Source organism: Acipenser ruthenus, chromosome 19, assembly GCF_902713425.1.
Source record: "Acipenser ruthenus chromosome 19, fAciRut3.2 maternal haplotype, whole genome shotgun sequence".
Classification (NCBI taxonomy): domain Eukaryota; kingdom Metazoa; phylum Chordata; class Actinopteri; order Acipenseriformes; family Acipenseridae; genus Acipenser; species Acipenser ruthenus.
The window spans coordinates 25425906-25534057 of NC_081207.1; the positions used below are offsets into that span (position 1 = coordinate 25425906).

General features: G+C 37.9%; 2 protein-coding genes across 5 annotated transcripts; one reads left to right on the forward strand and one right to left on the reverse strand.

Annotated features, from left to right (window-relative positions):
- Nucleotides 1–2071: 2071 nt before the first annotated feature.
- On the reverse strand, nucleotides 2072–10646 carry LOC117424136 (paraplegin-like). Of its 2 annotated transcripts, XM_034040245.3 has the most exons (17): nucleotides 10202–10645; nucleotides 9310–9412; nucleotides 8944–9033; nucleotides 8158–8399; nucleotides 7794–7933; nucleotides 7293–7395; nucleotides 6341–6466; nucleotides 5840–6002; nucleotides 5398–5571; nucleotides 5023–5147; nucleotides 4662–4764; nucleotides 4464–4574; nucleotides 4244–4359; nucleotides 3797–3953; nucleotides 3538–3701; nucleotides 3142–3219; nucleotides 2072–2817 (listed from the first exon to the last, which is right to left on the reverse strand). In XM_034040245.3, the coding sequence occupies exons 1-17, from the start codon at nucleotides 10457–10459 to the stop codon at nucleotides 2605–2607; spliced, it is 2466 nt and encodes an 821-aa protein (XP_033896136.3). In that variant the 5' UTR covers nucleotides 10460–10645; the 3' UTR covers nucleotides 2072–2604. The 2 variants fall into 2 exon arrangements, with proteins under 2 accessions (XP_033896136.3, XP_034784158.2); XM_034928267.2 differs by lacking the exon at nucleotides 4464–4574 and having other exon boundaries at nucleotides 10202–10646.
- A 2217-nt stretch (nucleotides 10647–12863) lies between these two features.
- Nucleotides 12864–107629, forward strand: LOC117424180 (ankyrin repeat domain-containing protein 11-like). 3 transcript variants are annotated; one of them, XM_058992689.1, is made up of 14 exons: nucleotides 12864–13462; nucleotides 34006–34080; nucleotides 76479–76623; nucleotides 80457–80595; nucleotides 81763–81843; nucleotides 91532–91705; nucleotides 92052–92252; nucleotides 92623–92765; nucleotides 93165–93312; nucleotides 93801–100960; nucleotides 101170–101268; nucleotides 101500–101643; nucleotides 101921–102013; nucleotides 102388–107629. In XM_058992689.1, exons 3-14 carry the CDS (start codon nucleotides 76537–76539, stop codon nucleotides 102571–102573), a joined length of 8655 nt encoding a protein of 2884 aa, XP_058848672.1. In that variant the 5' UTR covers nucleotides 12864–13462; nucleotides 34006–34080; nucleotides 76479–76536; the 3' UTR covers nucleotides 102574–107629. The 3 variants fall into 3 exon arrangements, with proteins under 3 accessions (XP_058848672.1, XP_058848673.1, XP_033896199.3); XM_058992690.1 differs by lacking the exon at nucleotides 34006–34080; XM_034040308.3 differs by lacking the exon at nucleotides 81763–81843 and having other exon boundaries at nucleotides 12865–13462.
- The last annotated feature ends 523 nt before the right edge of the window (nucleotides 107630–108152 follow it).

Consider the following 108152-nt stretch of genomic DNA (forward strand, 5'->3'; position numbering starts at 1 on the left):
TCACAAAACAAGATGTGGATCAGGCTTCAGTCCAAGTAGTTGTTGATTTCAGGAAAAAATAAGGTGAAGGCACTATACACTGCCCATGGAGTACATATCAAATACTAATGCATGGTTTTCACTTTAATGTGTTACATTTCTTAGGTTAATTATAGATCATGAGGTCTTATTTACACGCAGAAGGAATTACTGTTCTAAGATCTAGAGTATGTGTGGGCCACGCTTCAAATTTAATATAACCGAAAATCAGGATAAAAGACATTTATGACAAAAATAAACAAGTAAAATTCTACTTAGTAGCGCTGTGATTTGGCATACCTATGCAAGTATGCTCCAGTGTGTGTGGAAGTATAGCAGATGCAGATTTTCCTAGATTAAAACATTCCAAACAGCAATGTGTATGAAATACTGAAATGATAAAACCAAATCCACAGTATGCTGATTCTCATTTGGTTTTAAAACAGTATAGGCAAACTGATCTGCTGTGCTTATGGTTCTACGCTTTATTTTTTTTATTTTTCACTAAATTGCAAGCCCATTTAACCATGGTAATAAATGCATGGAAAATTTGTATCTATAGGATACATTCAATTATGTAATCTTTATAGACTTTGTATCTCTCCTAATCTTCAGGGTTCACAGAATGTTTTTTCTGGAAGGAAAAGGTATTGTTTGTCTTGTATACTTTATATGTGAACTGAATCAAAAGACAACTTTGGAAACCTGCAGTGACTTCATAAATTAATCAAGTCCTAGATACATGTATTCATTTTATTGTTTTCAAGTGAATGTAAACTAGATCTATGTAATACAATATTGCTCTCTGCAGTTTGTAACCATGGTATATATTTTTTTATTTTTTATGTGGGGATTTGTTGTGCATGGATGTACAGATGGATTTTCATGACTTATCCCCTATCTACAGTGCAGTACAGATAACAACAGTACAAAAGTACAGGATTTGCTGCAGAGAAGTTTCCTTCCAGATTACTGCAACCTAATCCACTTTATAACACATTTAGGGTCTCAAATGTGTGTCATTGTTGACATCAAAAATACATTTTTGGATATCAAAAATTGAGGATTAAATGTTAAAATGGCTTCCCATACTGCACTGCACGTATAGACTGGAGTCTTACAGGAGACATATGTGCCCTATTCACTAATGAAAGGAAGTCATGTTCTTTCTAGACAGCATTCAGAACTGGGTATACAAATGGCAAATTACATGTAATAGAGAAAAGTGTAAGGTACTGCATGCAGGCAATAAAAATGTGCATTATAAATACCATATGGGAGACACTGAAATTGAATATATGAAAAAGACCTAGGAGTTTATGTAGACTCAGAAATGTCTTCATCTAGACAATGTGGGGAAGCTACAAAAAAGGCCAACAAAATGCTGAGCTATATAGTGAAAAGTGTTGAATTTAAATCAAGGGAAGTAATGTTAAAACTTTACAATGCATTATTAAGTCCTCATCTAGAATATTGTGTTCAGTTCTGGTCACCTCGCTACAAAAAGGATATTGCTGCTCTAGAAAGAGTGCAAAGAAGAGCGACCAGAATTATTGCGGGTTTAAAAGGCATGTCATATGCAGATAGGCAAAAGGAATATAATCTATTCAGTCTTGAACAAAGAAGACTACACAGTGATCTGATTCAAGCATTCAAAATTCTAAAAGGTATTGACAATGTTGACCCAAGGGACTTTTTATACCTGAAAAAAGAAACAAGGACCAGGGGTCACAAATGGAGATTAGATAAAGGGGCATTCAGAACAGAAAATAGGAGGCACTTTTTTTTTTACAGAGTCTGGAACCAGCTCCCCAGTAATGTTGTTGAAGCTGACACCCTGGGATCCTACAAGAAGCTGCTTGATGAGATTCTGGGATCAATAAGCTACTAACAACCAAACGAGCAAGACGGGCCAAATGGCCTCCTCTTGTTTGTAAACTTTCTTATGTTCTCAAAACTGACTCCTTCATTTTTAACAAATCAACAGTAGAGTTCAATAACAGGGATGGAAATGTAGTCTGTAACACAGCAATGCTTTTAAACACAAGCCATATTCTTTTAGCAACTTTATTCATTAATCATTTTTTTTTAATAAATAAATGAAGTACAGTGGGAATAGAAAACTGAGCAGCGTTGCAGCTGGGAGGGAGAAAGATACAATCCTTATGAGACAGAGACATTCACCTTCTCTTGGCCAACATATTGAGAAATGTATTCCCGATGATGTGTGAATTGAAATATTGTTTTGTTTAGATTTTGTTTTATATTATGTTGAAAAATGATAATTATAGGTACTGACAGGAGATACAGTCATGTTTCCTGTAAACATTGCAGTATGTTATGTAATCCTTAAACCTTCAATCCGTTGTCTGTTTAGAATCAAACACAATAAAATTATCTGAAAAGCCTTTTTACAGTGCAACACCATATTTGCTGCATAATAATAACAGTAGGTATCAATTACAGAGGCTTTACAATGGATCAAAATCCTTTAATGATTCCTGGTGCAGGTGGACCCACTGGCGGTATCACATAAAGGCGCAGTGTCTGCCTGCTGGAGAGTCACACCATGGATACAGCAGGGCTTTAAACAGGCTTGTAGTTAGCCTCGTCATCTTCCTCCTTGCGTCTTGGTGGCTTCCTCCTTGGCTCCTCCTCCCCTGTGTCTTGCTTGTCCTTCTCAGCCTCGATCCAGCTCTGGGGAGTGATCATCTTCTTGGGGCCATATGGGGGGGCCCCAAGCAACGCCTCGATGTCATCATAGTTCACTACCTCCCGCTCCAGCAGAGCATTGGCCAGCTGCAAGTAGACAACACATCACAGCCATGCCACTTGAAACTGTCTTCTGATCCCATGACTGTCATTCAGTACACTTATTATATTGTTTCATTAGTATGTCAGTCACATTATTGTCAATATTATGTTCACTTGCTAATCCCACTGAATAACAGTAATGTGTTGCTACTGTATGCTAATAATATTGATAAAAGGGTAAATTGACAAATGCATTTTCTACAAACCGCAGCCGTAGTATTACCTTTTCTTTACCCATACCTGTATTAACATCCAGATATCCGCAAACAGAAATGACAAACAAACAACACACTGAAGTAGAGTACACACCATAATCAGTTTATCTCTGTTGTCTAGCAGCAGTTTCTCTGTGTGTCTGTATGCTCGAGCCACCAGCATCCTGGCCTCCTGTGGGATCAATATAGGACACTACTGAGACAGTCAAAGCTTTTGTGATCTAAAGGGTAAATGGCTAAATAAAAATAGCTGCAAGTTAGAACTCTGCTACCCAAGCCACATATCTCAAATAGTACAAAGCCTTAGGTTTGGCTAATCCTAGCGCTATACCTGACTATTATACTGACTCCATCCCTTCCATGCTCTACTCTCTATCAAGTTTATGTGAGCCTCCTCTATTCCCCTTTTCTACAGATTCATCTCCATTGTGTGTCAGACAGCGCAAAGCTGGTTTAGAAAAGAGAAGGAAACCCATCTGCCTGCACTCACATGGTCCATCTGCTCCTGTAGGCCCTGGCTGAATGGTCTGCGCCCGATGGCCCCCTCCTCCTCAGTGTCAGGGAAGGAGACTTGACCCACGCTGGGCACCATGCCGTACTGCTTCACCATGGAGTAGGCCACGCGAGTCACCTTCCGCAAGTCATCCTGGGCCCCTTACACAACACACACAGGTATGTCGACTCAACACACAGCTTTATAAGGGAACTGATACGGAATGTTAAGGAGTCACTGCCTCTTGCTGGATTACCTGTAGTGACCTTATTGAAGGTGATGGCCTCCGAGACCCGGCCTCCCAGAGCCATGCACATTCTCTCAAACAGCTGCTCGGTGGTGAAGAGAAACTGGTCCCGCGGCAGAATCTGGGCGAACCCCAGCGCAGCGTTGGTCCGGGGGGCAATGGAGACCTGGCAGGGTAGCGAGAACCAAGACAGGTCAGGGTAAGCCAGATTCCTATTAGAACATATCTACATTGCTTTCAAAATATTTGTTTAGGAGAAAATATTCAAATTGTTGTCTTCTTCATACACAACCCAAGATTGCTGCCACTGCAAAGTTTTTTCACAAATGGAGGAGCTGAAACATATGATGCACGTACAGTATATGTTCACGTGGGTGGAGGGGATGCTCATTGTAATGGCTAACAAACTGTGTATAGTCTAGGCATAGTGAGGTGATGGTATGAAGACGGCTTTACCTTCATGACAGCCTCTGTGTGCTCCAGCAGCCAGCCCACCAGCGCATGGCCCGATTCGTGAAACGCCACAATCCTCTGTTCCTCCTTAGACAGGATCTTACTCTTCTTAACACTGCCTGCACAGCAACACAGAAAAGACAAAAACCGGTAGATCAGGTATATCACTGTACATCTGCCGTTCTTCTCTAGAAATAGTAGAAGGTACTGTAGATTAAGATACCTGCAATAACTCTCTCCACCGCATACTCAAAGTTGAAGGTGTCGATTGATTTGTATCCCTCTCGGGCCGCATGCAAAGCTCCTTCATTGCAGATGTTGGCGATGTCCGCTCCTTGAGTAGAAACAACAAAAAATATTGGCAATAAGCTACTGTAATGTAGTAGAATTCAAGCTGAGTGAAAACAAAAGAGGTTCTTACCGCTGAATCCTGGTGTGAGCTCAGCTAAACGTTGGGAGTAAAAGCTGGCTGACTGGGTGAGTTTCAAGTTCTTCAGGTGCTGCTCAAAGATCTCTCTTCTCTCCTGACACAAACAAAAAAAAGCAGTTAATAAGAAACATGCGATTCTTGAACCGTCCACCGGAGGGTACTATAAGAAAAGCATGGACTTGAGCAGACTTGTAATGATACCGACAGTTCAAGAGGAAGCGATCGTTATCATCAATACTATCAGCACTATGCTGAATTATAAAATGTATAAAGAAATAAAGAGCTATAAGCAGCATGTTGGAAATGATTGCCCCTCCCCCCTCCCCCCTCCCCCCCCCTTTCCCAGTCGTACCTGCAGTGTAGGATAGTCAATGAAAATGTGCCGATCGAGCCGGCCAGGTCTCATCAGTGCGTTATCTAAAATATCTGCTCTGTTTGTGGATGCCAGCACGATCACATGATCTGTGGTTCCCATTCCTGAAAGACATCATGGCAAAAGGCTGACACTTTAGAACGTTAGTACTTGATGCCAAGAAAAACATATTTGAACATCTACTGTTTAAGCCACTAACGTACAAGATGAATCAAGATAACATACGTTAGCAGTCATAGCTTCTATTACAGTTAATTACAGTATAGTCCCCTTAATCCCCAACATTAAATCACATTACTCCATTGAAACTAGTGGCTGCCGTTCTCAAAGAGAGAGCGAGGGAGAGTAACGCACCGTCCATCTCGACCAGCAGCTGGTTTAAGGTCTGCTCCTCCTCAGTGTTGGAGAAGCCGGAGCTGTTGGTGGAGCGCTTCTTCCCGACAGCGTCGATCTCATCGATGTACACGATACAGGGGGCGCGGGCGCGGGCTTCTTTAAACAGGCTGCGCACACGCGCTGCACCCAGGCCTGACACAACAGCATGAACACACATTAACACAGCGCCCTGCACACACTCTGCTCACAGGAAGGTGCACATAATATGTCATTTAGAATGACGGAACACTGCTTATTTAACTCTAGAAGCAAAACAGAAATAAAGCTGCAAGGCAGAATGTCTCATATAAGGTAAAGGACAGGAGATACACCTTATTTCACTGTATACTGAGAGTAAATGTCCTTAGTCCCAAGATCTGGTGCCTCATTAGCAGTTTGTCTGTTGTGAGGAATGACTCACCCCCGATAACCTCCACAAACTCTGATCCCGCCATGGCGAGAAAGGGGACTTGGGCTTCGGTGGCGACCGCCTTGGCCAGCAGCGTCTTCCCACAGCCTGGGGGTCCCAGAAGGAGAGACCCCTTTGGCACCTTGGCCCCCAGCAGGAGGTACCGGTCTGGGTGCTGCCAAAGGCATGCAAAGAAACAGTAAATGCCTGCATCTGCTGCAGCTAGTGCAATTAACAAAACATGCATACCATTTATATTTCATAAAAGACTGAACTTCAGTGTACTGGAACACCACAGGATAAAATTAGACTTTAATAAAAATTAATTTAACCAACTGCTTCAAATGTGTTGTTTGGTCCAAATCCAGTTTCTTTATATATAAATAAATAAATAAATAAATAAATAAATAAATAAAATCAGCAACACATTGTTGTGGTCAGAAAATTTTTATTAATTTTCTTTGCTGAATTTTCTTTGCTTCCCTGTCTTAGGGTGAGCTTGCTAGTCTGTACCTTCAAGTAATCCACAAACTCTTTCACTTCCATCTTGGCCTCATGCATCCCAGCCACGTCTTTGAAACTCACGCCCTTCCCTGACTTTCCATCCACAATGGTGAAGCGAGCCATCTTCAGCTGGTTCTGTTAGCACAGGCACACAAGGCAGCACAAATAAAAAAAAAAAAATATTCAGCACATGGTCAGCGTTTATCACTTTAATGGATACAGATAATGAAGTTAGCATTGGTACAGTAGGTGAGGAATGGCACTGTAAAAATCACATTTTTTTTTTTTTTTTATTGTAGTAATCGCCAATTCGTTTTTTGTTATTTTATCCCCAATTTAGTAGTGTCCAATTATTTTGGTTAGCTCAGCTCACCACTACCACCCCTGCGCTGACTCGGGAGAGGCGAAGATGAACACATGCTGTCCTCCGAAGCGTGCGCCATTAGCCGCCCGCTTTTTTGCACACTGCAGACTCACCATGCAGCCACCCAGAGCTAACAGCGTCGGAGGACAATGCAGCCCTGGGCAGCTTACAGGCAAGCCCGCAGGCACCCGGCCAGACCACAGGGGTCGCTGGTGCGTGGTGAGCCGAGGACACCCTGGCCGACCTAACCCTCCCTCCCCCTGGGCGGCGCTCGGCCAATTGTGCGCCAAACTATAGCCAGACTATAGGGCGCATCCTGCACTCTACGCGAGTGGATGCGCCACTCGGGAGCCCTTGAGCTTTAGGTCAAGTTCGAAACCACCGCAACACCCACGCTAATACAAGTTGTGTAACACTTCAGAATCCTGTATGTGTGGGCTCAGGCTGATATCTGTTTTTTATTAATATATATATGAACTTTCGATGGGAATTCGCCTCCACACCACTCTGCGAGCAGGCTACTCGCTACATGTACTTTATATTTTGGTTAGAAATAATTCCACTAATTGGTTCAGACAGCAGAACCACCACACTTACGAATGCACTGAATCCACCATCCTTGCCCGCCATCCCTGCCAGTCGGAAGATGTACCAGAGAATCGCCACCCCCACTGCTGCCATCCCCAGGGCATAAAGAGCACTGGAATATAAAGCAAGGTCAGGTATGCCTACAAATGTGCTGCTGAGGTTCACCTTACAGTTTATTGTGTTAATGTGCCCACTTGGGTGGTAATATGTACACTCAAATAAAGATATATATTTTTTGTTAATTACAAAAAAATAACTATTGCATATCTGACAGCCAGCTATTTTTGTCTTTAGAGTAAACGTACTTTAGAAACTGGTTCTAAAGATCTTAGTAAGTTCAGAACACAGGAAACATGACTGAGAAATATTCGGAGCTAACTGACACAATTACAGTATAAGCACCCAGTTCTTCAAAATATCAAATCAGATTAGTACTTGCACATTTCTGGAGGATGTCAGGAACAACACAACACAAACTGAAATCCCTCAACACTGAGGTTTGGTACGTACTTTCCAAAGAATCCAGTGCGCTTGTAGGACACAGGGATCCTATCCTTCATGTCAACGTTTAACTCCTCCTCAGCTGCTCGCAGCTTCTCCTCAAACTTGTCGATGTTGGCAACCTGCATCCGGTACATCAGGGCCAGCCTCTGAGGAAAGAGGACTGTGCAGTTAACAGGTCATCAAAACAGCTAGTGACGTAAGGAATCTTATTGGATAACTCCACCTAAAAATAAATAAATAAAATAACACAGATCTAACTTCTTATGGATGTGCTTCCCAGGAAGGCATTTTAACGAAGACACTGTTTTCAAGGTAACAAACATATCTTAAGGTCATTTTAAAATGTTAAACCACAGACTGGGGTACCCACTGGCCTCCCAAAGATGACGGCACCAGGGTGCAGGTAGATCTCCACGATGTCGCTCTCTGGTACCACCTGCACCCGGGACACCTCGCCCTTGGCCAGCATCTCGTTGACAAAGTCGTTCCAGGAGATGTTGCCTCCGCTGGTGTTGATGGAGTTGAGGAGGCTCATGATGACCGCGATGATGAACAGTGTCCGCAGCCGCTCCCTGTACATCTGATCCTCTCGCTCGCGCCGCTTCTTCTCCTCTGAGAACAGAAAGGATGCTTTAGTCAAGGATTCCACACTGCAGATGGTATTACTTTATCCCCTGTAGGAATGCTCAAGTGTCATTCCATAAAAATCTAAAGCCGGGCTGGGACACATATTCAAATATTAAAAAAAAAAACACTGCTTGAAATATGACCACGTTTAAATGTATAAATGACTGTATGAAAAAAAATATACATTATGCAAGAGGAAAACCAATACATGAATAACCTCAAATAAATAATACCTTGTATTGTTCAAAACAGCATGTATATCCTTTCTTTAATAGGTAGTTTGATGGGTTATATTACTCTGAAGAGATGTTATAAATTTTTTTACTTGAATGTGATACTATTGTTTTCCAGCTAATTCTGCATTAAAGAATATTTGATTATTTGTTTAGATGTCCTATAAATATATAAACACAAGGCTTACCATAGCTCAGGTTTCTAGATGGATGAATGTCAATCATACACGTACAGTGTACAGAGTAATGCCACCTGATGAAATGTTATAAAGGGGGTGGGAGTGGGAGAGATTTACCTTCATCCTCCTCTGGAGTTTTCCCTTTAGCGTCATCATTACTGTTTTTGTCCTGCCTGGGTCGAGAGGTGCTAAAATAAGAAGTCCCTCCTGTAATAAAAGACCATTCAAATAAATAACAAATGTTCACAGACACTAGGCCCCTACCATAAACAACCCGCTTGAATTCTATGAAAACTGTCCAACATTATATTTGGAATTTTACACTACAATAGACAAACAATAACAAAACAGTATTCATAGAATTATAACATGGGGGCACTGTGTGTAATATTCAGTGTCATTGTAGTGCTTAATAATACCCTACAACTGGATACAAAACTAAACTAATGGCACTAATAAGTGCTAGGTTTGTTTTATGCTTACCTAAAAGTCTCCATAACCCAACTGGATCTCGACCAAGCTGTTGTTTTATTAAGATCTTACAGACTCCTTGAAATCTGGGGGTCAGAGGTTTGTAAAGGATTTGCTGCAAAATAATAAATAATGAAAGAGGGATTTTTGCAAGTCCAGAACTAAACTTCAACCAACTTCTGCACAGCCAGGTTACTTAACAACATGGCCTGCAGTAAATAATGTACGACAAAAATAAAATAACTCTAAGTACTGTCTGTACTACTGTTATAGATAACAGTACAGGTGCATTGTCTAAATAGGGCAAAATAATTGAAACCGTAAACTAATATTCTGCGCTCAACTGTGATCTTTTCACAACTGACAAAAGAATACAGTAGTCCACTAGACCCATTGTTACGATATTGTGATATTTGTATTCTACCTTATAATAACTAATACAAGTGCTGGTATAATGACGTTATGGTACACATGGGAGGTATGCTAACCATACCGCCTTACAGGGGGTCACTGTAATTTGTAACCAATTGGATATTTCAGGTCATTTTCAAATAAAACCGGGCATGATTGCATGATCACATGGTACATAAAAACAAACATCACCACCCCACAAAGCATTAACAAGGACAACAAAAGAGACTGGAATGCGCTGTATATGCAGATCTGTAATAGCGGTTATACTCTAAAGTGGAGATACGTAGGGAAAACGTGTATATTATATACTCTAGGTAATCAGTACTGGGCACCACCAGCAGTACTTCATAAATACATAGATATGTTATACTACAACCACATCACTTTGTCTTCAGTTCATTTTGCTTCACATTACTCTTGAAACGTGCAACGTTTTCATCAAACCTGGTTGCATTAAAAACGCGAAAGTATATGTATGGTTTGAACCTACCTGTAAAATACCAGTGCTGACATAACGACGTTGATCTTGAAGCCTCGAACTGAGTTGAAAATTCGTGATCCTTTTTAATCCACAGTTCTTGCAGACATTACACTTACTAGGGCTGATATTATTTTGATCTTTATGAATAAAAGACTTTTTGTAGTCGTTTCCCAAATGCAGACTTCTTTTCTGAGCTGTCAAAGCCCAAATCGATCTGCTCCTAGAACCGCAAGTTCTGCTGGTTAGTTGCATAAGCATCGCAGCCATTTCCACGCTATTAATAAAGTTAATAATATCTTAAACGTGTTAGCATGCTTCTGCACTAATGCTATATTTCTTAAATCATGGTACAGCTATTTAGAGCAGAGTGTACTGTATAACTCGGAACAGTTTTCCGTTTTGATATGTAACTAAACTCCACCCATCGCTATGAACTTGACCTTTTAACTTTCACCCTCGTTTATTTTCCATTTTATAAAAAAAGCAACTTTAAGATTTTTTTTAATGAAAGTTTCTTAACCCTGACGATATGTTAATAACTGTTTGAGGTTTAAAAGCACGGTGAACACAGAAATAATAATAAAATAAAATGTAGTATGTCAACCTTCAACTCTGGTGATGTCATTACCAGTCGCCGCACAGCATTGAAAATCTAAAGATAATCTTTGGCAGAACTACAAAAAAACGACAGAGGGCGCACTAATGGAGAAACGGGTGTGAATCAATCTACAGTACAAACGCTACAGAATATTTATTTTTAAACAGACGGCATATTATGTAAACTCGCTAAAGTTTCTGAATTACAAAGTGACATCACTCTTTATTACACGCGTTTCTGCTTTTTATTAGTTTTTGTTTTCGTATAATTTCATACAACTGAAAAATATTTGTGTGCTTGGCACGCAAGACTCGTATATATACCTATGGAACTTTCCAAATTAATGAAAATATATTATTATTATTGTTATTATATAATCATGTGTCATTCTACAGAATGAGATGTGATGTGTTCATTAATAATCACTGAATATATTTACATGATCTGGCGATCTGACATCATCGTAGCATGAGCGTTTGACCAAAATTTTTACAATCATGAAATCTTGCAATATTGTGAACTGTAGTGTCATTTTTAACCACAGGGGTGTGCTATCGACAAAGCAAAACTGTAGACAGTACATACGGCTAATAATAGGGCTACTGTGATTAATTCATCTTTTTAATATAATTAATGAACGGAGGGTAACAGTAGTTAATGAAAGCAATATCTGACTAATTGGTGTATTATAACAACAGTGATTGGACTTGATTTGATAAGTTTATATTAACCTATGAGCGTTAACCATGTTATCAACAGCTGGTGAGATAACAAAACTGATGAGCACACAAGTATGCTAGCATACCATGCTACCTTGTGTGATATGTTTTCACGTGTTGAACTAGCTGGTTTTTGCTATATATTTCCAATGTGTATTTTTGGTATAATAATAACGAATTTAATCTGAATTACAAAAAATAACAGCATATGTTTAAGATACAGTGCCTATAATATTGACACCCTCAGTACAGTCCATTATTATTATGTGAGTAGAATACTTCTGCATGGAACCAGCACGTGTCTCTTATATACAGCATGGTTCAACATGTGACAACATCTTCTGTCACACAAGTGAGGATGGCGTAATGTCATAGGACTAATCTGAAAGGTCATTTTGCAGTTTTACTAATGTATTTACCATGGTTTGCCATGTTTTTTTTACAAAGGTAAAATCTTATGAGGGCATTACCTCCCCCTTCTCTTTGTTTCTTAACTTTGACACAGGAATATCACCGAAGGCACAGCATTGTCTAGAGCGCCCATCTCCTCCATGTGGGACTGAATAGCGCTGCTTTCAGAGGAAATAATTAACTCTTTGTCATTCATATGCCCCACAGTTAAAACAGGATGGCACAGCATGTGTTAAATTGAGTTCTCCCTCTATGTCTCTATCCAGCAAACAATGCCTAGGTATTCTGGTGTAAATCAGCATGGAGGAGGTACTACACGCAAGTGTTTTAACTTTTTTAAAATGACGAAAATGTGTAGGAATAGAAGTTCACATTCACAAAACTAAGAAGAGCAATGAAAATGGGTTTGAAGTTTATACAAGTGGAGAGGGGGAATATTTTAGAAACATAGACTCTACCTTAATACAATATTAATAAAGATCTAAACAGTAACAAACAACTGTTAATTGCTTAAAAAAAAAAGAGGGAACAGATTGTCAGCTAATGATAACAGACACTGTATAAGTTAAGCAAATAATGTCAAAGCAGGTCATTATACAAAATGTGTCTGATTAGGCGGTTATCTGGTTTTCGGGGGTTTCTGAAGCATACATTTGTAAGGACAAGGAACTCCATTATTACTAGAAAGATAAGTCTTCCAATCGCAGACACTTCAGACATGGTAAGATTTAAAAAAAAAATACAGACTTACGACACCAGAGGGACGGCACCATCTAAAAAATGGCCCAATCCGAAAAAGAGAATCAATAGCGTTTAACCAATAATTTTTCTCCTTTTATACTTATCCTTCTGACGCACCTTCCCTGCAACTGTGGCATCCTATTTGACCAATCAAAGATCCTTATAATTTCCCTTCTCGTTTCCTCGGTTTTCTTCGCTTACACCTTCTTCAAGGGTCACAGTTATGGAGGGTGTTGTGTGATTACATCACTGTGTTCGCCATGTTGGCTCCACTTGCGCCATTCGCTTTATGCACAAGCCCGACCAATGTAGGAGCCAAGATGGCGTTATTTTCATAACAGCCTCTCTAGTTAGAAACCTCCCCCGCCATTTGGCCAATCGCATTGCATGTTTCAAACCGCCTCAATCTTTTTTCGTCAGCACCCACAGTCCAAGTCAAAGGCCGCCTGGTAAAACGGTTCGCGAGGAGTTGAGTAGCAGTGGGATTAAAAAATAATAATAAAAATAAATCCGTAAAGTAATATTAATAACATAACATATCGACAATGTATGCCTATACGAATATGATGTGCGCCTGATCTTTCTGTGCATACAATAGTGGGAGGCTCGAAAGCTTTTGCGTTTTGGGCATTGCGGAATTTAAGAGAGGCACTGGTATTTGTGTGTAAGATGTGCGCTGCTTTGTTGGATATTTCCGGACGGTAGTCTGTTCAAGCAGCAAGGCCTCAAATGGGAAAACCAAGCCTGGGACTGGAGTTCCGAGCCTGAGCCGCGGGACACGCAGCTTAGTATTGGGCAAAGGTAAGTGCGTGCCTAGTTTGCTTGAACTGCTTCTGTTCAAAAATAATAAGGGTGGTGGTTTGTTTAAATAGGCAGGGGAATTGAGCTTTGGAGAAACATTAGTTTAGTTAAGCCATGGCTTCTGTATTAGTTGTGTTATTATTCCCCCAGAATGTTTATGCAACGATTTGAAAACAATACGTTCTATTTTTAACGAACAACTTGTTTGTTTACCTGCAACTGAATAAAATATTCTAGGCTCTCAGTCATTTTGTGGAGTGAGATTCATTTGTATTTGTTGTTTTTCCTGTTTCTCAGGAGCTGTTTTGTGAAATTGTGCCATGTGTTTAATGGATCTTTAGTCAATTTCTCCTGAGCTTGGTCGACTTTGCCTAATTTCTAGCCTGTAAACAGTTGTCAAAAGAAGGGACACACTGAAAGAAACGTCACTGATTCTGATATAGCGAGTGTGTGTGTTTTGCAGACACACTTGATTTGATTTCGCATGTAATTTACCAATTACATGCGCCCTAATTGGTCTAATTGTTAAAACAAACTCGTCGTATTAGATTCTAGTTGAAGTATCAACATATATTACGATTCTAATAATTGAATAGGAAATATTTCAGTTTATTGTTTACCAACGTTACATTATGCTTGTTTTCTTGAATATGCTCTCCTGACGTTACATGTAACAGTTCTTAATTGCTAGTATATTAGTTTGAGTGATCCTCTTAATGTTTTACTGATCGTTTTGTGAAGGTAAATACAACAACTATCAGCAAAACACTAAGAGGATCACTCAATACTTCAGAGATCTAAATCCAAATATCTGCATTGTATTGACGCCGAGAGACTGAATGAACTGTCTGGAGTTCACAAGAGGGATTCTGTTTACATTTACTTCTCACTATTGAATTTCATTATTTTTCTGACAAGGAAAAAAGTGATATTGCAGAGCACTATTGGCAATTGAACTTTTCATTTTATACAATATTTTGCCATAGTTTTAAATTTCCAAAGCTCCTTTTCATGTCCGGTCTGTAGGAACTACGATCCACATGACTTTTTTTTTTTATTTACTTGCAACCAGCCCCAAATGCAAATAATTCAGAGCTATTGCAATACAGAACGAAGTGCTTTCTGGATGACGGGAAAGCTCTGGCTAGATTTTTTAGAATGGCTCATATCACACTCTCAAAACTTTTGCTGTCTTGAGTTCAGGTAATAACTACCTGTTAACTCTCGACACATCCACGTAGTAGTCTTTCAGATTTCTTGGATGCCTGCCCGTGAACTACATATCTGTTTTGTGTGAATCGTTTGCAAATTACACTGTCCATTTTCCATCTGTTTTCAGGGTAGATATGTCGAGGTCTGCATTTAAAAAAAAAGTCAGTCTAAATTTGGTTCAGCATCCTTGACAAACATAACAAACACGCACGTTGTGCATTACATACAGGGTTATGATTAGTGATATAAAAGTATAGTTATGTTATATGTACTCCATGGTGGTTAATAGTTTATTATGAATTCTCTGTCTTTTTAACGGAGACTGCTTGATGAAATGTACACTAAGAACGCTTACAAAAAGTGGAGCAATTCTGCAAAAAAAATTAGTGCTTGTTAGTCAGTAGTTTTGTATTGATTCACCATTTGCAATGTTTTTTCAGTCATCTTGCTACTGTGTGACGGTGATACTTCTAATTCTTATTTTTCATACTTTTGCCTAAGGCTGCATTACATATATGCTGTGTTTTTTTGCTAATGCCTTGCAAAATACTACTTTTTGATTTAACCCCCTTTGTGTGATACATTTATGAAAAACTGTTCAAAATGACAGGGTGTTTTTATATGTGTAACATTTGTGTTTTGTAGCTCATTTTGAATTGACCTTGTACAGATTCCTGGTTTTCTGCTAGATTAGTAATGCAATTACAGTAGTCTGTTTTGACTGAATACCCATAAATAAATTAATCTAAAGCTGTATGTAGCATCAGATGAAAAAGAAAAAAAAGAATCAAGCTAGTTTTCTGGTCATTGTGAGTTCAAAAATCTGCCCTGCTTTGTAAGGGCATTGCACCATGCTGGGAGGAAAATGTCTGTTATTGCATCACACATTTGCTACTTGCTTTGGTTGCTATGCAGCTGAACAATGAGAAGCAAGGAACATGCAATAATGCTTTTTTTTTTTTTTTTTTTTTTTAAAAAAAGCAGTGTGGGGGGCAGCATTAACAGTATCGGCATTATACAGCAAATTAAAAAGAAATGTTAAATCCTGCAGCATTCCTAATGTTGTATGTTGGTAAATAAATACAATATAATATAATTATTATTGTTTGGTCAGTTTTCTGTCCTACCCCTATTAGGGTGAACTTGTTAAATGTGAAGATACATGTTTTGGTTAGTTCTGTTTAGTACAGCCAATTAGGTACATAAAGCTGCAGTCTCCCATCTTCCATTTTACACTTTTGTTTTCTTTAGTGCGACTAACGAAGCTAAACCATAACATAGCCTCAGTATACTCCGAATTCACTGTGGACTACCGTGTTTGTAAACAGCCCACGTACATGTGCATCCACCCCACACACTCAGAATGCACTGCGTACAGCGATTACAGTACAGTGGTTAAACTGTAGTACTGGATTACTGTGTAGTAGGATTTATACATTGATACTATACAACGACATAGAATTTTAAACACTAGTGTCCTGTATGCACACTGTGATTTGAAGAACTGAGTAAGCTATGCTTCATATAGTGTTTTTGATTATGAGAGAAATAGTGCTGGGAAATTCCTTTAGTGTGTTTTTTTACTTGCAGTATATTAGTACACCAGTTATTAAATAAAGAAAGGCATTTTGCAGTAGGCATTTCTTGTTGGTAAAATATTGTTTCATTCTACAGTCTGCAGTAGGTGGCATGTACCCATGGAGCAGAAAAGCAGCAGTAGTCTTGCTTTGTTACTGAGAACATTTAGTACAAGTTCCAGGTTCTGTTAAACTTTGTCGGCTGCTTATTTGTTTTAGATGCCAGAAAGTTTACTGGAGGCAAAAACAGTAAAACATGTATTGTAATAGGTCTATACTAGAGGTGGACAGACCACGGTTGTTGGGCAGTTCAAGTACGTCTCCTGGTGAAATGCTGGGTGACGCACGCTTTGCGGCTTGAATGAACTGAAGAAAGAATAAACAAACAAAAAGAGTAAGTAAAAATAAACACAATAAGTTTATTATTGTTGTTCTCTGTGTTCGTTGGTGTTCATTTATTCTTTCTTCTCTCCTGTTTCTTTGAGCCTGCATGTTCACTGCAAGGATATTTCGTCACTTGTAGCCTTTCGACACCACTCGCTGGCGCATGCGTATTTTGATCACCGAGTGAAAGCCGGATGTGCAGTTGAAAGTAAATTTCATAATTTTGAATTAAGTGCTCGTTCGTTTCGTGGAGACAATGGCATTGAGCAAACCATCCACGAGTAATAAACATATGAGGCTTTAAATCAGACTGGGAGAAAGTTGGCTTTCACCGAAAACAGTGGTAAACTTTTGTCATCTGCAACAAATCGCTCTGTACAAGGTGAGCAACCTCAAACGTCATTATGAAACAAATCACAACCCATTTTCATCTGAATGTCCTCCTGGATCAGACTTAAGGCAGATGCTTCTTTCGGCGTTCAGTAAAGAAGCTGATTTAACTACTCAAGCGAGTTTTGTAGGGCAAGCAAGGAATATTGCTTGTGCCAAACGTCCTTATTCAGGTGAATGACTCTTTTTGATAAAATTGGAGTGCTGGCGCTAGACTAGAGAATGCATGTTTACATGTTATATTGCAGGTCTAAAATTAATATTATATTTACATATTACGTCTCGTCATGAGCAGGTACTGTAATCCCTTTCAAAATACAGTGCATTTGTCATCCACAAAGCTCTCAGGTATTTAATATACGCAGCTGTCATACAATTTTTTTTTTTTTAAACCCAGCATTCAGGTCTTCAAATCAGGTCAGTTATTGTATTTTGTTTCATAACTGAATATATTTTATTTAAAGTGCGTAATACATACAGTATAAACAGAAAATGGAAAAATACCAATGTTACATTTTAAAGTTTAATACACTATACAGTGCAATACAGATTATACAGAAACTGTGTAGGCTCTGCAATGTTCTATCCCTTGTTCTTGTGTATTTTTTCTGCCCTCAAGAGATAACCTAACTACTGTACTGCACAACAATCCTAGTATTTAAAATGTCTTGCTCGCAAACATTTCATGTTCACAGTACGTGTCTTGCAACTCTCGACCATATGGAATTTTTGGTATGCGGCTCGTAGTGTCAGGAAGTTTGGCCACCCCTGGTCTATACAGCACGTTGTTAAAACATAGAACTACAGATTTTGTATCAAACCAGTACAGTACTAGTTGTGTGCTGGACACTCTTCAACATCCAAGGTGTGGATGTGCAACAGTAAGATACAATGATGAAGTGGAGTTCAGAAAGAGCATTAGTCATGTGACATAGCTCCAGTATTAAGCTAGAGTTTTGTGGGGGTTTTTTGCCACTGAAAATGGCCAGCTAAAGCCCCTCCGTATAATTTCGAAGTGAGATCTTCTGTTATCTGTGTGTTCTACAATGCATAGTTTATCAACAAGGTTAGCAGCACTTGCCAATGATAAGCAATTGGGATCCACCATAATAGTTTTAATAGATATTTTTGTAGCTACCCAGTGGCAATTAAGGCTTTGTCTGCAAGTAGGAACAGCATCAAAGATTAATAGGGGTTCAAATAGCTGTTGCTTGCTAGAGCAGAACGCAGAGTCCTGAATAAACCAGGCCCCTTTTTTAGGGGTTCAACAATTAATCGATGCATTGGTTATTGATCATCTGTCCTTAAATCTCCAGAGCTTCGAATACGTTTTGGTGAATTGATGCATCAAATTAGAACCCAGTTTGAAGTCTCCTGTTGCCTGTGTGTATTAAAACCCTGAGTGTGTTAGAGTGCGCTTCTTTTAGTGCTAGTACGGCAGATTAGCGTGTTGCTAGGATACCCACTTTAGGCCTCTACATTGGTGTTGGACAAGCCAAATCAGAAGTGGACCTTGATTTAAATTTTCTTGATTTAAAAATTAAGGCAATTCTTTTTTTTTTTTTCAAAGCATGTTGTGTTTGGATTATATGCCAATATTATATAAAAAGAAGCTGAATTTAGTACCATAATTAAATTAGAGGATTTGTGAGATTAATTCAAATGCTTTGCTTTATTATTATTATTATTATTATTATTATTACAATGTTACAGGGACAGCTAATGTGGACACACGCATATTCTTTTCAGTTGTTAACTCAAGTCCTTTTGTATTTCTTTTTGTATAATCAGAAGTGTTCTAATTTGAATACAAGTCATGCACAATGCTGTTTTTAGTTATTGGATCTTCTGTTAAAGTTAAGGTGCCGATTGCACCACTAGTAAACACCAACAAAGCCACATTTAATGGAAACGCAGCTCGTAGACAAATACATGAATTTATCTGATCACTTTGTAGATCATAGTCGGTGTCTGTGGTTTTATTTCTATTGGTTTGTATGATCATAGGGGGAAAAATATTCAACTGCGTGTTTTGTGTTTGTTCACTGTGCCCAAATGTATCATTTTGTTTTTATCACAAAGTATTAAATACAAACAAATATTTATTCTTTTTAAAACTAAGAATGGATAGCTTCTTTTTTATAAGTGTTCGAATTTGAATATAAGTTGTGCCTTTTTGTTTAAATGTTATGCACAACAGTGTTTTTAATTAGATCTTCTGTTAAAAAAAACGTTAAATGCATCGATTTATCGTTGATAAATGCCGATACGATATTCGAATAAGAAATTACAGTGCCGATTGCATCACTACCCCTTTTTGCAGAAGCTCTGTGGCCATGCCAATTGTTCTGCATTGAAAATGAAGAATGGTATGTGATCTATAGCACCATTTTCTGTGTGCTGGAAGACCATCATGAATTACTTAAGAGAAAAATGTAATTAAGTGAGTCTCAATTGACTTCCTAGTTCAAATCCTTGGATGTTGCACTCCCCTGTGACTGACACTTTGCATTATGTTTTTGTTTTTATTACATGATGCCCTGTTGTTTTTAAATGTATATTAAAAAAAAAAATAAATAAATAAATAAAACTTGCATCTGATGTCTGCTGTCTTGTATGGAAGCTGTTTTTCTTTGTGAAAATTTCTGGGCTGACCGAGCCCTTTTCTCCTTGTACAAAATTCTATTAACTTTCGGAGTGTACAAAATTCTATTAACATTAATACCGTGCATGGTTTAGTGGAAAATATGATTTCAGATCAGCTGGCAGACCCTCTAAATAAGGACTGGTTCATACTTCAATCGTGTGACCCTCTCTGGAGATGCGATTTCTCATCTCTAGTCATGCACCTGTCTGCCGGTCCAGGGGTAACCTCTAGTTTCATCAAGGCTGTCCATAAGATTCAGATTATTTGATTTGATAGTTTAAGTTGGAAAGCTGAAAGTAACAACCGGCTTGCTGTGTTTAGTCTCAGCACAATGTAGCTAGTCTGCTCTGGTTCCAGGACTTGTGGAAACAATGTTCTGCAGCTTGTTGCTTTAAAACGAAAAGTTGAGTTGCTGTAGCCACATCTTTGTCGGTGGTGGTTTAGAGGTGAATAAGTGAGCTGGTGTGCCTAGCAGTACTGAGGTGCAAAACACAATACAATGAGCATGAAATAATTGCGATTCCCTTTTACTCTGTCAAAGGTCACACGTTGGCATTTTGCACAACAGCATGTCGGCGTCAACACAGTAGATTCGACGGAAAATATAAGAATCTATACCTTTGGTAGAAGATGGGTTGATTGTTTTATAAATATCACATTGACTATTTGTTTTATCTGTTGTACAAGTATATATATTATAACATATATGTATACTATATTGTAAAAGCAAAATGTTTTTGTGATCTTATTTTTCTTAATGGTATGCTTATGACAGGCAGTAAAGGAAATGGCAGAACATTTATTTTTCCTGAGCTAAGCTGCCACATTGTGCTTATAGTGGGATAGGTGCTGTCATTGCTCAGATGAAATCTCAGTATTTCTGGCTTGCAGTAACTAGTGCATTTTGGGTCAGTAGTTTCTAGTGGAAGTGTACCATACCAGAAAATGGCCTTTTTAATTGTGTGATAGGGTTTAAAAGCACTACCACTAGTACAAACTTTCCTTGCATCACAACTACCCTCCTGTGTAAGACTTAGCTTTCCAGAAGTTACTTAGGGGTGAAATGAGCAGTATCTTGCTTTGTGTTGGTCTTCCTTTTCTTTCTTTCTTTTTTTTAAAAACAGCTGTGTTGCATTTCGTAGACCTCAGTAAAAACCCTTTGTTAGCACGGTGTAACAGTTGGAAGAATATTGCATTGAGTAAGGGAAACTAGGGCATCATGTAACTGGAAGCGGGGAAACCACTTACGGTAGTTTGCAGAGTGTATGGAGTCAAGTTTTTTAATTTTTTGTGAAGTACATTTACAAAGTCTGTAATAAGTTGCACACAGTGTGATATTCGTTGTTGCTGTTAAATTATTCTGTATTTGTTTAGTTCTTATGCCTAGATCGTTTAGCTGCTGCTTGAAAATTGTGTGTGTTTCTTTATTGTGCATGATTTTTTTTGGGGGGAGGTGGACAAACTAACACTTCACTGAATAATGCAATTTCACTGCCAATATTTTAATAGTGTTGTGCAACCATGGCGGCGGCTGCTGCTGCTACTTCACACTAATTTGTAGCCTTTTCCATTGGCATCATTATTTCATGCATATCCACTTGTCTAGGGCAGACAGGTTTTCAATGAGATGAAAAATACAAATTGCAGGGACTTTGGTTGTTGAAGGAGAAGCTGTGGACACATATGCTTCCAGGGCTCCTATGATGCAATGACTTCTCTACAAAATCAGTATGGCTTAAAGGGTTTTATTGTGTAGTCTCATATTTTTATATCAATATTGGCAGAGGGGGCTGTACTTTGTCGTTCCTGTGTTGCTATCCATGGGATGGAAGGACAATTTTAATTTATTATTTTTTTGTTGTTTTCTCCCCAATTTTAGTGTCCAATTAATTTTGTTCAGCATAGCTCACTGCTACCACCCCTCGCTAAGTCGGAAGCGACGAAGACGATTACACGCTGTCCTCCGAAGCGTGTGCCGTCAGTCGACTGCTTTTTTTTTTTCACACTGCAGACTCACCATGCAGCCACCCAGAGCTACAGCGCTGGAGGACAACGCAGCTTACCTAGACCGGTTGATATTTTTGTTGTCGAAATATTCCTGGCAAAATTAGGAAAGAGAGGCTGCCAATTCTTCTCACAGCGTCTGTAGAGTGAGGGATGCGGTAATATCCGCGGCCGCAGTTGTCTCCTTGGCGGAGGCAGGCTGATTGGCCCTCACTGTATTAAATACGCCGTCTTCCACCTGTTGAGGCTTTTTGTTCTTAAGATTAGACATTCTGGCCTGTGTCACGTATGTTTTATAAACAAAATCTAAATGTGTAGCTAGTTTAAAAAAAAAATAAAAAATACTGGTTCTGTTGTAAAAAAATAACTTAAGTGGGAGCTACTACACCACGCATCTAGCACATCTCTAACAGAACAGAAAGTCCCCTATAATTGTTTTTTTAAACCAATTGCTGACCAATATATCTTTTTGCTGGTCACAAAAACAATGGTAAAAGGCCCTGTGGTTTTGTGGAAGAGGTACTGCTGGTAGCCGTACCTTTCCTACAGTATGATGCAAAAAAAAAAAAACCCTTTTGTAATTGTAATTTACAAAGCCTTAAATGTGGTGTTGAGCTTGACGTCAACTTAATATGACTGCCCTATTGAGGTCATGTGACTTTAGGTTTCTGCTGTGTAGAACTGTGGCAAAGTGGTTACCAGTGTGCAGGTGCAGGAGTGCTGCAGTGATTAATAAACAGACAATGATAATCCAGGTGCAATGATGTTTTATTTTTATATTCCAAAGTCTGATGACAAAACACAGTAAATAATGAGAACAGGCAATACAGCGGCTTGTGTTGCTCAGTTTTAATCCACGGGTTGGTCCCGTAATAATAGTCCCGATCTTAAACTCCCACACGTAACACAAACACAAGTCCACAGTGAGTGGTATAGTGCTCGTGGTGTAAATACAGTTAATCGTGAACAGTGCCATGATGTCCGGGTAAGTGCTGGCCTTTGGCGACAGCTCCGGATCGTGTTAGTTGTCTAATAACAACAAACAAGCAATTTTTAGACAAAAACAAACAAAACACTCACGATAACAATACAGGTTTTCCTTCCGGTTCAGCATTAACCATTCAAAGGAACAGATCACTACGTCCACTTTTTTACTGTCAATCAGGACCCCTTGGTTAACGAGTGCAACCGCTCCTCCAATCCGCAGCTGCCACGTCGTTTCCCTTCCAGGTCGATGATTTAGTGTACCGTAGCTCCGCCCCCTTTCTAGATGGTCGACTCCCGTCTAACCCTAGGAATTGTCTGGCCATCCAGTCCACGGCACTCTGTTCCCTTTACACAGCGCCCTCACAGGTCGGGAGGGAGATTTATCACCAAGAATCATTCTCTCTGTCACAAGAACATACACTTTGTATTATTGGTACACAGTATTCTATGATTTCACTGACTTTCTAAATTTATGATTTCCGTGACCTCTGTGACAAAATCGTAGCCTTACTCGCAAGTACTGTAATTTGTCTTCTCGTCACATTTTTCCCAGAGCAACTCAGATTTGACAAATCTCTTCTCTCCTTTTGACTGTATCTAATCCTTCCTTTATTATGTTGTATCTCTGTTAATACAGCACCCTTGGCTTCTTGGGTTTTATTTCCTGAGGAAGGCTTTTTTTTGTTTGCTTTTTAATAAAGCTGAAGAACTCACCATTTCCATCAGTTACCCAGCTGTTAACAGCATAGGCAAATGAGCTGTTTGTGAAGGTTAGTATAAAAACTACCAGGGAACAGAAATAAGTTTAATTGAACTCCAGTAATATTCTATTCACATGCCCAGAAATCATTGCACATTTATATTGGTAAAGGTCCTTTAAAATCATTTTATTGTGTCCAGAAAAACGTTTCTAATGCTGCAAACAATATATTGAAAGTAATATCATTGTGGGAAAGCTGAAAACCGGTTTCATGATGATTCAATGCATTTCTATAAAAGGTGAGGGGTTTACTTTAATGTAAACCCTAGTTTGTAAAGCAACTCGCTGGCAAACAAGACGAGTAATGTGAGGTTGTTACGGAACATTTATTGACCCAGAATCCACCTTTACTGGGCCAGGGGGGCGGGCATGGACTGACCCAGCCCCAATGAGAATTTCAATGTCACAAACTGCCTGCAGCTGAATCGTCTGGCTTGGAATATTCTTCCGACCTGACATTCAGTTGTGTTAATATTATTTCTTTGTTTTTATATTACTCAGACAGGCCCTTGACTTTTTTCTATTTCTTTTGTATATGCTAGCATTTTGTTTTTCGAAACATCTAGCAACACAACACAGAGAATTCTGCACAGACATAGAATTGGTTGCGTTGCACGAAATGTAATGTAAAAAAAACTATGCTTTGAACTTTGCAGTTTTCTACTTCGGGGGGGAAATAAATAAAATCCAGTCCATTGGAATATCTGTGTGCTGTAACCACCACTTACCCAAAACTAAATGCTAAAGTATCATACAGTAGGTTAATTGGTGCAATACAGTGCTATTATCGGCTATCACATTGTCTCTGATCAGCATGACTCTCCTCATGAGCCTGTCCTTATTGGAGAGATTCGGCTTACTCTGTTAGCGTTTAAATGTTTTTAGATCATGTGCTAAGCTCTTTACAAGACGTTCCTGGTTTAACTGTCTTGTGGAACCTCCTCTTCTCTCATTTTTGCCACTATTGCCTCAATGTATTTTAAACATAAGCAAGCGATTAGTTTGCCATGTCAAATGGCTGTCCTATATTTCCTATAGTCTCGTCAATGAGGTCTGAGCAAAGCAGGAATTTCTGCTACCCATTCTTAGTTTTAAAAAGCATAAATATTTTTTTGTATTTAATATTGTGTGATAAAAACAAATGATACATTTATGTGCACAGTGAACAAACACAAACACAAAACACGCAGTTGAATATTTTTTCCCTCCATGATCATACAAACTAATACAGACACTATTATCTACAAAGTGATCAGATAAATTGATATATTTGTCTCGGAGCTGTGATGTCATTAGATGTGGCTTTGTTGGTGTTTACTAGTGGTGCAAACGGCACCTTCATTTTGTATTTGATTTATCGTATAGGCATTTATCAACGATAATCGATGATTGATGTTTTATTTTTCAAAATAAAGAACAAACATTAGTTTTTTAACAGAAGATCCAATAACTAAAAACAGACTTGTGCATAATAGTTAAACAAAGTCACAACTTATATTCAAATTATAACACTACCCAGTTATAAAAAATAAATAAAATATTTTATTTAACAACTGAAAAGTATATGCGTGCGTCCACATCAGATGTCCCTTTAAAATTGTAATAATAATAAAGCAAAACATTTGAATTAAACTTGCACATCTTGACTAATTTAACTATCATACTAAATTCAGCTTATTTATATAATACTGGCATATAATCCAAACATGCTTTGAAACAAAAGGTAAAATCAGTAGATTTAATAGACTTAAAACAAAAAAAAAATAAGTATTGCCTTAATTAAATCAAGAAAACGTGAATACATAGGTCTACTTCTGATTTGGCTTGTCCAGCAGGAATGTAGAGTCCTAAAGTGGGTATCCTAGCAACGTGCTAATCTACCGTACTAGCACTAAAAGAAACGCACTCTCACACACTCAAGGTTTTAATGCAAACAGGCAAAAGGAGACTTCAAATTGGGTTCTAATTTGATGCATCAGTTCACCAATATGTAATCGAAGCTCTGGAAATGTAAGGACAGATGATCAATAATAGAGGCATCGATTTAATTGGTATATGTGCTTTGTGTAAGTGTCTTTTTTATAGCTGGTGTAGAGTAATGGTATTCAGAGACTACAGATGGATTAGGTTTTGTTTATCTGCTTGGAAATAGCAGTGATGCATAATGTACTGCAGTCAGATTGACAGACGCACAGCAAAACTGATATTTGGTGTGTTTAGCTGAATCAGGCAGCATTTTAGATTGTTTACTGCACTATCTTGATTATCATACATCCTTTGTCTGGTGAAATAAAATGTTTTCCTGATTTTTGAAAAAGTTTTGTTCTGATATTTTTACTGTATTAGTCATGCCACCCAAAAACATAGTAAGATAATTGCAGGTTAATATCCATTTATTCTAAAGATTTTAAAGGGCTCAAAACCCCCTATATCAAGGATATATGTAGGGCAAAAGCTCATCTATACAAATATCTACTGGCATAATAAATTCTCATTCTAATCTGTCCTTTGCTGTATGAAGCCACAGGAGTCTCCCAAGTGAATGAGTTTAACAGGAAAGACAAGCTGCTAGTACAGGAGACCCTACTTCCCCGTGATCCTTGGTATCCTTTTTAAAAAAAAAAAAATTGCAGTGGGTTGCTGCAAATTTATTTTATTGAAATGGGTTAATACTTTGTTAGTTAACATCGGTATGGTATCAATCTATAAAAATATGCTTTATGCACTTTTATTGCATTTGTTGTTCTCTTGCAAAAAAGAAAAAAAAATCCTTGACGTCGGTTTTATGTAAGATTTTTCTTCCTGCAAATCTGTGTGTCATCTGTGTGGGTTTGGATACGTTTCCAGAAACAAAAGCAGCAATTGCATTAACAGAAAAACTGTTCTAAACTATATGCAAGTAATACTGTGTAACAAACACAACCCTTAAGCAAAGTCAAATAACTAGTATTTTGTGACGGAAATATAAATAAACTACCCTGAAAAAATACAAATCCAAGGCAGTAGGATTGCACAACAGAACCAAGAAAATTACTGGGCAATGCAGGATCGTTTGCAACACATATAAATAATAAGAAGGAAATCAAATTGAATGACAACATAAGAATTCAAATAGTAGATGATATTGAATTTGCAGTGAATATTACAATCACTATAAACAAAATATCAAGCATTGAGTAAGCAAATATTTGAACCAGACAGCATTTGCACAGATCAAAGTGTTCACCAATGCACATGTTTAAACCGTACAATATAGTACAGATCAAAGCTTTTAGTAATGTACAGCTTAATATAGACAGTATTGCTCAGATCAAAGTATCTACCAAGGCATACGTTTAAACCAGATAGTGTTGCACCAATGCAGACCAGTGTCCACATTTTAGTCCACCAAGTCAAATGCACTCCTTAAAGAAAAAAACGTCCAGAAAACAAAATAAATAATCAGAAAGTCCCGAGCTGTTGTATTAAGTCCATATCATGACAATGCAAATAGGCGCCAGAACAGTATAAACACAAGAGTCTTTTGTACGAGGTGCTCGTTTAAGCCTGAGTAAGTAAGTAAGTAAGTAAGTAAGTAAGTAATGATAATAAAACCCAAACAGTCAGTAACAGCACAGCCAATCCAGCAACAAAAATAACAGTATCCCTCCCTGCTTGGTGATCTCACCCAGCTCTTCCTCGGTCCTGTCTTGCTTGGAGTTTCCAGCCAGGGTTGAAGACAAAGGTGAAGTTTTGAAAAAAATAAGTGGATTAGTTGCTGTCGCTGCTCTCAGGATAAAAAAAGTGGTTGTATTCCGTATAGATAGTTTTCATTTGGTCAGGATTTTAGTTAACTGGGTACTTTTAGGCTGGAGACTGGAAGATTCTGATCCTAACAAACCAAAAGAGTAATGCTTTCATGTCTCTTTGCAGACCATACAGTATAGTACCCCTTCAAACACTGGTCCTTCAAAAAAACCTCTTCCTCAAAACACACACCCCTTCTCTGGAACGAATTGTCTTATTTAAAGAGCACACAATTAAGGTACTTACAGCAATAATTATAACAATTAAGCCCTTTGCAAAAATAATTAATAACACCTGAATGTAATCTGATTTAAATGTTAAAAGTTAAGGAAAAATTCATTGTTTTTTCTAAAAGAGAGAAGAGACTGATGCAGAGATAACCCATTAAACAAATAGAATGGTATATTGCCACTAAATTGATACAGCTTCACCTAATTTTACCTTGTGAATCTGAAAAGCCCACTTTACCACAAGCACAAAATTGCTTATTTAGCAATCAAATACTTATTAGTCTTATCTTTCCTACAGTAAATAGTGCTTGTGTTCTTTGTACAATCTCAACATTTCTTTGTGTATGACTGAAGTGTGGTTGAGGGGCAGGTCCTGGCTAATATGGAGGACACATAACACCATGTTTTGTCTGTAATGGCTAATTTGCAAAACCAATTCCATGAATAAGTTCGAAGACATTGCTTTTTTTGTATTTGGATCCAACTGCGATAATCACCAACACACATTGGAGGATGTGCAGCAGTTTCCTAAAAGAATATGTTGGGTGCTGTGGGGAATTCTTTAACTGGACTGGTGTTAAAGGCGGCCAGTAAAGCACATAACCAAATGAAGGGGTACACAGAGGTTGCGCTAGTTTTTCTGTTCATGCGTTCCTGAAACACGCATGCCCAAAATGTTGCATCCCATCCATTGGATACTAAACGATCAGTTGTTAACACAAAGGCTAATAAACTCCAGGGATGTGCATTTTGGTACATTCCTATGAACATTTAAACTCTATGCAATATCATAGTTTAATCTGTCTGTGTATAGATATACATATGAATACAGACATACTTTTCTTCATGCTAGTATATACTAACAGTAGACCGTTCCCATGGCAACGAAATGGGATTTTAAGCAGTGTTTGTTGCCTTCATCTACGTGTGTTTTCATCTTTTTATGCATTCAATAACAGCAACAGCATCGCTGTGTCTGTGTCTTAAGCGAAGATTCTTGAAAATCTGTACATCTGTGTGCTTTTTTTGCCCTGCAGCTTTTTCACACACACTAGTACATCTTGCCTTCTCGATAAACAAGAACGTATTTTTTGTGTGGTGTTTTTCTGCATTACTCCTGCTTGCAACTGCTTTGGTCACATTAGTACAATAGTCTCTGGCTCGGGAAGCAACCGAAGTGTAATGTAAGACGGCATTGACCACCAGACATAATGAATCAATAAATAAATATGTATTACTTGTCAAGGTGCACGTGCATCAACATATGAAATGAGCTGAAGAAGTATGTGTATGTTAATAAACTATAATAATAAAGTAACAGACAAACTAACGTTAATAAACTAACTTGACACACCACCCCTACACATGTTAAAAAAAAACAAAAAAAAACAGCAGCAATATAGACATGCACATTATTTAACAGACTGGTGAAGCAACTCATCAGAACGGGAAACATCAAATTGCTCGGCGACTTGTGACTGGTTCAGGTTTTTTTCAAGAGCTCAAACAATTTCCAACTTCTTGTAGCAAGAGAAACAGCGTCGCATTTCAACATTTTGTTTACATGCCATTTTGTAGTGATGAGGTGCACTGAAATCAAAATACAAAATGATTCAATGATATGACGGCGGTTCTGGAAAGATTTAATAAACCAATCGGTGTGCCTCAAGACGCACTCGTGATGACAAGTCGCTTTTGAAAAGACTGAATAAACCATTTTAATTTAAGTTTGATGATAATGAGTTCTCAGGTTACAGAACAGTACTGTGTCCTTTGTGAACAAATTGCTAGCTGTGTCAAGTAGGTGTTCTTTTAAGCTAAGTTCCTGTTCCTGTAGCCAGAGCATTTACAATGGGGGAAAAATCAGTTTCACCCAAAGTGTGTTTCCTTAGGCGAAGTGTTGTCTTAGGAGGTGTTCTGCAGAGACTACTGTACTTGTACAGTCAGAAGATGCTGACTGCTTAGCACAAAAACTTCTGATTGACAACTGCTTCGCCATATTTATTGTCACAGACACTGGTCTGGCACCAGAAACGTCTAAAAGTATTTCACGCTCATTTTGCTGCAGTGTATTTAGATTACCAGTATGCATGTATGAGTATGCATGTCTGTGTCCCTTTCCCATTCTGTGCGTCCTGTGAACGCAAGACAAAATATTTTTCCGTCCCAATAGATTTATTTTGGGTCTAGGCCGCAAATTTTTGCGTTAACGCGACCTCTGGGTACAGCAACATTCAGGCTTTCCAGATAATGACCAAGTGAGATTTTGACTTCACATTTGGTACACAGTTGTATTATATTATTCTTGGTTAGAGCCAAGAGAAAACACTTCGATACAGAATACTTTTTGGACAGGAAATGATCAAACACAATTAAAATCAATGTAAAAATCTGAAGAACAAAAAAAAAAAAAACATATATTGGTGATTTAAAATCATCAGTGCTTTGTAGAATTAACACAAACACATATTTTAATGTATCTCACCTTGGCAGCAGGATTAGTCGTATCGCCATGAATGAATCCAGAGTGTTGCTGGGAAATTTGTTATCCAGTCAGTGATAACAAGGCCCCATCTCCAAGTCAAACTGCTTTCAAGACAATCATACCTGCATACCCTCCAAACAATCATTTACCTTTCCTCCACAGGGTGAAGTGTCTTAATGGCTTTGACTATAGACAAGACAAAGTTATTTTTCACTGCTGCATATTTACTTTGAAGATATAGGTCCATGTATACAATACCAAAAATTAGACAAGAACACTACAAAAATGGTATAAATGTGCAGTCTACTCTAGAACAAGCCGAATACTTTGGAATCTCCCTACAGTCTATGCAGGCTTTCTTTTCCCCTTTGATTGGTGGAAAATATGAACACTAAACAGCAGAATCTTAAACTGCTGTTCAAAGCTTTGAAAACTACATAACACACAACGCAGAGCTTTGCAAAGTTTCCATTTCAAGGTCAATGCTGTGCAAACATCCTGTGAAAGCGAGGAGTATACACATTTAACTGGTCACTTAAACATATCTTGGCTAAAATGTTGAGCAAAATCTTAGATAGCCTGCATGTATTAATCAATATACAAAAAATAAAATTATAAACATAAATAACTAATGGTTTCAATGTAAATATAAATACAATTAAAAAATAAACACTAGAGAAAAGCACATCATCCTCAATCAAGGAAATGTGATTTATTTATAAACACAGATGGTAATAGAAACACATATGGCTTGTTTCCTAGACACAGATTAGAACTAATCTTGGACTATAATGTTACCTTAGGTAAGGTATTGAAAATGAGTGTGAATAAAGGGGCATTCACACCGGACGCGGTGTGCATGCCGCCTGCTTGTGCGCCGCGCTGCAGTACTGTTCACACCAAACGCGGCAGGGTAAAGTCAGTGGCCGGTCCGTTGTTACGTCAACAAACAGTAAATGCCAGGGGGAAAATAAAACTCTTGACAGAACTGAAGACACCGACAAAAGACAAAACTGAGGAGCGAAACAATCTAAATTTTTTTATAAAACCTAATTGTAACCCCCACACCACCACAATCACCCCCCTCCTTTTTTATTAATTTTGTTAACAACTGTTAAAATATAATATGTACACCAAATAAAAAGTTTTGCTTTCTTTTAAAAGTTTGTCTGCAGTTAATTTATCAAAAGAAAAAAATGCTTACGTTATAGTAGCAGGTGCATAATTATTTAACACAAAAAATATATTCTCATTTACGTAATTATGTATATTTAATATTCACTCGGTAATCCCATTTGTACACCCACAGACCTCCATGCTGCAGCTTTTTTATTAATATCTCAGTAACTATTTATTATACTATGTCGGGAAATCTGAAATTAAAGCAACAGCTTTTCCTCCATTTTATGTTTTTATTTCTTCCTCGCAAAGGAACCTCCTACTTTTCCCTGATTGGCTGTTGGTAGGTTACGTCACGTCACGACGCGGTGCGGCAAAAGTTGAAAATATTTTTATCTCTTGCGTGCCGCTCTGTAACTTGCACAAAAATTTGGAATAAAAATAATTACAAATACTGCTTAGGCAATACAATACAACTTCAGATTTACCAAAATGGGCTTGTTTTTATTGTTGTTTTATGTGTTTATGATGGAGATGGGCAGGAAGTTGATGGAGCAAAAGATACTTTTATACATCTACATACTGGAACTGGGATGGCAAGAACGGCGTGCTTAAGTGTAGCCATGTTGGCACTTTTTTTACACAGAGAATTGTCTGGAACCAACTCCCCAGTAATGTTGTTGAAGCTGACAACCCTGGGATCCTTCAAGAAGCTGCTTGATGAGATTCTGGGATCAATAAGCTACTAACAACCAAATGAGCAAGATGGGCCGAATTATTTTTGTGTTAAATTAGTATAGCTGGTTTAAACCACATGAACTTCAGAAGTTAGGGTTTTCGTTTGATTGAATACTGAAATGCCTACTGCCGGTAGAGAGGAGCCAGGCAATAATTGGGATTTTGAGAGGTCGTTAAGTGGCACAATTTAAGTGCTCCAGCAACATAGGAGATTGGATCTGTAGATACACGGTGCTTCTGTATCATTCAAGGATACTTAACTGCAAGGTGGAGTTTGCTCCAGGCCATAGTATTCCAAACCCTAAAATAAATAGTCCTGTTCAATTTACCTCAAGACTTACAGGTCGCTAGAGGCTAATCTCATGACATTGCTGTCATGTTAGGACAACAAAGTGTTGTGCATGAAATAGCATTATTTTTCTAAAAGAAACCCATATTTGATTGTTCACAAGCCAATACAAAAAAAAAAATACAAGCCACATTTTCAACCGTGTTATATTTGTTTAAAGATTTTACAGATACATAGCATTGAATTATTGATCTAATGTAGAAGAGAGAATTTTTGTGCAGTGTTGAGATGGATTTAGGACCGGATATGCAACCTATAGCAGCTAGAGCTGTATTTTGATTTTCAAAATCCCAATAGGTATACAAATTAAATTGTTATAAAATATTTTATGCATAAAGGTTATACTTATTGTCTAGTTCAACTCGGAACCCTACAGGACCACAAAAAAGTAAAAAATGAATTAACACAAGTTGCACACTGTTACATCCATAATTTGTCGAGACCTTCTGGAGGGATCAAATGTGTGATTAAAAAGGTTGCTTTCTATTTTTTTTTTTTCTCATTTATGAATAAAATCTGAATTTTACATAATTCAGTTTTCTTTAGAATTTGGGTATTTTCTTGGTAAGATCACATCCTCGATGCACCTTTCAGAATCCTGAACAATGGCTTAATGGATCAGTTAGAGTTTCTGTATCCCTGTTGTGATCTGATCTGTCCCCAGACACACACTGAGTTTAGAATCATGGCCTTAATCCTTTCTGCTGTGCATTTATTCCATGGTATTCTAGCATTTCTAAACATTTGCAGTACCATGTGTGTTTATATGTATGTATGTATGTATGTATGTATGTGTATGTATGTATGTATGATGTGTGTGTGTGTGTGTACACATAAACTTCATTATACATGTGATCAAATGTTCTACCTTACTAGAAGTGTGTATTGAGCTTCCAAGGTGTTTTTCTATTTTTGTGTTTTCAGTCTAACAATATCCTAAGAGATGCATGCATTGTTTTTCTGACTGTGTCAATCAGCTGTTGTGAACATTATCTTCCTACTGAGCAAACTTAAACACTGTTTCCTACCATACTGTCTGTTATCTGCAGTGTAGTTAACAAAGCAGGCAAAGGAAATGAAAAGCATACTATGCTCAGTCTGTGCCCTGTTATCACCCAGTGCTGTATATCAACCAAACCTAATGAACTAGAGGCACTTGTGTTGTACTATACACAGAGCTTAATCGGCAAGATCCAGTCTTCAACAGCTGACTGCTTTTAAAATACAAATTCTGTCATACCACAGTTTAAATTGTGTTGCCAGGATATAGGCCTAGCATCTGATGATACTGTGTTTTTTTTTTTTGTTTTTTTTTTTGTTTTTGTTTTGTTGAGGGTTTAAAGTGTTCTAACAGTAGGTATGTTGGGTGCTTTTTTTGAAATGTAATTAAAATCCACTAAAAATTATATATATATATATTTGAAGCAAGATTAATTGTATTTTCTTCTACTGCGTTTCCTCAGTTGAGCAGTAGGGTCTGTAGTGAAAATGTTTTTAAAACACCTCTTGGATGAATGATACATTTTCATGAAATGGTTGTAGGGTGGGGGCAAGCATGTTGACGAGAAATCTCATTGTGGCACAGCTTGAGTTCCTGTGAAACCTTTATGGTTGTTAGACAGACATTGTATTCTAAACCATGTTTTAGACAAAGAAATCAAGGGTTTAAATTCAAGCAGAGTGAGTGTGGGGCACATGCCTATATGGAAAATGTTTGTAGATAAACAGTGCCCACAGTATAATCATGCCTGCATGAGGGCAGCAAGTTAAAACTGAAATGGGAAGAATGCTTATTGATGTTGTAGCAGAGTGCATTAAAAAGGAGAAGGTAATGTTGCCCTGACCCATTTTCCTTTTTTTAAAATTTATTTTCAGGATATTCATAACCGCACCACTCCAGGTATTTTGTTGGATATAATACTCGCCCCACTGAAGACAACCATGGAATCGGTAAATATTTACTGTTTCTTTTTTTGCTGTCATTGTTGTTTTAAAGAGAACTAGGAATATTATTAAATGTGGAGTTCTGTGCTGAAATGAAGGTGTTTTGTTTCTTTTATTATGATTTGACTCTTGTGTTTGAGTATCTATGGAATGTTTTGATGGACAAGACTGGTTGCATTCAGAATTTTGCCTGATGCGTGATTTAACTATAGCTTCCTTCAAAAACACGCTGCTCATGCTGGCATTTTGTCTTTTTTTTTTCCATGGAAAAAGTTGTTGTTTTTGATCCAAAACAGCTTCCTTCAAAAACACGCTGCTCATGCTGGCATTTTGTCTTTTTTTTCCATAGAAAAAGTTGTTGTTTTTGGTCTAAAACAGCTGGGCACGCTTTAAATACATGGCTGAGGTGTTTGTATTTCCGGTTTTAATTTGTTCTTAGACCAATAACTTTACAGTATGCACCAGAATATGCCAAACGCAATGAAACATGTACAATGATGCATATAATCTGCTTTCTAAGATTTATTGAGAAATGTCTGGTGGTCTAATTTTTTAAAGGCAGAAAAAGCCAGTTACGTTTTATATTAGTCCATTTACTTATAATCCATAAAAAAAAAAAGGCTTGGCTGGCAGGACTTTCACTCACTTTCACTGTGACTGCATAATGACACAGGTTTGATAAGCATAAGCTGCCTAAAAAACATTTATCCACTGGATCAAATTAAGATGAGAACAACAAAGAATAATTATTGGTGTTACTCAATCTAAGGCTGAGCATATCAGTAAGCAGTGCATAATGTAGGTATGAAGACTATATTTAAGACTTGTCTGCGGGATCTCAATGTTTCACATTTCTGTTTTATATCAGACTGACTTTTAATCTGTTGTCCTGATTTTGTTGCATTACTGTATGAAAGGGTCTGCAGTTTGTATGCACCAGGGGGACGTCGGCAGTGAGGAATAACTGCACTCATAAGAACAGGCTACGGTACATTTGGAGAAGTCCTGTAATAGTGTGGCACAGGAGAAGCCTGGCTGGTGCCCAGCTAGTGTCCTCTTTACATTTTGTTTTGGTATATTGTAGAAACTGGGTCAGAGCTAAATCTTGTGGTGTTTTATTTAGAATTGTGTTACTTGTCTGCATGCGATTCAGTTCTCGTGAAATCTGGCACAGTATTTGACACTTGTGCCGCGATTACAAAAATAGTTCCAAAAAAGTTTTTTTTTAAACTGTCTGTCTTTCCTTCCTCCCTCTAAGAACAAGCAAGATTAAACAGACAGTTGAAATGTGGCTACTACTGGCTAGTTTGCATTGGCAACGTTTTGACATGTCTCTCTTGTTCCAAAGGTCTTTTGTTTCTTTGCCTGTTTTTGTTATACTTACATTTGGGACTATTTATTAATAATGTAATAATAATACAACTAAAATGCATAATAATTAGGTGTAAACAGTCCAGCATCTTCAGTCTGAATTGCCGAGTTGTTGGTGTGGATTAATGTTTAAATATGTTTAGTTACTTGTTTCTGCTTAACTGGGTTTAATCTACTACCTGTGCCGGTGTGAAATTGTCTGTGTGTGTTTCATTTGCCCCACATTGTTGCTTGTTTATAAATGTATGCTGAAAATAAACGGAAGCCTTTGGAACTAGAACTTTAATTGCAGTATACCCTTTTCATTTTCTTTTTCTGTTTGAGGTCTTCAGCACAAAGATCTGCTAAATATTTTCTGTTTTGAACAGAGTTCTATGAATAATTCTGTCATTAATGCCTCCTATGTCATTGCTTTGTGTGGCATTCAATGGTAACCTGTGTTTTTGTATCCGGTTCTATCTGGATTACCAAGTTGGTCTTTTCTGTCCCTCAAACAAGAAAACACTCCCTACTCTAACTTACTCTATTGATACATGGTCTATGAACTGACTCAATACAGTGCTGCCATCACGATAAATGATTACAGTTGAAAAGGCAGAAAATCTTTTCAAACCAATGTGTGCAATTGAATGGTTGGTAGCTGGAATCAAAGGGACATGTGACTGGAAATTGAGTGCTGATGCTGTTGACAGTGGTAAATACACTGTCTGTGCTATTCAGTCCATTCTGATTTTGTGTACGAACTGGCAGGTTTACCAGATTTTATTTATTTTTATTTCAAGATTACATTGTACTATTTGAATGCAGTAATAAAGTTGCCATTTTTGGCTTGATAGTAATATATTTTTTTGAAGAGCAAAATAGTATCCCAGTATTTATTTAAGCTACTTGCCCACATATGGAGTTGAAATCCTAGTGCTTGAACCTGGATACGCGACAAGCGCTGAAACTGTATAGATTAAACGTGGTAGAACCGTTCGTATAACATAGAGGCAGTGCAGCTGCTCATGCACTCTATCACAATAAATACTAGCAACAAGAGGCAGGTATCTGTGCTTGCCTCTGGACCTGCAAAGAATGGTCATTTCCACCAACAGATGCTCCAACCCCCCACCCCTCTTTCATTCTGAGATTGCTCATCAGGAGGAGTCGCCGAGGGGTCAAGGCTGTCTCGGTGGTGGCAGTGTGATTTTGAAATCGCTTTTGATAGCTGTTTAGGCTCGGCGGTTGCGCTGGGTTTGTAAATGAATGTGTAGATGTGAGATTAAGAATGATGAATAACAGAGTGCGGCAAAATTAGAATTGCATTTTATGGGCAGAATCTACAAATATTCTGACCTCCCATGAGAGATTATATATAAAAAAAATAATGAAAAAATAAAAAAGCACCTCGCTGCATAGTAACATGAACACCAGGCGGTCGGAACACAGTGTTCTCAGAGCAGACGAGAGCGCATACAATCAAGCAGAACTGCTTTGGAATAATGGAGAATGTTTCATGGATTCAATTAACCCTTTTTAACAAAATCTGCAGCGAGAAGTCTGTTGAGAATGTTAAAGAAAAAATGTGAGGGGGTGGTGATTGCAAAGAGTAAGTGGGTGAGGGTTCATAAAGGACGCGCTAAAAGCTTTGTACAGTATTGTATAGTGATTTGTTCCGTGTTTATACATGTCCCTACACTTTTACTGAAGTGTCTAAATCCTAAATCTTCTAATTTCTAGTTCCTCATTGTGTACTATCGTGCCCACAACCTTTGAATTTAAACGATGAATAGAATTAAGTGAACTTTTATTTTGTATTTCCTGTAATATTTCCTAATATCTACCTCTACATTTTAAGTTTTGTTTGTCGCTTTGCAGCAGGAAATAAAACTTTGCGATGTAGCCGCTGCAGCACATACACTTTATGAATCTCTCTCTCTCTCTCTCTCTCTCTCTCTCTGTCTCTCTCTCTGTCTCTCTGTTGCTCTGTCTGTCTGTCTGTCTTTCTGTTTTTAATACTGGGTCATGCCAGTGTTGTAACGATGAGAGAAGACCATTACATTCAATTCATAAGCTAACCAGTGACCTAATTGTCCTAGCTGTTAGCTGTTGTGGGATGGGGAAGGGGAGGGGACAGGACAGGAGAGAGGGGGGGTACAGTGAGTGAACTCCTATATACAGGGGTGTGTTTCCAAGGGACAAAATGCTAGAAAAATCTACTACTTGTTCTTAAAAATCTACTTTTCCCCCTCCCCATCGCACAAAACACACACAAAGTAGAATATAACTTTTAGGATTTTGGTTTTATTTAACATTGAACACAATCAATTAATTTGTGATTTAACAGGGGCGGATCTAGCCTTGTGGGTTCACAAAATGGGTTCACAAAATTCTTCAAGATACACAAAAGGTTCCCTGTGACTTCACCTCAACAAATATATGACATACTTTAAGGAAATTCCTTTCAGTGCAGTTTGCATTTACATTTACATTTGCTAGTAAATTTAAGTAACATACATAAACACATTGCCATGAGATTTACAGTATGTATTTTAAAATAATAAAATATTGTACAGATAATCTCATATATAAGCATTTCATTTCTATCATTATAAACATATTTGACAATCTTCATGTTTTAATAGTTTCACAAATAGATGGATTGTGCATGTCCATTAAATAACTAATATCGCTTCTGTTCAAATCCAGTAAAAAAGAAAAAAAAGATATATTCTACTTTAGAATATATCTTTTAGTATCCCATGTAGCACTGCGCACGTCCCTGGTAGCGACTCACTAATCTGTATCGGAGCATCTTACCTGTTGACTCTCAGCCAAGAGTTTGGACAAGTAAAACACATGCTCAAAAATCATGGTTTTAAGACCATGGATGAGGCCTGCAGGGTTTTTATTGAACTTTCCTGCTTTCGCAAAACTTGCAGCCATTGCAATTACAAAACCTGTATCTCGTGAACCAGCAGAACGTGTTTTAGCTGTCAGAGTGCAGATCAGCAAACGCTCTCATTTACGTCAGAATCATCTAAAACTTATGACAATTTAAATGGAAGCTCCTGAGAATTAAGACTTTGATTTGAGCACAAGTCATTTTTGGTCTAGGGTGCAAAAAGGAACATGTAAAGAACTTTTAAACAACAAAACTGTAAATAGTTATGATGTTGACAGCTACCCGCAGAGACATTGGTACATGTTCTACAACACTGATTTTTATGTTGTGAATAGGGGCTTTTCAAAACAGAACGTTTCATGGTAAGCTTGTCTTTATGTCTAGTTGTACTACCATTATTTATACTGTGTACTGTTTTGCATGTTAACTTCGTTAATCTGAAATAGTTACACTGGAAAATAATGTAACTATATTGATACGATATGTAAAAACTCAGATGTTATGGTTGAAAACGCAGATTTTGAGATGGTATGCTTTTTACAAATGCACATTTTTAAAGGCTAGCGTGACCTCTGCATCTCTAAATAGTCACGCAAATTAGTTGTGTTACCGGAGTATCCCAAATATGACTTTCTTTACTTTTCTTTTTTGCCGTCTTACTTTAGAAAACAATTGTCAAACTTCGAAAGGCATTGTAGCTCGGTCGATACAGTATTTGTAATTCTAGCACAAATCCAATCCCATCCCATCAGTAAACACTCACAAGGGGGGCGGGGCAGGGGGGAGAAGGTGAGCTGAATCTCATGCAGATTCAGTGAGTCAGACCTGAGGGGAGCAGAGAAGCTTAATGCAAATACACAATGGCTGATTCCAAATTTAATAACAAATCAAAGCTTTTCTTTGCTTCAACCCTTTACACAAAAACGACGCACAGGCTTCACTATCGATAGTTGTCAAACGATACGATACATCGATAAATCGAAGCATCGCCACAGCCTTACTAAAATCTAAAGGAACAATATCCTTCCATTTTTTGTCAGGGAAAGTTTGTCTTGAAATACTTTTAAACAGTAAACTTCACATTTTTTATAAACATCCCAAAAAGTACTTGTGGCAAAGTGGTTTGCAGTGCGCAGGTGTAGTGGTGATGTGATTATAAAACAGAAGACGGACAACAAAGTTCACGATCCAAACAGGTTTTATTTTTATAATCCTGGTCTGGCAACCACAAAGAATAATCCCAGGCAATACACAGCAATGTGTATTGCACTGGTCCAAAACAACAGGTTGCAGACCCGAAATAATAAGACACAGTTTGTAAATAATAATAACAGTAAAAGACACACACGTTCACAGGTCCAGAGTGAGTGCTGTAGTGCTTGTGGTGAAATAAAATTTATCCGTGTACAGTGGTGCAGTGTTGTCCGGGTTTAGTGCTGGCCTTTAGCGACAGCTCAAGATCATGTTAGCCATCTAATAACAAACAAGTAGCCTAGATTTTTAGACCTGACAAAACAAACAAAACCTGCACAGTAATTCACAGTACTCCTTCCAGTTCAGCTTAACTATACAAAGGAACAGATCACCTAGCTACGTCCCCTTTTGTACCGTCAGTCACACCCCCTTGGTTAGCAAGTGCAACTGTTTCTCCAATCCGCGGTTGCCACATCGCTTCCCTTCTGGGTCCATGACTTGGTGTACCGTAGCTCCGTCCCCTTTCTAGATGGCCGACTTCCACCTAACCCTGGGGATTCATTCTTTCTCTGTCACAGTACTGTACACGCTTGACCACAAAGTTGACTCAGAAATAATTTTATAAATTGCACAATACTTTTTTTGTAGGCCTCCAATACCTTTGCGGCTGATGTATTTTTGTTTTTGTAACTTTACTAAATTGCTGCATTTAAATGTCAAGTTCATGCATTAAGAAAGCAGTATCACTTGCTTGCTAATTTACAAAAAAATGTAAATAATACCTTAAATTTAAAAGATTAGTCTGTGCATTGCCAGAGGCTCTCGGAAGCCATTTTTGGGTTTCTTTGTAACCAATAGAAGATGAGCTTTTCCCACAGCTAGCCAATCAGAAGTGATGGGGGTGGGACGTAAACACTTTTTAAAATGTTTGTGTGTAGGTGCTAGACTTCCGCAATTAAATTTTCAGAAACTTCTGTGGCTTTCTAAAAAATATACCCCGAGTGTCTTTCTAGCAACAGAATGAACATAGGAAAAATAAATAAATAAATCTTGTTGTCTCGTGCGTTTTTCTTGTTTGGATATTTGCTCATAATTTTAAATATTCGTTTGGAGATTTGTTCGTTTTCAATTAGTAATAAAAGCCATTATATTGCTCAAAATGCATGCAGAGTTATATTGCGGTAGGGGGGCGTGGCCCCTGTGTGTGTGCGCATTTATTTTACAGCAAGACCTTACACTATGTAACATGATAAAGTAAAAAAAAAATATCCCAGGAGTGAAGAATACGTTGTGTAGGTCTTACTTTACCCCAATGAATTAACTACAAAACAAATTATTCCAAATAGCAGTTAAAGTTCAGTGTTGTTTTGTGTATGCCCAAAATAAATAGTACATAAAGTTGACACCAATTTTACATTTTCATTTCTTGCCATTGCCGTTTCTTCACAGTAAACAGTGGCCATAGACACGTTTTCATAAAGTAATAACATGAGGTTTACTTCTGCCTTTTTGTAGCCGAACAAGCAAACAAAAACCTGAAATTTAACTTTAAACACTTAAATCACTCAAATAAAAAAAAAACGTGGAAATGGCGTTGTCAAACGAAGGGGGGAAAAACTCGCCATTTTGGTTCTCGTTTATTACATTCCACATAACAGAAAGTTGCAACAGAAAAATATGTAATATATACAATTATATAAAAAACACTACACAACATTTCCAGCAAGTTGGGCACTGTTTGTGCGAGGCATTTCAGAATTACATGCTTGCCCTTTTTCTGTATCATGCGATTCTGACTTTTTACTTCTACTGCAGATTACAAGTTCTAACTTTGTGTCAGAGAGAACTTCATCCCAGTAAAGCACACAGGGAAGGCCAAGTTGCTGGATGAATTTGGTTGGAAGTGAACCTTTTGTGCTTATGGGAGTGGTGATCTTGTGTTTTTTTAAAATTAAGTAATAAATAAATAGTCTGTTTTTTGCATTCAGCATTTCCGCTGAGGAATCTTAATCGGTAAAACTGAATTCTCATTTGCATATAGGCCAGATTTTGGATTACATTTTAAAATGTCATGTGATATTGTACACTGATGAGCATATGGCAAGTTTATCATTTGAGTTTGGCTGTTTTTAATGGCCATTGATATGGGAATTGCCCTGGCTTGCACCAACCACCTATCCTTGGTTGTATGTTGTGAAGGCCTTACTTTACTTTTGTAAAACAAAGGCCATGCAGTAGGTAAGTATTAATTGGAGTGAAATGCTTCTTTATTTTTTAAACTGCTGAGCCAGGATTCAGAAAGCAGGATCTCCTGGCTCCCAGACCATGCAATGCCATGCTGCTGTGCCATGCTGCTCTGCGAGCTGTTCAGTAAAGTCAAGGTGCCTTGTGCCACTCGCTAGAATCAGGTGCTGGATAACAGGAGGATATGTACAACATACATCCGCATTCAGGATTTGTTCACCAAACTTTTATTTGTGCAACATTAAGATTAAAAACGGAATGAATAAAATCAAATTTTCGGTGCCGTGCACCTTCATCAGGATTTACCAAACATAGAAGTCAGTGTTTTAGACTGACACTGAATACAGACAAAATAAAGAAAAGACACATTTCATAAGTCTGAAGGGAACTAAAATGCAACGTTTGCAGTTAAGAAAAGACTCCATCAGAAGTGTAATCCAAATGGATACTTGCAGCTCTACCTGAAGGTTTCCAAAACCATACTTAATTACCTGAAACAGTTAAACCTGTTTTGAGTTGCACCGGATCCAGGTGTTCCTCAATTACTGGGTTCAGAACGACAGCAATGCTTCTTCATGTGGGTGCTTTCTGTTTCCCCATCTCCTCTCCTGGCTTTGATTCGCTACAGCTGGCCTGCTGGAATAGTCGCAGAATCAGTTTTGACTTGTATGCTGAAAAGAGTTCATGCTTGGAATTGTAATTACATTTTTTATTTTTTTTTGTCTCGTTTTGATGGTCCCATCTGGAAAAGCAGTTAAGTATGGATTATGCATTATTGTTTGAACAGTGTTTCTTTAAAAAAAAAAAAAAAAAAATAATAATAATAATAATAATAATAATAATAATAATAATAATGGTAAATATTATACTGTTATACCAGACATGCCACACAGGAAGTAGATTTCCTTCTAAGCATCAGCTCCTGTTTCCTAGCTGCTCTTGAAAGGTCAGTGAAATTGAAATTGAACGTTTTTCTTTTCCCCACCAATAAACAGCAACAGGATTTAGAAAATTTAACATGGAGTTAGGCCTACTTGATATTTTTCTTGTTAGTCTCCCAGTGTTTATATGCAGTCTTGTTCCATTTGCTTTTGTAATCCTGGTTGCTCAGCTGTGAGCCTGGATCTAGTTTCATCCCTTTTGAAGTTGTGCATGTGAATTATTTAAGAGAGTAGCTGTAGCTGAGTTCCTGGATCCTAAAAATGCTAATTGAATACTGATAAGACTATCCCTTAAAGACGCCATTAATTGGGAGGCATAATACTTTGTGGTTAGAGAACGATTATAATGTAGCTTCAGTGTTTGTCAACAGAAAACTAGTCAGGAAATTATTTCCAAACCTACCACTATGAAATGGTCTTTATTGTCTCTTAACCCTTTGCAGTCCAATTATTTTGACCCTGTCAGGTCTTATTTAATTTTGTGGAACAAAATTACACTTTAGACCATGTGCTGTTCAAATTGAATTAAAGTGACTTTATTTACATAAAACATGTTTCATATCATCATATAATCAAAGTGCTACTCTGAAAGAAACTTATACCAATTTTTTCAACCAAAAACAAGTTTTTATTAATTTTTTGACTATTTATATGAGGGGAACATTGCAAAAAAACCTAAAGAAATTACAAAATTATTGTTTTTGCTGAGTTAGTGACTTAGAGCAATCACTCAGGTTTCAAACTTATTGTAAATCAGTAAGACAACCCTAACAAACAAAACAAGTGAAAAAAAAAAAACATGTTTATATACATTTTATAACTATTTATTTGAGAATGCAAAATACAAAAGAAAGTGCACAAATTTGAACCAGCAGCAATTATAGAACAAATAAAACTGTGTGCATGCTATTCACAGATTTATCTGCAAGTATCCAGTGTGTGATACTTTTCAAAGCAGACACCTATCTATCACAAAACTATCTAACGGGGTGATAGGTCCGAGCTTACCCCCACCCTCAATTCAACTATCTTCCAGGTGCGCATCTTCTGACTCGTCACTTTGAGAAAAAGTAATTTCTTCTTCACTGTATTCTTTGAAATCTTCATTTAAACTACTTTCATAGTCACTGACTTGTTCCTCCATCATCTCTGCAAGTTCTTCAGGCTGCCGTCTGCTCTGTTTGGGGGTGGGGGGGGTGCATACTGAAATAAACCGGATACCCTTCAGCAGAGATCAATGTCCAGTTCGCAACAGCTTGAGATGTTGACACCCTCAGTACTTATAGCCAGAGGAACAGATAAGGCAACATATGGATCCCTTTTGTCTCAATCCTGGCAGGAGGAAGACAGTCTACCAAGCCCTATGCCTCCTAGACAGGCTTTTTACTCTTGTATGGGGATGCAGTTTGTCTGTTCAGAAAAGCTCCAACAGTCTTGCTGTAAAGCAGGAAACGGCACCCCAGACCAGACCAGTACTATATACTCATTTTAAATCCTCTAATTATCCATGTCAGGGTAACAAAAGAAACAAACCTTTCCTAGTTCTTCCTGGTTTGAAAGCTTTCAGTGTGAGGTGGCTTGTGGAGAAATGGTACAGTTTTATTTTAAGACGGTTTACACTGCAACGCACCGCTGCCACCACTTCGCTGAAAATCGGTTGCAAGTGTAACTTAAGTTGGCTGGGCCTTTATTTGTTATAAAAGAAAGTTGTCTCTGTCTTTCACAGTATGTTAAACATTGTTGTGTAACTTGGAAGTTCCTTGCTTGGCTACCATTTACTATCTTTAAACACACAGTATGGCCTACATTGTTCTAAATAGGGAATGCAGTTTCTAAAATGCATTTGAGTGTGGCAAGTTTTGGTCTTTATTTCATTAGTGTAGCATTCCAAACTGTAATTCCACGTGATTTGTTTTAACTACATACCTACCCAGCTGTAGAAACCATAAAGCTCAGTAATTATTTTCTTTTATTTGAATCTCTCTGGTCGTAGGGGTGGGCGATATAGCTCCAAAAATATCACGCTATTTTAGATGTTCAAGACGATATATACGTCACGGTATTTAACATTCTGATCAAGGTTTATTATTTTTATTTATTTTATTTTTTTGCAATTGTATGTTAAATATAGACCTAGAAATACTTTTAAAAGCTGCTTTTATATAATACTACAGGCCCAAAACGCTTCTAATACTGTACATTTTAAAATAATTTGCAAACATAACATGCTTTCCTTTCTAAGGTTTTTCACGTATTAAAGCCATGAATGAGGGGGAAAAAAACATGTTATCATAGTAAGTTACTTGCTCTCTTGCCATGGACTTATGTATATACACAAAGTACGTTTACTGATAGCAAGTGAAGCCTGTGGCCAAAACACTGGAGTCTATACATCGGGTACATTTTTAAAGCTTAACGTGACACCCGATTTGATTTAAGTGGTTGACTTGAAACTCAGTAAAATAATAGGAGTTCTGTAATTAAAAACTGAAAATATACTGTAATACAAATATTAATATATACTACCTGTTGACCTCCCTATGTTCAAATGGATCAGTCCAAAGCTTAATGCTTTCAGTTAATGTTATGCACAAGAGATGGGTGGACCAAAAAATAAATAAAATAAATGGAACTATATAAATTATTTGCGAAGATATTTTTATCGTCGCAACAATACCTGTATATCGCCCAACCCTATCTGGTAGTTATCCAGACTCGAAGGGCATATCTTAACTAGCCAGGGGGTCAGGGAATGTGAAGCTTGGTTTTAAAATGCATCTATATTGATTCTGATCTGCTGGGATATGAGGTCCTATGTGCTAAAATAGAAATAGGAAATGAGTAACTTGCCCTTGAGTAGACTGCTTTGTTGATTCTTACAAATTACATTTTCTATAATCTCTGCATATCTGTAGGCAGAGTTAATTATGGTCAACAGTCCATTACCTCTAATATTGGTGTGCATAATTACAAAGCCTAAATCTGTTTTATTTTGTATTCAAGCCGTCTCCTCCTTTTTAATATAAAACATGTACTATTAATAGTCAATAGTTTACAGTCGTCCTTTCCAAAACGTGGTAGTTTCGTTGGATAATTCTCATGTAGGTTTTAACAGGGTGATAGGTCCGAGCCTACCCCCATGCTCAATCACATCACCTTCACTGGAACTCAAAGGTATTTAAAATGCAGGAAAACAGTCACTTGGTAGCATTCACAGGTATAAATGTTTATTTTGACACTTTGCACTGGATACTGCACACACATTGCCAATGATTAACACAGACGAGCAGGTTGTATCGTCAATAACTGACATTCAAAAGACAAGATCATGACTGACCTAATAATCCCCTCTCTCTCTCCTAAGGAAAGACACAGCATTATATAATCCCCAGCCCCTCCTGCTCCTAACAGGATTAATTATTTAATAAACATTTGCACCTGGGATGATTTTTATACAAAAATAAAATCTTATTTAACATTCATACTTTTACAATAAAACATTCATACATTTTACGTTAAACATGTTTCTTCTCATTTATATGTATTTGTTTAACCTGCATGAATACTGTCTTTGTTTACAAACGATCGATAAACTATTATATTGCTTACTTTATTATTATTATTATTATTATTATTATTATTATTGTCATTATTCTTTAGTCGTTAACTATTACCAGTAAAGACTGAAAATTAGCATTATCCCTTCTAGTGGAAGATTACCGATCATATGGCAATAACAAAACACTTGTTCCACACGTATAGCTCCGGTGACTTCATTAATGGAAGTGCGCTAATCTAATTGCAGCAATACACCGTCATATATCAAACACACGGCTCTATTGCCTTTAGAATAACAATCATAGTAATAATCACAATAACATGTAGTTCAGTATTACAGTGAGGGTCTCCGCCTCACATAGGTATTTTCCCAAAGGTTCCCTAATTTTAAGGCAGTCAGCAAGAAGTAGGTATACCTGAATATGTTGATGTCGCCATGCCTGCTTCGGGCCATCTTTGAAGCAGCAGTAAAAACAAGTGTAGTACTACAGAATCTCAAAATCTAAATGTCTGAATATACTATAATTAAAAGTAGTTAATATATGATTATAAATTAAATACAATACATTTGCAATGTGGTCATCTATAAACTTGGCTGGTTGTATCCCGGAATCATCCCCTCATCCCCTGGGCTTCAGCACCTCATTGCAGTGATCTGCAGGCCAGCTGCATTCACATCACAGCGTCAGGTCTCTTGCAGGGACTAGAGCTTGAAGCTCTCTAGGGCCAGTAACTGATGAAAAAGCTACAGTAATACACACCTTTTGTTAAAACCTGCTCAGCTGGAGGACACATAAAGGTTCTAGATGATTGGAGCAGAGATATTGCAGCATTGCTAGTTCTGACTTGGCTAGGTATTGCACTCTATTACATCAGCCAGATGTATTTTTTTCAACCATATGCTAGAACACCTCAGGATTTCAGACCACTGCCTTGACTTCAAAACATTTACTGAAGGCAAAATTGGTTTATTTCCACAGACATATGTAGTTTAATATAATCTGTCTCTTGTATAATACTAAAAATCTGCTAATAAAGGAATTAACATTCAGCATTTGTGAGAAATACTAGCCAACGTCTAACGCTAATATTGTTGTGGGGTCACTGTTTACCATATGACAAAGCCTAGATAGAGACTTAATGCCAAGCATTTTTATAGGGCTCACCAGCAACTAATCTTTTATGTGGGCAACCTACCATGGGTTGATGATTTTCACCAGTGGTTGACTTTTTATCAAGCAAAACTGTAAAGAAGCAGTGAGACCATGAATACATAATTAATTTGCATTCCCAGTGAGTGTGTACAAGGCCTAATGGTTGTCAAAGCTCCAAAATGATAAACATGTAATCAAAACTCAATTTCACCAATCCTACTAGATTTTAATTGAAGCATTTTAAGGCTTCACAAGTTTTAAGAATAATCCAAACCAAAGCCATATGATTTATCCCCAGAAGATCCAGTTCACTCTTTTAAATAGCATGTATTGTTGTTGTTTTATTATGTGAACACCACAGCCAAGCCTGGGTATTTATTATGTAAAATCTGTCTGTGATCAGATTAGAAGTTTCATTCCCCAGTCGCCCACTAACTCTAATACACAATTGCTGCATAATGTGGCATAGTATTAAAACAGCAGAAAATGAGTTTCAGCATAAAGTGAAACAAGAGCTGGATAGAAATGCATCCAGAAGACCTCCAGTCAGAAAAGTTTGTCATTGGAATTGATTAAGTTTCTTTTAGTATTTCTAAATTCCGCGGTACTGAGCGTTTATGGATGAAATACAGACAATAAGCACACATTTTGTAGATACAGTATGTGCTTTTCTCTCTATATACAACGCACATTTCTATAGAAAAGCTTTCTGGATTACAAGGTTAGTGTAAGGCAATCAGCTGACCATATTTATTCATCTTATGATCACCTTGCCCACAAAGAATGAAAGGAAGGAAGCATCAATGCTGCTGCTGTTCAGCGAAGAACAGCCATTGAAGCAAGCACAAAAAAAAAACAACTAGATTTTGTAGTCAGTTCCTTCCTATTGCTAATAACAAGCCAACCTACAGTATGGCATTTGCAAAATACATGATGTATGAATATACTTGGTCAGTTTAGGACTTGACTACCTTTAGCCTAAAATGGGAGTTCATTGGCAGATGTGTGTGTGTGTGTGTGTGCACGTTAACTGCAAGGTTGACGTTTAAAATTAAGAGCTTTTTGAAAGCAAATAGTTTGACCAGGTTTGTGTTTTACAAGTGTGGGTTTTTATATTATACTTTTCCTTAACATTTAGATTTTATTTGTGTTTTTTGTTCATAAGGTTTCCTCTAAACATTTAGTTTAAATCTGCTTGTGAAAGCAAATCATGGTGTGTTTTCTACCAACTGCTACTGTGCAAAGATGTGCTTTTCTGCAGTGCTTGGGAACTGCTCTATTAATGCCTTGTAACAGGTAAACTTGCCTTACAAACAAGTATTACGCTTTCACAAGTTGGGGTTATATGCTTACAGGAAACATTATATTTTATTAGTTTGAAAAGTGTTCATGTTTAAAATTCAACTGTGAGATCAGCACATCCTGCATTCTTTCAGCAGATGAATGTAAAAGTGTCAGCCAGTCTCCTCTAGTGAACTGTTTGTTTTGACTGAGCTTTGTATCCTGGAATGGCACATTTTTTTACAAGTGAATCTCATCAAAGGTGGATTTGTTTACTAAAAAGTTGTACCAAAAGTTGGATCCGATCCTGTTTTTTTTTTTTTTTTTTTTTTTTTTCTCATTAGTACAACCAGCCCCTGGTGTCGGTAAATAGGTGCAAGGTATTTTTGTCATTTCTAGCGAATATCTGATTTTATGTTTTAAAAAAATAAAAAATAAAAATAAGTATTCGTTCGGATATTTGTCCCAGCACTACATATAATTAACATCCATCATTGAAAAAAACTAAACAATATTGATGTAACAGCAAAAAACAATACACAATCTTAGGGGCCAATCTATAAATAACATAGTCCATAATTGCTAGTACGGTCATACTTTAGTACAGCGGTTCCCAAAATGTGGTACGTGTTTAGGGGGTACGTGGGACAAATTTTGTAATGGCGAACATTTTTTTTTTTTTTTTTTTTTTTGCATTTTCATAATACTTGTCATGCTCGGACAAAGCTTTAAAACGCATTGTGAATAACTTTTAATCTGACGTGAAATGGCATGTGACGCTACACGATACTGTATGAAATTATTGTTTTCGGTTACTTTCCAAAGTGCTTGGCCACTTTTTTTTCTGTTTATGTATAATAACTCGACAGTACTTGCACACTTAAGTTACTTGTACCTTCTTTCCTTTGCTGTCTTCGACAACTACATCCTTATGGTTACGTGCACATTCTTCTGGGTTTTTTGTGTGTAGGCATTTTTTAATATTTTGCCACAATTTCCAATTCTGTTAACTGTAATACAGCTTTACATCCCGTGATCAAGCCTCCATTTGGGTTTAAAGTATTCAGAACAAATCAATGATAGCTACAAGTCAGGAAGGAGGGACATTGCCCAGCTGCACTGGGAAAGGTATTTGAAGTCAGTGTGGACTGGGCAACCATTTCCATTCCCCCCCCCCCCGGTGTTTATTGGCTATACACCGATTTTTTTATTTTTGTATCTCTTTTTTCAGAAGCCCTAATTAGTGATTTATGTTGTATATTATATTGTGTATGTCTTATGAAAGCATATTAAAAATAACATTACAATTTCAACCTGTGACCGAAGTGTACTTGACAATCAAGTTTGGGAACCGCTGCTTTAGTAGCTCAAGTGAAATGTAGCTTCTTGTGATACAAGAAACCCAATTTAGCCTTGAATTTTTATTGAACGGAAGTAATATGTGTTCTGAAAATTAAGCAGTATCCTGCTAGATGTCCAGGTATTTACTCTATTATATGTTCCAGTGTCACTTGCTTTTAACGTTCTTATATTAAATAAATTGAGTCAACTGTAGAAATAACATTGTTATTAAAGATCATAAATTTAGATTTGTTAACATTCAGCAACACACAAAACTGTACAGATGCTTGCTGAATGCCAACAAAGCTATGTTGCAGTTCCTTGATGACCTATGAAATACCTAGAGATTACAAAATTGTATCACCTGCATATTAAAGGTAACTTTGGGAGTTACAGTATCAGTTGCCAATGGAATGTTGTTTAATATAAATGGAAAATAAGTGGGCCAAGAATGTACCCTTGTTAATGTTAATGTATCATTCATAACTTTAAAAGTAGCTGTGATTTGTACCATGACTAGTCTGAAAACGTGAGTTTTTGTCTTACAAAATACCATCACTGTATTCAAAATAATGGGTAAGTTGAGTAGTGCACTGTAGCATTCAGAACTTTAATAGCTGCGTGCATTTAAAATATATTAATATTAACAAACACACTGCAATCTCTGATATGAAGAGCAGGTGACATTCTTCCCCCACCCTGTGTATAATGTATAGGTTACGCAACAGGCTAAGGTGTCTGTGTTGCTATGACGATTGCATGGTAGATGTTTTTATACAGCCTCTGCATCTTCACTTGCTTGGTTGTGATGGGAATTGCTAACCAATCCTGTATACGTGATCTGGAATGTTATGATGCGGTTCTCCTCTTTCACATGACATAGGAAACCGGAGCAGAATGAGGCACACATCTCATGCAAGTCCAGCTGTATTTCATAAGGGAGTAGGTTAAGATTTAAATGCATTTTATTTTTCAAATACTTAATGGAGTTTATGTGGGATTTCCAGCAACTAGCCTTCGAGCTATCCAGACAGAACTATGCATTATACTCAATCGTAAGATATGAATTTCAGTGATAAGTAGGTTCCACTTTCTTATCAAAGCAAGATTTTTTTTTTTTATAACTTTGGTTTTCCATGGTATTTTTAGATAGATTGATTGATTGATACAGTCTAGTAGTTATGGTAGGAGTAATTGTATTGGTAATCCCATCATATTCTTGAATGACTAAAATAGTATCATAAACTGACACCAGCTAAATAGCAATCCCAAGCAGGTAGACTTTAGTTGTGGGAGTAACTTTTTCAATGTTTTAGAAAAATAATATATCCCTGTATGGAGAATACTGTTCCCCGGGAGGCTGTGGCATGATGCCTGTTTTTTTTTTGTGCATTTTCTCTCCTACCTATAGCCTCTCTCCTTGCCCTGACTCCTAAGGGATGTTTTTACCTGTGTGTTTCTTTTTGGCTGTCTTCCTCAATCTGTATTTTATACGTAAGTGCTTCTGAAGGCAGCACAGTGCTGTAGGTTGTAAGTTTGTTTTTTTCCCTGGTTGGCCACTTGCAAGACTTTCATCTCTGAGCCGCAAAGATCGTGTGCGCTACAGGGTTTAGCTGGAAGTAAGCACTTCACATAACAAGGTTTGAGATATTGGTGGTGTTTGCATCTCGCAGTGTAACTGCAAAGGAGGGTAGAATAGCCAATTTGATCTATCACCCACTGCTAAAACCTTTTGACCTTTTCATTTTGGTCATCTGATTCACTTCATTAGCATCCCCTGAGCATTAGATTATTTTTCTAGGGTCAAGCAAGAATATGAATGTGATAGAGATGTATATTTATACAGTAAGTACACGTGTAGTTACATAGTTGGCCTACTATTTCCAAGGTCATCTTTTTTTATCTTTTCAATATTTGTAGTTTTGTGTACCTTCCTTTTTAGTTTTATTTTATTTTATAAAACTAGAACTTTGTTAGTCGACCTTCCAAAGGTCCCATTTCACAAATCAAATTATTATTATTATTTCCATTGGTTTTCTGCTACTGTAGAGTGGGAAATTGCTTTTCTAACAGTATAGTATTTCATATTAAGAGAGAATCTTACAGATGTCAAATCTGTACCAATATGCTCTATTTTTCTATGTTTAAGAGCCACAGAACCTCTAGCATGTGCTCTCTCGTTCTCCTTTCAGTCCTCATATTCTCTGCCTACAGACTGTTCCCTTGTTGCCTTGGCAACATCCTTTCTCCCTCTTTCATCTTGGAAACATGCCAGAGAAAAAGCAAAGGGAAGTTTGGGGGCTTTCTCTCAAAGCAGAGTGCCAAAGCTACTGTTTGAAAGACATGCTAAATTTAGTGTAGATCTGGAGCAGTGATGTCATTGTCCAGTACTGTGGTGGGATACTGCTGTGTTCCCCCTCCCCAGAGTCTGCTCTCCACTCTAGAAACAGTTCCAGAATGGTGGTGACTTGTCTGGATGCAGCACAATATATTTTACATGATTATATCTATTCTGCCGTGCTTGAACTTGGAATATCAAAAGGGGCTTCATGATGGGGATTCAGGATTTGTCTTTAAAATGAGCAGGCCTGTCTAATATTAGACTTGCCATGAATATATTCATAACAGTCCCAACTGATGATTGTTTATAAATCAGAGTACCTGCTGTACCTGGAGTTATGTCACTTATGTCAAAGAGACACGGGTGTTCCTGCCACATCTCCACCATCCTTTCCTCAATTTCTAGGCTCAATACCTTGTGGGGCACAATCTTTCTCTTCGTCACCATTGTTGCTAGCTTTTCCTATTGGCTACTGGCAGCATTCTCAAGAAATCAGTCCATATCCCCTCACACATTTCACGAATTGCTTTGTCGGGGACTAAAGTTTTCTGACATGTTGTTGTTTAGAAAATTGTCGGGATGTCGTAAGAGCGTCGGCAGATCGCAGAAGCCATTAATGGGGCAATGTAGACCCTCTCACACTTAGACCATTTTGTCCCCGACAACCTCATTTTGTCCCAGATTTTAAGAAATTAGTCATAGTCTCCTCAGCTCGTCGGTGATCAGCAAAAATCGTGCAGTGTAAGCCCGGCATTACAGTAACTGATACAAAGTATTTTATTTTTGAGACAGAACATGGTTAAGTCTGAAATGTTAACCAGGTTCAAGGTAATTTATTTAGAAAAGGTTTTTTGTGAGCTGTTCAATACACCCATCTAAAATATATGAAACGCTCAAGAGAATACTTTTGTAAGACTTCAGTAAGTAAGCCTCTGATATGTGCTGCCTTGCCTTGGTCTTGTTGCCTGGAGATTGTTACTATGGCAAACCGCAGCCAGAACAGTGTATTGAGCAATAAAACAGAACTTTGCTGTTTGGAACAGCAATAAGTGTTTATTAGTGTTTTGAGAGGCAGGCAGCTATTATAGAGCAGGTGTTGGCTGTGTCTTTCCTGGTATTCATGCATTCATCATGTATGTTCAAAGTAGGCATGCCAGTGAACAACTCGAAAAGCCTGTTTCGTAATAGTTGTTGACATTTCACACAAGTGGTGATCTATACTGAAGAGGATATATATACAGTGCCTATAGAAAGTCTACACCCCCTTTCAAAATGTTCACCTTTTGTTGCCTTATAGCCAGGAATTAAAATAGTGTTGTTTGTTTCACCTCGTTCACAAACATTTTTAATTAAGACGTGATAAAAAGATCTTGCGACGTATCAAACAAGCGAGAACAACACTGCAGTCAGCCGACTCCTCCCTAATCGCCTCCTACTTTTTTTCCATTTATCTACACATCCTACTCCACAACTTCATAGTGAAACAAATATTCTATCAATTTGTAGAAAATTAATTAAAAATAAAAACTGAAATAGCTTGGTTGGATAATTGTCCACCCCCCTTTTAATAGCAATCCTAAATTGGCTCAGGTATAACCAATCGCCTTCAAAATCACACACCAAGTTAAGTGGCCTCCACCTGTGTTAAATTGTAGTGATTCACATGATTTCAGGATAAATTCAGCAGTTCCTGTAGGTTCCCTCTGCTAGGTAGTGCATTCCAAAGTAAAGATTCAACCATGAGCACCAAGGCGCTTTCAAAAGAACTCCGGGACAAAGGTGTCGAAAGGCACAGATCAGGGGATGGGTATAAAAAAAATATCAAAGGCCTTGAATATCCCGTGGAGCACGGTCAAGACGATTATTAAGAAGTGGAAGGTGTATGGCACCACCAAGACCCTGCCTAGATCAGGCCGTCCCACCAAACTGGATGACCGAGCAAGAAGGAGACTGATCAGAGAGGCTACCAAGAGGCCAATGGCAACTTTGCAAGAGCTACAGGCTTTTATGGCCAAGACTGGTCAAAGTGTGCATGTGACAACAATATCCCAAGCACTCCACAAATCTGGCCTGTATGGTAGGGTGGCAAGAAGGAAGCCATTACTCAAGAAAGCCCACCTTGAATCCCGTTTTGAAGTATGCAAAAAAAAACACTCAGGAGATTCTGTAGCCATGTGGCAAAAAGTTTTGTGGTCTGACAAAACTAAAATTGAACATTTTTGGCCTAAATGCAAAGCGTTATGTTTGGCGCAAAACAAACACAGCGCATCACCCAAAGAATACCATCCCTACTGTGAAGCATGGTGGTGGCAGCATCATGTTATGGGGATGTTTGTCATCGGCAGGGATTGGCGCACTTGTCAGGATAGAAGGGAAAATGAATGGAGCAAAGTACAGAGAAGTCCTTGAGGAAAACCTGCTGCCCTCTACAAGAAAGCTGAAACTGGGACGGAAGTTCACCTTTCAGCATGACAACGACCCAAAGCACACAGCCAAAGCTACACTGGAGTGGTACTGACACAACAAAATGTGAAAAAAGTTCAAGGGGGTGTAGACTTTCTATAGGCACTGTGTGTGTGAGTGTGTGTGTGTGTGTGTATATATGTGGATAGATAGATAGATAGATAGATCGATCTAGATATATCTATATCTATCACACACACACACACACACACACACAATATCTCAGAGGTCGTGCTAGCTTTTCTGTTCATGCATTCCTGAAATGCACATGCCCAAAGTTTCGCATCCCATCCGTCAAATATACATTTTAACACAAAGGCTAATAAACTGGGATGTGCATTTTGGTACATTTTTATGAAAGTTTAAACTCTATGGCATGTAGTAGTTTAAAAAATATCTGTCTGTGTATAGATATACATATAAACACAGACACACTTTTTTTTTCTTTGTTTATATATACTAACAGTAGACCGTTCGCATGACGAGATGGGATTCTAAGCACTGTTTGTTGCCTTCATCTACGTGTGTTTTAATATTTTTCTGCATTCCAATAATTTCAACAGCATCGCCATGTCTTTTTAAGCGAAGATTCTTGAAAAATCTGTGCATATCAGAATCAAAATCAGAAGTCAGCCATCTTGAGGGAAGTGTGTTACCTGCAATGGCTCTGAGCATTTTAAAATAAATAGCTTTCTAGAAATTACCACAGATATGTCTAAAGATCTTTTACATCGGCTTTTCTACTCTCCTTAAATGCAATTGATACATTTTAATCCATTTGTGTACCTCAATCACAACTGAGAAATGCTTTAATAGTAAAATTGGTTTAAATTTTTTTTTTTTTTCTGTGAAACCACTAAATGGGCTTTTAAATCATAAGTCTTACTTTTTCATTTAAATGCTGAAGTGACTCATCTTTATTAATTTAAATACAGTTACTTTATTTTTCATTATAGCTTTAATAAAGATTAGTCGCTTATTAACATGTGGTGCTCTCGTTTGTACGTTGTGCTTGTAATGAAAAATGAAGGCTTGGTCTATATAAAAGCCCAGTTGTTTGACAGAAAAAATAACTCATTTTAAATCAAATAAATTACTAAATTAAGCTCTATATATAAATAAATGTTTTAAAACAGTGCTTAGTAATTGTTGGTAGCTGCATTCAGACCTTTGCCTAACCATGTTATGTAATCTTCAATTTTGAACAATGTAGTTGTGTTTTCTTTTTGTTTTAAGTAAAAACTTTTTACTTTGTGTGAAGAGAACAGTTAAAACCAGTTATGTGAATTTATTGATAAGAAACATAAGTTACAAATTCCAGGTGGAACTCTAGTTAATTTCATTTGGAATTTAAACTTGTACAGACAAGCTGTTAAGAAAGATGTGAAACTGTATTATCACCGATTTAATTTAAAAAGTCATAAACTGTTTCTTTGTTTTGGGGGAAACAGCCACAAAAATGTAAGTGCAAAACTGTAGGACCAACAGCAGTATGGAATACAGCCTGCTGTTTTGAGAATAGTGTTGAATCTTGTTTTTAGTACTTTATTCAATTTATAGTTTTTTCATTTTTTTAACGTTTAAAAAAAAACGTGAAAGCAATGAAATGTGTGTGCATACAAATAAACAGTGCTTCACGTGTTTGAATCAGTTTTATATTTAATGTACTTGTATATCACCAGTACCGCTGTCAGATGTGCTTTCCAGAGTACAGTGTAACAGTGTATGATGGCGGTTCTGGCTTTTTTTTTTTTAAATCAAAAGAATCAGATTTATTTGATTTAAATCAGATTTTCTTTTATTTAAATTGATTTTCTTTTATTTAAATCAATTTTCTTTTTAATTATGTAATTTGTTTTGTAGTACCATAGTTGTAGCTCTACAGTACCTTCAAACTGTAAATTTAAGGATGCTGGAAATGGTGGTGCTTGAATAGTTACATACCAAACTAAATTATTCGATCTTAAATTAATACATACATACATAAAGCAAATTATTTATTGTGGCATCCTCTAAATGTGAACTACAAGAATTTAGCGATGAAGTACACCAGAGAAAAATCCCCCTCACTCATCCCAGTCATTCTTTTCCTTTTCTTTCTTTGATTTGCTCTTTCTGTGTCCGTCCAAACAAACACAGTTGTTACTTAGGACTACTTTGCTTTTTGTAGTGTGTTCAATTGTTAGTTCTTGATTGCACCACTAAATAAACCTGGTTTCAGCGGGTCTTAACACAGTGCTCAATTGTCTTTGGGACCCCATCGCACTATCATCAGTATCGCTTTGGCGAATATATTAATGATGGGGCAGGCACTCTATAACGGGGCAAGACATGTCTTCAGAATACCATTTCAGTGCAGTATGTTATTTTTACGTCTTCGCTCCATTTATGCGCCACAGAATAATTAGAATTAATTAATAATTAGTTTATTTAGCAGATGCCTTTATCCAAAACAACTTACAGAGACTAGGGTGTGTGAACTATGCATCAGCTGCAGAGTCACTTACAACTATGTCTCACCCCGAAAGACGGAGCACAAGGAGGTTAAGTGACTTGCTCAGGGTCACACAATGTGTCATTGACTGAGGTGGGATTTGAACCGGGAACCTCCTGGTTACAAGCCCTTTTCTTTAACCACAGGACCACACAGCCTCCTGATCACGCTTTGCGCTGTGATCAGAATACAGCCCTAAGAGTTAGACAGTAAGAGTTTAAGATGTTTGTGTTTAATAAAAGGATTTTAAAACATTATTTTCATGTATTTTCCATGAGAAACTATATAAAATAGGTAGTAAATGAAAAATAATTTTAAATCAATGATTTATTTTTTAATTTTTTTCAATCAAGTGATTTTAAATCAGTGATTTAAATTGACTTGATTTAAATCAGCCAACCCTGTATAAATTTCAGTAGGTATGCAAATCTGTATGCAGGGGTCAATGTAACCACGATGACAGACATTCGTTGTGCATTTTCTGCAAGTTGCTATGCAACGTATCCCAATGATGGCATTTGCAAAGGTTTTATTTTGAGCCTGAAAAGAATGCAAGGCATTAGCGTGGATTTAAAACCAATGAATGATAATATTCCAGCACTGAAGGGGATTTTCTTCATTTTTGCTCTCAAAAATAATCTGTACCACAGTATTCACTTTCTAGCTGATAAAAGAACATATGTATTTACAGCTCACACCCATCCGTTGCAAAATAGAAAATGTATAACTTGCATTATGATTGTGAATAATAATCATAGAATATATGTATACATATATTTTTTTAAAAAATGTTAAAAATGCTGGCTTTTGTATTCTGTGCACCATGCGCTGCCTGCCTCATGATCAGACATGCCTGGGGAGAGTTGCAGAGCTAAAAGCGGCTGCTTTGGTTTCAGCAGTAGAGGCAGCAATGACAGGAGCTGGAATGAAAAGCCTTTGTGTCGTTAATAACAGTCCTGGCATGCAGCCAAAGACTTGGAGTGTGGGATTAGCCTGAACAATCAGGACTGCAGGATCAAAACAAGGAGGCAGGAACGGCGAGGTCACACAGCTACCATCTGCGCTGCCGCAGTGTGGGGGAGGGGAGCCAGGCAGGGAGCCAGGCTGGGGGGATGGGCGGACAGGCGGGCCGGTGGCAAACGCTTTACAGGCAACAATGAAAACCAGAGGAAGCAAGCAATCAACAAGTAAGCAAGCAATTGCAAAAGCACTATGTGCAGGTTGTTTTAACTGGCTAAATGCCATGTCAGATCTTGTGATTTCTTTTCAAATCAGACTGTATGCAGTGTGCACTCCCCCCCCAATCCCCCCCACCCCCCTTTGTATTTTATTTTAGAGCTAAATGGTGGCACAGCAAGACTAAGTTTTATAGGGTTTCCCTAATCTTGTTGTTCCTGCACGATAACTAGGTATGACTTGGAGGAATTGTCCTTCGGTAAAATTTGAATAAAGCCTACACTGCAACGTTTGTCAGGAAAATCCAACCTTGACCCTGTACTGCTGCAGACTTTAACTTGGCTGGGGGCTTCATATCCAGCTCATGATCGCTCAACTATAATAGTGTAACATTGGAAATAGGATCCCATGCATTTTAGTGACTAAATGTACCAGGTACTTTCTGTTTTGCATACATGAAGACATTTTATAGTAGAATAATGCATTAGTACTTCGGGTGTAGCGATTCACCGGTACGTACGATTTACGATAGTGACTTGAAGGTTCACTTTTCCCATTTAATTTATTGTATCATTTGTATTGTATCGAATCCTATGTCAAAAGCGATGTATTGTATCATTGTAAACAAAGATGCACAACACTAATTACTACACAAAGTGAATACAGCACAGCTGGGCATTATTTTGTTTCACAGAGAAAATAAGAATAAAACCCCAAAAGCTACAACTGTTTTGCAGAATGATAGAAGATTTTCTTTTTTTTTTTGTTTAAGTACAAGCTCCCTGTGTTGCTAGATAACTTAGACACCCCCTATGTTTCAACTTATATTGTAACACTTGAAATATATTTGCTTACGATTGTAAGTCGCCCTGGATAAGGGCGTCTGCTAAGAAATAAATAATAATAATAATAATAATCTGCTTGCCTTGCTGATAAATAAATACATAAGGTAATCTTTTTGGTTGGATTTCCAGCACAGATAATTTTAGAAATGATATCCACTCCAATGCAAAACAAGAAACACATTGTAACTATACAGTGTACTTGCACTGTAGTAATCCCTACCAACTAGACACAATGTTCCTGACTGCTTGTTGATTTATGTACAGACAATGTCAGATAAACAAGAACACTCTCGGCCCGCGACTTTTACAGTATTAAAAATACTAGTACGTATTTCTTGGTAATAGCTGGGTATCGCAGAGAGGAACAGACCCCCGAATCGGACTCTCAGGGGTTTTGTGCACATCTCAGTCTACACTGTTCACTTCTTGCTCTCAATTTTTTTTTTAAATAGGGGGTCTAACTTTATATCTTGGCTGAATACTAGACAGATCTTAATCTTGCAGCGGGTGCAAGCTTATGCTTCAGTGCATTTTTTAAAGAGTAATGTATTTGAGGATGTTGTCAGCAGCATTAATTGCCATTGTTACTCTAAAATGACGACTTATACTGCTAGGAAAAAAATCAAATAACTGTTACAAATACAATAAAGAAATGGTATTCCAGAATATTGCTGTTTAGCATTGAAAGTGCTGATTTATTTATTTTTTTTACCTCCCTTTCCTCTGCTGCTAATGTAAGATTGTCCTTTTTATGTAAAATGTATTTGTAGCTCTGTATGCCCTGGTAGATTTCAATGGGTACAGACATGGCTGGGCTCCACTGGTACAATTAATAATGTAAAAGCAGTAAAAATACATTGCTGGTAAGGGAGCAGCTGTAGTGATGGCTTTTGTCGGGGTTGGGTTTGGGTTATGCAGTGTGTAATATTATTCTGGGTGCATTATGAAGTGTTGTACATTAGCACACTAGATCTTACTGCTGCTGCTTCTGCTGCTGCTATCAATAATTTATAGTGTCTCTCTGTCTCTGCATTGCTCCTAATTTGTTAAAAGGGTCACAGTGCTGCAAGATAACTTTTCCCACTCTTGTTCCTGCTGTTGTGTCCAGCTGTTCAATAATTTAATTCTGTCATTCACCAAAAATAAATAAGGTCTAAATAAGATATATATGTGGTTCTAGTGCCATTGCTAAAAAATTTGTGTGAGTAGGTAAACTCGCTCTATATGTTCTTCCTTAGCAAAAGACTGCATACCTGCGGAACACACATGGTGATGTAGGTTAGACTGTGATACAAGGATAGGTACGTTTTAATAGTACATTTTCATAGATAGCACTCAGTTTGGATAAATGTTTATTTTATTTATTTATTTACCACAATTTGTTGCCTAATAAAATACATAACCGCTAGGCTAAATTCCCTTTGGTTTATTCAGATTCCATATCAATCTAAAAAGGAAACTACGTCTCAGAAATTTAAAATAAACTGGTGGTGTTATCCAGCCTTTATTTATCTTTTTGTTTAACTACACTGGCGTATACTCATGTGTTGATAATGAAAAATGTTAGACCATTAAACTTGCATGTCCTTGTACCCCACATCACTGTTCGTCATAGGTACAATGCTATCGAGGTTTTTGTTTTGAGAGGTTAGAACACATTTTTGAAGTGCTCTGGGTGATTTTTTTGGGGCAGAGAATTAAAGGTGTGTGTGTGTGTGATAAAGGCTTTTAGCATTATGCTGTGTGAATATATATTATTTATCAACATATGTAATTATTTATTTATTTTTTTCTTTTTGATTTTACATAAACTTATTTCTATAATTTTGTATAATGTAAAGCAGGACTGTCTGTACTTTGATGGATCAAAAACTCTCCATACATTTTTTATGTCTGTTAAACATGGTTTTGTCATGTTCACCTTTGCAGTCTACTGTTTGACTTCATCTGGGCTATATTTTAATGATGTACATTTTTAAGCGGTGAACTGCGTATCTTCCATTTCTAAAAAAAAAAAAACATGAGGAAGTACAAGTATGTAGTAGATTGCAGCACTTTTAGAACTTGGGAACCAGTACAATTAAAACCAGGAAATTGTGGTGGGGCACCTGTGGGTTTAATGTGCGTAGGGCTGACTACTTAGTTAAAGTTAAACATGACTTGATTTCCGTTCCTATTGTAAACATGAGAAGAGAAGAAAAGTTTATTCTTGCTTTCTGTGAACTTCGCAGGTTGATTGGCCACTTGTAGAATGTTTCATTGTTTTCTGTATGTACAAAACATGTGCTCAGGAAGACTCATGGTTTAAAAAACATAAAAGCTCATATTTTTTGTTTTTCCTACAAGGACTGAAACCCCCAGAAGCAACTAACCTGTGTTGCATGCGTTCCTTCAAATGGAAGTGCAGCACTGAGAACGGTGCAAGAGGCATTCGCCAGTTTTTTATTTACAAATGCTATGAAAAAAATGTTGTTCAAAACCAGTTGCACATTTTAACATAATGTTTATGTCTTACTGTAGTAAAATGTGAGATATATGAAGTGATGGTAATACATATTGGATAATATTTACTAGAGTGATGTACAGACTGTTTTCTAAAAAGCCACAGTAATGGGGATGTTGAGTGGGTGTGGGATTTACTTAATATTTATAAAAATCAAACTGCAGATCATCAGCACAGCAGTCAGATCATACAGTAGGTCTACAGGGTATCTAATGTACTAAAACTGAATAAAACAGTGTTGGTTAATACTGACATTTTAAACTTTCAGTTGTACTATCATAGTTGACATTCAGGTACCTCACTGCAGTGGCATGCCAGTTGTCTTGAATTTACTTTGTTAAATGTATTTCTTGTATTTGTGGGCAAAGTTTTGTATACACACAAAAAAAAGTGTCAATGCTGTTCGAACTACAATGATGGAATGTTAGGGCCAGACTGTACAGTGCATGTAGTATGTGGTATTGTATTTTGTTCGGCCTGCTGTGCAGACCAGCAGTTCCACAGTGCAAAATGTTGGATACTGAGGTTTCATATTTTCACCTGAAATATGAGGATGGTTTTGCAAGAACTTGTGACAGGCACGTTTATTAAGCATTCCAGATTATATTAGATTATTATATCAAGCAATTTGCTTAAAATACAATATGTTTGTGTAACATAATTTAACAAATTAGTAATTGCCGTACTGTACTAAATTTGGCTGCCTGATGAATAACACTGTGGATAGTCATGATAATTTTAGATTGATTGGAGCAGTAAACCAATTTTAGATTTCATATTTTAATATAATTTCTAATTGCGTACAGCTATGGGAACGTGCACTTTCTACATCAAAACTGAAAATTGTTTGAAGCTCTGAATGTACAGTGGTCTAACATTTTAATTAAAAACATGGCAAAGTCACTATTTAGCATAACCGCAGTGAACGATGGTCACTGCATAGTTCAAATATTGTGGTACGCCATACGAATCAGTATCAAAAAACTATTTGAGATGCCAACTTATGTTTTCATGGAAATTTCTTGGGCAAAATCCAATGGTATCTTTCACAATTGGGGAGTGTTGTGGTCATGTGACTTTTTGCTGCCCAATGTACTAATTCTGTAGAAAGCCAGATTCCCAAACGAGGATACAGTATTACTACATAGGTTATTTGTTTTTGCTTGTGTTGTCAAATGTTTTCTATGCAGTTTGCAGTTTAAAAAGACCATATCAGTTGGCATGTATTTTTCCCAATACAAAATCAATTATCTATTATCAAAGGGATGGTTGAATTAAGAATTCAAAATAGGGTTACAGCTGTAATTTAGTATTTACGATCATAGCAAGGGATGTATGATGCAGAAGTCATGAAACTTTGCTTGTTTCATGATTCTCTCTCAACTGTGGTTAATTCACGGTTAGGCCATGTTGACAGTAAATTGTACATTTACTTGTACTGTAAGAATCCTTCACTAATTCAGTGTCTGGAGTATTGTACTGTATCTTTTGTAAAGTGAGCAGTAATACCAGGGACATGACCTACAGTAAATGTGCATGTTTGTTTGGTAAAACTTCATTGAAAAATGTCAACATCGTGTTTTAAGGGTTCCATGGAGCATCAAGTACATTCTTAAACAAGCACTCTACAGTACGATTTCAAATATAGCTGTCTTGCTTTACTGGTATTTTTTTTTTTTTTTGAAAGATTACTTCAGAGTTTGTCCATACCTAAGGATATATTGTGAGTATTTTGCTTCTGATGGCTGTGCAAAATTTAAGTTCTCACCCAATGTTATAGAGCCTTCATTGTACCTAGGAATACTACTGTATGTAAAATAGAAAAAATATATATTATATAGACTATAAGTGTTGAAAAGTGGAGATTGAGAAGCATTTTATATTGGCAAAATGTTAGAATAACCATTGCTATGTATAGGTAAGACTCCCTTCACTGTTGCTTTTACATTCACCATCGTTCTCATGCCAAAGTTCAAGGGTTCTTATGTTGAATAAAGGCACAATGTCCCAGTTTAATGTGCAGTGTACTGAGGAGACTCTTCTCCCTCAATTAAGTATATTTTGATGCATCACAAAAGTTGAAAGCGTAAGACTGGTCTGACTAGGGCGTTGTAGATGGGCCTAGAAGCCTGGGATCAAGATTAAGCACTCTCTTAATAAAATTGCCACCTGACTTCTCCTGATCTTGTCTGATAGACATCTGGAGTTGAGGAATGAACTGATACCAATGCCAAGGCCTGCAAAAGCAGTAGAAGTTAGGAGAGTTGTTAGACAACTGGGGAAAAAGAGAATCTGCAAATGGCTGTTAAACTTACATTTTTCTGCTAGCAAATCATTTTGGATGTGCTCTTCATTTTCGTCCATAACTTCAAACTAGAAACTTAGTAATCGGCCTAAATGCAGACAAGTTGTTTATGTCTGTTTGTGCATATCCCGTTTCCACTGGGGGCTGCAAGGTGGTTTCTGGGGGCTGCAGCACATTTCCTCAATGACCCTGACACCAGACAAAGCAATGTTTCCCATGCTAGGAGATTTATTCAGATAAATACTGCTCTTACTGTAGATTCGTGTGTTCTTATCGACTGTAACTACCTTGATTTTGCTATACTGTATTTTTTTATTGTATTTCCAATTCCCAAATGCACCATTATACAAGAAAAGGGGTTATTGTAAAGAAGTAATTTCACATCCCTGTGAATTTATTGGGTGGAGAGATTCTCTGTAAAATGTCTTAAGGGGCTGCAAGCCAAGAACGTTTAGGAACCTCTGCTGTTGTTGTAGGGTATAGAACAGAATGCTGTAGCCATATTTATTTCAACTTCAAGTTGTGTTTTCTTGAGGGGTTTAGATATAAATCCAGATTCAAATCGTCTTCTCCCTACCTTTTTACAAAGTTTTTTCTTGTACATAACAAAAACCTCATCCCTATTGTCTCCAAGAAAAAAAGGAGTGTTTTTTTTTTTTTTTTTTTGGTGCTTGTAAATGCCTGGACGATTCTAATGTGGGAAAGCAAGTTCTTTCATTTTCTCCACAGAAGGAGAAGCATCTGCATATGAATATCCTTTCGGAGAGCGAAGCTGGAGTCCTCATTGTCCATTTGGTCACTGGGGCCTCATGGTGTCCAAACTATGTTATGCAGTCCCTAATCATTTATAGAAGGCATGGGAATGGCTTTGCAAAAATAGGAATGTAAAAAAGAGGAGATGGGGAGGGTTGCCAGACAGCTGTCGTGGGAGTTAAGGAATGAAGCAGTTTTGAAAGTGGCATACTGCTCTGACCTAGTTTTTTAAAAATGGTGGTGGTGTTTGTTGTTGTTGTTGGTGGTGGTGGTGGTGGTGGTGGTGGTGGATTATTATTATTATTATTATTATTATTATTATTATTATTATTAATAAGCTTTTCATTTGTGAAACTCTGGGTGCTGTGATGGACGTTTTTTTTTTTTTCCATGTATAACAAAAGATGCAAGGGGCAGTGCATTTAAGTAAGACCTGTACTGTAGGGCATTATGTAAAAAAACAAAAAGTGGTGTATAGGTAGAACAGAGAATGAAAGCAAAATGAAAGGAGAAAGAAAGCTTTGTATGTGAAACCTGAGTAGCTGGATACAATCTTTCCCTTTTCCTCATTAAAATGTGCCCCCTTGTCCTCCCAATGACTCTGCAGTTGCTGACCCAGTGCCTTTGCAGCTCAACTGCTAAGACCAGGTTGTTGTTCTTGTAAATGAGAACATATCCTTAAGCAAAATCCTGCAGCACTCAAATCCTGTAGGCTATCTGTAGTGAACAGCAGCAATGTATTGCAGTTGGCCAGAGCCAGTTAAATACTGTAGATTCCAGTGCCTCCACTCTGTAGTTTTTCTTTTTTTTAAGTGAATTGCAGCTTGGTATAGAAAATTCACTTTTGGCTCATAATTTTCTATACAAGAATCAGACATTTGCTCTGGGTCATCAACAGGAAATTCCAGGCGGAGTTCTGCAGATTCTGGCTAGATGAGGCTCTGTTGGAGAAGTCAGGGGAAAATGCAGAATATACAGTGGCTTTGTCTTTGAATAGGATTTTCTCTTCATTTTTTTAGAGGATGTTGTAGTACCGTGGGGGTTTTTTTTCTCTTCCCCCAAAGCTTTTTACAATGATAGAAGAAAAAGTGTTTTGAAAGAAAATGTCAGTGTCTGTGTAATATTGGTAAAGCGCAATACAATGTGTATTATTATTATTTATTTCTTAGCAGACACCCTTATCCAGGGCGACTTACAATCGTAAGCAAAAACATTTCAAGCGTTACAATACAAGTAATACAATACTTTCGTTAGTTTTTTTTTGTTTTTTAAACATACTCTTTCAAAATCCGTTGTGGATGATCATTCAAATAAAAATCAAGTGTAGCGCAGCAATTAATTTAAAAACATTACTTTTAATTAAATATTTTATGTACATCCTTTTCTTAATCCTAAATTATAAATAAGTCTCTATCAACTATGACACATACATTTTATGGCAGTAAAGCTAAGCAATTGTTTCAATAAATGTCAATCCGCTTCAATATGTAGCACCCGCACTAAAAAAATATATATATTTTATTTTTTTACTAAAGCTCCACCTGGTGATTTAAACTTAAACAAAAGTAAAATCTGGGGATTGAAAGAGTGGACTACAAGTAGTGGAATTGTAGAATACAAGTTTTCAATTTTTTTTTTTTTTTTTTTTTTTTTTTTTAAATAATTGAGACCATGCAGGTAAGAGTGAAATTGTAGTGGTGAGTTGCCTTTTGATATAGGCATCTATCCTAACAGAAGAAAACTGGTGGCACACAGAATTTTTTCCGCACAAGTGTTTATAGTCATCTGTTTATGACTTAATATACTGCAAGTATTTTAAAAATATTTGGAAGAAAGTTCTATTAAGTTGTATCTTGTTATATTCTGTTTGTTGGTACACACTCTCTTACATACTCTTTCAACTCAAGCAGAAACCTTTTCCCATAATTCTTAATGACCTACTGAAGGACAATGTGGGCTTTGTTGGAGGGGGGGGGGGGGGATGGGATGATATGCACAACTGCCTGAAATCTAATACGAGCCAAATGTTGCTTTCAGGCTGCACTGAAACCTGGCTGTTAGCTTTTGTGTTCGCTGGAGGCTGAAGAGCTGAAAGCCTCTCTGTAGAAAAAGAGTGACGAAATAGTGTTTTGTTTTTTTTTTTTGTTGACCCAGAAAAAAAAACAAAACATTGGTTCATCCTCTTGTACAGATGTTCAGCCGTAGTAAAAAGGTACTTGTTATAAAAATAGACTTTGGCTGACTTCATTGACGTTGAACTATATATATTTGTATTTAAAACGTATACTTGACACATACATAATTGGACACCCAATGTCTTCTTGCTAAACTATTGTAGCCAAGTTAGTATTCTGGGTTTGATTCATCAGTTCGATTGGTGTTCGAGGATAAATTACACAGCCACATGCAATCTAGGGATTGTGTTATTGTGTGCAGCCCTCTGTTACTGGATCATGAACTGACCAGTATTGGCCTGACACTATTGATAGTAAAAAGCTGAATTTCCAGGCCTTCTCAAAGGATACCTTAGGGGACCCTGAGCGTAGTGGAAAATAAAGCACAGACTGAGCTCTCTGGGGGGAAGTGAGTGGAAGGCAGCAATATCTGTTTTTCTCCTTTTGGAAAAGTTGAGGTCAAGCATATTGATGGCGAGACAGGATGAACAACCCCCACCCACCCCCGCCGCCCTGTGCATGTTCATTCTCTTTGGATGCAAGTGAAACCACACTACCATTTAAGGCTAAAAATTTTAATATTAATTTCATGAGTTGTCATGTATTAATTTATAGTGCTACAGAAGTTAATCAGAATATTTATTGGAGGTGTGGGGATTGTGCTGATTTATTTATTTATTTTTTTGTCAATATTTTTTGGAGCCCAGTAAAATAAATTTGGCATTGGAACGAAGCCTTACAATCCAGTATGCACAGCATGCTTAAAACTGTGTGCTGCTTCTCTGGTCATCATCTCTCTATTAAATACCAAAAGGAGCAGTCTGATTTAACATAAAGGAAAACCCTTGTTAATCTTGGTGTTTTCATTTCTTCAGTGATCCCTATTGCAGTACAGATTGCATTTTCCAATTTTTTTATTTTCATCCTTCTGTTGTGCATAACCTGGGGAAACTGCATCAACCTATCCTTCAAAACACCAGGTATTTATAAGATGGAGGGGGAGAGTACTGAGTTACTAACACACTTTCTAGCACAGCTAGTTTGGCTTCTTCAATGTGAAGGCTAGGGACAGAGGTATTTTTTTCATCTATGACAGGTGTGTGTGTCAGTTTCATTATTCTATTATTACTACTAGGCTGTATACAAAGGTTTAATCTCGGTGAGAGTTTTGTTCACACTAGAGCTGTGCTGCACTGCACCTGGCAGCAAACCAGAGCCAGAACAGCAGCATCATGTTGTGCTGTGCTGTGGATGCTGACAGCGGCCTGAAGAGGATGTTGGCTTTAGAGTGTTCAAGCTTCAGTGGCATGCAGCAGAGCTGTTTGACTGCTGCTGACTGGGTTGGTTTTTCTTGTTAAAAAAAAAAAAAAAAAAAAAAAAAGCACATTACAGTGCAAAGCCACATCACTGCCCTCAGCTACTGAGTGTTGCTCAGATTATTACCGTTCTGCTACCAACAGGTTCACCCATTTTCCATCATAAAGAGTGATGTTCACATAATCGACGTATGTTGTTAGGATCGCATCTGTACAGTTTTGTTGAATGTGTTTGTGTTTTTTGGTGGGGTGCTCTATACATTTAGATTTGAGGTAATGATGCTGGAAGAATTTATATTTGTACTAGAGGTGCAACAATGAATCGATTTCTGATCAGAATGGTTTTTATTGTGCAAGCCACAATTAAACATTAATTAATCAATTTATCGTCCACGTGCCCTATTTGAAACCTCACTTAGCTTGCGACTGTACCCAGAAACCGATTTGTTTTTGTGATGAGAAATGGCAGTTATCTAATAACTTAAATCGTATTAAAACAAATGTGCTTGCAAGCTACTGTAGTGACTTGCTGCAGGCTCAATATAGGCTACGCGCATGCATACCCGTGCTCGATAAAGCCTCTACCCCTCCTGTTAACATGAATGATATGAGCTACTGTGTTTCTTATCTGAACTGTTGGTCCACATGTTCTACTGTACACAGCTTTGCTGTCTTTAAGCCTTACATAATCACTTCTCGCTATACTGTCTGATCGGGCTTCAGTCCTTCAGAAATGCACTTGAACCAGCGACTGATATTTTTAGTACCCTCCGTATTTTATGCTGACAAATTGATTATTTTGTAAGCTCATTGCTGGGTTGCCAGAAACCTATTTTATTTATTTATTTATTTATTTATTTATTTATTTATATTTATTTCACTTAAACTGATTGCATCCGGTAAAAGGGGGTGGTTATAACTGGAAAATGACAATGTATTATTTAGATCATCTAAAGTAATGCTAAAAACAGGATGGTGTAGTAACTATTTGGTTATGTAAAATAGTGTCGTATTTCTCATAACCCAAGTGATAAATCTGCCTCTCCAAGTCAGTGGGATTGATGTGGGTTATTTCATTTTTTTTTTTTAGCAGCATTTTATAATTGTTCACCCAAAATGGCTTACTTCTGCAATATGTAATCTACAACAGGGCGCTTTTTTTTTTTTTTAATATAAAAAAGCATATACATTATTTAGGATTGGCCTGCATTTGTTTGTACTGAACATTGCACATTTGATTGGCCAGCTTCTCAGAAGTTAAAATGCCTACCATTTGTTCCAATCCTTTTGAGAGGTTGGGTTTCCATGAAGTCTGAGGTTAACCAGGGTAAATGTCTGGCCTTCTGCCTTGTCAGACAGTAAATACAGTAGTAGTCAGTCAGGGCAGAAACCATCTTTTTGTCTCCATACTGTAGTACAGAAACAAAGTGTAATGTATTCCTAAAGCTTTGTATTGTGCTACAGTGTGAGCCTTCCATATGAATGTCATTTATGTTGGTTAGCCTATATCTCTTTTAAACTGCTCTTCAATTTTGTGATGACACTTGGGTTGAAAATTCCTATGCACATGTTCTTGATGGTGTTGGAATATACATTCATGACTATGGGCCACGTGGGTTAACCATTCATCATGAAATCTAATTTATTTGTGACCTACATTTCAGGATACTGAAATGTTACTGGCTATGGAAGCAATTGTAAACTACAGTGCTTGGGACGAACATATCATTTTCATGTTTGAATATTTGTTCAAGATTTAACGTTCAACGTTTTGGAACACTATTAAAAACACTGTGTTGAAAAATATTCCAGAAGAAAGATCTTAGTTTACCCTCATGAATTGACTACAAAACAAAGAATGCAATACAGTAGTTACTGTTTAAAAAAATAAATAAAATAAAATAGACTGCACCTTGTTTTAAATAATCCCTGCCTTTGTTGTGTCTTCGCAGTAAACCAAGTGACCACAAACACATTTTAATGAAGTAACTGAATAAATAAATACTTCAAATAAATGTGGAAAAGGGGGTGTTGTACAGTAATATATATATATATATATATATATATATATATATATATATATATATATATATATATATATATATATATATATATATACATTTACACACCATTCTCGTTAAAAGGTTGCATCACTCCAGCTGAATAATACTACAGATTTAAGGGTTTATTCGTCACAAATTTGAATTTTGCAAATCCACTTTCAAAGCCCGTGTACATCCAGAAATGTAGTTTTTACTTTCATATTTGTCGTCCAGGAAGCAGAGAAACAGTGAAACACGGATTCTGTTTCCAAAATCAAATTACACTTTTTCATACTTCTCTAGATGATGGGGAAATGGATAGTCAACCACCTGTAACTGGTTGTTTGACAAAATCAAAAAGTCTGGGCATTAGGCCTGTATATTTGTTTTGTGAAAAAGTTACTTATCTACTGTAGGTTCTTGCTGTGAAACAAGGTTGTGAAGGGCAGAGCCCGAATGGAGTTTTATAAAATAAACTTTATTGGTTATCCCCAGGCTACAGTAGTACAATACTGTTGCACTGAATAAGCATACCCCCCCCCAAAAAAAAAAAAAAAAAAAAACCCTTTCTTCATTTCAATTCAAATCTTTATTTAACCAGGTAAAGACATTTGAGAACAAATTCTCATTTAGAATGCTGACCTGGCCAAGAGGCAACATAAATACAACAGACAACAATACATACAGTTAGAAACATTACAGCAATACAAAATTTAAAAAGAAAAAAAAATGCTTATCAGGATCATAATTTACTTTCATGTCGGCTGTTTGGTTTTTTGCACACATGCACAAAAGCGACTAATACAATTTAATTTCCACTGGTCATGGGCTGTAAAGCTGATCTGGGCCCTGTTGCCTAGATACTGGAGTACAGTACGCCAGCCTAGGTTCTGCAGCACTTTATTTGCACACTACACACTTACTATGGGAGGCGATACAGTAGAAGGGAATGGGCTGCTTAATGAGAAATGGGAGTGGCTTTTACAATAATTTGCTCTGAATTTGATTATCTGTTCCATCCAGCTAAAAACTACAGCCAGTTATATTTTCTGTTGTGTTTTTTGTGTAACTGCAGTGGTGTTGCCCCCCAGCTGCCCCCCCCCGTTCACCCATACATACTCTTCTATCCAGCTGTGAGTAATGCACTCACTTTTGTTGTTTTGACTAAGAAACCAACGGTATATGCTTAGTGATACTTCAGCGTTGAGGGTACATGTCGATCAGTAAACGCAAAGCTGCAGAAATTAACAACAAATATATAGTACAGGAGCTTAATTTGCTCTCCCAGAACTGATCCCTGCTTGCTTCTTGAAAAGGTACTCGTGTCCATGTGCTGTTGTACACCAGACCTATTTTGTGAAACTTCTCCTGGAGTGCAAGTAGCATGGAGGTTAGCTCTGAGAGATGCATGCATGCTTGCTTGCGTGGGTGCTCTGTACACTTACTGGTGCAGGAGGTGGAATGAAGATATTCTGAGAGCTTGTAATACAGTGCCTCTGTTGCAACTGCTAATATCTCCTAAACTGTTATGTACTGTTCAAAAATTGTCTCGTAAATTATGTTATGTAGTGTTCTACTTTATGCAAGCTTAATCTTGTGTATTAGGGATTCCTTTCTGGGGGGGGGGGGGTGAAAAATGATGACTTAGTTAAAAGACAGAGACATTTTAGTCTTGCTCATTGGTAATCAATACTATATTAGCAGCATATATGCTGCTAATATAAGGCCTTACTGGAACAATCAATAACCCCAGTGATGTTCTTGCTGTTGCAGTTACATATATTCATCTTTACTCTTAGTGGTTTATCAATCATACGCATGTTGGTTTTCCTTCTCGTCAAGATTTTCTTTTTGTATGTAATTTCTGATCTTTTATTTATTATTGTCTGCTGGTTATTGTTAAATAGGGGATTGTATATTATGAAAGTTGTGACCTGTTTCTGCTCCAGGGCAGTCTTGATTGTACCTAGCTTCTCAATGAGGTTTTCCTTAACTCATTCAGCCCAGCCATGTGGATTTAGAACATTATCGTTGCCGCCGATGCCCTTTCAGTGGATTTCCCCGGTGAAATATATATCTGAAGAAACATTCAAACTGGGTCTCCTGAGTGGCGCATCCAGTAAAGGCACTCTGCCGACCATTGCCAGGAGTTCCCAGCGGACAATTGGCGAAGTGCTGCCTGTGAGGGGAGGTTTAGGTCGGTTGGGATATGCCTAACTTAATGATATGACTAACTTACAGTATACAGAAAGTCTAAATTGCTGTCCTATTATATGCTATTCATCTAAGAAGTAATTAGCCTACCTGTCTAAAGGAGGATCAAGTCTTCTTCACTATCCAGATGTCTTTGTTTGTCACAGAAGTAATCAAACAAATACACCACTTCAGACTTGCTACATTTTTCTGAAACAGTGCAAATGTATAGGCGGCTGTAGGCGTCCATCGGGAGGATTGTCACTGTTCAGAGGACGCCTCAAAGCGTACAACGTGACTCAAATGAAGAGCACCTCCAGTCACTCACCGATGTGAATGAGTTAAAGCAGTACTGTGGAATACAGCAGTAAATAACATTTGAAAATATTTTAACAATTCATAGGCACAAACTAAATAAAGCACAGTGTGTGTGTATATGTGTGAGTGGGTGCTCTGCCGTACTGCATCACAGTGAAGTGAGAATGTTGTAGCAGAGTGCATTATCAAATTGACGGCCCACTCAAGTAAGAGTAATTGGGTGCTCCCATGGAGATTCAGCAGAAAATGTTCTCTGTTCTTGCAGTGTCCTCCTTGTGTAATGCCAAAAAGGACAACACTTTCAAAGTTTGTGCAGCGCAGACCCTTTGTTTGTTTGTTTGTTTGTTTGCATCAATGAGTGTGAACTTCAACGTGGCTTGGAGTTTAGTTGAAATAAATTATGTTTTAAATGGATTTTGAATTGGCAATGTAGCTGGTCATCTTGAGAACCTGCTTCCCAGGAATGAAGTCCACTTGAAAAACAGCTTGACATCTTTGCAAATGCTTAAAAATAACATTGCATCATCTCAGAGCTTCTGTGTAATGTACAATTGTGTTTTACTTTTTAAATGAGGTATTTTATGGATATATTCAATGTCTGTATGATTTGTTCTCGTAGGAGAAGATTTTTCCATAGATGTTGATTATTTTACCAACACCAATTGTTTTTGTGTAATTAAACAAAAGTAAATGTTTCAATTCAGCTTTTTTTGTTTTTTAAAATGGTCCAATACACCATTTTAGAGAAACAAAACAGATCTTGCCGGAGTAGATCTTGCTCAATAGTAGACAGCAAATGACAGCAATTACATTACTGTTTGAGGATGTTGTATTTTCTTCCTGACTGTGCAGGGCCATATTGATGATGATGATGGACCTTTAATGCAGATCATTTGCAAGTCAACATTTACAGTTGGCTTATCCTGTACAGTTTATAGGTTGTACAAAATTCTTGGGTGCATTTTAAAAATGTATACTTGGAATATTCTTGAAAATGCAATCAAAATATTTCCCTGACTCTCCTGAAAGCTGCCTATCCCAGTATAAATCAGCATCAAAGATGTGCTGCAGTGATTAATTCATCTGCACCCTGAAGCTAGCATGCAAGTAAACAGAAAGCCCTTGGTGAAATGGTCATGCAGTTATCAGCTGCTTGTGCAGCTCAAAAGGAACTGCAGACAGTTTGAAAAACAATGTGGACATTCTACATCTCCTGCTCTACAGTAAGCAAAACTTCCTAGAATGTGTGTGGGTGTTTCTTTACTGCAATTGTTTTAAATGGTATAAAAGCAACCCCACATGTGCCTAAAGGGGAGGTAAATGTGTGGTGGTAATATTTCCCATCCCCATTTATATTTAAATCTGAATATTGTGGGCATGAATGATATAGTAGTTAGGTACTGTTTTCCCTTGGAAAAGCATGTACAGAACATGTTTGAGTATGTTTGATCAAATATCTACTGTACTTTTTCTGTTTTGTTTTCTGTAAACCACTTTTAAACTGTTTCCAGAATCTTTTAATTGGAGCATTGGGCTTGAATTTCTCAGGACATGACCCTTTTGTCACTTTGAGATTAATTACTTAGAGCAGACTGCTTCAGTTTCCCCATATGCAGGGGCGAGAAGTATTACAGTTGCATTGTGTTACTGGATTTCAGATATAAATAGCTGTCTTTGATTAGGAGAGCCATGGAAGGGGGGTGGGGTGGGGGGGGGGGGGGGGCGGGCATGTGGTTGTGTGGAGTGCCAGTGTTTACTGGGGTATTTCAGAAGAGGCCATCTGTAGTCCTCCACACAGAGTATGAAATGTATTATGGCTGAGAGAATTCAGAAACACTCTACGTATCATTTATTTATGTTCCTCTTAAGTGGTTTCCATGTGAGCCTGCTTCTCTTGCTGCAAGAGGAAATAAAAAAAAAAAAGCGCAGAGGAATAAAGCATGCATGAATGCAGAGTAAGATCAACCCTGTTTCTCTGTATGCAGGACTCACTTTAATTAAGGCTTAAAAGTTTTTAAATGAAAAATCCTAAAGCGCATAATAGTTATAAAAGGTTTTACCAAATGTTGAGCCTTGTGTTTTATAAGGATCTTGCACTGATTTTCAGTGTTGTAGTATGCATTGTAAACAACTGGAATGGAACGCTTTACGAGAATGAGTGTAACATTTGAAATAATTACCAAGTAAAAAATAAATGACGATGCGTTTGACAGGTAAATGATAAATGCTAGTTTTCACGCAAAAGGATGAATGTTTAGGCTAATCTTTTAAACCTAGATTTACAGCATTTACAACATTGCTATTTTTATGCTTTTGTTATTGATGAAAAAGAATGCATACTTTTGCTCTTTTATACGGTGGGACTTTCTGAAACAGTAGAATAACTGCTTAAAAGCCTTAAACCCTAACTCTATTCTTAGCACTGACATGATGTTTACTAAAAACAGCAACCGTTTCCTGTATAGTCCTGTTTAAGCTTTTGTTTTTTCCACTTTCCTTTACAATGCTATAATTTCCTGTCTGCCTATGGGCAATGTATTGCAGGGTTGTCTCCAGGCCTTTTCAGCCAGACCCGGCAAAGTGGCTGTCGCCGCCCAGCTGAAAAAACCCGATCCGCCCGTCTGGCAGATGCTACTGTGCCTTTAACAATAAGGATTGATTGGGCTGCTAGCAGACTAGATCAGTTGCGCGTTGATGGGTGATAAAAAAAAATAACACCGTCCAATAGTTAAGCAACAGCTATGATGGTGACCAAACTTGTGTGAGTACTGTTAAGATGAACAGTTGCATTAAAAAAAATATAGAACAGCGAATAACAAAAATAGACGTTTATTAACAAAATGCCCTGAAAACTTAACATAAAGAAAACAGACAATTTAAATGAAGCAATAAGCTCAATAATTAAGCTAAAAAGGAAGTGAAAAGGTTACAGTTTTTTTTGTGTGTGTGAACTCCAATAACCCTACGTTATCTTTCCCCAGTCAAATCGTAGAGTGCCTAAATAAGCACGGTAATTTACCATAATAAAAAACAGAAATGAAAAAGAAAATGTAGACCATAAAGCGCAACCAGATATGGTTAACGAAAGACAACATATTTAAATTCTTTGTCGTATTATATAATGTAAGGTAAGGCAAGTTTATTTTTCTGTTAAATGTGCTCCCGGCTATAATGTTCTGCCGCCCGGCTGTACAGAATTCTTGGGGAGAACCCTGGTATTTTCTAGTTTTTAAATGCATCTTTATACAGTGATTTGATTTTGTTGAGGTGGCAGTTGCTTTGCGGATACTTCTGATGACTGGGGGAGGGGGGGAGGGGGGGGTCAGAATAGACCAAGTATTTATTACTTTTTATTGGTCCTAATTTAACAATGTTGTAAGAAGATACATCACAAACAGTACCAGTATCTTTTTTTATTTTTTTTTTATTCATCAAATGTAGATAGTATATCATGACAAAATAAAATCCTATATGTGTAAAAGTGAACACCCACATGTCTTCCTGTTGCAGACCGTTGATGACGATGCGATGGAAGCGTGAATGAGGTTGGCACAGCGAAGGCTGAACGATGCCCAAGGGTGGGGGTTCTAAAACACCCCAGTCGGAGGATTTCCCGCCGAACACCGATATGGTGGAGAAGCAAACTGGGAAAAAGGTGAGAAAGAAGCTTTTTTGTTACACAGTATAAGGTGGTGGTTATTGTTAGGGCTGCACCAAATCGGAATTGCCTCGGATTATAAAAAAATAAAATTGCAAAAAACGTAATCTGTAATCTGCGTTTTTATTATTTATTATTATTATTATTATTATTATTATTATTATTATTATTATTATTATTATACATGGTGAACAATAATTTCCCTGTAAACTTAAGTGTTTTATAGTCTTATACGTGGTGATGACGTGAGACCTGTATATAATATGATTAGGTGGTGGTGTGAGACTGGTGTGTAATAAAGTTGACGATAACTGCTAACCTCAATTTTTTTAAAACAAGCTCTGCCACCAGCACACGAACACAACAAAACACTGTCGATACCAAAACAAACACAAGTGACCTGCAGATTTAAGTTATCTGCAGAAGACAGGGAGAAATTTCCTCCCCCTCATGCCTGCATTTTTAATTTCTGTTTTCTAATGTTGTTCGCAACACTTTATTAAAAATAAACACAGTTAGCTCTGCAATTTCTGTAGACCATGTATTATAACTAGAGCATCTGTTCTGTTTTTATTAATTTAATTTTTCGGTGCTTATTTTTTAGTTATACTTGAATCTCTCTTTTACAGGGCTTTCACATTTTATATACTGTATGAAAAATATTGTTTTCGGTTACTTGAGTTTTTTTTCTGTCACAATTATGTTTCGTAACGTGACAGTACCTGCACACTTTTTTTCAGTTGTGCCTTATTTCCTTTGCTGTCTTCTACAACTTTTATGGTCACAGGCATATTCACTAAGCAAAACTTATTCTGGGTTTTTTGTGTGTGAATGCATTTTTGTACATTTCGCCACAATTTGCAATTCTGTTTTAAATTCCACAAGCGTGTAAATACTCCTCATCGAACTGGAATATAGGTTTAAATCTTACGAGCAAGAACAATCCTCCGCTTGTACTCTTGTTTTTAAATCTCGCAAGCGTGTTACAGTACTTCAATAGAAATGTAGGAATTTGCTGCCACTCAGTCGTTGGGGTGGGTTTAAGTATGCAGAATGAATCAATGCAAAATACAAATCAGGAAGGAGAGACATTGCCCAATTGCACTGCACAAAGATTTTTTGCAGGTTGTTTTTTATTTTATTTTTTCACTGGGAAAGTGGCCAAGTCAACTTTAATTCTGTAACCATTTTGAATGTTTTTTGGGTGTTTTTTAGTTTTCTTTTTTGTTTGTTTGTTTGTTTGGGGAAAGGGAGGGAGGGAGGGAGGGGGGGGGGGGGGGTGTTGTGTGATTGTTTAACGGTTAAAACCGAAAATCAGAATCCCTAATTATAACTAATAATATGCACAATAATCCAGTCTTTTGTTTCTTGTGACACTGATAAATCACTCAAGCTAGAACTATTGGGATTTATGTCACCAGAAACCTGCGATAGAATTACAGCCTTGTTATGCACAGTTGGGTATACATTATTCCTTCTATTATTATCCACCTTTAATGACACAATAACATTGTAGCCTACAGTTTTAGTAAACATGCCACTGTTTGTATGTACAACCTACCAAAATACATACAACAACTTACCATTTAAGAAGAATGTTGCTGTGTTAAGTATCTGTTTCTGAATGATCAGGTGCGACTGCTGTATTAACAACCCTCACTAAACTACACTAGGTTTGCTATTTTCTTATAGAGATTGCAAACACGATCTTGTAGAAAAAGAATACTGCTCTACAAATACCTTGGTTCCCAGTCCTCCTTCCATATGCTTGGGCCAGATCCTTCAGCCTAGTCTGTTCGACTTATCTCCCATCTGTACTGTAGCAGAGGAAGTAGTGTTTTATTTAGAGCTCCATTTACTTGATTGCAACACCTTTAATTAATAACACAAGCAATAGAAAAGTGAAGATTAGTATGGGTGGGTGGGTGGGTGGGTGGGGGGGGGAGGAACAGTTGTATCTATTTCTTTAAACTTCAGCTCAGAATGACAATCGTTTACCATACAACAAAAGTCCAATTATAAATTGTGCTCTTTTCCTGTCATTTAATTGTAAATTTAATTTAAATACTGCATGATGTCAACAGGAACAATTATTATTTATTTTTTGTCAAAAATTATTTTAGATGCAGGTTGTTTCAATAAATAGTAAATTTGTTAATGGAATGTGTTTGCAAATGTGTGGGGGACTCATCTAGGTTAAATGGAGAATTTTACAGTAACTGCTTTCCAAACTTGTTTGTTTTTTCTATGTGCCAATATATTGTTTTTAATTGACTGCCTGTGCCTTGCTGCAGCTGTGGAACCTGCAGAGCTTTGTGTGTGGGTGTCTAGCAATTTGTCAGGCCAGCAGTGCTGTTTTAAATAGCTTGTGTTATAAGGTTCTGAGCTGGATTGCATCAGACATGAATAGAGCTATGGTGTTGCTAGGGAACACATAAACGTGTTCCATGAGCATGTTTGGAGCAGGGTGTTATGCAGCGCTTTCACTGTGTGTGTTTCACTAGATACAACAGCGCAGTAAAACAGGAAGGGAGCTGTGTGCACACAGTGACATCATAGTCTTATGACTGGTCTTGGGCAATAAGCCACACTGCCAGTAATTTATAAAGAGCTCCACTCTTGGTACACCCTGCAATTTTCTGCAGCTCACTTTCTAGCTTTCTACTAGGACTCATAACCTGTAAAATACATTGAGTAAAAAAGGCTATTCGAATAAAAAGTAGATCACAATTGAATAGCATATTTATTATTACTACTATTAACTACTACTGCTTTTGATTCATGTCCAGTAATGACGAAATTAAGATTCTTCCAGTCCCTTCTACAGGTATTGCTAGCAGGCTGGGATTTTCAAATCATTCTGATTCCAGACTCTTTGTTTCTAGGTGAAATATGTTTCCTCTTTTTTTATCCTGACCTGAAATACACCAGCTGCAATACCTGTACATTGTGCATTCAAGTCTGTCCGTATACATGACAGGGACACATTATAAGATGTTGTCTTTTGAGGGTGGGGGGTGGTTATGGTCAGCCCTTAGAGATCAGGGATGTAGACAGTGAAAAACAACCTGGAAACACCTATATTTTAACTCCTAGGAGTGTTTTCTGTCTCAAAAGACCGCAAAGCAAAGGGTTTGGGCTCACTCTGTTCTGGGATCCAGCAGTTTGTGGTGGACCGTCAAAAGGAAATTCCATGGAAAAGACATGCTCTGCAAATCCTGTAATTGCTGGAATTCTCTGGGTAGACAGAACCTCGCTGCAGGGGAATTCCATGGAAAACACTGATTCTCTTGTCTTGCAGCAAAGAAAAATACTTCTACTGTAGCTGAGCTTAACTGCACAGGTCTTCTAAATTATGTTTATTTATCCAGGTGTACTTGAGATTTACTCTACATCTTGTTTTGAGGTGAACCTGGCACGTCCGCACTAAGGATATACTCTAGCCGTCATGCTTTGTTTGTACAATGGGCAGGCTAACTGTTTAAAATACATACTGCTCCACTGGTACATTTTATAAACAATTATGATTTGCCTGCAATTTTTTGAATGTTTATAAATGAATGTTGCATTTAAATTGTAGTTTTACTGTACAAGTAATTATGAGAACCTGACAATTGGTTCACCCTTAAAACATAATACAAAATTATCTTTCTCGAGATGAAGTCAGCTGTTTATTCTCATTGAATTTGTAGTATATTGTGCACTATATTAGTTCAAATGATAAATGGAAACATCCCTCGTTATTGGACCGTTTTGCTCATTTTTCTTTTATTGGTTCATGCATTTAAACATGTGGATATCCATTGTTCTGTGTTCTTTGTTTTTGCTAGGATAAAGATAAAGTCTCTTTAAACAAGACTCCAAAGTTGGACAGAAATGATGGAGGAAAAGAGATGAAAGAGAAGGCTCCAAAAAGAAAACTACCATTTACTGTTGGAGCGAATGGAGACCAGAAAGATTCAGATTCAGGTAAGAGGCCGTGGGTGCACAGTGATGTTGGGACTCTGCTCGGAGTCCACAGGAAAAACACATTCTCTTCTGTGTGTACAACTGCCTGGGCATTGTATTAAATATATTATAGGTGCTATTCTGTTTAGCATAATTCTGTCTGATAAGACAGCTGTAATACTTGTAAAAGTCAAGGCTTCCTCTTTATGGTTCATTTATGGTTTCAGAAAATATAAATACTTATTTTTGTTAAATGCAGTGTTTGGTGGTCTATTTTGCTTAACTTCAAATATATATTTAACAGGTGTTCCACTACAGTATGTCAGTCTTGGGTTTTGGTTTGCTTTGAAACTGCTTTTTTAAGGGGTCTTTTTAAATCTTAATAGCACAACTTTTCTCTTGCCATTTGAAGTGCTCTTTTTGAAAAGCATGCGTCTTTTCTATAATATCACAACCAAAACAAGTGGTTGAATGTCGTGCGGTTTGCTTGGGGCAGCAGGGCTCTGGGTGACTCGCTTGCTGTAAACGAATGTTTCAAAGTATTCAAGGAACTTGTTAGAAAACCAGTAACACAAACACACTGTTCACCATTTCAATTTCTAAATACAGGCAACTGGAGGTTTTTATTCTCGTTTTTCGACTTCAATATTAGTCATGATTTCCGAATCATCTTCATTCTGTGTTCTTTATTCTCATTTACATTAAGTACTGTGTTAGTGTATGTACTGTAGAGACTTGTACCATGTTGCAGAAACTCAATGCTTTTCATTCATTGTGAATGACAGTATATCTCAGTGATCTAACACAACTCTCTTTTTTTTTGTCCCACATTTTCCTATATCTCTTTATCCATCTCTCAAAATCTCTGCTGCTTTGCTCTATGTTGAAATATATATTTTACTATGTCTATATGTGCACTGCATTTCCTGTCTCTCTTGGTATCTGAATCCCATCTTGTTTTTGAATGTTTGTTAATGTGTGTTTTTTTTTGTTTTGTTTTGTTGCTGTGGCACTTTATTTCTACTGACCTGGGTTTTACTGATATTGCGCTCCCTGCACCCCTTTTTATTTTATGGGTCCATTTCCTTTTCTCGTTCTCGTTCTCCTTGTCCACTGCCTGCCTTGTTTTACACTTTGTGTGTGTGCATGCCTGCTTGCCTGCCCTCCTCCAACCTCCCTGACTCGTAGATTCTGACCCCGGCCTGTCATCGGAGGCTTGGGATCACCAGTGTGCTGCCGCCTCACTCTCTACTCGCAGGCCACACTCAGGTAAACACAACAGCCTAACTTTCCTATGATCTTGTTTTAACGTGTACCTGTGTTTCTGTGGGCACTGACATCCGCCACTTGCTGGCACTCGTCTTCCACTACTTCTTCCTCTTTTATCTTTCTTTTTTCTAATTATTGTGTATCTGTTTAACAGTTTCCAACCACAGTATTACCATTCTATCCCAAATCACTTATTTGTATTTTGCCTGATTTATTTTATTTTTTTTAAATTATCCAGACCCACCAACACACTGTGAGGAATACATTGTAATGAACCAGTGGAGCTCCCTTTTTATACAATATTTTTATATTTCAGAGTGAGACACATACTACCAACAAACCTACTGGTACTACCCTGGCTCCTACATTAAATGTTAGTTAATGGTTTACTATAGCAATATACCCAGGGGTTAAAATAGAAAAAAAAAAAAAACAGTTCTCATATGTGGACCGTCATCATTATTTTGGTCCACATTTTTTCTTCACATGCTTGACACATTCTTACTTTTGAACAAAGGAGCAACAACGTTACATCTCAAGAAACTCAGTAAACATAAATAATAATTTTTCAAATCAGACATGATAACATAAAATAACCCAAACGTCATGTGTATTTAAGTACATTTTAAACCTTTAATGTTTACATTCTGCAAGCATCATTTCAGACTCAAATCGTTTTGTTTTTTTAATCGGTATACAAACAATCTGACATCACAACATTATTCATCGTTCAGGTTTTCTGTTAAATGCCGATTTGTGCTTTCAAGCCATCAAAGTCTCTCCTGAAATGTGTATCCTCAGAAGAACAGAAAAACGTCTTAATGAGAGACTTGAGCGAATACAATAGAAAAATTCAGAACTGATTGTAAAAAGAGCCTGATGCCTACACCACTACAGTATACGCTCAAAATATATTGCTAGGTAAATTCATACATATCCGTGTTATTCAGGGTTCATACGCTAGTCTGGAAAAAGTATGGAAAAATGCCAAAATGATTTCCAGGGCTTGAACATGCTTGAAAAACCATGTCTCTGTTATGGAAGTCTTGAAAAAGTCTGGAAATTTACTAGTATCTCGGGAGAATGAAAATAATAACACGATTATTTTTTATTATTAATAATAATCTCGAAAGCAGGTCAGGAGCTCTAGCGACGACTGTCTAAGCAATTTACTAGTAGCAACTATATTGCTTGCGACCAAATCCTGTGAGGATTGCCCCGCTGTGACACCCCTGACAACTCAAGCAGTCCTATCAAGTCAGCGCACTGGTATATGTCACATGTCTGCTCCAGTGAAACGAAGAGTAAAATGGACACTACGACAGGCAAAATATATACATTTATATTGAAGGCTATGACTTTTTAAAACAGTTACAAACTGGAATTACAAGCTACTGTACTCTGCTCACCAAGATTCACATTTTGTTATCTTATTACCTTTATTAAAAATCGAATACAATAGTTATCACTTACTCGAATTAAAAAAACAAACAAAAAAACACTTTCGGTAGCCCCTATGGTGTGTATAAACGTAGCATGTTAGCTTGGAATTTTGAATTTCTTTAATGTGATTAATAAAATGTACTGTTAATTTTATTTTAAATGTATGGTGCTTGCTTGTAACGTACAGTACCAAGTGCAGCAACAGTCTCGGGTCCAAAACCGAGTGTAGATATACTCTTTACATCCTCACTATATCCTTCATTATACGATTTAAATACTGATTTTAAAAAAAAATCAAACTGCTGCTAAATCACGGCAAAGCAACATTGTGTGTTTTTTTTTTTTTCTAAATAAGGAACCAAGATTTAAATTAACATTTGCAATTGAAAAAAAACTGAAACTTTGATGGTGGGGTGGGGGTTGTACTGTGTTCTTCAACAAATAGGATATAGCCAGAATACTGGATGCAGCCACAAATAGGTACTGTACTTGTAATTCTACATTTATTCACAATCTCATTGCTGTTACTATTATTAGTGGTAGTAGTGACAAATACTGTAATAATAAAGAAAATAAAAGAATAAAAACAATGAATAATTTAGCTAGTGACTTCCTTAACTTACTCCAGAAGCTTATATTATTCGTTTTGGATTGTCCTTTTACTATAGCTTTTACTAAAAGGCTTTGGACCCAAACAGGGTTGTTATAGCGAGGGTGTACTGTATTTAGTATTTGACTTGTATGTTTAATATACGACACTTGCACATTTTAATATATAATGCATGCACATTTGTTATTTCATTTTTGTTATTTTTCACCTCCCGTAGTGTTCAACATTTAACAGATGGTATAAAGAAGTTTGGATCAGAATCCAATATCATCCCTTACAAAAAAAGAATATATTGCAAGTATGCTTCTGCCAAAATTGTCTGGTTTTAGTATACTATTGGTACCATTATACTATCCTATTTTGGCACAAGTATACTTGCAGTATACAACTTTTTATATTCTCTTTGTAAATAATGCAACATAGTTCTAAAATATTGGACATTTCTTAGATTGTATCTTCTCTTGCATATCTGCATTGTCTCTTGCTAGATATGCACCTCCAGATTCTGACAAATACTTTTAGAAAACCAGGTGCAACTTCTCTGGATCAAAAAGCTATAATGCTCTGCGGCTGCCCGCCAATGTGGATAACTATCGAAAAACTAGTAGACACTAACTAAAGCACAAGTCTGGGAGAAACAAATGGAAGTCTGGAAAAAGTATGGAATTTTTGATGTTGAAAAAGTGTATGAACCCTGGTTATTGTAAATACAGATTCACAGCAGGGGTACACCTCGTACTCCATTTTGCTTTGTTTTATACTTTTGTTGGAAAACAACAATTTGTATGTTTAAGTCAGGCTGTCTTTGCTGTGATTATACTAGTGGAATGGGACAGGAAAAACTGTTTGGAAGACGCAGCTGTCCATGACAGCCTGTAGTGAGGTGCAATGTCTTGTTTCCTACTGTACTTTACAAATGGTGCACAAGGATGTTAAGTGACATGTTAAATATAAACACCAGTTTAGTGATGGAATCGGAATTTCCTGTTTCTTCATCCTATTTACATGGTCACACTGCATCCACAGACTTCTCTCCTGCTTTTTTTTATTTTTATGGATTTATCTGTTTGAGTGTAGGGTAGTGAAGTGGCCTGTATGTGCATAGTGCATTATTTTCTTTGTTTTCATATTTTGAGAACCACACAGTGCATGCATTTGTAATGGAACTTGAAATAGGCATTCCTTGCCACAAGTTGAACTTGACGGTCTCATCTGATGGATTGATTGCTCAGACGAGGACTTTATTTTTTAGGACCAGTCCAAATGTGATATAGCTTTGCGAATGTTTGTCATTTAACCAAGATCACAAATCATGTTTTAAATGGAACTGCATTGAATATCAGTATTGTGCTTGGCAACTATTATTTGTTTTTGTTTGTTTTACGGTTTTGCAGATGTATATAAAAAAATATCCTGTGTAACTACAACAGCGCTGATAATTGTTTCCCCTTTTTGAGGGCTTTTATGATGCATGCATCAGAGTGACAGTGCAAAAGAGACAGAAGAGCTGGTGATGAATTCTGCGCTGCTGCTACCCACGCTGCGCTAACCTTGGCAGTACTTCATTATCTGTGGCCTGCACATACAGGAGCTGTAAACACACAGCACTAGCTCTAACTTTGCTCAAGAAAAATATATAAAAAGGCATCCTTTTATTAGCAGGGTTGCTGCAGTGCTACAGCTCATTTATTTCAAAGAGAGAAAAGCCTTTCATGTTTGCTTGATTGTCTTAGAAGCTTAAAGTGTTGAAGAGCCTTCCGCTCTTAGCAGCTAGCTTCAACAAAATAAAGCAAGAAGTAGGTGTTTCTCTGAACCTGTTTAGTTTTTGTTAATTGTAGGTTTTCCTCTTGGAAACGACCTAAATATGCTCGGTTTCTACACCTGACAAGCTTCAGCTGACGCTTGTTATCTCTTGAACTGGTACCTCCAAATTTGGTTGTCTAGGAAACGTGTTGCACTGTTCAATGTCTGTCTTAATAAAATAAAAATCAGTCAAGTCCACGCTCTTCTTTTAGATACTTCTACACCCACTGACAATTGTTCTACATAAAGTAGGCTACATTTTGTTTGGCTTGTTCATGAAATTTGTATTAAGTACAAATTACTAGAGTGACATGAAGTTTTGATACTCTAAAGTAAATCAGAAATTTGGTCAATTTTATAAGCATTCGGTGGCTGTGCTGTAAATCTTGGTCTAACTTTGGTGTGTGTATTGTATCTGTGTGTTTTTAGTGTCTAGTATTTGTTGCGTGTTCCCTGAGTTTTATTTCCCTTCCCGTCCAAAAACTGGGGTTTCACTAAAACATTCTCTCTTGTTTTAAAGTGTGTCACATGAATGCACCTTTTCCAGCTAATTATGTATAAGAATGTATTCAAAAAAGTCCTGTCTTTTTTCTAATCCCAGAGTTTGTGGTATGTAATTGATATGGTGAGGGAGATCAATAATTCGCATATGTTCTTTAGTGTGGAATGTAATTATCCAAAATATACTTTGTTTACTGCTACATCTACTGATTTCTCTCCTGATTATCAGTGATAAGATTAAGAAAAAAAACCCTGTTCATTACAGAGAGTTTCTTTTCATGTTTTGTCAATCTGATGTAGAAGACAGTGACACACAACATCCTGTGTACTTCCTCCATTCCCCTTTCATTTCCTGTTTGCTCAAAGCATCCCAGAACTGGAGCCTTGTGAGGCTGAATGCATGGATTGATTTTCATGTTTGGCAGGAGCTCCACAATCTGCTTTGTTCTCGTAGACTTGAAGGAGCGCGTGCTGAAATCAATACAGTCGCAACGCATTTAGATTTTTTTAATTTAGAGGGTTTTTTTTTAATTTGCATTTTCTTTATCTTATCTCAGATCAGTTGCATCATTACAGCAGAAACTTAGTGTCTGCCTGTGTTTCTCAAGGTTGAATGATTGAGATTCAACCCCACGTCCTGAGTTTAGCTTGGCTAAGAAAAAAAGATTAAAATGACTGTTCCTAGCAGAGTGAACTCTGACTCGCTGCGTGTCTGGATGAAGACAAGTCCCTGGACCCCCTTGTGCCTCAGTGCACCCTCAAGCTGTTGAGCTTGATTGAATTATCAGAGACCCCTATACATGCATGTTGTGCACACATATGCTCAAGCACAGGTCACGCACACAGATATCATTCACAGATGCAATCACCCCTGCAGCAAAATATATTTGTGCAGTACTTCTGCTGTATGTAACCCGGAGAGCATCACAGTGTGTGTGAATGATTTGCAGCATTCTGCTTGTATTGTATGAGTCAAGTTTAAAATCCAAATACTGTATTAATGGATTATAATTTAAGTGTAAGGTTATTTATTTAAGTATTTATTCATAGTCTGTTGCATACACATTAGTGTTGTACACATAGTCTTATACGGATTCATATTGTAGTAATTTCTTTTAAACTATTTTAGGAAATAAAACATAATTTAACAGCCCTACTTTACAGTATTCCATGTTTTGATAAAATAGATTTGGAACATATATCTTTAAAAGATTTGTCTCCCTCCACTGGGGTCATTATGTATTTGTGTTGCTTTGCAGTATTATCAATGCCTCTGTTTTTGCTGTGGTGGGGGGGGGGGGTAGAAGTAAAATTAAAATTGGGTGCCATTTTCAGTACATATTAATGCTGTCCCAAAGGGTCAAACCTTGAGATTGGCTTGAAATAGTGGGTCTGTGGGGGCTCCCGAGTGGCGCATCTAGTAAAGGCGCTTCACATGGAGTGCAGGATGCGCTCTATAGTCTGGACGTCGCGATTTCGAGTCCAGGCTATTCCTTTGCCAACCGAGGATGGGAGCTTCCAGGGGGCGGCGCTCAATTGGCCGAGCGTCGCCTGGGGGGAGGGAGGGCTAGGTCGGCCAGGGTGTCCTCGGATCACGGCGCACCAGCAACCCCTGTAGTCTGGCCGGGCGCCAGCGGGCTTGCCTGTAAGCTGCCCAAGCGCTGCGTTGTCCTCCGACGCTGTAGCTCTTGGGTGGCTGCATGGTGAGTCCGCAGTGTGAAAAAAAGCAGTCGGCTGACGGCACACGCTTCGGAGGACAGCGTGTGTTTGTCTTCGCCCTCCCAAGTCAGTGCAGGGATGGTAGCGGTGAGCTGAGCATAATAAAATAATTGCCGATTCCAAATTGGGAGAAAATAATAAAAATAATTGGCAACGACTAAATTTTATAAGAAAAAAAATAGAAATAGTGGGTCTGTAATGTTTGTGTAAATCCTTATGATAAACGATCCCACTTAGGGGGTGTTCCTGAGTGGCTCACGTGGTGTGCAGGCTGAGTCATACAGTCAGGTGAGCACAGGTTTGCGTCCTCCAGAGGCCGGTAGCTCACTGACATCTGCTCTCGAGTTCCAGGGTTTAAAATAGGAAACTGGCTTGGTCATGCGATTGGAGGACGCCCACTAAACCTTCAGTTCTCCTAAGCTGTTTGGGGAATTGCTGCTGTGAGGGGGAAAATTATTGGACATTCTAAATTGGGAAGAAAATCTAGTATATCAACTTTTAGTCTTGGTCATCTACTATACTACCTTGTTGTTCTAAGATTCGTTGGCGACCTTTCTGCTGAGAGGTAAATGGTCTCAAAAAGTTTAATGAAAAAGAATAAACTGTGAAATTGCTTTATTTTTCAAGGTTCCTAAAGATTATCTGGACAGTGAATAGAAACAAGTGGCTTGTTAAACAAAAAGCCTGTGGAGCCTGAGCTGCTTGTTGTTGAACAAGGAAAGATAGGTTGTATTGAAAAGCATTTTGTAAGCCTATGCAGTAGTAGTGCAGCTATTAGACCAGCAGCAGCAAACCTTCGCTAATCTACACTACAAAGACGGGATGACACTGACAAGCCTTCAAAGCTGGGAAAGTAGACACTTTTCATTGTTCAATGACCTACAACAACAGCCTACTAATCATGTGTGTAGTGAAATGCTATTGTTACACTTGTGTTGAAGCACTTTAGGAAAAAGCTCATCAGAGTAGTTCCATAGCCAGCATAGTTCCTTGTTTGCTTCTGTGGTTTTGTATGTATCTTGATGTGAGGATAAAGGAATTTGGTCCAAGGAGTCTGGGGGTTAAATGTTAGCATAATGGTTCACAGATGGTAGCCGAAGTTGAAAAATGTTTGGGACCGGAAGCGCACACTAGTATATTTCCTGTTGGTAATTATTTGTTTATTGCCGTCAGAAAATCTTCCCTGTGACCATATTCCCAGCAAACAGCTGAATAAAAATGTTACCAACATGTGATCCGTGTATTTGTTTTTTATTAGTAGTTCTAGTGTAACTAGATTATTTTGTATAGAATTGTCTTAAACCGAAAATGCGCAACCAAACTTCTAACCCAGTGTTTATAGTGGGCCACACATACAGCTAACCCTTAGCTGCAATATAAATAGGCACATATATAGGCAATTTCCTTTAGAATTACTGTTAATTTTATACCTTACTGCACGATGCACCTCACAAACAAAAATACAGTAAACTCTCAGTAATTTGTCACTCCAGGGGGAATTCACCTAGTGACCAATTGTGAGAACGCTCCCTTTTTCAATGTTATTTACCAGCAGTTGTGCAGATAGAAATATATTAGGGTATATACAAAACGGATGTGTAATTAATACCGTAACCTTGAATTTTATTCGAATCAAAGTACACATGGAGTAGCAAGGCACCGTGCTGTATTCAGATTGGCTGACTTTGGTGAGTATAATGGGACCACTGATTGGGATATTATTCGCACGGGAATAACGAAACCACATCAAAGGAAATTCTTCCACTTCACTGTAAACTCCCAAGCGTATTCGTTTTGTGACTTGGATTGAAGGTACACTTTTCAAAAACACTAGTGATTTTCTCTTTGTCTTTCAGCCAGCTGTTCAGGGTAGTACGTGGTACATTAAACTTTTTACATATTTTGTTCTTGGGTACGCCTTTCACCTCAGCTATTCTGCTTTTTTTGCAAGGGAGATGCTGTTGTAAGTTTTTGATTTGCCACTCATTCTGGTTTGGGAAACAATGCATACACACCAAAGCACCTGATTCCGATCTATTTGCTAAATATGGTACTGTACTAAGCACTGTGTGTAATACTATAAATCAACAGTAGCATCAAGGAAGCAGGAAGAGCAGAAAAGCCGGGCTTGACGTTTCTGTGCAGGTAGGGGGCGTGGGAGTAGCCAAAGCATCTGAGGTACGGCGAATTATCTGTCGGTAGTTGTACTGAAATGTATGCTATATAATTCCCATAAGGTGACGAATAAAAATGGTGCGCTGCTTTTTATGCAAAACAGCAAGTCAGCAAAGTTTGAAAAACTATTTACAATATATTCATAATTGAAATGGAAGTAATACACACGGGTAGCATGTCCCTGACTTAAACAAGAGTTCACTTTTTAGTAGGGCTGCGACAAAGGGTACATTTTGACCTTCGAAGGTTCAGAACACATTAAAGGAAGGTTTGAACTGTCTTGTACACTAGGCATTCAGTACATATTTTACTGAAGCACTACAACCGCTATAGGTACCGCCCCAGTGCTTTGGCATCACAGCCTGCTTCATACGTGCCATATAGAATTGCTACGTATAACGATTTGGTAGTGGATTTTAATAAAACTACTTTTGTTTAAGTAGTATGCATTATACAAATCAAAAGATCAAATTTTGCATGCGAGTGACATTTAATGTGTGATTTTATAGTATTTACACATTGTCAAACGGTTAGTGTTGAGAAAGAAAAAAAAAAAACATAGTGCGTGAATTCCACCTCATGACCTTCGAACACAGCCTTAATTTTTAGTGTGTACATGACAAGGGAATTGAAAAGATGTGGGTGTGTCCCAGTTAGCAGCTGCCTTCTTTTCTACTGTAGTTTCTCTTTTGACACTGCAGCACTGTATAGGGATGAAAGGAAAGATACGGCAGTATATAAAAGTTAACTACTGAAAAGATGATCTACCAAATTCATCAAGATCTGTAGATGTGTCTGCTCAACTCCTCTATTATGGCGAGGCTGGAATTATTCAATGCTGGAATAGATACCTCCTATGAAGTGGTGTTTTGTGGCTCTGAACCAGATTAACCTGTTTCATTGGATTTTATGTACCGTGGGCATGATCCTGGCACAGTCACAATCAAAACGCTCCCTAGCCACTACTGCTAATCAGAAACTAACTTGGAGCAGGGCTGTAAAATGGGGCCGTTATTTTAACAAAAAGTACGTTTTTGTTCTGAAACTCCCACAAGGTGTCTGCTGCAGGGTGGCTGGTCAGCTTCGTTTTAAAACTGAAGTTTATCTTTGTGCATGAGGATCAAAAGCCTCCAAAAATAACAATGCATGGGAAATAATGCTGCTTCATTTGCATAAAGGAATGTAAATGTTACTTGGGCTGAATATTGATAGGTGTTAGATTTGAATTGTGCTTCACTATGTTTGAGTGACCCAACACTATTCCCATTAAAAATTTATGAATTTTCTGGCTCAGTGATGGGTATGAAATCTGCTTATTAGTACAGTCTGGGGGGGGTATTGTATATGATACTGTTTATCTGCATACCTAGGTTTGATAAGGTATGTTTTAGTCTACAGACTTCTGATGAAGTTGTCTCCCATTGGCTCTCATTACAGAGAAACAGGGTCCGGAACGGAAGCGGATTAAGAAAGAACCCACCAACACCAGGAAGTCCGGGCTGGCATTCGGGGTGGGAATGCCAGGAATCCGGGCCGGCTACCCTCTCTCCGAGCGACAGCAGGTCGCTTTGCTCATGCAGATGACTGCTGAGGAGTCCATAAACAGTCCAGGTCAGCAAACATTTTTGCTGCACTATGGCATATGGCCTACAGAATTTATTATTTGAGATTATGGATGATTCATACAGTTCAGTAGTCGTATGCTAAACATCAGCTGTTTAGCTTCCTTCAATCTGCTGCTTTTGGGGTTAAATATGACCATGTTACAAGCAATATAGTACATGCTTTCTTTCTGCTTGATAAGTGCACCACCTACTGGTGAACACAGCTTTTACAACTTTCAAAGGCATGTCATGGTAATTGAAAATGTTGTGTTTTATTTGCTTATTAGTAGTTACATAACAACTGATAGAAATATAATTGTGTTTGTCATTTATTGTTTTCCTATCTCATCTAGACACAACACCAAAGCACCCGTCGCAGTCTAATATGGGTCAGAAGGGAACGCCAAACTCTGCTTCGAAAACCAAAGATAAAGTGAATAAACGTAACGAGCGGGGGGAGACACGATTGCACCGCGCTGCCATCCGGGGAGAGGCACGCAGAGTAAAGGAGCTCATTAACGAGGGGGCAGACGTGAATGTAAAAGACTTTGCAGGTACACTACCAGCATATCTAATATGTACAGACCTGTAATTACTTCAAAATCAAAAGCATGTGATGATTTATTGCGAAGTTCGTATACATTTTTTCTTTTTTTTTTTTTTTCTCTTGCTTTATATGTACAATGATAAAAAGAAAATTGATTAGGTTAAATCCCTTGTGTGTGTGTGCCTGTAAATGTATCAGTCTCTCAATCAAACTGTAGAATAGTCTTATTACAGATAATCTGCGGATATATTCTTAGTTTATTATTTTGAAGATATGTATTGTTTTGGGCAATAGGACAGATGGCGAACATTTTTTTTTATTATTATTATTATTATTATTATTATTATTGCTTACCTGGCACCTCTGATTGTTTTTAGGCTGGACAGCCTTGCATGAGGCATGCAACAGGGGTTATTACGATGTGGCCAAGCAGCTGCTGGCAGCCGGAGCAGAGGTCAACACGAAGGGACTGGACGACGACACCCCGTTGCACGATGCCTCCAGCAATGGGCACTTCAAGGTCTGTTTCTATTTGTTAAAGTTTTGATTAGTTTTGGAACCTAAACAAATCAGTAGTGTAAGTTTGTTTCAGGTCAACTGAATGTTACAGGTAATTTAGGAACATGCAGGTTCTAATTCTGAACTTCTATGAGACTGGCAGACAAATAATGGCAAAGGTGTAAAGATATCTGTAATGTAAATGTAAGACGTTATTAATCAGTTATCAGTTATTAACTTTGGCATGTTATTAAAGTTACATAAAACCCTGAAATGGCTGGCATTTTAAAAACTCCACCTTGGCACATGCAGAGGGGTGGTGCTCCCATTGAATATGCACTGACTTTAAGATTAAGACCTTAATGGGATGAGCAGCAAGAAAAGTGTATCTCTAACTGGTGTATTCTCCCTGATTTTGTAGGTTGTAAAGTTGCTGCTGCGGTATGGAGGGAACCCCCATCAAAGTAACAGAAGGGGTGAAACGCCATTAAAAGTAGCAAACTCCCCTACAATGTTGAATCTGTTACTTGGGAAAGGCACCTATACCTCAAGTGAGGAGAGCTCTTCAGGTGAGAGGGGCCATATTGTAAATGGGGGGGCTGTTCTTTTGAATATGGACATGTGTCATATTGCATAGAATACAGCTGTGTACAAACAGCTGTATTCTATGTATTGTAAGCAATATCAGGTTTCATTAAAGGTGGAGTCCAGTGAACATTAATAGTTTCAGTGCCACGTTACTTTAACCTATGAACATATCAGTGATATAGATCATTCTTCCATTTACTCATTTACAATCCATTTTAATCTGACATGACATTCCTCTTGGATAATGCCCCTGTGGTACAGCATGTTCTTGTTCACAAAACAAATCCAATTTCTAGTTGAATGTGTTTGGAATGGTACCTAGGCTGTTTTTATTTTGATCAGGCTGCAAAAGATGCCACGGCTCAAAAGCTGTTATAAGGGAGGTGACTTTATATATCAATTGTTGTGTGTTTTTTTTTTTTTCTTTTTTTTTTTAGAAAGTATCTAATTGTAGTTTTGTTTTATGCAGAATCTTCAGAAGAGGAGGATGCTCCTTCGTTTGCTCCCTCCAGCTCTGTTGACGGCAATAACACGGACTCAGAGTTCGAAAAGGGCTTAAAGCTGAAAGGGAAAAACCAGGACCCTGCGAAATCGACAGCCACCCCAGTAAAGGATGAATACGAGTTTGACGAGGATGACGAGGAGGAGAGAGTCCCCCCTGTCGACGATAAGCACCTTCTCAAAAAGGAGTTCCGCAAGGCAGCCGCCATGAAAGCCAACAGCTTAATTTCTATCCCCAAAATTGAGGTAAAAACATATTCCAAAAGCAACTCGCTCACACCAAAGAAGACAGCACGCAGGATTCTGTCCGACACAAACAGCTCAGATGAGGACGACAGGACTTTGTGTTTCTCCCCGACACCAACGGCAAAGCAGCAGCCATCTTTCAAGAATCGGGAATCCTCGGCCACGTCCTCCAAGCAGCAGAAAGAAAAAAGCAAAATAAAAAAGAAGAGAAAGAAGGAAACAAAAAACAGCAGTAGTGCCAACAAGGAGGTGCGGTTTGGCAAATTGAATGACAAGTTCTGCACATCAGAATCGGAAAGTGAGGATTTGGAGAGCGAGGATGACAAGGGCTCGGTTCAGAGCTCTGTCTGTGTTAAGGACTCTTCTGCTTTGAGCCTTAAAGAATCGTCTGTTTTCAGCTCTCTTTCCGCCTCCTCTTCCTCCTCCCATGGGAGTTTGGCCACCCAAAAGCACACGCCGTCACTGGCGGAGCAGCATCCCAAGCAATGGCGGACTGATGGCTGGAAGACCATCTCCTCACCTGCTTGGTCTGAAGTCAGCTCCCTTTCAGAGTCGGGCAGGACCCGGCTGACCAGTGAATCAGATTACTCTTCCGAGGACTCAAGTCTGGAGTCAGTTAAGCATGTGAAGAAAAAACAGCAGGTGAACAAGAAGAAGAACAATACTCACAACAACTCAGAGAAAAAGAGCTCAAGCACAGAAGGTGCCGTTCCCAAGTTGGACAAGGAAGGAAAAGTGGTCAAAAAGCATAAAGTAAAACACAAACACAAAAGCAAAGAGAAGGACAAGGCTCCTAGCCTGGTCCTCAACCAAGACATGAAAGAGAAATTTGTCAAAAGCTTTTCTTTCGATTACGAGGATACCAGACAGAAGCCGTTGATCTCTGAGGCAGAATCTCTTGTGGAAAATAAAGTCAAGAGTTCCAAACATGACAAAGACCACTTTCGAAAGGAAGAGAAATTGTTCAAGGGCAAGTCGGAGGAAAAAGACTGGACCTTGGGGAAAGAAACAGGAAAAGCTGCTAAAGAGGAGAAATCTTCAAAGAAAGTGTCCTCCAAAGACAAATCCAACAAGGAGGACAAAGACAAAGCATTCAAAATAGAAAAAGAAAAAAACACAAGAGACAAGGAAAAACCTAAGGAAGAGAAGCAAAAGACACACAAAGAGGAGAAGAAGAAAAAGTCAAAGGATAAATCATCCAAATCAGAAAAGAATGAGCAGAAAGAAGAAAAATATCCTAAATCCGAAAAGGACAAGACAATGAAAGAGGAAAAAGAAAAATCAAAAAAGGAAAAAACGTTCAAGGAAGAGACCGATTACGAAGACTATGACATCAAGAATCGTTTTTTGGAAAGCGAGGACACCAAATTAAGTGTATCCGATGATCCCCATGACAGATGGCTTTCAGACCTCTCTCCTGATTCATCTCTCTATGGCGACGATAGTTGGGACACTCCGATAAAAGAATACAAGGAATACAAAGCTAACAACACCGTCAAACTGATTGTTGAGACCATAAAAGAGGAAAACCGAGACCGGAAAAAGGAAAGCAAAGTAAAAGAAAAGAAGGAACACAGTGAAAAACGGAATGAAAAAGAGACCACAACCAAGAGAAAAGACAAGGAGTTTTTAGAGAAGACTGGGGATAAGAAGTCTGTAGATAAACAGAAGTCTGTCTCCAGCTACCCATCAGAAAAGGAAAAAAAGAGGAAAGACTCTGCCGAAAGTATCAAGGAGAAAAAAGAAAAGGATCCCATTGATTGCAGCAAGGAAAGAAAAGACTCATATGACATAACAAAAGAAAGGAAAGAATCTAAAACAAATGATTCATTAAAAGAGGAGTATGGTAATGAAAGTTTTTTCAGAGAGAAATCTGAAACCGAGTTTGTCAGCAAACAGTTTGAGTCAAGGGAGAGGCACTACTCTGGAAAAGAAAAGGAGAAGAAAGGAGAGGGGGCAGAAAAGGAAAAGAAAGAAAAGTTGAAATCTGACAAACACAAAGAGAAAACTAAAGAGAAAGAGAGGAACTTCTTGGAATCAGAAAAAGAAAAGATAGAAAAAAATTCCATTGAGAAGCCACCCAGGGAGAAAGATACGGACAGAAGTTCAAAGGACAAGAAGGAGGGAGTGAAAGACAAACACAAAGACTCCCATGTCAAAGACAAAGAGAGAAAAATGTCTTTAGAACAAAGCAAAGATAAAAAAGAGAAAGCGTCCCAAGACAAGCATGCAGACAAGGAGAAGGAGTTTCAAGAGATAAAAAAGGAAGAAAAGAGATCTGAAAAGGGGAGGGAAAAGAGCTGGTTCAGTATCGCCGACATCTTTACCGATGAGAGTGAGGATGAGGATGATTACAATGTGGGGGGCTCAAAATTCAGCGACTCAGTTGCAGGTTCTGAAATCCAACGGACAGACCTTGTACCAGAACGAGATGAGGTAGAGCTATTCCAAACAGACAAGCACCGGAAGTACTCTGCTGATGGAAAGCAGCACTCAACAGAGAAACAGAAGGATAAAGAATCTAAAGAAAAGAAGAAAGACAAGGTGTCATTTGACAGTGGGAAGGAGAAAAAGGAAAAGAGCTCTTTAGAAAAACACAAAGAAAAAAAGGACAAAGACTCTGGTGAGGGCAAGCACAAGGACCGTAAAGAGAGGATATCAACAGATTCAAACCAGGACAAGAAAAACAAACAGAAGATGCTTGACAAGAGGCACCAGAGTGAAGAGAAGCCCAAGAGCAAGCATAAAGACAAGCCAGAGAAAGACCACCTCAAAGACCGGAAGCCATCCAAAGGGAACATGGAAAATGAAAAGTCTCTCCTGGAGAAGCTGGAAGAGGAAGCTCTGAACGACTACAAGGATGACTCTAATGACAAAATTAGTGAGATCTCTTCTGACAGCTTCACAGACAGAGGCCATGAGCCGTTACTCAGCAGCTTCTACGACTCCTCGAGCATCAGCCTGCCTGACCTCTCTGAAGAGAGAAGGGACTCGCTCTCTATTTCTTACCCTCAAGACAAGCTCAAAGAGAAGGAGAGACATAGACATTCCTCCTCTTCTTCTAAGAAAAGCCATGAGAAAGAAAAAGACAAAGTAAAAAAGGTAGAAAAACGGGACAAGTCAGAGGAGATCAGGGAGACCTATGGCAGGAGGGAGAGCTTGCCATTTGAAAAAGAGTCTATGCCATTGGAGGCTGATCCATACAGTTTCCCTTATGGGGTGAATCCAGAAGCAGAGAACGATCTGGACAAGACAATTGAATTCGAGAAGGAGATGTCTAAAAAGACAGACAAAGAAAAAGCTTTCAGCAACCTGGTCAACAGCGAGAAGATAAAGGATAAAGAGAAGAAGAAGAAAGACAAGCATAAGGAGAAGACAAAGGAAGAAAAACACAAGCATGCAGATAGCTTTGGGTCTTTCAAACACTCAAAGGAAGATCAGAAACTGGGCCTGAAGGACATACCTCAAGTCACTGGCTTAAAGGAAAAGCCAAAAGATGAGACCGCTAAATTTGATGCTAAACTCAGAGAGAGGAGTAAAGACAACTTGGACAAAGACAGTAAGACTGATTCTGCGAAGACAAAAGCAAAAGAGGAAAATGACAAAGTCAGTCAGTCTAGAGAGGGGACTCGGAAAGAAAACAGGCCAAGGGAAAGGCTTTTAGTTGATGGGAACCTCATGATGACCAGCTTTGAAAGGATGCTGAGTCAGAAAGATCAGGAAATTGAGGAACGCCACAAACGGCACAAGGAGCGGATGAAACAGATGGAGAAGATGAGACACAGGTCGGGGGATCCAAAGCTTAAAGACAAAACAAAAACGAGCGAAGACCTGCGTAAGAGAAGCCAAGATCTGACCTCCAAAAAGATAAGCTCATTAGAAACTGTGCTGAAGGACAAGAAACCCAAAGATCTGGGAATTCCAGCTCAAATGATGTCACCAGACAGAAAGACGCAATCTATAAGTGGCCAAGATTCAAAAGACTGGCTGGTGGGGCATCAGTTGAAAGAGAACTTGCCAGCTTCACCAAGGCCAGATCAAAGTCGACCAACTGGAGTCCCAACTCCAACATCTGTGATTTCTTGTCCAAGTTTTGAAGAAGTGATGCAGACACCACGTACACCATCTTGTAGTGCAGAGGACTACACAGAACTCATGTTTGACAACATTGATTCTCAGAACTCATCGGCTATGACAATGTCCATGAATGCCTGTTCTCCATCCTTCTTTGATAGATATTCTAACACACCCAACAGCCTTCAGGAAACTCCTTGCTTAACTCCCACCAAGAACCTACCGACAGCCAGCCTTTACCGATCAGTGTCAGTTGATGTCCGGAGGGCCTCAGAAGAGGAATTTAAAATGGATTCTGACAAGTTCTTCCGGCAACAAAGTGTACCAGCAACATCTGGGTATGAACCCTCACTTCCGCAACTGCCAGAAGAGAAGCCCCTGGCTTCTGCTACGCCTTCAGTGGACAAGTTTGACTGCGTGTCCCCTCCTTGTTTTTCTCCTAATTTCAGGATGTCCTCACCAAGGTTGGAACCAGCTCAGCCTGCAATGGATGGCTCCTCTGCTGCTACCACAGACAATATTGAAAACTTTCCTGAGAGTGTCTATAATAATTACTTAACAAAACCTTCAAGTCCGTTGCACAGACCTGAACCCGAACCCCAGGAACCTTGCATTGATATTGCTGCACCTCCTACTCCTGCCCCTGTTGCTCTTCTAGAACTAGATGATTTCTCTGAACTGCAGCCGCTGTCATTGCCTCTGACCAGCGAACCCATTCTGGTACCTTCAGATCCTGTGAACAGCGATGACTTCCTGCTACCAGTTGTAGAAGAGTTTGAAAAAGAGGAGGAGGAGGAGGATGATTATGATGATGATGAAGAAGAAGAAGAACTACTACAGTTACAAGAGGAGGACGAGGAAGATGAAAACTCAACTTTTTCTGCTTCTGAGACGATCAAAAAGGACTGGATGGAATCTCCTATAAGGAAGAGTTCTGAGCCTCCACCTCTTCAGTCTCCTTCTCCTCTTCCTCTTCCTTCTCCTCCTCCTCCTCCTCCTCCTTCTCCTCCTCCTCCAGCGAGTCTGGTAGAAAACTCCTCTGATCACTGGAGCATCAGCTCGCTGCTCCTGAAATCTCCTCTCAGAACCTTCCCTGAACCGCCTCCCTCTACTAAGATCACCTCTTTTACACTGCCAGATGTCCATTTACAGCACCACCTGCTCACATCTCTGCCCTGCATTCCTCATGCTTCCCCACCCTATCCTGTGTCTCCTATCTCTTACCCTGTGCCGCTTTCTGAGCCTGAGCTTGAAACACACAAAGACACAGTGGAAGAGACCCCCAGTCAATCAGAGCCTGCTATGGCAACAAGCGTGCCTGAGCCTAATTTTATGCCCTCCCCTGCCAGACTGGATGCCTTCTTTACAGACTGTAAGCCTCTTCCTGAGGAGCATAGAGGGATGGCACCAGAGCCTGCATGCTTGCCAACAGAGGCTCAACCAGATACCCTTCCCACTTTGGAAAGTAAATACATTGAGGACAGTAACATAGCGTCTCTTGAGTGCCAGGAGGATCCGGTGGTGCCATGGTCGGACCCTTTCTCAAATGCTGTCGAAGACCTAGACCTGGGACCTTTCTCTCTCCCTGAGTTGCCTTTGCAAGATAAGGAAATCCAAGAGCCTGATATTGCAGATTCTAAGCTGACTGAATTTAAACCAGTTCCTGCACCCCCTGTGCCTGCGGCTGAGGAGGACAACGAGGGGTCTGATATAATGGAGGTTGATTTGCCAGGTCTGTCTGATGAAAACCTTAGCCCTCCAGCTGTTGTGCTGCTACTTGAACCCCTACAACCTCCACAGCTCCCTTCTGAAGAGCACGAACCAGAACTACAGAAAGTTCCAGAGGATTACACCACCGATCATGCTGTTGCAGAAGAAAAGGCTGCTTTAGATGTGAGAAAGGAACCGGAGGAAAGCGTGCAGGCTCCCACTGCGCAGAGCGAAGGAGCTGACACTAACAACAACCATGAAACTGAATTTCCAGACTCTTTAGTAGAGGAGCCCTTGGCTGTTGCAGCTCTCCCATCCTGTGATACTGAAGGCCATCTAAGCCAGACAAATAATGCCCAGCCTCTTGCAGCAATCACAGTTCAACCCAGCCCAAATCAAACAGTTGCAGACCAAACTGGGGTTCCCCAATCTAATGCCGTCCAGGTTACAGAAGCCCATGAACCTGTGGCTAAAACAACATTAATCCCCACCACAGAGGCTCCCAAGCCAGCAAAGGTGGAGGAGATTCCTCAGAGGATCACCAGGAATCGTGCTCAGATGTTGGCTAACCAGAGTAAGCAGAACAATAATACCACCACAGTAATGACAGCTTCAACCCCTGCCATCAACAACATCACCTCTCCTGCTGAAAAGGAGAAGGAATCCATCGGCACCACCACAGTGTCTGCTGCAGCTCTGACAAATCCAGCACCAGTCAGCAAGACCAAAGGACGGCCTGTGGAGGAAGAGGATTCACAGGCACAGCACCCGCGCAAGAGGAAGTTCCCCAAGTCTAACCAGCAGCAGCAAGTCCAAGCGCAGCTGGTCAGCACCACCATGCACCAAACACGGGAGGTGATCCAGCAGACCTTGGCAGCCATTGTCAACGCTATCAAACTGGACGACATTGAGCCTTACCATAGTGACCGCTCCAACCCTTACTTTGAGTACCTGCAGATTCGGAAGAAGATCGAGGAGAAACGGAAGATACTCTGCTACATTACACCGCAGGCACCCCAGTGCTATGCGGAGTACGTCACCTACACGGGTTCCTATCTTTTGGATGGCAAGCCTCTCAGCAGGCTCCATATTCCAGTGGTATGTTTTTCATTTATTTATATAGATAATCAGTCAATTTAATACAATGAATAAATTGCTGTAGATAATATAATTATTTAGAAGCCAGATATTTTTAAACCTAAGAAAGAATTGTTTAAGTTGGCTTGTCCAATCTTTAATGGAAACAGATAATAATGAAGTATTCTACTATATAAATATATATATTTTTTTGTCCTTTCGTCACAAAGATCGCTCCACCCCCATCTTTGTCAGAGCCACTGAAGGAGCTGTTCAGGCAGCAAGAGGCTGTACGAGGGAAGCTGCGGCTTCAACACAGCATTGAGCGGGTATGTTCAGGACACTGGTATGAAGTCTTTAACCCACCTTGTCTGCATTAAATAAAAAATTAATTTAACTTAGTTTTCTAAAAGCTCTGTTAGCTTACTATCCCTCCTTATAGATGGAGACAGCCATACATACTTATTTCACGCTTCTAATTCTTATTAAGATTGCCAAAGCTATTTATAAGGGGCCTGTATTTTGCTCATTTTTTTATTATTTCTGTTTGTATTTCCCAGGAAAAGCTGATCGTTTCTTGTGAGCAGGAGATCCTAAGAGTGCACTGCAGGGCAGCCAGAACGATAGCAAACCAGGCTGTCCCCTTCAGTGCCTGTACCATGCTGCTAGATTCGGAGGTCTATAACATGCCTTCAGAGAATCAGGTTGGTACTACTGTGATGGTTGTACGCCAAAACCTGTAGTGTTGTGTGAAATGCCACCCTGTTGTAGTACAGAAAATGCTTTGTCATACAGTACTTTGCATTATTTTCTATGCAGTGCAGTGGTTGTATGGTGGTATTTTTGTGCAGGGTTCTTGATTGAGGGGTCATATTAACAATTTAATTATACAAGCTTAAATGATGAACATCCCCATGTCCCAATAACTTGATCATACTGTATGCTAAAAGTTGATTGATTTATAATATAAATTGTTTACAGGGTGATGAAAACAAGTCTGTGAGAGACCGATTTAATGCCAGGCAGTTTATATCGTGGCTTCAGGATGTTGATGACAAGTACGATAGAATGAAGGTATAGTATTCTGTGTTCCCTTGATTGTTAAAGACTGGCCAGCAATAGATTTTTCACTTTTTATTGACACTTTTACACTTAAATAGGTCAGTGGATTTAATCCAAAATAACTGAAACGACCCATTTATGAGCATGAAACAGGTGTAATACATTAGATACATGCAAGTTAATTTTACTGAGATTAAATTTACTTTTTTTGTTGTGTTTTATTGTCACCACTTTATGTTATAGGTGTAAAACTATTTAAGTTTTAACTTTGTGAGAAACAAAATGCAGGTTAACTTTTGAATTGGAAGAACCTCAATCTCAAGTTCTGAAGTGTTTATCTTGTTTTGTAGTTCATGGCCATACCATTGTTTATTTGTTTGTTCTAGACCTGCCTATTAATGCGACAGCAACACGAAGCAGCAGCACTGAACGCAGTGCAGAGAATGGAGTGGCAACTCAAAGTCCAGGAGTTGGACCCCGCTGTACACAAATCACTTTGCGTCAATGAGGTCCCTTCCTTTTACGTGCCAATGGTCGACGTCAATGATGACTTTGTGCTGTTGCCCGCGTGACAGAGATAAACAAATTTAATTATGATTAGACAACAAACAGAACATATGGTAAGGGCTAGCCAGAAGGAATAAGAATATTTTCTTAAAAAAAAAATACAAAATACAAAAAAACATGCTAATGATTCCCAGCTACAAGAGGAGGAAGCAGCTTTTTTTTTATGGGGAAAACACAATTGCACTTTTATCCTACAAGTTTGACGCCTCCGTTCAGATAAAGCAGATGGCTATGCTACAAAGCAACCTCTGTATTTTTATTTTTTTTTTATTTCAAAGAAAAACTCCCAGCGCTGCGGATCGGAGCCAGTCATGTGAGAGCTTGGCGTTGAATAGAGGGCTGAAGAAGAGAGTGCAGATGGAGGAAGGTTGTTCAGAAGAAACACAAGGTTCAGAGGAAGGCTGCCTTCTCAAAGTGGAGGGAGGAGTGATCAGAGAACCTGGTGATCATGCCCTTCAGATTTACAGTAGATGTATCCAGTAGCGGTGTGCTCCCTGTGTGTTGTTCAGTTTAACCGTTGCCTTCGGTTTCTAGATTTCATAGTGAAGATCTAGTTGGTGTATCACCATAATGGGTTAGGAAAAAAAAAAGTGACATTTAGTAACGCTGGTTGGGGAGTTTAAAGAGGTATGTATAGGTGTTACATGTGTCTCCATCTCTGAGTTAAAGAACCTCAACAGCGTCAATATTTACGAATGAATCTCGTGGACACTCGGACACTATCTGACGAGAAAACCAGAAGAAAATAAAAGCATTGCAATTGTTGATCACAAGTTTGCATGCAGATTTAATCAGCCTCTATGTTTTCACTTAAGTATTCGACACCTGTTGGCTGAAGAAAAAAAAAAAAAAAAAAAAAGAGAAAGAATATTGCAATTAGAGGCAAAGACTTTCCTGTTCAGAGAAAAAACTAATGTTTTATTGGAGTATATTCTCTCTTTTGGTTTATATTTCTTTACTTGGGCATTTCATTGTTTCTCTTTCTGAGAAAGTAACTTGAAACACTACAGAGCCAATATTAGTTTAAGAGTAAAAAAAAAAAAAAAGAAAAAAAAAAAAAGAAAGGTATCCCGTAAATGCTGTACAGTTTTTATAAATACATTAACCGATGTACTCTTGCTGCCTTCTAGATAATTTATTTTGCCACACATTACTGCACAGTTGTAAATAACTTATGTACTGTAACATCACTCTCTGTTAAGTGTAAAAATAAATAAATAATGATCTTTGTATGTACAGTTCACTTTTGGGCAGCACTTTTCCATCAACAATGGGCCAAAATGTGTACACATTTTCAGTATTTTAAAGATGGTCTCCCATGCACATAATTAAGACAGACCCTCTGCATTCAGTAATGTGCAAGTAAGCAATTTGGCAACTGGGGCAGAGTGAAATTTGCATAATTCTCATCCAATAAGAATAAAACTTAACAGTGACAACAGCCACACTCTTAGACTACAGATGTAGCAGGATGGTTATTCACGCCTTGCTCAATTACTGAAGTATTTAATAAGAAAATGTTTAAAACCAAGAAAATGCCTTTTTATCGTCCAGCATACTTTACCCAAATCATGTGCAGACAAATTAAGGGTACCAAGCTACAGATAATTCAGATATCGATTTATCCCATTTTTGATATACTGTATTAGGCAATACATAATATTGAGAATACAGTACACCATACATTTATATTCCTGTATACAGTGGCATCATAATTATCAAAAAATATTATTTTAATATAAAGAGCTTGTGTTAAATCAGTGGGTTTGAAATTAGGACATTTTTTTTGTATGGGTTACTCTGAACAGTTGCTTTAGACTGTTTAGTTTTCAGATCCTTGAATGTTTCTTTATTTTTTTATATATATATTTTTTTTTATTGCCTCTCTTTCTCGGAGCAATCGGCCTGACATTTTTAAAGACGTGTTCATTTCAACAGGCCAGAGCACAGCAATATAAGTATAGCAGTACTAGATTCAAATTGTTTCAAAACTAAAGCTTTGCATATCATGACCTTGCATGTTAAAATATGGAATCGGATGTGTTTTTAGTCACTCAAAGTCTCACTTGAAACAAATTCCCTTTCAAGGTCTTGTAACTGACTGTGTACGTATACTGGTAGTCCTACAGATGGACTAATGGGCTCTATTCAAAGTTAAATAAGGTAACAGTTTGAAATCGTTTTATGAATATCAATCTCTTATACAAATGAAGGCTTTGTGAAAAGGGCACCTTGCCACAATGCCAAGCTCTACCGTCGAAATAAGCTGCAAAGAGATTTTGCTTGTATTTTCAGACCCTTATTCCTGTGAAGTAGTGCAGTTAAGAAAAAAAGACAAGTTCACACCACCTTGATTTTAGTTTGCTTTCATGTAAATCTAGCCATCTGAGGCTCTTGTGAAAGTCATTACGGTTCTGTAAGCTCCTTTGAGCAGAACTGTACTTGACTAACACATCACTGTTCCATTTAAACTTAAAGAACAACAGCTATGGCTTTTTAGAAGTCAGTAGAATTTCGGCTTTGTTTTGGTGCAAACAATATGAACCCTCCTGGTCCTTTTTTGGATACAGATGAAGTGAACTGCATACTTGGAAGCAAACATTTAATAGATTGATATGACATATAGATAGACTGATTTGGTTGTAGTCTGTTTTTTATTTTATTTGTTATTTCTCTGTCATGTTTATTTGGCATTTTAAATAGTAAAACTGTTTTGACAGTAACAGTGGTTTTTCAGGGAAAGAGAAGGCAATCCACTTTACACTAAATGTTTTTAATGCATTTTGGAGAAAACAATTGTACTGTAGTTGTCAAGTCTATTTTGAATGTTTTCTTTTTTCTTTTGTTTTTGAATTGCAATGTTAGCAATTAATCTGCGTGTATCATGTATTGTTGGAATTCTATTTAACTTTAGGGCTCAATCAATACTGCAACCCATGTATTAGTCTCCTAATAGGGTAGTCATTTGACTTTGTAATTAGACATGCAGCAATCACAATGGAAAGGTGGTGCAAAACCGATCTCTGCAAAGAGAAACACGGGTTTCCGTTACATATATAATATTCATTTGGTGCCGTTAAAGGGATCATATTACTTGCTTGTTATCAGTAGTGATGGTAACTAATCTGATTTTAGAAAAAAGTCCCTTCCTTGTTTTGTGTTTTTTGGGTGTTGTCTATTTTGTGCCATTTACTTAACTATCCGTTATGACTCGTTCTGTAGTTCTAGTTGGGAGGTTAACCACCTACCTGCAAAGCTGCAGTTTTTTCAGAAAGCTTTTATCTAAGAAAACGATTGCAAACTGTTAGATTTGATAGCAATACAGAATAGACAAGCAGCTGAAAGTATTGGGTGTGTCCCTTTTAAGTTGTGTTAATTTTTATTACACTTTAAACAGATATGGCAAACTTTCCAAAAAAATATATATAAAGCAGTGTTTAAATAGGTTGTTTTAATGTTAAGAACACCGTATTCTGCTTCATTTTTTTTTTTTAATCAAATATGTAGCACCCTTTTATAAAAGTGACGGTAGGTGCATAGTGAGGTAGGAGAATGACCCCGAGGTTCATCCTTCACTTTCTACCTTTTAGGGGCTTTTAGGATGCATACATAGACACGCAGACAGATATTCTTTAAACAGAAATCTGTTTAAACAAACCCACAGTGAATGGCAATTCTGAAAACCCTTTTTTTGTACGGGTTTGCAAGAGAATGAATCCTGTACGTCTGTGCAGTTGCAAATCACTGTACTTTGTATGATGCATAAACACTTATGTAGCATGTTGTTGCCACATTGCTTTTAACAGAATGTATACTGTCACTCCCCCCCCCCCCCCCCCCCCCCATTGTTTACAAGACATACATTTTAATTTAATAGCCTTTGTTAAAAAAAAAAAAAAAAAAATTGTTGAGCCCTGGCTTTTTTTTTTTTTACATTTTATTTTTCATTCTTTCAGGGCTTGAAATTGTGGAGACTGAAACAGATAGCTGCCGTTTGGTGATTTCTATACTGCGTACCACTGAATAGCTTTAATTAAGAGTGCAGCCTTGTTTTCCCAATCATCTTCGAATGTTCAGTCCTCATAAGGTTAGGTCTGGGCAGACCCAAAATAGTGTCAATGTTTAGGAAAACAAGGTTGCATTTTGATAGTTTTGTTCAGTGTCACGCAATTATATGGGGTCATTATGAAGTCCATTTGATACACAGGTTTTACATTTGGATAGTGACTCTGCTATACATATGGTTGGAACTCAAGAGGCCTGTGTTACTGTGGGAGTTTGATCATGGTGATACTAACTTGTATATTAAGCAGTTAGCTAAAGATTACCGCTTCTTGCTTTCTGGCCTCCCCATCAACCAACCTACATTTACACAACCAAATGCAGTCTGGCAAATTTAATTAAAAAAACTTACAGGTAATAAGAGAGCCCAGCTACATAACCTCAAGCCCTGCATTTTTGTATTAACCTAAACCGGAAAGGAGCTGTGTTTTCTGTTTCTTTTTTTATTTCAAATTTTTAAAAAAAGCATGGAGAAGTAATCTTTTAAAATGGTGAAAAGAATAACATATTTATTATCTTTTTGACACCTGTGTATGTTGGAGTCAAGTCTCTGCTGTGTACATTTCCCTCTTGTAATGCGTATATGAGACGTTGTATATAGCTGTAAATAACTCACAGGTCGTTTTGCACCCTTCTATTTGTACTAGTCTAAACTTGCGTAGAATGTGGGTTTATAACGGCGCAGAGACCGTGCGCTGTCGGTGATGTAACAATGTCATTTTTTTTTGTACAATGTAGTTTAATTGTGTACATATTGTTCAAGCAGCTCTGGGGTTGTTAATTCTGCCCCAGTGCTGCTGCTGCAGCTCCAGTACTGTCACCTCTAACTGTATGAGTTCCTGCAAAAATAAGAAAAAAATTAATAAAAAATAAACCTGAGAAAAAACAAAATTAAAAAAAGAAAAATTAAAATGTTATTTTATACAGTTGCATGTACAGAGCGCAAGAAATGCTGTTGTCCCTCAGAGATTATGTTCGTAAATAAATTTTTAAAATATGTACTGAGGTCCTTTGTTGTGTTTGTCTCTTCTTTCTCCTAAATGTTATTTCTGTATAGCCACTCTGTAAGGATATACACAGACAACTGTCAGCATCATTAGTATCCACATTTTTTCTTATAATAACTTCAACACATCAATTGCAACAGTGTTTTTTTTTTTATTATTATTATTTTTAGGGTCAGTGGTGCAAGATTTGAGAGTTTATGAAGTTACCGAGTCAATCAAATAACATGACCAATTTTGGTTATGTGGCTTTTAACCTATACTTATTAATCACTCAAATGAAGCCAGTTTTTTTTTTTTTTTTTTTTTTTCCTTGCTGTAACACTTGAGTTTACTTCCTGTGTTGCAGGCAGTAAAATCCCACCTGAGCCTATGCTGGGGTCAGGAGGGGTCCTGTTATCTGTATTAGGAATTTTAATGTACAGCAGAAAAACTCATGCAAAGTTAAAGGTATTGCATGAAAACAGTAAGGGACTAATTCCTTTTTTGACTTTTTTCCGTTCTGTCAATACCTAATC

Excerpts from the sequence above, each read along its gene's own strand:
- LOC117424180 (XM_058992689.1), top strand. The coding sequence starts at position 76,537 with ATGCCCAAGGGTGGGGGTTCTAAAACACCCCAGTCGGAGGATTTCCCG. Across the intron at positions 92,253-92,622 it reads GAATGTAAAAGACTTTGCAG|GCTGGACAGCCTTGCATGAG; the intron begins GTACACTACCAG and ends GATTGTTTTTAG. Across the intron at positions 102,014-102,387 it reads ACAAGTACGATAGAATGAAG|ACCTGCCTATTAATGCGACA; the intron begins GTATAGTATTCT and ends TGTTTGTTCTAG.
- LOC117424136 (XM_034040245.3), bottom strand. The coding sequence starts at position 10,459 with ATGGCTGCGATGCTTATGCAACTAACCAGCAGAACTTGCGGTTCTAGG. Across the intron at positions 9,034-9,309 it reads TGGGTTATGGAGACTTTTAG|GAGGGACTTCTTATTTTAGC; the intron begins GTAAGCATAAAA and ends CTTTTATTACAG. Across the intron at positions 3,954-4,243 it reads ACACAGAGGCTGTCATGAAG|GTCTCCATTGCCCCCCGGAC; the intron begins GTAAAGCCGTCT and ends CTACCCTGCCAG.